This window comes from Notolepis coatsorum (genome assembly GCF_963971535.1).
Source record: "Notolepis coatsorum genome assembly, chromosome: 17".
NCBI classification, from domain to species: domain Eukaryota; kingdom Metazoa; phylum Chordata; class Actinopteri; order Aulopiformes; family Paralepididae; genus Notolepis; species Notolepis coatsorum.
Genome location: NC_140181.1, coordinates 33,590,891 through 33,735,069, shown reverse-complemented (window position 1 = coordinate 33,735,069; position 144,179 = coordinate 33,590,891). Strand labels below are relative to the sequence as shown.

General features: G+C 43.1%; 3 protein-coding genes across 5 annotated transcripts in view; all 3 read right to left on the bottom strand.

The window, feature by feature from the left end:
• The window catches only part of lhfpl4b (LHFPL tetraspan subfamily member 4b), a gene marked incomplete at both ends in the record, with an annotated part of 9,836 nt that extends 15 nt beyond the window's left edge, over positions 1–9,821 (bottom strand). Inside the window, 4 exons of the mRNA XM_084333405.1 lie at positions 1–150; positions 4,515–4,594; positions 7,309–7,513; positions 9,603–9,821. The exon at positions 1–150 is cut by the window's left edge and continues 15 nt beyond it. Coding sequence (XP_084189531.1) covers positions 1–150; positions 4,515–4,594; positions 7,309–7,513; positions 9,603–9,821 — 654 coding nt within the window. The remainder of the gene's footprint in view (positions 151–4,514; positions 4,595–7,308; positions 7,514–9,602) is intronic.
• A 19,120-nt stretch (positions 9,822–28,941) lies between these two features.
• hdac6 (histone deacetylase 6) lies at positions 28,942–113,824 on the bottom strand. Its single transcript, XM_084332915.1, has 30 exons — positions 113,769–113,824; positions 104,748–104,857; positions 101,882–101,998; positions 93,341–93,426; positions 82,717–82,801; positions 79,060–79,100; positions 78,412–78,508; positions 74,160–74,257; positions 73,758–73,862; positions 72,552–72,620; positions 71,430–71,556; positions 71,187–71,252; positions 67,970–68,029; positions 66,151–66,240; positions 65,719–65,825; positions 65,313–65,380; positions 56,986–57,133; positions 54,906–55,034; positions 52,222–52,390; positions 51,917–52,122; positions 50,567–50,759; positions 49,960–50,109; positions 41,379–41,556; positions 41,045–41,175; positions 34,490–34,546; positions 33,506–33,724; positions 33,223–33,399; positions 30,701–30,847; positions 30,461–30,589; positions 28,942–30,184 (listed from the first exon to the last, which is right to left on the bottom strand). The coding sequence occupies exons 2-30, from the start codon at positions 104,841–104,843 to the stop codon at positions 30,116–30,118; spliced, it is 3,414 nt and encodes a 1,137-aa protein (XP_084189041.1). The 5' UTR covers positions 104,844–104,857; positions 113,769–113,824; the 3' UTR covers positions 28,942–30,115.
• Positions 113,825–135,284: 21,460 nt separating this feature from the next.
• The window catches only part of cdk20 (cyclin dependent kinase 20), an 18,094-nt gene continuing 9,199 nt past the window's right edge, over positions 135,285–144,179 (bottom strand). For 2 of the 3 annotated variants that reach the window (XM_084333197.1, XM_084333199.1), the window contains one exon: positions 143,504–143,792. In XM_084333197.1, coding sequence (XP_084189323.1) covers positions 143,601–143,792 — 192 coding nt within the window. In that variant the 3' untranslated portion in view covers positions 143,504–143,600. Of the gene's footprint in view, positions 135,374–143,503; positions 143,793–144,179 lie in introns of those variants that run through there. The other variant, XM_084333198.1, reaches the window with a different exon arrangement.

Genomic DNA, 144,179 nt, shown 5'->3' with positions numbered 1-144,179 from the left:
ACCATCCTTGGTGTCAGTGGGCAGTAGTGCATCTTGTCTGTTTCCCAGTACGAAGGCCAGTGTTGCCAGTATGGCAGCATCCACAACCCCCAGCAGGGCCAGTGTGAAGGCCCAGTATACAGAACAGTTCCCTGGAGAGAAGCTGCTCACCTGCAGAACAGACCAACATTATGACATTAAAAACAATGCAGAACAGACCTATCGTAAATAATGAGTTTATATTAAGGCTGTCAAATATATCGCGTTAATATCGCGTTAACTCCCGATTCTATTAATGCCACAATTTTTTTTAACTCAAGATTAACTAAAAAAAAAAAAAAAAAAATATGTTTTTTTTTTTATTTATTTTTTACTAGACTTCACTCAGGTGTATTATTGATGCTCTCATTGATACTATGTTTGTTTCTGAAGTGTGTGTGTGTGTGTGTGTGTGTGTGTGTGTGTGTGTGTGTGTGTGTGTGTGTGTGTGTGTGTGTGTGTGTGTGTGTGTGTGTGTGTGTGTGTGTGTGTGTGTGTGTGTGTGTGTGTGTGTGAGATATAGAGAGAGAGGGGGGTGAGAGAGATGAGGAAGGGGCAAAAGAGAAAAAGAGCTGGGAGAGTGTGTGTGTGAGGGAGAGAGGGGGTGTGTGATTAATCAGCCCTTGTGTGTGTGAATGTAACAAGTTCCTAACGTTTTCTTTCCCCTATTATTTCATGCACACTTTATTCATTGTTTTAAATTATTATTTTCTTTTAAGTTATTTTGTGCATCACTCTGTTTTGAATTTGATGCAAATTTGCAATGCATGAGGGTCATCCTTTTGTGTTAAATGGCTGCACAAAGCAAGCATTTGTTGACTCGCATGTTGATAAGAGTATTAAAACTTGGAACTTGAAAAAGATCTGTTTAAGGTAAAAAAGAAATTAAAAATAAAAATGCGGTTAATTTGCGATTAATCGCGAGTTAACTATGGACAATCATGCGATTAATCGAGTTAAATATTTTAATCGTTTGACAGCACTAGTTTATATGTAATCTATATATTGGAAAAAGGTTCTGGTTAATGGAGAGTGTGAGTCAGCAAGGACAAGCTGTGAAGCAAGACATGCATTCTTTAGATAAAACCGGTTAGAACAGAAGGGCCCCTGAGGCTTTTAGCGAGCTGGTCAACAGAAGACCTGTAAATTAGACCACCGTTCTGGATCCATTGACCAGGGTCATATAGGGTTGAAAACGAGTATGGGCAGCGTTCCCAGTGAAGATGAGCAGGAGCAGAGAGAGTGGAATGTCAGACAGAGAGAGCAGACGCTCTCAAGAAGAGAAGGACTTTAATAGTGCATATATATATATTGTAGTTGATAGAGAACTGGTTAGATGAGCAGTTAATAACTGCTTTAATAGAATGTAAACACTTAATACATACAGTTAGATACATAAATACGATAGACTACCATGTCACAGTTATGTGACAATGCCACAGTCCTGAGAAAAAGTTGAAGTCAGAGAGGACCTTAATAATAATAATAATAATAATAATAATAATAATAGATCAAATTTCTATAGCGCCTTTCATGAAACCCAAGGTTGCTTTACAATCACAACAAAAAATAGGGCTAGGGAAGTAGGGAAAAAAGGGGGGGATGAGGGCAGGTAAGGGATAATGAACCTAATCTAAACTAACTAATGGGGAAAAGCCTTGGTGAAGAGGTGTGTTTTGAGAGCAGTTTTGAAGGTGTCCAGGGTTGGGGCGTTGCGGATTTCAGAGGGAAGAGAGTTCCAGAGGGTAGGGGACGCCACGCTGAAGACTCTGTCACCGAAAGTCCGCAACCTGGTGCGAGGGATGGAGAGGAGACCCAGATCGGAGGATCGTACTGTAGGTTCCGGGATGGAGTGTGCTGGTGGAGGAGATCAGACAGGTATCGGGGGGCGAGGGCATGGAGGGACTTATAGGTGAGGAGCAGGAGTTTGAAGGAGATGCAGAACTTGATCGCATGTCCTCCCCCACATCTTCTCCCGTCCTCCCTCTCCTCTGTCGGTCCTGTGACCATAATTAGCTGTAAAAATGCTTATCAAAAAATTAATAAAGAGAAGGGAGGTCAGAGGTCATGGGCTGATTGAGCAGCAGAAGTGCCAGGCGTGGTAGCAACCCCATCCTTCAGAGAGAGGGGGTTGAATTTCAACAGATGGTGACATCACCATTTCACAAGGATCCAATTGGACAGAATAGTAAGCAAATCATTTGGGATTAGGAAAAAACTGGAGGGGTTTCATTTCATTGCCCTTGTATCTGATGTAATGCAAAAGAAAGAATCCAATTATCTGATCGCCATTTGAAGTACTGGGCACGGAGGTCCGTGCCACGTTCAACAGCATTGCATATGAGGGGGGGGGGGCCAGCCTCGCAGATCTATAGTTGAAATCAGGTTACCTCGCCTGATTATTTAAACCACGGCCGCACACGTGTAGCTTAATCCCAGCGGAAGAGTGTGTCGCGTTTCTCTGATTGGCCATGACGCCCATGTGACTGCGGCAGCGCGAGAGAGCGGCAGTGGGGAAATAGGCTGCATCCTCCACGTCAAGAAAGACAGACAGGCATTCTCTGTGACAAACCCTAACCTTAACCAACTCGGAAATAATGCCTAACCTTAACCCTCCCTAACCTTAACTTAACCCTAACCTTAACCAACTCCGAAATAATGCCTAACCTTAACCCTCCCTAACCTTAACTTAACCCTAACCTTAACCAACTCCGAAATAATGCCTAACCTTAACTTAACCCTAACCTTAACCAACTCCGAAAGAATGCCTAACCTTAACCCTCCCTAACCTTAACTTAACCCTAACCTTAACCAACTCCGAAATAATGCCTAACTTTAACTTAACCCTAACCTTAACCAACTCCGAAAGAATGCCTAAACTTAACCAGCGGAAGAATGCACGTTTATAGCGAGAGATGATAAACGTAAAAAAGAAAAAAAAAGTGATTCGAACTTGTGACCAACCGCACCGCAGGATCCACAGCACGGCGGCCTACCAGTTGAGCTAAGCGTCGATGGAAAAACATCGGGGATCACGGCTACATAATGCCGCAAGCTCTGCCGCTCCGCTCCGCGGCAGAGCTCCGCTCTGCGGCTGCCGCGCTGCGTGTCGCAGCCAATCAGGGAAAACGCGGAAGCACTCTGCAGCACTATTCGGCTCCAATTAAAGAATAGGCCGCCCGCACGGCTTGGATCGTCCCAGAAAAAAAACTATACCATTCCCAGTGGAGTGCAATACCAGCCGGACGGTATTTGCCCTTTTGCGAGCTCAGACCCATTCCCAACGATAACATCAGGCTGGATGGATGAAAATGAATGGATATCGCTAATAAAAGAAATAACGATTAAAACCTGACTATACTCGTGATTGGCGCTCAAGCAATGGCGAGTTAACCCGACTATCATCGTGACTGGCATCCAATGAGTTAAGACACTATAAACAATGCAGAACAGACCAACATTAAGACACTACTAGACCCCTGGTTATCACCAGAGTTCCTGTCACTGGGTGTTGGCATGGCAATGTGAAACGGAGTAAATATTTAACTATTGATAAATGGAGGACATGGGGGAGGAAGGGATAGGCCTTTTATTATTTGTTCTTGTGTGCTATGTTGCATCTACCGCTCAATGACCTAATCAGAGACAATGCCCTTCAACTGGCGGTGAGGTAATTCCCCCCTTTGATTGGTGCGCAAGTCCAGTCCACCTTGAATAAAGTGTGGACTTGGAAGTCATGCAGATGCCCAGAGACAGAGAGGTTTAGTTCGAGCCCCGGGGGACACAAGCAGGAGGGAGATCCCTGGGACCTGAGCGAGAGACTCACGCTGTGCAGTCCTTCACCTGTTATCTGCAACCGAGTGAGAGTGTGTTGGAGACGAACATGACGAATTGTTTTGAACCGCTCCTTCTGTGATTTGCTCAACGAGCCAGCTGCCAGAGGGGATTCCTGGAGTTGGGGGACATCCCAGAGGCAGAAGGAGAAGATGAGAGAGTGTACACCAAACGCCACGGCCAACAAAACGTACCAAACGCTACGGCCAACAAAACATACCGAACACCACAGTCGAGGAAACATACAGAACGCCACGGCCAACGAAACATACCAAACGCTACGGCCAACGAAACGTACCGAACGTTACGGCCAACAAAAGGTACCGAACGCTACGGCCAACAAAAGGTACCGAATGCTACAGCCAACAAAACATACCGAACGCCAGGGCCAATGAAAGATACCAAATGCCACGAAACTATTTGGATTCAGCTGGTTTTCTGTCACCGATGGATGAATGCTTGTCCCCTAGGGCCTAGGTAGCCTATGGGCTTTGAAAATAATCGTTACTTGGGTTATTCCGACCTGTGACAGTAAACAGCACTACTGTTGTTCAAGAAGCACAAGGTAGCAGTGCTTTATGGTAAATATTAGCATGGTAGGAGTGGCTGTTTGACCAATCAGATTTCTCGATTGGGATGGTGTAATGATTTAGTCGACTCACCCCCTCCCCGCACAGAGCCCTCATCTCAGCGCAATCCCAAGAGTCTGGAAACAACACACACGCTAGAGCCAGACAGAACCCTGCAGAGAGAGAGAGACAGACAGAAAGAGGAGGAGAGAGAGAAAGAGAGAGAGATAGAGAGAGAGACACAGGGATAGAGGGGGAGAGAGATAATGAGAGAGAGAATGAGGTAATGATAATGTACCTTTTGCTGGTCCCTGGCTGCTACAGTATATGTAATGGTACACTATAGGGCTATTGCGCACGCTAATAGCACCCTTAGGTCGCTTTCACATATAGTTTTGGTGGACTCGGTGCGGTTCTGGTGGTGAAGTTGCAACATTGTTGCATTCTTCATTTGGTTCGCCTGCGTTCACATAGCAATCTGTCAGGCGCACCGAACTTTCTGAACAATGTCACGCGGTCGAAAAGGGCGCTCGTCTATTGGACAGTGGAAATGTGTGTGTGGCTGCGAGCCCGTGTGTGCGCGCACGCGCATGTGTGTGTGTCTGTGTGTGGACTGCGAGCCCTCCAGATCAGCGGAGGCGAGTTTTGATGTGGCATTGATCCATTGTTCTATTGAAGCTCATTACCACCATCCTCTCGCTAAACAACTTGTACACCACGTCGTTTTTATGGGTGCCCACAAGTAGCTGTTTTATTTGGTCTTCTGCCCATATGTGTAGGTGTGCTTGTTTTGCAGTGAATGAATATTATTATTATAATAATATAATAAGCCGCGTTTTTTCTTCCTTCTTCCCAAGATGCACAGTTAGATATATAGATATATAGATAGATAGATAGATAGATAGATAGATAGATAGATAGATAGATAGATAGATAGATAGATAGATAGATAGATAGATAGATAGATAGATGCAGTGTGCTTGTTTTGCAGTGAATGCTGCGAGCAGTGGTAATAATAAGCACTTCCTATATTTGGTCCGCGTTTGGTCCGCTGAAGCGAACCGAGACCTACGTTTTCAGGCGGACCAGAGTTCGTGTGTTTGGTCCGCGGACCGCGTTCGACACGCATTCACACAAACCCGAAAAACCGGACTATCGAATTCTGGTCCGATAGTCCGGACCAAACAGCCCCTGTGTGAAAGCGTCCTTAACTGCACGCGATTAGCACCTGCTAATTGCTCCGTCTTTTGCGAGCTATTCACTAAAGATATTATGGATATTATTGTGGATGATATACTAGCGTAAACACGCCCATCGGTGTGCAATTTGCTCCTGATATCTGTCAACGCAGTTGGCTCGTGGAGCAGTTTGCACCTGGCGGCAGATATCAGGAAGGGGGGGAAATAAACGCACAGAGAGGACATTTATATCTATCTCCTTGTCTGACTCTGGAGAAGACAGTGAGCACATTTCCCATAATGTTGGCATGTTCCTTTAAGGTGTACATAGTGTGAACATACAAGACCGGTGTCAAATATTATTAATTCTTAACATTTGTTTTATCCTCCTTGGAATTCCAGATGGGTGGGGTTTGCTGTATCAGAACGACGGAGGACTGTGTGTCTACTACAGATAATGTCTCAACATTACCGTGATGAAGACGGGGGACAGTGTGTCTAATACAGATAATGTCTCAACATTACCGTGATGAAGACGTGGGACTGTGTGTCTACTACAGATAATGTCTCAACACGTGATGAAGACGTGGGACTGTGTCTACTACAGATAATGTCTCAACACGTGATGAAGACGTGGGACTGTGTGTCTACTACAGATAATGTCTCAACACGTGATGAAGACGTGGGACTGTGTCTACTACAGATAATGTCTCAACATTACCGTGATGAAGACGTGGGACTGTGTGTCTACTACAGATAATGTCTCAACATTACCGTGATGAAGACGTGGGACTGTGTGTCTACTACAGATAATGTCTCAACATTACCGTGATGAAGACGTGGGACTGTGTGTCTACTACAGATAATGTCTCAACACGTGATGAAGACGTGGGACTGTGTCTACTACAGATAATGTCTCAACATTACTGTGATGAAGACGTGGGACTGTGTCTACTACAGATAATGTCTCAACATTACTGTGATGAAGACGGGGGACTGTGTCTACTACAGATAATGTCTCAACATTACCGTGATGAAGACGTGGGACTGTGTGTCTACTACAGATAATGTCTCAACATTACCGTGATGAAGACGTGGGACTGCGTCTACTACAGATAATGTCTCAACATTACCGTGATGAAGACGGGCCGAAACGTCTGCACTGTGAAGCTCAAATTATGCTGCGCCCAGGGCGGCTACGTGGCGTAGTGGGCAAGGCGCTCGCCACGAATGACGGAGACGCTGGGCTTGCCTGTTCGAGCCCAGCGCTCCACATTGCTTTCAGTTTAGCTGGTCGTTCATACTAATACACATTGGCCGTATTAGGGGGTGGGAAACTGATGGGTGGGGATCGGGCGTTGTGGACAGCGACTCCTACAGGTCGGTTGGTGCGCCTGCGCAGTAGAATCAGGAAGTGTCGGGGGCAGCGTTACCTAGCACTAACATCAGCTATCGAAAATAAGAGCTAATGTCAGCTACCAAGTCCTGCAGCTAACGCTACCTACCGTTAATCAAAGATGGCCCCCAGGTCAGACCGTGTCGGTCACAGAAAAGTAACTAAACTGACTTTCAGAAACATCGTCAGAAGAAACGTCCTGCCACTCAAAACTCCACCTCTCTGGTATTCCCAAGGAGATACAAATAAACAGCCAACACTAAGATTTATCATCATTGTTATTGTTATCATTCAGCCTGGCTGTGTAGCCTACCCGCGGTGAGCTGCAGCCAGGCGCAGATCTTATAGACGGTGGCGGCATTGCAGAACCTGAATAGACTCAGACATCCAACACTGGTCCAGACCAGAGCCAGAGACACACACACCAACACCGCAGGGGACTGGAAGCACGGCAGGGGAGTCAGGGTGGAGAGGGAACCACGACACTCTGGAACAGGCCAGTCAGACTCAAGACACACCTAGATAATATAACAGACAGGCCAGTCAGACTCAAGACACACCTAGATAATATAACAGACAGGTCAGTTAGACTCAAGACACACCTAGATAATATAACAGACAGGTCAGTTAGACTCTACACATACCTAGATAATATAACAGACAGGTCAGTTAGACTCAAGACACACCTAGAGAATATAACAGACAGGTCAGTTAGACTCAAGACACACCTAGAGAATATAACAGACAGGTCAGTTAGACTCAAGACACACCTAGAGAATATAACAGACAGGTCAGTTAGACTCTACACATACACCTAGATAATATAACAGACAGGTCAGTTAGACTCAAGACACACCTAGATAATATAACAGACAGGTCAGTTAGACACTACACATACACCTAGATAATATAACAGACAGGTCAGTTAGACTCTACACATACCTAGATAATATAACAGACAGGTCAGTTAGACACTACACACATACCTAGATAATAACAGACAGGTCAGTTAGACACTACATATACCTAGATAATATAACAGACAGGTCAGTTAGACACTACATATACCTAGAGAATATAACAGACATGTCAGTCAGACTCAAGACACACCTAGAGAATATAACAGACAGGTCAGTCAGACTCAAGACACACCTAGAGAATATAACAGACAGGTCAGTTAGACACACACACCTAGAGAATATAACAGACAGGTCAGTTAGACACTACATATACCTAGAGAATAACAGACAGGTCAGTTAGACACTACACACACACCTAGAGAATATAACAGACCTATAATATAAGTCTTTCTCAGGTCTGCATCCTCTTAACAATTGTATGTATTGAGCTGTACTGTACTGTACCCATTCTGCAATCTGTTAATAAACTTTTCAATCAATCAAACAATCAATCAATCAATCAATCAATCAATCAATTCAATCAATCAAACACACACACCTAGATAATAACAGACAGGTCAGTTAGACACTACACATACCTAGATAATAACAGACAGGTCAGTTAGACACTACACACACACCTAGAGAATATAACAGACGGGTCAGTTAGACACTACACATACCTAGAGAATATAACAGACAGGTCAGTTAGACACTACACACACACATAGATAATATAACAGACAGGTCAGTTAGACACTACACACACACATAGATAATATAACAGACAGGTCAGTTAGACACTACACACACACCTAGATAATATAACAGACAGGTCAGTTAGACTCAAGACACACCTAGAGAATATAACAGACATGTCAGTTAGACTCTACACATACCTAGATAATAACAGACAGGTCAGTTAGACACTACACACACACCTAGAGAATAATATTATATAGTTAGTCAGTCAGGAAGTAAACCAGTCAGTCAGTCAGTCAGTCAAAACATGCTTCTGGGAGATGGAATCTAGACCAGTGAGATAGGGTTAGGGTTAGGTTGCTAGATCATAATGTCATTCAAAAGAAAAAAGCGGGCGTGATGTCACCTATTATTTTGCAAATGTGGGCTAGTTAGTTAGTCAGTCAGCTGGTTAGTTAGTTAGTCAGCTAGTGAGTTAAGAAACATTATTACTAGTGCTGTCAATAGATAAAAAAAAAAAATCTGTAATTAATCTAGATTAATCTAGATTAAAAATAGCATTTTTCTACTTAAAACTGAAGCTTGTAACAGATATTTACTTGAGTAAAATCATGGAATTAATGTAAAATCAACACAAAGAAAGTATATTTAGATTCAAAGACTATTTTAATAGCTTTCTTTGAATACAGTTTCTCTCCTGTGAAATACAAATGTTCAACAAAACCATCAACATTGACTCAGCTAGACCTCTTTCTTATATCCGCAGCGCTAGCAGAAATAAAAAAAACAACCCGCCAGGCCTATGTTAAAGTGCAGATTGGCTTAGAGGACGATAATGTCTTGTATGAACTACCAGTAATATAAATCATATTAACAACAAAAATGTGTTCCATCTTCATGTCAGATGATTTTCAAAAATCAGATACATTTATTTTAATGCTTTAAATAATTTAAATTAATCTCCAAAGTTAAAGCATTAACTTTGACAGCCCTAATTATTACCTACCTCAAACAGCCCCAAAGTGCCAGTCGGTGGCGGGGTTCCTCCGCCCTGGTAGTAGGTGGTTCTGGTGCCCACCCAGGACGGCTGCACGAGGATCACCACCTCGATGATGGAGAAACACAGCGTACACACGGCCCACAACACGCCCACTGCCCGAGCACTGCGCACAAACTCCGTCTGGTACAGACTAGCTACCTCCGCTGTGTGAGGGGTCACTGCCATGACTAGAGAGAGAGAGAGAGAGAGAGAGAGAGAGAGAGAGAGAGAGAGAGAGAGAGAGAGAGAGAGAGAGAGACACACACACACAGAGCAAGATATGCAGGTCAGTAGTCTGTAGGTCAGTAGTCTGTAGGTCAGTAGTCTGTAGGTCAGTAGTCTGCAGGTCAGTAGTCTGTAGGTCAGTAGTCTGTAGGTCAGTAGTCTGTAGGTCAGTAGTCTGTTGGTCAGTACTAGGTCAGTAGTCTGTAGGTCAGTAGTCTGCAGGTCAGTAGTCTGTAAGTCAGTAGTCTGTAGGTCAGTAGTCTGTAGGTCAGTAGTCTGTAGGTCAGTAGTCTGTAAGTCAGTAGTCTGTAAGTCAGTAGTCTGTAGGTCAGTAGTCTGTTGGTCAGTACTAGGTCAGTAGTCTGTAGGTCAGTACTAGGTCAGTAGTCTGTAGGTCAGTAGTCTGTAGGTCAGTAGTCTGTAGGTCAGTAGTCTGTTGGTCAGTACTAGGTCAGTAGTCTGTAGGTCAGTACTAGGTCAGTAGTCTGTAGGTCAGTAGTCTGCAGGTCAGTAGTCTGTAGGTCAGTAGTCTGCAGCTTCATTCCTCCCTGGAACCGTCCAGCCGTGTTGACTAAAGACCCTTTCTTTTTGCAACAGAATCAACTCAACTTTCAACCGTAATATGGATCTAGTAAGCTGGGCATTTAGAGCGATTGATCGCATATTCTCCACGAGAAAGCAAGATGCGGCTGATCCGCTCTGCCCACTCGGGAGCTTTCAGGCGGGGTACACGATCGATACTTACGGGAAATGGAACCCAATCTGTTTCTATCCTCTGGAAATCAATGATGTTGAGGACGTATATTTACTAATATTCATGGTGATCGGATTGGGCGCGCTCATCATTTGGATCTGGTACTGCCTTAACCTAATTCGGAGGAAGGTTGATCCTTTGGCTATGGACATGGCCAGGATGAAAGCCAACCAGGTGGAACTGTATAAGAAGATTGCTGTCTATAATACTAAGGAACAATTGAGCTCTAAGACCATGTTGGAGAGGATCGAGATCTACCACTCTGACGAACAATCGAGCTCGAAGGCTATTCTTGAGAGACTCGTTGCCTACCACGCAGATGAACAGTCGCGGTCTCAGGCCATTCTGGACCTCACGAAGGAAATTAGGGTCGTGATATATGATTAAACTAAACTAAACAAAATTTTAGCAGCATTTTGCAGCAATCTGGTCAGGCTGCACCCCCCCCCCCCCCCCATCTCCGTCTGCTGTGAAACCAAGGTCGAGGTCAAGACGGGAGTATGGAGTTCAGTGGAGCCGTGCCAGGAACGGAGCGAAGCTGTCTGGAGTAGATAAGATGGATGGCAGGCCCCCCCCCACCCCCAATCCCTACCCAAACCCCCCCTCCCACGTGTACGCCTGGCGATGTGCGCGCACTGGAGGGGGGGAGCCTAAGACAGTCTCATCACCAAAGCCAAAACACAACCCCCTATGACGGCAACTGTAGTCATATCCAAACACCTCCCCCTCCGGTCCTAGCTGACGGCAACTGTAATTAGTCAAAGCCGGAATCTCTCTCCGTCCTCCCTCCCACCCCACCAACCCCTCCCCTCGGGGTGCTCAGAGACACACAGACTCACGGCTAGATTAACATGTTTCAACAAATGTACATGTTTGTATTAATTAAGGGTTGTGCCATTATTGCTATGCAAATGTAATAATTGTGAATGATTTTCTGTAATGAGTTGTATGTGTTGTTTTCAAGCATCCTTGACTTCCAAGGACAACGATGTAAATAAGTCATTGGCTTTTCGTTCCTCTCCTTGACAAAAGCAAATATGTGATGTAATGATCTGTATATGTTCTGTAAATACCATACCATACCAGTAGTCTGTAGGTCAGTAGTCTGCAGGTCAGTAGTCTGTAGGTCAATACTAGGTCAGTAGTCTGTAGGTCAGTAGTGTGTAGGTCAGTAGTCTGTTGGTCAGTAGTCTATAGGTCAGTAGTCTGTAGGTCAGTAGTCTGTTGGTCAGTAGTCTATAGGTCAGTAGTCTGTAGGTCAGTAGTCTGTAGGTCAGTAGTCTGTAGGTCAGTACTAGGTCAGTAGTCTGTAGGTCAGTAGTCTGTTGGTCAGTAGTCTATAGGTCAGTAGTCTGTAGGTCAGTAGTCTATAGGTCAGTAGTCTGCAGGTCAGTAGTCTGTTGGTCAGTAGTCTATATGTCAGTAGTCTGTAGGTCAGTAGTCTATAGGTCAGTAGTCTGTAGGTCAGTAGTCTGTAGGTCAGTACTAGGTCAGTAGTCTGTAGGTCAGTAGTCTGTTGGTCAGTAGTCTATAGGTCAGTAGTCTGTAGGTCAGTAGTCTATAGGTCAGTAGTCTGTAGGTCAGTAGTCTGTTGGTCAGTAGTCTATAGGTCAGTAGTCTGTAGGTCAGTAGTCTATAGGTCAGTAGTCTGTAGGTCAGTAGTCTGTAGGTCAGTAGTCTATAGGTCAGTAGTCTGTAGGTCAGTAGTCTGCAGGTCAGTAGTCTGCAGGTCAGTAGGTCAGTAGTCTGTAGGTCAGTAGTCTATAGGTCAGTAGTCTGTAGGTCAGTAGTCTGTAGGTCAGTAGTCTGTAGGTCAGTAGTCTGTATGTCAGTACTAGGTCAGTAGTCTGTTGGTCAGTAGTCTGTAGGTCAGTAGTCTGTAGGTCAGTAGTCTGCAGGTCAGTAGTCTGTAGGTGAGTAGTCTGCAGGTCAGTAGTCTGTAGGTCAGTACTAGGTCAGTAGTCTGTAGGTCAGTAGTCTGTAAGTCAGTAGTCTATAGGTCAGTAGTCTATAGGTCAGTAGTGTGTAGGTCAGTAGTCTGTAGGTCAGTAGGCTGTAGGTCAGTAGTCTGTAGGTCAGTGCTAGGTCAGTAGTCTGCAGGTCAGTAGTCTGTATGTCAGTACTAGGTCAGTAGTCTGTTGGTCAGTAGTCTGTAGGTCAGTAGTCTGTAGGTCAGTAGGTCAGTAGTCTGCAGGTCAGTAGTCTGTAGGTCAGTACTAGGTCAGTAGTCTGTAGGTCAGTAGTCTGTAAGTCAGTAGTCTATAGGTCAGTAGTGTGTAGGTCAGTGCTAGGTCAGTAGTCTGTAGGTCAGTAGTCTGTAGGTCAGTAGTCTGTAGGTCAGTGCTAGGTCAGTAGTCTGCAGGTCAGTAGTCTGTAGGTCAGTAGTCTGTAGGTCAGTAGTCTGTAGGTCAGTACTAGGTCAGTAGTCTGTAGGTCAGTAGTCTGTAGGTCAGTGCTAGGTCAGTAGTCTGTAGGTCAGTAGTCTGTAGGTCAGTAGTCTGTAGGTCAGTGCTAGGTCAGTAGTCTGCAGGTCAGTAGTCTGTAGGTCAGTAGTCTGTAGGTCAGTGCTAGGTCAGTAGTCTGCAGGTCAGTAGTCTGTAGGTCAGTAGTCTGCAGGTCAGTAGTCTGTAGGTCAGTACTAGGTCAGTAGTCTGTAGGTCAGTAGTCTGTAGGTCAGTGCTAGGTCAGTAGTCTGTAGGTCAGTGCTAGGTCAGTAGTCTGTAGGTCAGTAGTCTGTAGGTCAGTAGTCTGTAGGTCAGTAGTCTGCAGGTCAGTAGTCTGTATGTCAGTACTAGGTCAGTAGTCTGTAGGTCAGTAGTCTGTAGGTCAGTAGTCTGTAGGTCAGTGCTAGGTCAGTAGTCTGTAGGTCAGTAGTCTGTAGGTCAGTGCTAGGTCAGTAGTCTGTAGGTCAGTGCTAGGTCAGTAGTCTGTAGGTCAGTGCTAGGTCAGTAGTCTGTAGGTCAGTGCTAGGTCAGTAATATGTAGGTCAGTGCTAGGTCAGTAGTCTATAGGTCAGTAGTCTGTAGGTCAGTGCTAGGTCAGTAGTCTATAGGTCAGTAGTCTGTAGGTCAGTGCTAGGTCAGTGCTAGGTCAGTAGTCTATAGGTCAGTAGTCTATAGGTCAGTAGTATGTAGGTCAGTAGTCTATAGGTCAGTAGTCTATAGGTCAGTAATCTGTAGGTCAGTGCTAGGTCAGTAGTCTATAGGTCAGTAGTCTGTAGGCCAGTGCTAGGTTAGTGCTAGGTCAGTAGTCTATAGGTCAGTAGTCTATAGGTCAGTAGTGTGTAGGTCAGTGCTAGGTCAGTAGTCTATAGGTCAGTAGTCTGTAGGTCAGTGCTAGGTCAGTAGTCTATAGGTCAGTAGTATGTAGGTCAGGGCTAGCTCAGTAGTCTGTAGGTCAGTGCTAGGTCAGTAGTATGTAGGTCAGTGCTAGCTCAGTAGTATGTAGGTCAGGGCTAGGTCAGTAGTATGTAGGTCAGTGCTAGGTCAGTAGTATGTAGGTCAGTGCTAGGTCAGTAGTATGTAGGTCAGGGCTAGGTCAGTAGTCTGTAGGTCAGTGATAGCTCAGTAATCTGCAGGTCAGATAGTCCTACTATTAGAGGCATTATACAGATTCTGGATCAGAGATATTCTAATGCTATCAGGTCAGACAAGCAGAGACGAACAGCGCTGCAGTCGTATTATAGTTATGCATTCATAATCGGCTCTCTCTCACACACACACACACACACACACACACATACACAGGGGATTAAGCACAGCTCCATGCAGTGTTTGCATAATAATTGCATAATCCTGTTTTGTCATACACACATCTACTGTACTGCTGTCTTTGTATTACAGACTTCCATCACAATATTCTTTATCAATATTTTACCCAGAACCACCCAGAACTCACAGAATAAACAATGTAACTGAATAAAGGAAACAGGCTATTTTATTAATAGTCGATTGAATAGGGAAGACTAAATGTGGAATTACCTAATTTAGAAATCAAAACATAAATATAAATACAAATACATACAAATCTGAGGATATTAATGCCTTATGACATTTCAATACATATCAACACAAAGTGATGGTTGAAAACAGATGCTAAATATAGACTGACTGGGACCCAATATAACCTAAATATGACCTGACTGTATATTCAATATAGATTAAATATATACTGACTGAGGCACAATATAAACTAAATATATACTGACTGTATATTCAATATAAACTAAATATATACTGATTGTATATTCAATATAAACTAAATATGACCTAACTGTAAATTCAATATAAACTAAATATATACTGACTGAGGCACAATATAAAATAAATACTGTATATACTGACTGTATATTCAATATAAACTAAATATATTCTGACAGACAGAATATAAACTGAATGTATATTGACTGAGACACAATATAAACGTAATGTATATTAACTGAGACACAATATGAACTAAAGATATACTGACTGAAAAACAATATATATACTGCCTGAGACACATGTGGCAGAGCGCCGGGCGTAGTGGTGGAGGGCCGCTATATCTCAGCAAAGATATACTGGGGCATATGCCCATATTAGGAAATCCGAGGAGCCTCCCGGTAAAGCAGGGCGCATTAGCACCGATGCAGCGCACCTGTGACAGACGCGCCTGGGACAGGTGAGCTACATAAAAGCCCAATTAGGAGGGGTAGAAAATAGAGACAGAGCGAAGAAGAAATTGGAGTAGCTGAGGCAAACCTGTTTGGAAGGAGAGAGTTTCTATGCCCGCTTTGAACATGTCGTTGAGCCGCCAGCACAGATTATCGCTGCAGTTCCACCCAACGTGACACATCAGGTGACCCGGATGGCATTCCATCTCGTAGATTTTTTTTTTAAAGATTTCTTTTTTAGCGTTTATCGCTTTTCATGGTCAGACATGACCGACAGATGAGGATGAACGGGAGAAGAGGCGGGGAAGACATGCGACAAATGGAAGTCACCGGGTGTGGGAAGCGAACCCGGGAGGGCCGCTTCGCGACGCAGCGCGATACATGGTGTGCTACTAGAGCGCCCCTCCATCTCGTATTCTTAAATCCTGTTGCAGTCAGCTGACTTCTGTTTTTACAGAAATGTTTAACCTGTCACTGTCTCTCTGTATGGTTCCTACATGTTTTAAGAAATCCATTATCGTGCCTGTTCCCAAAAAAAACGCATGCATCTGAATGATTACAGACCTGTAGCCCTGACCTGAGTAATAATGAAATGCTTTGAGAAACTGGTTAAGACATATATAAATCGTATTATATCTGTCAATATTGACTCACTACAGTTTGCTTATCGGAGAGATCTGTGGATGATGCTGTATCACTGTCTAAACTGACAGATCTTGGCCTCTGCAATTCCATCTGCAGGTGGCTATATGACTTTCTGACAGGCCGACTCCAGACAGTAAGAATGCAATGTTACTCACTGTGCCTTGTATATATCTCTCTCGGGACTGCATCTGGCCAATTCTTGCCTGCATTCTGGTTACCTCTGTCTGTTTGTCAAGCAAGGCCTCTTCCAGTGAGCGATGCTACCTTGTTAGCGATAGCCACGGATCTTGTATGTAGCGTCTCTACCATTTCTATCACCGGTTCAATTGCCGTTTTATCTCCTCTGTTACCGACTGCGGAAATGCGTCGAAAAGCTCCTTTTGGGTCTTGGCAGAGCGTTTTTCCATTGCTGCCGACGAGGCTGATATGAGCTTGCTAATTCTCGAAGACACGTCACGAGACCGCCGCCATCTTCGTATTGGGGACAACAAACGGGTTTCTACGATCAAATGTATGCGTTGAGCTCTGTTTTCATTACATATTTTATCACATTCTTGTTCATCGGCTGGTATTATATAAAACTTGCGATTTTGATTTTTGATTTTGTTATTAGTACAAAACGTAACACAGCAGCTCTTTGGCATTGTGATGCACTGAAGAAAATTACCCTTGATTGTGTTTAATTTGCCGCTTTTCCGATCCGTTTTCTGCACTAAATGAAGCGTTCACAATGTACTCGGGGTGCATGTTTCCCCCAAGCCAAAAGACAGGAAGTTGACTTCGAGAATGGCTGCAAGGCTAGCTTCACTCAGCTCAGTCGAGGACATCCCAATGGCTGCTGGCGTCGCCATGCCTCGACCTGCAGTCCGCTGGCTCGACAAAAATATAAAATATAAAATATAAAAATACGGAGATACTCGACCTGTCGATGCACTTAAATAAAAACCAAATAAAAAAACTAAAATAAAACAGACTATGGGGGTAAAATGTGTGTTTTTCAAAGTTTGTGGGGAGCTACTCTGGAACACGTCTTACTCCATGCCGCCCCTAGCTCCGCTCCTCTTTGTTCTTAGTTCTATTTACTACTTTAATTGTATTATATACTTTGATTCTATAGCTACTATGTATGCATATATATGTTTATTACATTTATCTATTGATCCTATGTCTGCCCAGTGCCCACTGCAAACACGGGGACTCTCTAACCCCTCTCCCTGTCTCTCTGAGTCATTGACTTGAGTGTTAGTATGTCATTATACAGATTGCAGTGACTGTTCTACCCCATATTGGTTATGAGCACCACTGAGGTCATGGATCAGCTTCCTACCGTCTTCTGTCCAACCTACAACATCTAAACCATGCCTGCCCTACTTCATTGCTGGGCTAAATACTTCTATTCTATTCATATGCTTAATACATGTATTTATTGGTCCTATGTCCGCCCACTACAAACATGTGAACTCTCTAACCCCTGTCCCCGTCTCCCTGTGCGTGGATGTCTTGTGGTGATGGCCAAGGTGGTGGATGTCTTGTGGTGATGGCCAAGGTGGTGGATGTCTTGTGGTGATGGCCAAGGTGGTCGCCCCCATACATCAAAATGGATCAGAGCGGAAAACATACATGCATACATATTTTGAGCTCCGAGCCTCGACATTTAGCCTTTATATTATTTTTTATAACAGCGCTAGTTTCCCTATGCTTTTTTCTTTTGTTGTTCTGAAAAAAATTATATTTAATCAGACATTAAGCACCCCCCACAGCCCAAATGGAATGATAAAAAAATTAAAACTCTTATCAGCCAATTTTGGCCAATCAAAGTCGACAAATCCTTAGTCGGGGACAGCCCTAGTATATGCTAGGGGTGGGACTTTATCACGTTAATTTCTATTAATTAACTACAGAAAATATTTAACATAAAAAAAAATTACACATTTTATCGCACTTAGTCTGGTTTGTTCATACAGAATATTGAAAAAATAAGAGAAATTGAGATCAATCAAGAACTCAATGGTCAACTGTTCTGGAATGTACTTGAAAGTACTGTGTTTTACTTTTACCTCAAAAGTTTGAGGTAAGCTTGAGTTTACAAAAGGTCCTTTGCACTATATATATTATTCCTAAAATTGCTGCACTTTGTTAAAAATTGCATTGGTCTGTGTAGTAGTAGCTAATAAACAAGAGTTTGCTGCTTAAACGCATGTATAATGTATATTCATTGATTCACTTCCATTTGAATTGAACAATTTTAGCTTTTCGCATTAAATGTTGATGTGTTTAAAATGTGATTCATTTAGATGAATTAACTATAAAGTCTCAAATTAATTTGATACATTTTTTTTATCAAGTCCCACCACTAGTATACATACCAACTAGTTTCATTCTCCACCCATCGATCATTCATAGCAACACTATATTATCAGATGCAAGACAAAACCCAGCTGCTAGAGACAACTGCAGCTGGACTTGGGCTCAAAATAAATGGACCTAAAACTCAAGTAATAAAAGCACAAACCCCATAACCATCGGGGGCCAGACACTGGAAGAGGTTGACAAATTTACATACTTGGGTAGTGTTATAGCTGTGGATGGCGGGACTGAGGAACACGTAAGGACAAGAATAGGAAAAGCAAGAGCAACATTCAACATGTTAAACAAGATCTGGAAAACCTGAAACATCAAACTCAACACCAAGCTCAAAATCTTCAACTCCAACGTCATATCCGTACTGCTATATGGCTCTGAAACCTGGAAAACCACCACTAACATCATCAATAAACTGCAGACCTTCATCAACCATTGTCTGAGACATATCCTCAGGATCTTCTGGCCAAACACAATCACCAACATCAAGCTGTGGGAATGCACCAAGCAATAATCAGTGGAGGTCCAGCTGACCAGGAGAAAATGGAGCTGGATTGGGCACACACTTCGAAGACACAAAACCGCAATAACTAAACAGGCATTAACCTGGAACCCACAAGGCAAGCGAGGCAGAGGAAGACCCAAAAACACCTGGAGAAGAGACACTGAGCAGGAACTCAAGACAAGGGGACTGACGTGGAAACAGCTGGAGAGGATGGCTCAAGACAGACGAGGGTGGAAACTTTTCATCAATGGCCTATGTTCCGAAAGGAATAAAAGGCCTATAAGTAAGTACATTGCCTGTGATGCTTTTTTCCTATTGCTAGGTTTTTAGTGAGTTTTTCCTTATCTTGAATGAATGAATGAATGATTTTATTTCGGTCTTCTTTTACAAAGCATAGTAGTAGAACATTTAAAAAAACAGCAGAGCAGAGGCTTATAATTGCCTACCCGTTTTACATTACATTATTTACACACAAAAAAAATACAAAAAATAAACATAATTCAGTACATCATTTAGCAAAGGTTACAAAAGTTTCATAGTTGTATGTACAAAATGTATACACATTTATTTATGTTTTTTTTTAATATATATATATTTTTAATTTTTTTCCCTTTGAACTACTAACTATTTGAATACAGTTATGTTATAGATCAAATATAATTAGGATAATAATAAGGTTTTTATATTTATGTATCACCTTATATTTGAGTAATTTCTTAAATGTATGTAGTGAACTACACATTTTTACTTCTTTGTCAAAGTTATTCCATAGTTTTGCCCCTTTAACAGATATACATTGATTTTTTATATTTGTCCTTGCCTTTGCCATATTGAATACACAAGTCCCCCTAAGTCTATACCGGCTCTCTCTAGTTTGGAACAACTCCTGAATGCAACTTGGAAGTGAGTGCTTATGTGCATTACATTATTGTACATTATTATTGTAGTGCTAAGATCGACAAGATCTTCCAATTTTAAGGTATTTGATTTAATAAAGAGTGCGTTTGTCGGTTCATATAGTAATCAGCTTGATTCACAATTATTATGGCTTTCTTCTGCATTATGAAAATTTGGTTAGTGTTTGTTTTATATGCGTTTCCCCATACCTCCACACAGTAGGTTATGTATGGAACTATGAGCGAACAGTACAACAAATAGAGTGAGTTCTTGTTTAATATATTTAATTTTATATATTGCAATGCTTTTGGATATTTTTCTTTTTACGTTTTTTATATGTGATTTCCAGTTTAGTTTCTCATCAATTGTCACTCCCAAATTATTTTTTCATACACACGTTAAATTTCTACATCATCAATAATAAATTTAACATGATTATTAGTTTTTCGATTGCAAACAATTATTTAGTTTATTTTGCTTAGATTCAGTGACAATTAGGGCGGCTACGTGGTGCAGTGGGCAAGACGCTCACCACGAATACTGGAGACGCTGGGTTCGCCTGTTCGAGCCCAGCGCTCCACATTGCTTTCAGTTTAGCTGGTCGTCCGTACTAATACACATTGGCAGTATTAGGGGGTGGGAAACTGATGGGTGGGGATCAGCGTTGTGGACAGCGACTCCTACAGGTCGGTTGGTGCGCCTGCGCAGTAGAATCAGGAAGCGATGGGGGCGGCGCCCCTCCAAAGCGCAGACCCCTGACGCTGAAAGATCGCGCTGCGCAGGTGAAAAGATGCGACTGCTGTTACCTCGAGTATCGGAGGGGACTCGTGCTATGTATGACACATTGCAGCCGGCTTGTGGGAGGCAAGAAACAGCGTTCGAGATAGGGGAGGGTTGAATTGGATGATACGAAATTGGGATGGGAGAAAAATAGAAAATGGGAGAAAAAGTGGATAAAAAAAAATAAATAAAAAATATTCAGTGACAACATGGGCGGTGATTGATTGAATTACAATTTTATTAACAGATTGCAGAATGGGTACAATACAGTACGGCTCAATACACACAATTGTTAAGGGGATGCAGACCAGAGAGAGACTTTTGTTTTGTTTACATCAGGGTCCGCCATTTTCAATTCATAATGAATTATAAGTAAGTGTGCAATTAGCACCGTGCAATCCATTCTTTGTGGATCTAGCCCCATGTCTATGTCCGTCCATTCAGTGGACTTTTTATTCTTTTTTTTTTTATCCACTTTTTCTCCCATTTTTCTATATTTTCTCCCATCCCAATTTCGTATCATCCAATTCAACCCTCCCCTGTCACGAACGCTGTTTCTTGCCTCCCACAAGCCGGCTGCATTGTGGACTAAGTCATACATAGCACAAGTCCCCTCCGGTACTTGAGGTAACAGCAGTCGCATCTTTTCACCTGCGCAGCTCGATCTCTCAGTGGCGAGGAGTAACGCGTGGGAGGCTCACGCTGCCCCCGACACTTCCTGATTCTACTGCGCAGGCGCACCAACCGACCTGTAGGAGTCGCTGTCCACAACGCCCGATCCCCACCCATCAGTTTCCCACCCCCTAATACGGCCAATGTGTATTAGTACGGACGACCAGCTAAACTGAAAGCAAATGTGGAGCGCTGGGCTCGAACAGGCAAGCCCAGCGTCTCCAGATTTCGTGGCGAGCGCCTTGCCCACTACGCCACATAGCCGCCCTGGACTTTTTATTCTTACAGTTTTTAACAATATCAAGTATTTCATTTTCATTTACACTCATGATAAAGATGGAATAGGGGTTTTGACTAACAATTGTGAATTGTTTCATCCAGGCCTTCCTTATCACTCAGCTCCACAATCTCATTTGCCAAATTTTTTGTCCAACATTTACAAAATACTTGTTAAATTCATTAGTAATGTCCTTTGTTTTGTTTATGGTTATATTATTATCTTTTATAAAGTAATTTGGATAATCTGATTTACTACCCTTTTTGATTATGCTATTTAGTACTTGCCATGTTCCTTGGGTGTTACTCCTGTAATGTTCCTTTTTGCTTGATCTTATAATACTTGTATTATTAATTTATTTGTATGTCTTATATCTGTTTTCTGCTTCTTTCGTTCTATGTTTTAAAAATAGCTTATAGAGTATATTTTTCTTTTTACATGCATTTCCTATCCCCTTGGTAATCCATGGCTTGTCTTGTATATTGTGTTTCGTTATCAACTTTCTTACTGGACAGTGTTTATGGTATAGCTCAAGTATCGTGGACAGAAAGGCCTCATAGGACTGGTTGGGATCATCAGTAGCATAGACCTCATTCCAGGTCTGTGTCATTAGTTCCGCCTTGAGGGCAGCGATGGCTTCTGGTGTTTTGCTTCGAGTCAGCTTACAGGCGTTAGTCACATTTTCTTTTTTCGTCTTTGAAAGATGTTGGAAAATTGCACACAAAAAATTGGGAATGTCTGGGAATGTTGCATATTTAAATTTCTTTTTTTAAATTATTATTATGTGTTTGGTAGATTTGTATTTGTTTTTACTACCGGGCAGTCCGGTAGAGGGAGAGAGAGAGGAAGAATGGGAGACAGAGCAGGGGAAGACATTCTCCAAAGAACGGCGGGTCCGGGAATCGAACCCGGGTCGGCCGTGCCGCAACGCAGCGCTTTACGTGGTTCGCCACTCAGGCGCCCCGCATATTTGGATTTGATGGTGGATTTTTGTTCTTGATTTCTTATGATGTTTTTTCTTGACTTGTTTAAAGAAGACTTGTACAGTCCATGCGGGCATTACCTTGTGATTTTGGGCTTTACATATACATTTGATTTGATTTGATGGCCTGGGGATAGAAGCTCCTTTCGAGTCTCTCTGTACTGGCCATGAGACTGCATTAGCGCTTGCCTGACCGCAGCAGTGCAAAGAGGCAGTTTGGGTGGCTGGAGTCTTTAACTATTCTCTTATCCTTGGCCCTGCTAAATCTGGTGTAAATGTCCTGGAGAGTGGGAAGCCCACCTCCAATTGTGCGTTCGGCTGATCGAGGCACTCTCTGCAGTCTGCTGTGGTCGTGTGCTGTGCTATTCCCAAACCGGGAGGTGATGTTACCAGTCAGGATGCTCTCTATTGTTCTTTAAGATCTTCTGACTCACTTTGAACTTCCTTAGGCGCCTAAGGAAGTAGAGGCGCTGCCGTGCCTTCTTCACTACACTGTCTATGTGTGTGGTCCATGTCAAGTCCTTGGATATGTGGACTCCGAGGTACTTGAAATTGTGCACTCTCTCGACCGGTGCCCCATAGATGCCGAGGGGGCTGTAGTTCCTGGGCCCAGACCTCCTAAAATCCATTTGCATGTTCTTGGTATCTAGGGACATCTATGGACCTCAGGGAATGTATTCCCAATGTCAGAAATAGTGTGTCTGTTACTATGCTTGAGTAAATTGTAATGAATCAAAGGAGAATATAAATTATATATATATATATTATTTTTTTCATCTTTGACCGTGAATAACACTATGCTAACATTGACCAGACGTGATACATTTTAAATATGAATATAGAATATCAGGCCTATAAATTACCTTATTATGGCCAAGTCATACCTCTATGGATCGGGCCAAATCTCCTCTTTCCAATGGCAGAGATCAATCTGGATTTAGTACCACCAAGCCAATGAACTCTATTGACATTCACAGAAAGGTAAAGAAACAAACTACATTCTATTTTATGGCAATAACGTTGAGGTTTGTTTGACCTGTGAGATATAATCACAAAAATATAGTCAACATTTTTCGCAAATTATATTTTCAACAGCTTTGACAAGCTGGTGTGAGCTGGGTAGTGTAGTTTTATGAAATGTCGATGTCCATCGAAAGCCCTGGGTCTCCTTTCTCTTAGGACTACAATGTTTTCATGATGCGTTATTCCCTTGCGTCTAATTCATCCGGTTTCCGCGGGGTTGCGCAGAGATATTTATAAACTCATATTTCGCTAATAACACTTAAAATCATTGGTAAACAAACGTAGTGCTGAAAATATACTTTGACTGCTGTTTTGATAGGATTAGGGTCTTTACTCTCAGCTATATTTGAAAAAGAAACGCAATATTCATTAATACGGACTGTATTGATCTATTTATGATGTGATATTAATTTTGTACCAGTAACGGACCGCTCGGGCTTAAGGGGTCAAAGGTCCTCCTCACCTCATACTCTGTTAAACTGAACATCGAGTCTCCATCGGCAGTGGCTCTACTTTCTATTGTAGTGGCCTGTAGGCTGTTGTTGGAATTTACAGCCTCAAAGCGTGCATAGAAAGTGCTCATTTGCCAAGGAGACATCAGTGTTCACCATGGGGGGGGGGGGGGGGGGGCCTTTGTAGTCTGTCATCATTCTGAGGCCTTGCCACATACCCCTGGAATCAGTCTGTTCAAACTGAAGCTCCAACTTATCCCTGTACCGGCCCTTTGCCTCTATCACTGTTCTCCGTAGGTTGTAGCCTTGTATTCGTCCATGTTGTCTGTCATGAGCCCGACGTTGTAGGCTGAGGTGCGCGCATTCAGAGCCTCATGGACGGATTTGTCTACCCAAGGATTTTGGTTTGGCAAAACTCTAATTGTGGTGGAGGGGACTATTTCTTCTACCAGACTACCAACAAAGTATAGCACTGTTTATGTATAATCATCGATTTTGTCTGTGCTCTCACGAAACACACCAGTCTGTGCAATTGAGTGCATCTTGGAGCGTGTTTTCTGAGTTCTTAGACTCTTTGTTTATATTTTGGCATGAGAAAGATGGCGTCATGGTCTGATTTACCGAATGGACTAAGCATCTATGACTTGTACCCGTCCTTTAAATGCGAGTAGCAGTGATCTAATGTACTCTCGCCTCTGGTGGGACAAGTCACATGCTGGTAGAAATACTGTAAAACTTTTTTAAGATTTTCCCTGTTAAAGTCCCCAGCCACCACAATCGCAGCATCTACGTTAGCTGTTTGAAGTTTGTTTACCTCGTCGTGAGTTGAGGGGGATATAAACTCCAATTAGGATAACAAACGTGAATTCTCTTGGGATGAAGAATGGATGACACTTGATGGATATATACCCCCCCCATCACTCCACTAACCATCTCGGCCAGTCCCTTCGTGGCAGTGGCCATTGGGCTCCACAACCGTGGGCATGGACAGCTGCCAGCAGCTGGAGAACTAACGACTGCAGAACTCGAGAACTATTAGGAATGTCTGACCACTAAGTGTGTCTGACTCTCAACCACCAAAACCTGTATGGACTATAACGCATATCATGCCAGTTAGGGTACAGACCCTTGCCTGTACCTTGTGTATACTGTATACAAAAATTCTTTATTGCCTATATTTATTGTAACATATTACACATAATATTATTCTATAACCGATAGGGCATACAGACCTTTGTTTACACTGTTTATTTTTCTCATATTCTTATATTCAATTACATTTGATTGTTTACACTGTTTATTTTTCTTATATTTTTATATTCAGATCAAATTGTATTGCCTATATTTATGTCTTTCTTCTATTACCCTGCCCATACCTGTACCTCCCCTCCCCCCTCCCCCATGCTGCTATGATGCCCGAATTTCCCCAAGGGGATCAATAAAGGAATTATCCTATCTTATTTCATATTGACTGAGACACATAAACAAAAGATATACTGAGACATAATATAAACTAAATATACTGACTGAGACACAATATAAACTAAATATATGAGTTTATATTCACCTTTCTGTTGCTGTTGAATCAGTGTAATCACAGCAGGCTCTGGGGGTCTGGTTGGTCCAGATGAACGAGGGAATAGCAGAGAAGGACAGTGGAGGGTTTAATAATAACAACAGTAATGGCTGATATCACGACAGCAGCAGCACCGCAGGTCGTAAACCAACAGGAAATATTACCCTCACATCACCGTGGAAACAGAGAGGGATGGAGCCGAACGGAAAAGGGAGGCAGGGATGGAGAGAAGATGGAAGAGAGGGAGGGGAGGAGCGAGACACAGCTGAGTGGAGGATAGGGAAGGGGCGGTGTGCAACGGGAGGGAGAGAGAGAGACAGAGAGAGAGCGATGAGGAGAGGGAAGGCAGAGTACTGCAGAACAAAACAGGAGCAGAGAGAGATGTAGACATATCTCTGAGGCAGACATATATGTAGACATTAATATCTCTCAGACACACATACATGTAGACATTAATATCTCTCTCTGAGACACACATACATGTAGACATTAATAATAATTCACTTTATTTATATAGCGCGTTTCAATAACCCAAATACGCTGACAATAAGCAAAGAACAGAGAAACATAGAACCACAGGGAAACAAGCAACAGTATGAATACACAAGACATAAAACCATGAGTAACAAGCAACAAATACAAAAGCCAGTAGGGGATCAATCGATAATTGGCACTTCTAGGTTTTGCCCCCGTTGGCGGGTTGGGGGGGAATCAGCTCTCCTGGGGAGAGCCCCCCCCCCCCACCCTAGTGGCGGAGTTATCCCCAATGGAGATTCTCCCAAGCCCCTATTATTGTCCAATTTTTTTTTAAATGTTTGTCCTTCACAAATGACCATGTGCACATTTAAAGCAACTGCTATTCTAACATAACTCAAAGAAAAAAAAAAACATTTGGTGCTTCCAAGGTATTAGGGGTTTTTATTTTTCCCCTGGTCCCTGTTGGTGGGTGAGGAGTAATGGCTCTCTTGTTGAGTGCTCCCCCTAGTGGCGAAGAAACCTCTTGTGATGGTTCCTCCCTTGCTCACTATATAAGTCCAACATTTGTTCTGTGGACGGCCTCAGAGCTCCCGGTCAAGGCTCTGAATTGGTCTTTCTTATGTTCGTGTTTATTTGTATTGTGTGTCACGTGTAATCCTGTAGTTCCTTCATATCAGTCCAACGTGTATTATTCCCCAATATATTTCCTAATCAGCGTGTCCCTTTTTTTTTATAAATTTTTTTAATATCAAAATGTGTTAATTATTCTAGATTCTGGTGTTTTAGTTTTATTATACTTCTTGGGGTAACTGTTCAATTATCTTTCCTCTGTTGCATCTATTCTTATCCCCAGGTCCCCCCGTGTGTGTGTTTGTATTGGGTACTCTTCCACGTTGGTTTTGTCTTGTATCCTTCCTTGGATCACCGTGGCCCTTCATGCCCCTTTCTCGTCTCCCTTTGTTGTTCTTCATAGTTGATCTTCTTTGAATCAATTCAGGTCCCCTATTTTCCTCTTTCCGTCCTCCTCTCCTCGTCTCTCGGTTCTGGTCCACCTGCGCGCCCTCTCCTCCTGCGTCAGCGTGAGCCTCTCCCCTTCCCCTCGCGGCTCCTTCCATCCTCTCCACGCCGTGTCCCTCGTAGTGCACTGCAACCTTGCCCAGGCCCGACGGGGCCCGGCCCAGCCCGGCGGGTTCGGGCTGGGTAGGGCTTTTTTTTTAATAAATAATTCGGGCTCGGCCGTGCCCGGGCACCGCCGTTTTTTTTTTTTTTTTTTTTTTTTTTCGTTTTTTTTCTTTCATATAACTAGGGTTATATGATAACCTTCGTTTTAAGATTCGCTTTCTCTTTTGCGCCAGAGAAACATTTGGATGTAATTACTGCAGCGCGCAGAGAGAACTCAGGGGACAAGTTCAACTCGATTGGTTGTGTTGGAATATAGCCAGTTGGCGAATGTTTTAATTTGTTCTTGGGATGTATGTAGCCGGTTTTGTTAACGGTGTTCAACGCGTTGCTGACGTCTGGTGAGTGATGTTTACTATTTGCTGGGTCGCGACTGCTACTTGTTTTGTTGTGATTTTCATTACGTTGCTCTGCTCGAAATCTGATTTCTGTTTTCTGTTTGTTTGTTTGACCGAGTAGGCTATTGTGTGTCGTGTGTGTGTGTGTGTGCGTGTGTCAAAGAAGATTCTATAGGCGCCTTCAATACGTTTTACGAGGCTGATGTGTGACAGTGTGAGTCAGTCTATATAAGCGAGCACTGGGAGAGACGGCATTGCGAAACAGGCTATGTAAATGCTTCTTAGTTTTGTTTATTTATTACGTTCATATAAAACCGTGTTTCGAATATTTAAAACAAATACAAAAAAAATTATATTTTAATAATAATAATAATAATAATAATAATTTTTTTCGGGTTTTCACGCGGGCTAGGGCTTAAAATATTATTTACAGTCGGGCTTATTTTCGGGCAGGGCCTGAAGTTCAAGGGCTCGGGCAGGGCTCTGGCTTTATTTCAAGGCCCTTGCAGACCACTAGACTCCCTCGCCGCCTCCTGCAAGTTGTTGGGACCCGATTCCTTTCTTTTTCTGAATTATTTTTCAATGTTACATTGTATGCTCCGAATTGCTTCTAATCCAATGTAAGCTAGCTCGTATGTTAGCCTGTAGCTTCTCTACCCATCCGGGTATCTCTGCATTGACATTCAGCGTCCAGCTAGCTTGCTCTACCTGATGCGTCATTGCCTCGTGTTGAGTCTTTTTCATCTGTGTATTTACTTCATCTGGGGTCGTTCTTCTTTCATTTGTCCTCGTGTTCATCGTTTCTTCCTTGTTTTGTCCTTGAATCCTCACTTTTTATTTAGTTTTGAATTGTTTTACTTCCTTTTTTTGATATTCATTAACCGGGAGCTCTTTCATGTGGCTGCTCACCTGAACGTCGCAAACCGGAAGTCTTGCTGGAGTTGGTTTGACTGCGGTAGCGTGATTGCTTTCTTGCAGGAACAGCGGGAGTCTTTCCTTCTCTAAATACCTTACATTGTTTATTTATGTTGAGATATGACAGAGATATGTGACTCCATGTACCACTGTGTCCACTGGGAAGCGCTGTTACGCTGTGTATTGTCACATGATTGTGATGTCACTGTCTGGGTATAAAAGGGGCAGCAACAGACCCTTACACTCTCTCTTGGCGCACCTATACTTTGAATAAATCACGCCGACTTGAATGGCTAATTGATACCACAGTGTGGACAGTACGATCCTATTTGAACTCCGCTGCAGATAGACAAAGGGTATAAATCTATTCTGAATAACAATTTAACATGGCATGAGATAGAAAATAATTGTTCTACCAAGGTTACTGTATGTCCATCTTCGGTCGTTAGAAGGCCACCTCAAAAGCTCGGAATAGCCTACTATGATTACACGCTCAAACTGTTTGAAATACAAGATACATTTAGGATATAACTACTGTTGTAGCAATCTCACCAATAAACATGAATGTCCACAGGTTGCATACAGTTTATGAATGTATTGGTTTATTGAAATAAACATGAATAGTGACACCGCTGCCACTGCTTTCTTCATGTTTTATCATGTCATGCAATAACCATTAGTCTACAACGATACAATGTTGACTAGTGGTTTTGACTATTCTGCAAAACTTCTATGTGAAATATAATCAGTTGTGTTCATGGGAACATCATGACCCATTAAATGCTCAAATGTGTTTCTCTAGTTACAGATTAGGATGAGTCCCGACCTTTAATTATCAATTGAAAAGGTTTTCAGAGCCTGGACTGGGCTTAGCCTGTGTCTATGAAACCATCATAGTGTGTATGAATAAATTAAGTAAATACATGTCAGAAATAAGAAATAAGATATAAGTACAATATATCATTCAGGATGGAGTCAGCCTGGCTTCCTGTTGGTCTAACATTAGAACAGCAGGCAGCTTGGTCAAACGACCCCACCTTCCCTTTCAGTGCACCCTGGCCATGTGGGTTATTTTCACATAGCCTGTATATGTAGGCTGCCCATAAGATTTTGTTGTTTTTTGTACTTGTACTCTGTAATGAGTTGACAGAGTTAAATCTAATCTAATATTTGTGTGATTTTCTGAAAAATAAATCAGCAGAGGACTAAAAAAAATCTTCTGTCCGAGTTTTACGACCCCCTGGCTCCATCTTGTCGCAAGAGGGTTGACCCCAGAGATTATTACAGAGAAATATCCTTTGGAATTAAAAGTGGTCAGGCGTGGAGAGATCAGTCCTCTGAGGTAGAGGAGAGGTGGTTATATAACTGAAAACCACTGCAGTTAAAGGCTAAACAGCATCTCACTTTTTTTCCCCCAGTTGTGGCTGAGTTTTAATCCATTGCCCACAAAGCAGTTATTTCCATGCAACACTCTGTGACCCCATGTCCTGCTGGACAAACATCTGTCTGAGAGAGAAAACAAGAGCAAGAAAACAAGAAAGGAAAAGAGGGGGGAGGGAGATAGACTGACAGGCATCAACCAAACCCCAATTTCTTTGGATCATACTATTCTTCTGTCCATCTGTCTCTGTCTCTTCTCCATCTCTCTCTCTCTAAACGCCATGGCCAATATTCCCAAAGAGTAGGAGTGTTGATCGGGGGTCTTCATGAACTTATTTAAACTAACTAGATCAGCACATCCACATTGAGACACACTGTGGATATCTTCTCCTCAGGTCCACGGGGGCATGTCTTCTCCAAACTTGGCACAGTGGGCAGCGTTTTTAACCTCAAACAGCACCTAGAGAGAGAGACACATACATTTACATAACCCTACAGTAGAAAGACATTAGGTTCTCAGCTCTGCTTGGAGATTCTACAACCTGCATCCAGAAGCATCAGATCAGCAAATACCAACCTCCTCACCCTACAACAAGCACTGACCCTGGACCTGTGATCCTGGAGCACTGACACTGGAACACTGACCCTAGAACACCAACTATGGAGTTTCATGAAAAGTGCTTAAAATGTTATTTTACGCACGCACACACACACACACACACACACACACACACACCTTATTGTGCACGTAGGCCTCACAGTGGTAGCACCATGCGGAGAGGTCGGCGAAGCTAAGCACCATGGGATGTTCTGACGTCAAACCATGGGTCACCATGTGCTCGTTGACATAGCGACCGCAGAACACCTGACAAACACACACAGACACACACAGGGCAAGTCAGCCATCTTAGTTTTGCAAGAATGTCCTGTGTTGTCATTGTAAACGTTTCCTTTCAATAACAACACACACAGTTACCTGATAGCAGGTGAGGCAGACCCAGTTCTCTGCCTCTGAGCCACAGTCCCGACAGGCCTGGAACACATCTAGACCTGCAGCTGGGAGGGGCTTAACAGCATCCAGGTGACAACACCAAGAGAGAGGATCTACCGCGTACATAGTGCTCTGAGAGAGAGAGAGAGAGAGCGCGAGAGAGAGAGAGAGAGAGAGAGAGAGAGAGAGAGACTCATTATAGCTACGTTATTATCTTGAAATAATATAACACCCACCAGTTACTATCACATTGTTTATCATTACATACAATTTATCTATGCCTGTAGCCAAATGCTGAAAAACAGGTTTCGATATATTTTTACTACCAGAGATTTATTACCAACAAAAAGTTATAAATTCATGATAAATAAAATCATACATTTTAGTATATCTCCATGTGTTATTATATGTATTACACTATGTTGGTGCTTGTGCCAGCACAGGAGATAAGATTATATAAAAAAATATATGTATAAATACGAGACCGTGCCCAGCGGTTGTGACCGCAAGTTGGCCGCAGTCAAAACATGCAAATTACAATAGAAGATTTAATTTTCTTTATATTATCACAGTTTGAATGTTTAAGCTTAAGCACTCGCATGCATGTTGCGGCACTTTGCCCTCGTCAGTCGGTTCCGGGCTGCGTTTTCGCGGATCAACCAATACATTGTTGGAAAGTAAAATTTGCCACCTTTCGATTGTCACCACACTCAACCTATTGTGTGATTCCATTCTCGAGTTACAAGACGAAACATCTGGCAAGCGTCATTTGACAAGACGTTCAGACGAGTGACTACGTCCGGTTGTGAACGGTCCCTGAACTGACCAGTCACCGCTGTTGTAGAAAATTATTGACCACCGTTGTAGCCAAGGAGCGTCTGCTCCGAAAGCGATCCCAGACGAGCACTATAAGTATAAAGTATAATAAATATTACTTTGGGTATTATGAGGGCCGACGTTCCACTCTACTGGTTAAAGTTGCTTACTCGTGAGTAGTACGTTCGTTGATAAAGAAAATAATGTCCACAGCCGCTCCAGTGTAAAACAAAGATATCCAAATGGTTTATTTCTCTTCCACAGCAAAGACTTTCTTTACAGAAGTGGTCCTAAAGCTATTTTCCTAAATATTCATGTTACTACTACAAGGTAAGACAACTGTATTTTCCCAGTCTCCAAAATCACAGCCGACTAGACACATGAAAATTCCTCTACTGGAAAGCCATAAATCAACTTACCGGCTCTTTCCACAGCAAAACGGTAGGCAAGGCACCCTGGTCTAGAAATGCAGGCTTCAATCTATGTTGTTTAGTCTATCTGTTCAGTATTGCTCAGCACGGTTTCAAGATGCAAACTGACTGTACTGAGAATTGTTGAATATATAGATAAACAAATGTTCTAGAATGTTTGGTTATGACATCATACGGTGACATCACAAACGTTCTAGAATGTTTGGTTACGACATCACAAATGTTCTAGAATATTTGATTATGACATCATACTGTGACATCACAAATGTTCTAGAATGTTCTATTATGACAAATAAGACGGTTCAATGACTTTATCTAAATCCAATCAATATTCCTAATGCTGTTTCAATGTAAGGTTATAAAAATAAACATATAAACATTCATATAATACAGGGCGGCTAGGTGGTGTAGTGGGCAAGGCACTCGCCACCAGTGTGGAGACGCTAGGATTCGCGTGTTCGAATCCAGCTCTCCACATTGTTTTCAGTTTAGCTGGTCGTCCGCAGTAATACACATTGGCCGTATTACGGGGAGGGAAACTGAAGGGTGGGGATCGGGCGTTGTGAACAAGCGACTCCTACAAGTCGGTTGGTGCGCCTGCGCAGTAGAATCAGGAAGTGTCGGGGGCAGCGTGAGCCTCCCACGCGTTACTCCTCGACACTGAGAGATCGAGCTGCGCAGGTGAAAAGATGCGACTGCTGTTACCTCAAGTACCGGAGGGGACTTGTGCTATGTATGACTTAGTCCACATTGCAGCCGGCTTGTGGGAGGCAAGAAACAGCGTTCGTGACAGGGGAGGGTTGAATTGGATGATACGAAATTGGGATGGGAGAAAATATAGAAAAATGGGAGAAAAAGTGGATAAAAAAAAACATTCATATAATACAATAACCTAAATATATAGCTTTGGCTCCTCTACAGGTATGCAATCATCATAATTTCTGGATGAGAACCTTTGTTTATGTAAATAAACTATCCTTCCTGATACAACCTGGACTTTCAACGTATGCCATTTCGAATGCACGGGGAGAAGAGACAGGGTTTCAGCCAGTAAGCACGTTGGGGTGAGAATTCCACCGGACGATTGCCTCCATGATACAAAACAATACACAACGCAGAGATGGCCAGGAGGAGATGGAGGCTGATAATGATTGACGACTGGCTGAAAACGACCGTAATCTAACAGGAGGGATACAAGCAAGAAGAGGAAGGACATACAGGAAGAGGAGGGAGGAGTCAGCTGATGATTGACAGGCCTACCTCTGAGTCGCTGCCTCCACAGAACAGCTCGAAGGCATTCTGAGTTTTGGACCAACCAGACGCTCCCTCTGGCTCCCCAGCACCATCCTGGTCTCCGGCAACAGCAGGTTGTGAGGTTGCTACGGTTATCCCCTGGTCTCCAATGGCAACCGTATCTGAGGACGGCTCAGAAACCGTCTAGAAGGATGGAAGCAAATGGACTTTTGTCACCAGAGCCATATATAGACAGAGTTGGTCCAGGTTGACCAGAGCCATATACAGAGTGTGCCCAGCTGACCCTGACCTGAGTCTGGTATATACTAGCTGCTGATTGGTCCCTCTCAGGTGTCACTCCACCAGGCTCCGCCCTCCCTTCATCCTCATTGGTGCATTTTGAATGGCTAGGACGGACCTTCTGCCTGGCCCCTCCTACCGGGGTGGATGCAGGGCTGGGATTCGCTGAGGTAGGGCTGATGTCCAGGGTAGCCAATCCCTGAGCGAGCTGGTCCAAGGTACTGTCACCCTAGAAGAACAACAAGGAGGGGTCAGACAATATCACAATTACAGGTGTGAATTTTGACTGATAGTAACCAAATATAGTGAAAATAGAAATCTGCTGGTATCAAATGTGGATATTCATGATAAATATGCTAGCTTGTGTGGATATTCATGATAGAGATTCTAGCTACAGTAGTGTGGCTGTTCATGATAAAGATGCTAGCTAGTGTGGCTATTCATGATACAGTGCTGGCAACTGTGGATATTCATGATAAAGATGCTAGCTAGTGTGGATATTCATGATAAAGATTCCATATTCGTTAATATTTGTTAATAGTGCAAGACTGTGAGTTTCTAACACAGGCTATAGGATATTGATCACTGACTCCTAATTCAAAGATGCCACAATCTATTATTTTATAAGTTTTTTAATAATAAAAAAAATTACCGGTAAGAATGAATTGAAAATTAAATTATACTTGACCTAGAATATATTTTTTAGATTTGACCTGGTGGGTTCAGTAACCAACTGAGATAAGCCAAGGCTACTACTAATCTCTCTAAGATGGTTTGAATCATTACTAAGCCAATCGATATTAAAATCACCTAGAACTAGCTCAACATTTGAGCACTGAGATAGTAACTCTGCTCTCTGGCATCAATAGAGTTAACATCGGTTGATGGGGGGGTCTATAGACTCCAATCACATTAACAGAACAAGAATTTGGAATTGTCAGTGTTTCGAATAGTCACAGAAAAAATAGACTTAACATAAAACATATCTACCCACATCTGTCTGTACATCAGTGGCGGCTGGTCCATAGAGGGCGCTAGGGCGCCGACCCTCCTGGTGGAAAGAAGAAGAAAGAATAAAGAAATGGTTTTGGATTTTTCTATAATAGTCGAAATATAATAAACAATTAAAAAATAACTAATTTTAAGTATGTTTGAACAACGTAAACCTGCAAGACACACGTGGAGATCTCCTGATGGAAACACTAGAAACCAAATTGATTACATTATGATAAACCACAGATACAAGAAAGGAATAACAAACTCTAAGGCACAACCATCTGCAGACTGTGGATCAGATCATATTCCAGTAGTGATGAAAATGAAGATCAAACTAGGGCGGCTGGGTGGCGCAGTGGACATTGCGCTCGTCACCAACACAAGATACACCGGTATCGAATCCGGCTGTCTGCGTTGCCTCCGACCTGGGCCGGCCGTCATACTAACTCAATTGGCAGAGTTAGCGGGTGGGAAGTCGATGGGTAGTAATCTGGACGTTGTAAACAGCGACTCCTACAGGTCGGTTGGGGCGCCTGCACAGCAGAGACAGGAAAATGGCGGGGGCAGTGTGAGCCTCCTACACGTTACTCCTCGTCAAATGAGAGTCCGCGCTGGCAGGTGAAAAGATGTGAACCAAGAAGTTAGACCTCCGTGATCAATCTCGCTCTCAGTGAAGCTTCTCATAGTTCGCTTAGTCCATTATTTCACATTTCATGGGTGTGTTTCATTACCATATATGGTTAATTATAGGGATGCACGATATTGATTTTTTGACACCGATACCGATACCGATAACTTTATGCTCCTCAAGCCGATAACCGATATTTATTGTATTATAATATTTTTTTTAACTGTATATATATATATATTTTTTTTTTATCAATTTTTTTTTTTTTTTTGGGTATTTATAAGCTCCGACGTCATCGGTACTGCTATCGGTACTCGAGAAATTATAGAGTTTTTTTTTTAGGAATTTAAACGTCGCAAACTAATCTTGTTGGCAGTTGTCTATTATCTCTCCTGCCTGTGTCTCTGCCTGCTGTGCTCTCCTCTCTTCCCCTCCCTCCCACACACACACACTAACTCACTCACACACACACACAACACACACACAGACACGGGTGCTGCGCTGCCACAGACAGCTCTGCTCTCATAATGGACAGAACGAAATGTTCAAAAGTCTGGGTCTATTTTACTAAAGTCGATGCTGACAACGCTCGTTGCCACAAGTGCAACAAGACATTTGCCAGTAATGTATAAGCGCTGGTACTTGTCAATGTGGCTGGCGGGGAGATAACGTTAGCTCCGAGTAGAGTAATGGCTGACAATCCGGAGGTAAATAAACGAACGAGAGCTTCTGATTGGTGGTAAGAAGAAGAGGTGGGTGCAAGCCGTGGGACGTAATTGGCAGATCGACTGTCTGTCTCCGAATGTAACGTGACTACATCACAGCCAAGAAGGGGAGCGCTGGATTTGTGAAAAACTCCCTGTTCCTAAACCACACGCTATCAGTTTTACCACAGTACTGGCAAAACGGGAGGAGGCTATAATAAAAACAAGCGCCCTTCATCCAAATCCACCCACACCGGATTTCTTTTAACCAAAAAATGTATTATATGTTATCGGAGCTATCAATAACGTTATCGAGTTTATCGGGATGACGTCATAATTGCTGATATCGGCCCGATAATTATCGGCCCGATAATTATCGTGCATCCCTAGTTAATTAGGGGCAGTTTTGTATGCAAATGCTTACAATCATGCACAAGCATAGACGGTAAGAACATTGGTATTTATCAACACGGAGTGTGCGTACGACCTGTGCATGCACGGTTGATAAATCCAGATGTTTCTGTGCGTAGAGACATTCTAAATTCCATGCTTAGGAACGAAAATAGAACACTTTGTACGCATTATTGATAAATGAGGGCCCAAGATTTTGGAAACGTATGTTATGTCAGTATTTTTATATGGAGCAGAAGCATGGACGCTGAATGAAGAGGCAAAGAAGATCACAGACTCTTTTGAAATGTGGACGCTGAGGAAGATGCTGAAGATAACATGGAAGGATAAGATCAAGAATGAGGAGGTACTGAGAAGAGCGGGTATGCAAGGAGGACAGCTGCTGGAGAGGTTGAAAAAGAGAAAGATAGAGTTGTGCGGGCACGTTCTGAGAGGATCCAGCGGGGAGATGTTCAAGAAGGTGGTGATGGGGAAGGTGGATGGAAAGAGAGGAAGTGGAAGACCAAGAAGAGGCTGGGTAGGGTGCCAGGGTGGCGCACCACGTAACGCACTGTAGTGCAACGCAGCCGTCCCGGGTTCGACTCCCGGAAACGGCGACCTTTGCCGCATGTCTTCCCCATATCGCTCTCTCGTCTCTCCCATCCTTCCTCTCTGCCGGACTTTTACAATAAAAAAAAAAAAAAAAGAAGAGGCTGGGTAGACGAAGTCTGTGATTGGAGCGGAGTGAGAGAGAAGAAGTGGGGACACCTGCCTGAAGAAGTCCACTATTATCCCTGTACCCAAAAAATCCAAGCCTGCTTGCCTCAACGACTACCGCCCTGTAGCTCTCACCTCCATAGCCATGAAGTGCTTCGAGAAGCTAGTAAAGGGCTACATCTGCTCCTCCCTCCCCATCAACATGGACCCCCTGCAATTTGCATACCGCCCCAACAGGTCCACGGAGGACGCCATATCCCATGTGCTGCACACAGCAGCATCACACCTGGACAAGAGGCAGGGGAACTATGTGAGAATGCTATTCATCGACTACAGCTCGGCATTCAATACCATAGTCCCCTCCATACTCATAGCCAAGCTCAGGGACCTGGGCTTGGGCTATGACCTCTGCCAGTGGGTCTTGGACTTCCTGACTGGCAGACCCCAGGTGGTGAGAGCAGGCAACTGCACCTCCTCATCCATCACCCTCAACATAGGGGCCCCCCAGGGCTGTGTTCTGAGTCCCCTCCTCTACTCCCTGTACACACACGACTGTGTGGCTCAGCGGAGTAGCAATACAATCGTCAAATTTGCTGACGACACAGTGGTGGTGGGCCTGATCTCTGCCAACGACGAGAGGGCCTACCTGGAAGAGGTCAAGGTCCTGGCGGGATGGTGCCAGGAAAACAGCCTCTCCCTGAACGTCAGCAAAACAAAGGAGATGATTGTGGACTTCAGGAGGTCGGGGGTCAAGGACTACAGCCCCCTCAGCATCGACGGGGCACCGGTTGAGAGAGTCAACAGCTTCAAGTACCTCGGAGCCCACATATCCGAGGACTTGACATGGACCATACACATTAACAGTGTGGTGAAGAAGGCACGACAACGCCTCTACTTCCTCAGGCGCCTAAGGAAGTTCCAAGTCAGCCAGAAGATCCTTAAGAACTTCTACTCATGTACAATAGAGAGCATCTTGACCGGCAACATCACCTCCTGGTTTGGGAATAGCACTGCAAAAGACCAAAGCAGACTACAAAGAGTGACACGTTCAGCCGAACGCACAATTGGAGGGGGGCTCCCCACCCTCCAGAACATTTACTACAAGCGTTGCAAGGGGAAGGCTAAGAGAATTATTAAGGACTCGAGCCACCCGAACAACTGCCTCTTTGAACTGCTGCCGTCAGGCAAGCGATACAGGAGTCTCAAGGCGAGCACAGAAAGACTCAGAAGTAGCTTCTATCCCCAGGCCATCAGGCTGCTAAACGAACAATGAATGAACACTACACAACAACAACCACCAAACACACATAGCACACACATCCACACGCACACACTCACTTTAAACAAACACACTGTAGCACCCACTACACACACTTTATAGCACACACCCACTTTAAACAAACACACTGTAGCACCCACTCCCCACACTTTATATTTATGGATGAAGGATTGCACTACAACTCGTACACCTTACTGTAAATTGTACCTAAAATTGTACCTCATCCCATTTCTGCTTTGCACTAGATAGTACTGTACATTAGTACACTGCATAGTATTGTGTATTGTATATTATATGGTAACTCAGAACATTGTACATATGTCTATACCGAACAACTGTGACCTCATTTTCTTCTTCTAAATTCATGCTATATTATGTTATTATGTTATTTGATACTATCTTGTCTAGCACTGTCTCTGGAGCGTAACAGTAAGAAGCATTTTGTATGAAAGTATTCTGTACTTCTGTATGACAACTATTAAAGAACTTGAACTTGAACTTGAATGTGGTAATATATCAAATATAAATCATTGTTTGTGTGTCCTATTCATCCCCCCTCTTTCTTCTCGGGCGCTAAAAATCAGCGCCAGCGTCAGTGCGCAACTCAGCCAATTGAAAAATTCACAGGGAAACATAATGAACCTAGCAACTCAATTTAATCCAATCAGCATCTTCAAATATGAAGCCTGAGGGCGCTTTCCTCTAGCGCCCGAAGTAGAGTCTATTCCCTCTATTGGCTAAGTGTGGCATTCGTGTGACATCACGTCCCGTCCACCAAGAAATCCCATACACTCGAAGGATAGGAGTCTGAGGCGGGGTGTCAATGCTAAACGTTTATTCGACAACGCTAAACGTTTAGCGCTAAACGAAAGACAACGCTAAACGTTTATTCAACATAATAATAATAATAATAATAATAATAATAATAATAATAATAATAATAATAATAATAATAATAATAATAATAATAATAATAATAATAATAATAATAATAATAATAATAATAATAATAATAAATTTAATTTGTAGTGCACTTTACATTTGGAACCAAATCTCAAAGTGCTAAGACACTGTCTGTTTGCTAACCGGAACTGATTTGCAGACAGGAAAGCAACCAACAATATTGTCCGTGTGGAACCCTTATCCCCAACACATAATTCCGCCCCACCTAGAATAATTTTCACCAGTCGCCACTGCTCTACATACCTGCATATATTCACCTGAACATTGTATATTACTAATTATATTCACCTGAACATTGTATATTACTAAATATATTCACCTGGACATTGTATATTACTAAAAATATATTCACCTGCACATTGTATATAATGCACTTTACTGTTACATTTGCACTCCGGTTAGATGCCAAACGTATTTTCGTTGTACTTGCTGCTGTATGACGACAATACATTTGAATCTAATCCAATATATACAAAGGTCCTTAGAGAAGAATCACAGAACATATAAGTCATGCACCTCCAATAGTTTGTACTTCACAAGGACTCACATATGCTACCTATTAGAGACACAGGTATGTATCTGTCTTGACACAAGGGAAAAGTTAACACCAAATGTAAACAAGAAAGAACATCATTCCAAGGTGAACCACAACCTACTGCCAAAACACAGTAGTAGTAGTAGTAATATTCCTTGTGGAGTACAAACTATCGGAGGTACATAACTTATATGTACTGTGATTTTTTTTTCTTCTATGGACCTTTGTACACATGCATTATATGAAATATATTGTATGCTGCCATTTAATGCTGCTGTCTTTTACAATAAAACACAAGATATTTGTGCCCTAATGATAAGGATAAGTGTCAGTGAGGAAATACAATCATCTTGCCAAACATCTATGCTACTCATAGTGGTCAAATAAAAAGGTAATATGCGTATGTGTGTGTGTGTGTGTGTGTGTGTGTGTGTGTGTGTGTGTGTGTGTGTGTGTGTGTGTGTGTGTGTGTGTGTATAGGATAAGGGGTGTAGGGGTAGGGTATAGGATACAAACCTGGTTTAGGGTAAGGGGTGTGGGTGCAGGAGGAAATTGTTCAAATGTGAGGTATTGACAATGCTGATGCTACAGTACATACCCTACCACAGCCCAACATGGAGATAGATAGGAAGGCTCAACAGTTAGTTCCAGCGTCCCAGAACCACCCCCTCCATGCTAGCTCTCATTTTCCATGATACCCAGTCACATGCTAAACCTCCATATGTTATCCTATGTCAAAAATTAAACAATTCCTGATACCAATATCACACATGAAACAGCAACAGAGAGGAAAAGGAATACTCTTACCCTTTGTTTACTTTGTGACATTATTTCTCCTCAACCCAACTATCCCAATAATCATAAAGTTGATCATGCTATAAATCCTCTGCATCCTACTTCCACTGGACAAACCCTACAGTAGCTTCCCATCCTCACTGTTCCGTTTCTGCTGCCAAGTCTGCATATCTAAGCTTTTTCCTTACATATTCCTCCTAACCAACCTGACTAACATACCATAATACTAGGTCAGGCCTCAAGTTAGTGCTAATCAATGACAATGTGCAACAGCTGTGTGTCACATGCTTTTTAAATTATGGTGACTGAGGAAGAGCCTTGATGCTCCAAACATCACTGCATAATAAACATTCCTTCAATGGGAGCTGTTTGGTGTGCTGATCTATTTGATTGAAAACTTTATTAACAGATTGCAGAATGGGTACAATACAGTACGGCTCAATACACACAATTGTTTGTATCAAGCTATTTGTCATGACATGCTTTATCTGATATCTAAACGGTTTATCATATAAAAATACAACAAGATGCTTGGTGTTTACCTTGCTCCCCCCCACAGAGGGCAGTGGAGGCTTGTCAGGATTGGGCTGGTCTGACTTCCTGCCTCTCCCTTTAGAACTACGGTTCCCACGATGCTTTGGGGAGGGAAGTGATGCTCGCAGAGACTCAGGGACTAGAGAGGGATGAAGGAGGATGAAAAGAGAGAAGAGAGAGGAAGCAAGGGAGAGAAAGAGGAGAAAAAAGGAAAGAAGGAAGGAGAGATGAGTGTGTGTGTGTGTGTATGTGTGTAATATAATTAGATGTCTTCAAACAGCCATTTATTCACACTATATGCATGCACACTCGCACTCACAACCCTACACAGACACAACTCACTGTGTATTCTCAGTGATCTCCAGTAGGGGGTGTGGCACTGTATGACATTGTTAATGGCCCTGACAGCGTTTTGGTGAGGGGGTGGCAGTGGTGTGGCGAGGGGGGGAGGGGCGTCGCCTAGCAACATGCTGGTACACATCGCCATGGAGTCAGATATAGATGACAGGTTATAGCCTCCCTGGAGAGAGAGAAAAAGAGAGAGAGAGAAAGGGGGAGAGAGAGTTTTTCCAATTATCTGAAATCTTTAACTTATAGAGGTTGGCGTATCTGTCCTTTAGCTGATTTGCTCAATTTGTTGTGCTGCCTGCCACTGTTCTGTAGCATCCACATTTTCATCAATGCGTTTTAGTAATGGAGTTACTCAAGTTTCTCGAGGAATCGTTTCTGCCGTAGACCAATTACCTAGATGTTCTCTTTGTTGTGAGTGTCCTGCCCCCAATCAATCACTACACTCAGATTCAGAGCTTGTATCCATTGGATCAAATGGGAACTAAACCAATGAGCTCAGAGTATGTGAGGCGGGCAGTCAGACAGGAAAATGTATGTCCTCAGTGAAAACTCAAGACCACATCATTCATAGTCTCATGTAGCCAGACCTCTCTCCACACTACGTTAGCGCCAAAGAGAGGTCTGGCTGAACCTATTGTGACAAGCCTGGTGGTGTTCAGGCTCGACACAGACCAAAACAAACAATTTCAATGTCCACACAAGCACATGATCAATTTCACATGAGCAAGACAAGCAATTTACTGAAACTAATGAGAGTGGTGAAACTGAGATCTGGACTGCAGTACACATGCAAGGTCTGGTTTGAGAGCAGTGGTTAAGAGGCGTAAAATATCGAGCAGGTGGGAGTCAGTCTGGACCTCACGCCAGGGTTCGAAATTAACGGGGGCTTGGGGCAAAATGCCCTCGAAAATTGACCAAATGCCCTCGAAAATCAGTTAAGGGGGGCAAGAAAAGCCCCAGACAGTTTACTAATTATATATATAATTATATATATGCTCTACAGTGCGAGCATTTCCCTCGTATTTGCCCCTAATAATATGTGTGTGTGCGAACCGGAAAAATCATTTACTTGCAGTGTGCGAGATGAATGAAGATTACAAAACAGCTCCGCTGTTAATAGTTCAGAAACTGGACTGAAATTCAGTTTTTGGGTGGAATGCAAGGAGGGAGGGAGGCGGGGCCCGCTGCGTGTTACAGGGTGCTTGAGAGGTGCGAACGCAGACAGACAGAGAGCTCTGCTCTGCTTTCATCAAGCATGCATAGTGTAACTTAAGTTACACTGCTATCTTAACGTTAGCAAGCTAAGCATCTGCATAGCGCGACCTGTGTAACGTTAAGTAACTTGTGTTCGGCGGAGAAAGACCGTTCCATTTGTAACACAACTTCAAAGAATAACATCCAAATCCGATCCCGATGCGCATTTCCTTCATTCCACAGCGCTGAGCGCGCAACGTATTTCATTGATAGATCTGGCCAGAGCCTATACTCACAAACGTTCCAGTGCTGTCTTCCTGATGATTTTAATCCAAACGTCCATTCAAAACTTGTATTATGAAATAATTCTGGGATGTCTGACTATTTCCCTATGCATTGGTGCGAATTCAGCGGACAGTCCATAGAGTCCATGACATAATAAGTTCATGAGATGCTCTGTTCTTTTGTTGTGTTTGAGGTGGATGTTGTTGCGTGTGTGGGGTTTTTCATGTATCAATTTGAAACAAGCCTCTTGGCTGTTGGAATTAGGGATGTTAAAAATAAAATAGCTAATAATATTATTCAATATTAGACATTCATTGATCCAGAGGCAACCGGCTATTCGTCTGCTATTTGTAGATATATCAAGACAACAACACAACTTGCCATCAGGGACAATCATATTTAATCTATATAGAGTATGTATGTATGTATTATTTACAGATAATTGAAGGTACCTCAAAACATGAAACCAAGCCATGTCACACATTGTGTGTGTGTGTGTGTGTTACTTGAACAATTGTCACTGTGCTCTTAAATTTCTTTGTGTGCTCCTAAATTTGTATTTAGATTTTATTTATTAACATTTTATTTAGGAGCACATGTGCTCCTTGGGAAAAAGGTTAGCGTAGAGCCCTATATATAGAGACATTAACATTACGTTATCAAACATAGGGACGAAGACTGTAAAAAAAAGTGTCAACAATGTTTTATAATCTTTATGTTAATTTTCATTATAAAAATGTTGTGCCCCGAAATACAAAAAAAATTAACACTTTGATCGCCAGGGTTAAATTCATAATTTACCATCCCTCGCCAGCCCTATTTAACATGGAGAAGTTCCCCTTCTTTGCAGGGCTATAACCTTTTAAATTGTATTGCTAAATTGACATTACTATGGCCCATTCAACGTCCTATATCTATTGTTCAGGGTGTAGCAACGTTATACTTTTTCATTCACATATTCATACTAAAATACGGTCTAAAGTATAAGTATGTTTTTATCGTTTTCTGCAGCTTTCTCCAGAACTTGATTTATAGCCCTAAATGCATTATATTGATGATCAAATACAGTTTGGTAGGAATCTGTGCGAGATAAAAAATTTCAAATGGGGTGCTCCAGTAGCACACCATGTTACCGCGCTGCGTCGCGGGGCTCCGTGCTGCGTCACGGATCTGGTTGACTCCAAGTTCGATTCCCGGACTCGCCGTCATTTGCCGAATGTCTCCCCCTGCTCTCTCTCCCGTTTCACCCTACAACTGTCGGTCATGCTTGACCAGAAAAGCGATAAACGCTAAAAAATAAAGTTTAAAAAAAAAAAAAAAATTCAAATGGGCGTACTTCTAGAAGTTACTACGTATGATCTGATGATGACCGGATGGGGGGGGGTCGTTTATAATTCCGTGGGCAACGTTATATCATTCATCTAGTGTGGGTGATATGATCATTAGAGCAGTTAGTATCGAAGACATTAAAAAATAATGCTGAAACTCACCGTAGCTTCCTCTCGCCGTTGGGAGATGAGCGTGGAACAGAATTTTTTCTATTATGGGATGTCGAAATATCCGATCCATTTCCAGGTTGTATAATAGTATATACCGGTACGTCCAAATCATGTTGTTTATCGAGTTATTGGTAACGGATCACTATCCGTTGTGATCAGCTCGAGTCCTGGGACTATTAGCGAGTGGTCGGACCGAATTGAAATGAGCACCAGCTTCCACTTCCTGTTTATGCCCTGGGCGATCCGCAGATCGGCCACCAGATGGCGCTCTTGAACCGTTGTAGAGTTCAGAGGGGCTCAACAGTACATCTCATGTCTCCGGGGGAGAAATATGATTTCGATCACAGATTTTTGAAATATTGATATCAAAGACGCTGTCCAGCGTCTTTGGCAGAATGAGCATGGCGGGGAAAGACGTGTTTCAGCGTCAACGGCGATTAAAGTGTTAAGGGGGGCAAAAAAAAACTTGAATTTATTTTTTTATTTCTAACCCTGCATCACGCGACTCTTGTTCAAGTTCATAGCAGAGAATGTCTGCTCACAGATTATATGGAGAGCCGAACAAGCTCAGCATTCTCTTTGCAAGTGTTCGCATTTCTGGGTATTTACCTTTTATCCAGCTGTCGGTAAAAGTCCAGAAACTCAATTAGCTCCAACTGCAGTTGATTCGGGACAGTGTCAGGGTCCACGGAGAATGGAGATGAGAAAAGCAGCTAATCCCCTTTGATCACCAGCCATAGCTGGCTATTGAAAAAAACAGTTGTCCCACTTGTCTCTTAATGTCTGCTGATAATTCTTTAACTCTCCTGGCCATGGTGTTTCGAGCAACACATATTAGCAAACTCTTGCTTCTTTTCGGGGCAAATGCTATCCACTGCCTTCATCAGTCTTCAATAAACTCGCCTTCTGTAAAAGGTTTGCACTGTTTTGCAATTAACCTCACTACTTCATAGCTTGCTTTGGTGCAGTTTTCCTTTGAATGGCAACGCTCTGTTCGCAAATTAGGCACACCACTTGCTTATGTATTTAGTGAAAAAAACATTCTAATTTCTACCGCTCCTGGAAGCGGCGGCCCACTTCATCAACTTTTCTTTTTTAGGTGCATTCGCCATGGCTATTATTGCAGGATACATGGCCTTGCTGAATGAATGGAGTTGTATTCCAGTATTACGTGCGCAGTATAAGGTTGGCGCGCAGCATTCCTTGTCAGCATTCCGGACATAGTATGGGGGTCAAGTGGAGACAGCTATTGCTAGAGAAGGTGCTGCCACCCTGAGGTGAAAAAAGAAATTACAACTTGAACTTTTATGAATAATTCATTCTTGTTTGACGGTGCTGGCGGGCCGTTCATAATACAATTTAGGAATGAAGTCACGTTGAGATTCCAGGGATCCCTCCGAGTACCACCAGCAGGGGGCCCAAGTACCACTAGTGGTACGCGTACCACAGGTTGAGAACCACTGCCCTATCCTGTGTGTGTTCCCCCCCCCTCGCCCTTTCTCACTATAAAGGGTTCCTCCCTACATTACTCATTCTTCTCTTCCTAGGTCATTCCAGCTGATCACCTGGGGCGGAAGCCTCAGCCATGTATCTAACTCAAATCAAATCAAATCAAATCAAATCAAACTATCTTGTATATTTGATCTGTCTGGCTAATAAATCGTATTAACCAGACTCAGTTGACTGAGTAAGTTATCCATGATATTCACTATATCCTACAACACTTAACCCCTAACTGCTCCCGATGAGCAGGTTGGCACCTTGCATGGTGGTTGCTTCCGCCATCGGTGTGTGAATGCATGCTTAAGTGAATGGGTAAACTGTGAGGAACAAATTGTAAAGCGCTTTGGATAAAAAGAAACACATTGTCGCTGCCTCACTAAGCCATTTCTCCATGCATTTATTTAGTTCTAGCAATAGGCATAAATCAAACCAACAATAAATAATATCATAGAGAAGACAGTATACAGGGATTAAAGCTAAAAAATAATCTCCTGACTGAACTTTTTTCAGGCCAAGTCATATTCTTATTTTAACCTCCACTATATATTTTTATTTAATAGCGTTCGCGTTTTAAGGGAACTAGATCATTTTGAACATCTTTTCTATTGCCAGTTTGCTTTTACGTAATATCAATGCTGTTTTCAATTCATTAAATGAAACTGATTGCAAGGGTTGACTGACTTTGTCATACAAATAAACAAATCTACATACTGTAACTTTTCAGTATTGTGTATAGTTCAAATTATGTATTGTCTATAGTTCAAATTCAGTATTGTGTATAGTTCAAATTCAGTATTGTGTATAGTTCAAAATCAGTATTGTGTATAGTTCAAATTATGTATTGTGTATAGTTCAAATTATGCAGGGCTCGAAATAATTTGTTTTACTTGGTAGCACTGGTACTGTACAGTAATACAGTAGTACAGATCCTGGAAAGAGCAGTGGCCGCCCAACTGCACCAACACCTGTCCAACCATGAGCTCTATGAACCCTTTCAATCTGGCTTCAGGAAACACCACAGCACCGAGACTGCCCTCACCAAGGTCAACAACGACCTCCTCATTGCCTCCGACTCCGGTCACATCAGCCTCCTCATCCTCCTGGATCTATCTGCGGCCTTTGACACGGTCTCCCATTCCATTCTCCTCAACCGCCTCTCTGACCACCTGGGTGTTACTGGGACCGCTCTCATCTGGTTCGAGTCCTACCTCACTGACCGAAAACAGTTCATCTCCATCTGCAACTCCACCTCCACCCCTGCCCCAGTCAACCAAGGTGTGCCGCAGGGCTCCGTTCTTGGTCCACTCCTCTTCACAATCTACATGCTCCCCCTTGGTCACATCATCCGGAAACATGGTCTCAATTTCCACTCCTACGCTGATGACACTCGGCTCTACATCAGCACCTCACCCTCCACTCCTCTCCCCCCACAGCACCTCGTCAACTGTCTCCTTGACATCAAGGCCTGGATGTCATCCAATTTCCTGAAGCTAAATAGCAAGAAAACTGAGCTCATGGTTGTGGCCAAGCAGTCACTGCTCCGGAAGGTTGGAGACCTCCTCCTTGAAGTGGACGGCTGCCTAATCCACCCTTCCCCAGAAGTTCGCAACCTGGGCGTCATACTGGACTCCACCCTCTCCTTTCATTCCCAGATCAAAACAATAACCAAATCAGCCTTTTTCCATCTCAGGAACATTTCCCGACTCCGGCCATCTCTCCCCGACTCTGTAGCAGAGACTCTCATCCACGCTTTCGTCACCTCCCGTCTTGACTACGCAAACTCTGTCCTCATAGGGCTACCCAGTAATGCCCTGAACAGGCTACAATATGTCCAAAATTCTGCTGCCAGGGTTCTCACCCGCACCAAGTCCTGGCACCACAGCACCCCCACCCTCATCCACCTCCACTGGCTTCCAGTCAAGTCCTGCATCAATTTCAAGATCCTCCTCATCACCTACAAAGCCCTTCACTCCCTTGCCCCCCGGTACCTAGCGGACCTCCTCCATCCCTACATCCCGCCCCGGAGGCTGCGGTCCTCTGACTCCGGTCTCCTCTCCATCCCCACCACCAACATGCGGACCCTCTGGAACTCACTCCCTCCAAACATCCGTAGTGCTACATCCCTGCACTCTTTCAAATCCCAACTCAAAACTAGGGCTGTCTTAAATACTTCGAAGCTTTGTTCGATGGCACAAGCTTCGAACATTAAAAAAAATCGAAGTAAAAAAAAAAAAAAAAAAATCAAATTTTTATTTTTATTTTTATTTTTACTTTGGTGTGTGTGTGTGTGTGTGTGTGTGTGTGTGTGTGTGTGTGTGTGTGTGTGTGTGTGTGTGTGTGTGTGTGTGTGTGTGTGTGTGTGTGTGTGTGTGTGTGTGTGTGTGTGTGTGTGTGTGTGTGTGTGTGTGTGTGTGTGTGTGTGTGTGTGTGTGTGTGTGTGTGTGTGTGTGTGTGTGTGTGTGTGTGTGTGCGCATGGGGCCATTGGGTGGGGCCGGGGGACAAATACACTGGAGGAAAGTAACCCAGCTCAGCACTGCCCAAATTATATCATCACTATTGCCTGTTTGAAGGATATCATCCTCAAACACATATACACCACCTACACGCCTATTCTCAGTCCTTGCCCCACAATGGTGGAATGAACTACCCACCCCAGTTAGGACAGCCGAATCCCATCCAATCTTTCGCCGTCGACTAAAGACGCACTTCTTCAACCATTATCTGAAATAAAATTTAAAAAATAAAATAAAAAAAATCTAACCCTAACTAACCTTACTGTCATGCACTTGTCCTAATAAACTAACCTACACTGTAACACGCAACACTTTGATGAATATTGTTACTCAGCTGATAGAGTTGTATCCTTCCTGATGACCTGTCGTACAGAACTTGTAAGTCGATTTGGATAAAAGCGTCAGCTAAATGACTAAATGTAAATGTGAATGTAAATGCCTTGTAGAATTCCACACATAAGAAAGAAAGATACTGGGATGAATAAACAAAATAGGAAATAAAATGTAGAAATGCATGCAATACATAAATAAATATGAATCTCCATATATGAAATAGAACATTTAGATAAGGTGCTACTGAGATGTTTTGGTGAGTTCTTTGTTTTTTTGTGGAAGTAGCCCTTCTTAAAAATGCATGAACATTCACTGATAATTGGTCTGTAGTGGAGTCTACAAGGTCTACATTGCCGGACCTTGTAGAATCCGGACCTTGTAGACTGACATAATTCTGTGCATAGTTTAGTCTACACAGGCCATATTTCAAATAATCAAAATCTTACTTCATTCATCTTAAACATTCTTGATTTGGGGGATTGGTAGTTCCCATGAAATCTGAAGTTGTTCAAACGACAACAGCGATCCACCTTGAATTAAATCACACAGCCGTGTTGGCTGCGTCACAGTCACGAAAGGGGCTACTTAATTCATTAATCCAATCCACTTTATTTATAGAGCACATTTAAAAACAACAAAGTTTACCAAAGTGCTGTACAAGTCCCACAACATAAGATACAAAAAAAAAATATATATATATATATATATATATATATATATATATAAACTAAAAGGAGAAAACCTTCAAAGGAAAGAAGGGACCGCACACTCCACAGGACTCGTTTTTGCTTATTTATTGTTTGCACAACGCGTTTCGCTGTCGCTTCCTCAGGTGCTTCCTCAGGCATAGCACCTGAGGAAGCGACAGCGAAACGCGTTGTGCAAACAATAAATAAGCAAAAACGAGTCCTGTGGAGTGTGCGGTCCCTTCTTTCCTTTGAAGGTTTTCTCCTTTTAGTTTATTTATCTCTCTTGCGCTGACCTGCACCTCCAGTCGGGGTCCAACCAGATGTGCACGAGTCCTATCTAGTTTAATATATATATATAAAAATATATATATATATAAAAATATCGAAGGTCAGCCCTACTCAAAACCCACCTTTTCACCAAATTTGTAAATTACTCTTTGTTGTTACGTTGTTCCCTGTCCCCCTCCCTTAGCTGTTAAGCGCCTTGGGTCTCCTGAAAGGCGCTATATAAATTTAAGATATTATTATTATTATTAGTAGCTACAGTTACTATACCTCCAAGATGACCAGCACCCGACCCCCGGCCAATGACATCAGGAGGTGAGTGAGGTGGGCGTATCCCTCAGGAGTCACATTATACCCTCCAAGAGGATCTCCCCTAGCAGCATCAAAACCAGCCGATATGATCACCAGACCTGGGTTAAACTAGAGACACACACACACACACACACACACACACACACACACACACACACACACACACACACACACACACACACACACACACACACACACACACACACACACACACACACACACACACACACACACACACACACACACACACACACACACACACACACACACACACACACACACACACACAGACAGAGAGAGAGAGACATAGAGAGAGAGACATAGAGAGAGAGAGACATAGAGAGAGAGAGTGCACAGCGGTACTTAGGATATCCGATTTACCAACATGTTTTCAATAGATTAATCAAATATTGATGCCTTCAAATTCCCATCCCTAATCTGAGGCGATCTGTGTTTGTGCGGGGTGTGTGTTGGAATAGTCGCACGCATGCCTGTGCAGCCATTGCTTGTATTTGAGCATGCAGTGCACACATGTTTATGTCTGTGTGTGTGTGCATGTATGTACCTCTGTGGCGATGGGCATTACTACATGATGGAAGGCTGCCAGGTAATCGGAGTCTCCCATTCGTCCTCTGTTCCACGGAATGTTGACATTAAACCCGGCCCCCCGGCCCCGCCCCACCCTATCACAGTCCGCGTCCTCCGACGAAGGAAAGAAGGTTCCGTTCTCAAAACGATGGAGAGACATGTAGAGAACACTGGAGAGAGAGAGAGAGAGAGAGAGAGAGAGAGAGAGAGAGAGAGAGAGAGAGAGAGAGAGAGAGAGAGAGAGAGAGAGAGAAAGAGAGAGAGAGTGAAAGAGAGAGAGACACAGAGACAGAGAGAGAGAGAGAGAGAGAGAGAGAGAGAGAGAGAGAGAGAGAGAGAGAGAGAGAGAGAGAAAGAGAGAGAGAGAGAGAGACACACACACAGAGACAGAGAGAGAGAGAGAGAGAGAGAGAGAGAGAGAGAGAGAGAGAGAGAGAGAGAGAGAGAGAGAGAGAGAGAGAGAGAGAGAGAGAGAGAGAGAGAGTGTTTGGCTTATATCAGAAGATGTTTAACCTCTCTCCTCCTACTGGTCATCCTCTCCTCCTACCGGTCATCCTCTCCTCCTACCTGTCATCATCTCCTCCTACCTGTCATCCTCTCCTCCTACCAGTCATCCTCATCTCCTATCTGTCATCCTCTCCTCCTACCAGTCATCCTCATCTCCTATCTGTCATCCTCTCCTCCTACCTGTCATCATCTCCTCCTACCGGTCATCCTCTCCTCCTACCTGTCATCCTCTCCTCCTACCTGTCATCATCTCCTCCTACCGGTCATCCTCTCCTCCTACCTGTCATCCTCTCCTCCTACCGGTCATCCTCTCCTCCTACCTGTCATCCTCTCCTCCTACCGGTCATCCTCTCCTCCTACCTGTCATCATCTCCTCCTACCTGTCATCCTCTCCTCCTACCTGTCATCCTCTCCTCCTACCTGTCATCCTCTCCTCCTACCAGTCATCCTCATCTCCTATCTGTCATCCTCTCCTCCTACCTGTCATCATCTCCTCCTACCTGTCATCCTCTCCTCCTACCTGTCATCCTCTCCTCCTACCTGTCATCATCTCCTCCTACCTGTCATCCTCTCCTCCTACCTGTCATCCTCTCCTCCTACCAGTCATCCTCATCTCCTATCTGTCATCCTCTCCTCCTACCTGTCATCATCTCCTCCTACCTGTCATCCTCTCCTCCTATCTGTCATCATCTCCTCCTACCTGTCATCATCTCCTCCTACCTGTCATCATCTCCTCCTACCTGTCATCATCTCCTCCTACCTGTCATCATCTCCTCCTACCGGTCATCCTCTCCTCCTACCGGTCATCCTCTCCTCTTACCTGTCATCCTCCTCAAAGATGTGTTGTGTTCCGTTGCCATGGTGAACGTCCCAGTCGAGGATGAGGATGCGGAGCTTTGCATTGTGGGTAATGGACTGAGCGTAGCGTGCGGTGAGAGCAGCCGTGTTAAAGAAACAGAAACCACAGGCTCTGTCTCTCTCTGCATGGTGGCCTGGTGGGCGAACGACAGCCACACCATTACTAACCTAGAGAGTGTGTGAAAATGAGAGAGAGAGATCAGATATATTAACGGTTCTAGTATGTGGTATTATTGTGGCATTAGTGTAGTACTAGCTAGTATCTACCTGTCCTTCCAGTATGTGTTGTACTGTGTTGAAGCAGGCCCCAACAGCCAGCCTGGCAGACTGGTAGCTTTGGTTGTTGATGAAGATGGATTCGTACTCCTCTCCCAGACGACACAGATCTCTGGGTTTCATCTCTTCAGTCGCCTTGATCTGAGCTATGTGTTCCAACCTACACACACACACACACACACACAGACGCGCGCACACACACACACACACACACACACACACACACACACACACACACACACACACACACACACACACACACACACACACACACACACACACACACACACACACACACACACACACACACACACACACACACACACACACACACACACACACACACACACACACACACACACACACACACACACACACACACATATTATTGACAGTGTAAAGAGATCAAACAGCGACCTCAAGAGCCCTGTCTGGTATTGCACTTTGTTTACCTTTTTTTAGTTTTGGTCTGTAGGGCGGCGTTGCTACTGGTGTGGGAATTGTTGGGAATCTCACCATTCAATTCAAAATCCATTTTGGATTCATAATCAATTCTTGATGTTTTGAGTTACAGCGGTTACAACAGTTTAATATGTCTCAGAGAAACAAATGACAGAATCAAATGTAAACCTTGCCTGCCATCTCACTGTTCACTATCTAGTCTAGACAGAAACAGACCTGGTGACATACAGGTCTATCTAGTCTAGACAGAAACAGACCTGGTGACATACAGGTCTATCTAGTCTAGACAGAAACAGACCTGGTGACATACAGGTCTATCTAGTCTAGACAGAAACAGGCCTGGTGACTAGGGGTGGACGGTATAAACGGTATACGGTATAAACGGTATGAATTTGCTCTACGGTATGGATTTTGACTATACCGTGTAACCGGTAGAGCAGCTCTAAAATAGCAATGACGTCATGTAACCACAGCGCGACTATTTCAATCGCATTTGCCCCTAAAAATAGATAGAATTAGTCATAGATAATAGATATGTGCAAACTGGAAAAAGTTATTTAGGAGGCTTCACGCAATTGTCATTTCATAATAAACACATATCACCGCGGCGCACAGCAAGTTTCAATTTCAGTTCCTGGCATTTTTAACCAGTGGAGAAAGGTAAGAGATCTTACCTATCGTTTTTCTTATATGAATTATTCTACGTTAATAAAACATACCTGGTGATCAACTACAGTTTGCTGTAAACATTATGATATGTGTGTAGTGTTATGATAACGACGGCTGCAGCGGGAGGACGGCTGCAGCAGTGGATTTGCGAAATAGCATGCAGCTGCAGAGCCGCAGAGCCAAGGGCTCTTTCAGGTCTGGTCACAGGCCCGCTCAACAGCGCCCCCCCCCGCCCCCACCCAACGGCTGAATTGCCAATGGCTGAATTGGAGTATTGCACAGTGCAATACTCCAATTCAGCCATTAGCAATTCAGCCGTTGGGTGGGGGGCGCTGTTGAGCGGGCCTGTGACCAGACCTGAAAGCGCCCCTGGCTCTGTGGCTCTGCAGCTATATTATGCTTCTAGCAAAATCCAGCATCCAGCCCCGCTGTTTGCAATGGGAGAAGCACGGAGTCTCGACTCGGGACTTATTTTATTTGGAATATAATGACTTTATACGCAAAAGTAGCCTAGTTTTAAGTTAAAATATTATAAATCTACATGCCTTGAGGATTCTTTATATAGCCTGCCTATCAGGCAAAAAAAATTATTCTAACGGAAATACTGATACCGTGATATATACCGTTACCGTCTATGCTTCAAATTATACCGTGATATAAATTTTAGACCATACCGTCCACCCCTACTGGTGGCATACAGGTCTATCTAGTCTAGACAGAAACAGACCTGGTGACATACAGGTCTATCTAGTCTAGACAGAAACAGACCTGGTGACATACAGGTCTATCTAGTCTAGACAGAAACAGACCTGGTGACATACAGGTCTATCTAGTCTAGACAGAAACAGACCTGGTGACATACAGGTCTATCTAGTCTAGACAGAAACAGACCTGGTGACATAGCCCCATATGTAGGACGTAGCGCCATCTGTAGGAATTCACCAGCTAAACAATCTTTCGTTTTTAGATCAGGAGAAAATGTAAATGTTATTACAAGACTGAAAAACTTGAATATGAATCGATTTTGATGATAGAATCAGGATTTCACCATATGATAAGTCGCAACATACTGTAGTGTGAATTTATATTGTGTGTGTGTGTGTGTGTGTGTGTGTGTGTGTGTGTGTGTGTGTGTGTGTGTGTGTGTGTGTGTGTGTGTGTGTGTGTGTGTGTGTCTAGCAGTGTCAGCAATTATTGGCAGCCGGGCAATTTGGAGAAGACGCTGCTATCTGTATCCATGAGCTGTGTGTAAATTGTCAGGTTCATCATCCATGTGAGTCTGTAACTTTGGTTGCCATTGTCAATTTGGGCACGATTGTATCGGAATAATCCCACAATGTACAAGTGCACTGATAATATTTGTGTCCTTTAAACATTGTCTTTATGTGGACATAAATAAAGACTCTAAATGTGTGTGTGTGTGTGTGTGTGTGTGTGTGTGTGTGTGTGTGTGTGTGTGTGTGTGTGTGTGTGTGTGTGTGTGTGTGTGTGTGTGTGTGTGTGTGTGTGTGTGTGTGTGTGTGTGTGTGTGTGTGTGTGTGTACCCATGGCAGAGGGCCAGCTCCTCCTCGGTCGCTAGGCGGGCCGGTATCTGGTGGCAACGGTCGACCAATCCCAGCTCTTGGTGTTTAGAGAAGATTTGAGCAATTCTGAGAGGCTGTTCTGGGTGGTTGCTAGAGAGAATGAGATAAGGAGAGAGAGAGGGGGAGGAGGGAGAGGGGAGAGAGAGAGAGAGAGAGAGAGAGAGAGAGAGAGAGAGAGAGAGAGAGAGAGAGAGAGAGAGAGAGAGAGAGAGAGAGAGAGAGAGAGAGAGAGAGAGAAGGGGGAGGAAGGTAGAGAGATAGTGAGAGAGAGAGGGTTTATTTTCTATTCAAACCATCATTAAGTTATATAGTTATACTGGTAGCCATGTTGGCTCCATAGTCCTGCACCATAGCTGTTCCTAGGTAACAACAGGTGATTCTATACCAGCTGATGTTTAGAATGTTGGTCACCATAGCGATGTTGACTCTATACCAGCTCATGTTTAGAATGTTGGTCACCATGGTGATGTTATGGAGGACATTGGGCCTCATTCATGAAGCGATATAAGAACAGATTTCTTTCTTAACTAGCATTTCCTCTTATTTTGTTCTTACCTGGGATTCAGCAAAGTTTTCTTATTGTTGCTTTTCTCTCATGCAAGACCAAATTCTAAGAGTGGTCGAGAGCACTCTTACCCAGATAAGAAACTCTTACCCAGATGAGAAACATTAAAAAAAAGCCTACCATTCATAATAATAATAATAATAATACATCAGATTTATATAGCGCTTTTCCTAATGCTCAAAGACACAAAACAAACAATATAATACAATACAGTTTTAGTAGATAAAATAAAAAATATATATATAAAAAGGTGAGAGAGGAAGGAGTTCATGGGTTGAAAGCTACCGATATTGGCATTAAAATGTGATATCGGAAATTATCTGTATCTTTTTTTTTAACCTTTATTTACCCAAGCAAGCAAGTAAGAACAAATTCTGATTTTATTTATTGTCAAAAGTATGCATAATGTTGTGTTAATTCCACAACAAGAGATATAATGTTAATTACCTGAAATTATTCCGTTTTTTGGGGGGGGGGGGGGGCCCTGCATATATCGCTATCGGTTGATATCGGTATCGGAAATTAAGAGGTGGACAATATCGGTATATCGGTATCGATAAAAAAGCCAATATCGAACATCCCTAATAATTATTATTATAACTTATTGCGTGCGTTCTGCTTCTGAAATGGATTATATATTGCTGTTAGAACAGTTGTTAGATGCTGGCTGCGCAGGCCGTACGCATAGAACGCATATTTACAACCTCTCCTCTCCTCCCCTCTCTCCTCTCCTCTCCTCTCCTCTCTTCTCTTCTCTGCTCCACACCTACAAGTCCTCAGCACACTCTGGGTTTTAGCCACAGGGACCTTTCAGAGAGAAGGTGACAGATCCGGTATTTCCCAACCTACTGCGCGATTGGTTCTTGACAAGCGCGCAGTCGTTCAGTATTGACAAAGCCTACTTTGCTGGAACAATTTCTTTTGCACTATACAGTACGTATAAGTACAAGTATAAGTCTTTATTTGTCATCAGATTAACACACACACACATGCGATGAGCGACCCACAGGAACACACACACACATGCACTGAGTCGCGAGTCGTGAGACGTGTGTGTGTGTTTGTGTCATTTTGAGATCAGTCGCAAATCGCTTCCTGTTGAATGGATCAGACAGGGATCAGATGCCGAACCACGGCTGTTTTACACACGCCTCATTTGCCTTATAAGGAGATGGCGGGCGTGTCTGTATGCAAATGAATTGAGCGCGAACGCGCATTTGAGTTTAAGAATGAGTGGGATTCATCATGCAAGACACCTGGGTAAGCACAGATTTGGACGTTAAGAACGGCTTGATGAATGTGGCGGTGGCTTTTCTTATTGTTCTCTTAACAGCCTGGTAAGCAAGAATATAAGAAAAATAATAAGAGAGTATTGTTGAATGAGGCCCATTGTTCCATATTTACAGACAACACTTGTTAGTTCTACAGAAGACACAGCAACGTGGTGTGGACAGACTGTGTCTCTAATTCTCTGACCTGTCCCACATGTTGAGATGTTCCATCATCCTCTGGTCGTACACTAGACCTGTAGTCATGGCAACACGCTGGGCAGGGCTCACATTGACTGCCCTCTCCTCATTGTCTGTCTTCCTGACGACATCCCCATCAGCCAGTGGGCCGCCTTCTGTGGAGACAATATAGGAAGCAGGAAGAGAATCAAACACATGGAAAGGTCTCATTCTGGGGACAAATCTGTTCCAACCATTGAAACTAACATGATAAATGAACAATATATAAAGTTTATATTTACATGTCAACACAGTAATGTCAATCTGGTGTTATGTGGTGCCTTCAAATGGGGTCATGTTTACGTTCATATGAACAACTCACTATTCTGGTTCACAACATTGTAATTAGAGATTTTCTGAAAGCCACGGGTCGTGACGAGGTGCTGAGTGTGACGAGGTGCTGAGTGAGTGAGACGAGGTGCTGAGTGAGACGAGGTGCTGAGTGAGTGAGACGAGGTGCTGAGTGAGACGAGGTGCTGAGTGAGACGAGGTGCTGAGTGAGACGAGGTGCTGAGTGAGTGAGACGAGGTGCTGAGTGAGTGAGACGAGGTGCTGAGTGAGTGAGACGTGGTGCTGAGTGAGACGAGGTGCTGAGTGAGACGTGGTGCTGAGTGAGACGAGGTGCTGAGTGAGACGAGGTGCTGAGTGAGACGAGGTGCTGAGTGAGACGTGGTGCTGAGTGAGACGAGGTGCTGAGTGAGACGAGGTGCTGAGTGAGTGAGACGAGGTGCTGAGTGAGTGAGACGAGGTGCTGAGTGAGACGAGGTGCTGAGTGAGACGAGGTGCTGAGTGAGTGAGACGAGGTGCTGAGTGAGTGAGACGAGGTGCTGAGTGAGTGAGACGTGGTGCTGAGTGAGACGAGGTGCTGAGTGAGACGTGGTGCTGAGTGAGACGAGGTGCTGAGTGAGACGAGGTGCTGAGTGAGACGAGGTGCTGAGTGAGACGTGGTGCTGAGTGAGACGAGGTGCTGAGTGAGACGAGGTGCTGAGTGAGTGAGACGAGGTGCTGAGTGAGTGTGACGAGGTGCTGAGTGAGACGAGGTGCTGAGTGAGACGTGGTGCTGAGTGAGACGAGGTGCTGAGTGAGACGAGGTGCTGAGTGAGACGAGGTGCTGAGTGAGTGAGACGAGGTGCTGAGTGAGTGAGACGTGGTGCTGAGTGAGTGAGACGAGGTGCTGAGTGAGACGAGGTGCTGAGTGAGACGAGGTGCTGAGTGAGACGAGGTGCTGAGTGAGACGAGGTGCTGAGTGAGACGAGGTGCTGAGTGAGACGTGGTGCTGAGTGAGTGAGACGTGGTGCTGAGTGAGTGAGACGAGGTGCTGAGTGAGACGTGGTGCTGAGTGAGTGAGACGTGGTGCTGAGTGAGTGAGACGAGGTGCTGAGTGAGTGAGACGAGGTGCTGAGTGTGACGTGGTGCTGAGTGAGTGAGACGAGGTGCTGAGTGAGACGAGGTGCTGAGTGAGACGTGGTGCTGAGTGAGTGAGACGTGGTGCTGAGTGAGTGAGACGAGGTGCTGAGTGAGTGAGACGAGGTGCTGAGTGAGACGTGGTGCTGAGTGAGTGAGACGAGGTGCTGAGTGAGACGAGGTGCTGAGTGAGACGAGGTGCTGAGTGAGTGAGACGAGGTGCTGAGTGAGACGAGGTGCTGAGTGAGACGAGGTGCTGAGTGAGACGAGGTGCTGAGTGAGACGAGGTGCTGAGTGAGACGAGGTGCTGAGTGAGACGAGGTGCTGAGTGAGACGAGGTGCTGAGTGAGACGAGGTGCTGAGTGAGTGAGACGAGGTGCTGAGTGAGACGAGGTGCTGAGTGAGTGAGACGAGGTGCTGAGTGAGACGAGGTGCTGAGTGAGTGAGACGAGGTGCTGAGTGAGTGAGACGAGGTGCTGAGTGAGACGAGGTGCTGAGTGAGTGTGACGAGGTGCTGAGTGAGACGAGGTGCTGAGTGAGTGAGACGAGGTGCTGAGTGAGTGAGACGAGGTGCTGAGTGAGTGAGACGAGGTGCTGAGTGAGTGAGACGAGGTGCTGAGTGAGACGAGGTGCTGAGTGAGTGAGACGAGGTGCTGAGTGAGTGTGACGAGGTGCTGAGTGAGTGAGACGAGGTGCTGAGTGAGTGAGACGAGGTGCTGAGTGAGACGAGGTGCTGAGTGAGACGAGGTGCTGAGTGAGTGAGACGAGGTGCTGAGTGAGACGAGGTGCTGAGTGAGACGAGGTGCTGAGTGAGTGAGACGAGGTGCTGAGTGAGACGAGGTGCTGAGTGAGACGAGGTGCTGAGTGAGTGTGACGAGGTGCTGAGTGAGACGAGGTGCTGAGTGAGACGAGGTGCTGAGTGAGACGAGGTGCTGAGTGAGACGTGGTGCTGAGTGAGACGAGGTGCTGAGTGAGTGTGACGAGGTGCTGAGTGAGTGAGACGAGGTGCTGAGTGAGACGAGGTGCTGAGTGAGTGAGACGAGGTGCTGAGTGAGTGAGACGAGGTGCTGAGTGAGTGAGACGAGGTGCTGAGTGAGTGAGACGAGGTGCTGAGTGAGTGAGACGAGGTGCTGAGTGAGACGAGGTGCTGAGTGAGACGAGGTGCTGAGTGAGACGAGGTGCTGAGTGAGACGTGGTGCTGAATGAGTGAGACGAGGTGCTGAGTGAGTGAGACGAGGTGCTGAGTGAGTGTGACGAGGTGCTGAGTGAGACGAGGTGCTGAGTGAGTGAGACGAGGTGCTGAGTGAGTGTGACGAGGTGCTGAGTGAGTGAGACGAGGTGCTGAGTGAGACGAGGTGCTGAGTGAGTGAGACGAGGTGCTGAGTGAGACGAGGTGCTGAGTGAGTGAGACGAGGTGCTGAGTGAGACGAGGTGCTGAGTGAGTGTGACGTGGTGCTGAGTGAGACGTGGTGCTGAGTGAGTGTGACGAGGTGCTGAGTGAGTGAGACGAGGTGCTGAGTGAGTGAGACGAGGTGCTGAGTGAGTGAGACGAGGTGCTGAGTGAGACGAGGTGCTGAGTGAGTGAGACGAGGTGCTGAGTGAGTGAGACGTGGTGCTGAGTGAGTGAGACGTGGTGCTGAGTGAGTGAGACGAGGTGCTGAGTGAGACGAGGTGCTGAGTGAGACGAGGTGCTGAGTGAGTGTGACGAGGTGCTGAGTGAGTGAGACGTGGTGCTGAGTGAGTGAGACGTGGTGCTGAGTGAGTGAGACGAGGTGCTGAGTGAGTGTGACGAGGTGCTGAGTGAGTGAGACGAGGTGCTGAGTGAGACGAGGTGCTGAGTGAGTGTGACGAGGTGCTGAGTGAGACGAGGTGCTGAGTGAGACGAGGTGCTGAGTGAGACGAGGTGCTGAGTGAGACGAGGTGCTGAGTGAGTGAGACGAGGTGCTGAGTGAGTGAGACGAGGTGCTGAGTGTGACGAGGTGCTGAGTGAGTGAGACGAGGTGCTGAGTGAGACGAGGTGCTGAGTGAGACGTGGTGCTGAGTGAGACGAGGTGCTGAGTGAGACGAGGTGCTGAGTGAGTGAGACGAGGTGCTGAGTGAGACGAGGTGCTGAGTGAGACGAGGTGCTGAGTGAGTGAGACGAGGTGCTGAGTGAGACGAGGTGCTGAGTGAGACGAGGTGCTGAGTGAGTGAGACGAGGTGCTGAGTGAGACGAGGTGCTGAGTGAGACGAGGTGCTGAGTGAGTGAGACGAGGTGCTGAGTGAGACGAGGTGCTGAGTGAGACGAGGTGCTGAGTGAGTGAGACGAGGTGCTGAGTGAGACGAGGTGCTGAGTGAGACGTGGTGCTGAGTGAGTGTGACGAGGTGCTGAGTGAGTGTGACGAGGTGCTGAGTGAGTGAGACGAGGTGCTGAGTGAGACGAGGTGCTGAGTGAGACGAGGTGCTGAGTGAGTGAGACGAGGTGCTGAGTGAGTGAGACGAGGTGCTGAGTGAGACGAGGTGCTGAGTGAGACGTGGTGCTGAGTGAGACGAGGTGCTGAGTGAGACGTGGTGCTGAGTGAGACGAGGTGCTGAGTGAGACGTGGTGCTGAGTGAGACGAGGTGCTGAGTGAGACGAGGTGCTGAGTGAGTGAGACGAGGTGCTGAGTGAGACGTGGTGCTGAGTGAGTGTGACGTGGTGCTGAGTGTGACGAGGTGCTGAGTGAGACGAGGTGCTGAGTGAGACGAGGTGCTGAGTGAGTGTGACGTGGTGCTGAGTGTGACGTGGTGCTGAGTGAGACGAGGTGCTGAGTGAGACGTGGTGCTGAGTGAGACGTGGTGCTGAGTGAGACGTGGTGCTGAGTGAGTGTGACGAGGTGCTGAGTGTGACGTGGTGCTGAGTGAGACGAGGTGCTGAGTGAGTGAGACGAGGTGCTGAGTGAGTGAGACGAGGTGCTGAGTGAGACGAGGTGCTGAGTGAGTGTGACGTGGTGCTGAGTGAGACGAGGTGCTGAGTGAGTGTGACGTGGTGCTGAGTGAGACGAGGTGCTGAGTGAGTGTGACGAGGTGCTGAGTGTGATGTGGTGTTGAGTGTGCTGTGTTATCACGTGGTTCTGACATTTAAAAAAGAAATGGTGGTGACCCTGGAAGTATATTATTATTATATATATTAATTGTTTATATTTGTAATTGTATAATTACAAATATTTGTAACCAACCTGACCAATTCTGAGTGGCTTCTCCTGCCCCCCGGGGCATACGGCCCTGAGCTATTGTCTTGTATCTCATCCTGTATCCATACGCTTGCAGTAGTTCTATCTATTACTCAATTTCACAATTTTCTTATATACTATGATTCTACTGTCACCATGTATGCATATATATATATGAGTGGTTGTCTCATAGTGCTGACCAAGGTGGTGGATGTATCGGGGTCTTGGCCAAGATTGCAGTGACTGTTCTACGTGCACCACTGAGGCCATGGATCAGCTTCTTCTGTCTGTGGTCTGTCAACGTGGTTTAGACGTGGAGTTCATTGCTGGGTTAAGTACTTCTATTCTATTCACATAATATGCTTACTACATATATCTATTCTATTCACATATATGCTTACCACTTGTATCTATTGCTATGTCCGCCCATCACAATCATGCGAACTGTCTAACGCCTGTCCCGTCTCCCTGGCTGTCTCGGAGTGATGACCGGAGTGTTGGACGTCCCGTGATGATGACCGGGAGGATGCGACCCTCTTTGCCCCGCCCCTTTGCCTCAAATAGATCCGCCATCAGCTCTATCTTTAATCTTTCAAAATGTTCAGTTGCTATCGCATGCACTTATCTGTGTTTCATTACACATATGAGTGCATGCTTACCAACTGTTCGCCTGTTTTATTGCAACACTACTATCACCGACATCTAAGAAGGGAGATCCTCCTTGAATGGCCCTTCTAAGGTTTCTCTCCTCCACATTGCCTGTGGTGCATTTTTTCCTATTGCTAGGTTTTAGTGAGTTTTTCCTTACCTTCGCATGAGGTATGTCTGGGAGTGTTGCATTTATTTTTCATTTATTTTTAAAAAAAATATTGACTTTATGGTGTTTTTGTTTTGTTCTTGACTTATTGTGATGTTTCTTCTTGACTTGTTTAACACTTTGGTTGCCTTGGGTTAAATTAATGATATACCATAGATTGCCAGCGCTATTTGTCTATGGAGAAAGTCCCCTTCTTTGCAGGGCTATAACTTTTTAAATTCTATTGCTACAGTGCCATTATTAGGGCCCATTCAAAGTCCTATATGTATTGTTCATTGTGTAGCAACGTTAAACTTTTTCATTCACATATTCATAGTAAAGTATGGTCTAATGTATAAGTATGTTTTCATCTCTTTCTGCAGCTTTCTCCAGAACGTGATATATAGCCCCAAATGCATTATATTGATGATGAAATACAGTTTGATGGCAATCAGCGCGATATAAAAAATTCCAACTAGACGTACTTCTAGAAGTTACTACACGTCATCTGATGTTGACCGGATGGGCGAGGGGGCGTTTATAATTCCGTGGGCAGCGTTATACCAATCATCTAATGTGGGTCAAATGTTGATAATATCAGTTATTATCGAAGACGGTAACGTTACACGCTGAAACTCACCCCAGTCTCCGCGCGCCGTTGGGCGATCATCGTCGAGTAGAAATTTTATCATTATGGGATATATTATTACCCGGTCCATCTCCAGCTTGTATAATGGTATATACGTCCAAATCATGTTGTTTATCAAGTTATTGGCAATCGATCGCTATGTAGTGTGACGAGCTAGAGTGCCGGAACCTATACCGAGTGCCCGGAAGTAATATGGCCGACCAGCAAAACCTCTACTGCGCTTCCTGTTAAGCGGTTGCGCCGATCGGCCACCAGATGGCGCTCCTGAACCGCCAGAGAGCTCAGTGGGTCCTGCTGGTGGATCTCAGGCCAGCGGAGGGACATTATGAATCCGATCGCAGATTTTTGAAATATTGATATAAGGACGCTGTACAGCGTCCCCCGGCAACTTTAGCATGGCCAGGAAAGACGTCTAAAGACGGGTCCCGGCAGTCAAAGTGTTAAAGAAGACGTGTCCGGCCCATGGGGACATTAACGTGTGTTGTCGGGCCTTACAAATACATTTGATTTGATTTGATTTAATTGTTTTCGTGGAAAATTGGGGTCTTGTTTCTCTCCCGCCCTCAGGCTCTCTGTTCATCTCAGGCTCTCTGTTCATCTCAGGCTCTCTGTTCATCCCAGGCTCTCTGTTCATCCCAGACTCTCTGTTCATCTCAGTCTCTCTGTTCATCTCAGGCTCTCTGTTCATCTCAGGCTCTCTGTTCATCTCAGGCTCTCTGTTCAGTCTCAGGCTCTCTGTTCATCTCAGGCTCTCTGTTCATCCCAGACTCTCTGTTCATCTCAGTCTCTCTGTTCATCTCAGGCTCTCTGTTCATCTCAGGCTCTCTGTTCATCTCAGGCTCTCTGTTCATCCCAGACTCTCTGTTCAGTCTCAGACTCTCTGTTCATCTCAGACTCTCTGTTCATCTCAGGCTCTCTGTTCATCTCAGACTCTCTGTTCAGTCTCAGACTCTCTGTTCAGTCTCAGGCTCTCTGTTCATCTCAGACTCTCTGTTCATCTCAGACTCTCTGTTCATCTCAGGCTCTCTGTTCATCTCAGACTCTCTGTTCAGTCTCAGACTCTCTGTTCATCTCAGGCTCTCTGTTCATCTCAGGCTCTCTGTTCAGTCTCAGGCTCTCTGTTCATCTCAGACTCTCTGTTCAGTCTCAGGCTCTCTGTTCATCTCAGGCTCTCTGTTCATCTCAGACTCTCTGTTCATCTCAGACTCTCTGTTCAGTCTCTCAGGCTCTCTGTTCATCTCAGGCTCTCTGTTCATCTCAGGCTCTCTGTTCATCTCAGACTCTCTGTTCATCTCAGACTCTCTGTTCATCTCAGACTCTCTGTTCAGTCTCAGGCTCTCTGTTCATCCCAGACTCTCTGTTCATCTCAGGCTCTCTGTTCATCTCAGACTCTCTGTTCATCTCAGACTCTCTGTTCATCCCAGACTCTCTGTTCATCTCAGGCTCTCTGTTCATCTCAGGCTCTCTGTTCAGTCTCAGGCTCTCTGTTCATCTCAGGCTCTCTGTTCATCTCAGGCTCTCTGTTCATCTCAGACTCTCTGTTCATCTCAGGCTCTCTGTTCATCTCAGGCTCTCTGTTCAGTCTCAGGCTCTCTGTTCATCTCAGGCTCTCTGTTCATCTCAGACTCTCTGTTCATCTCAGGCTCTCTGTTCATCTCAGACTCTCTGTTCATCTCAGACTCTCTGTTCATCTCAGGCTCTCTGTTCATCTCAGGCTCTCTGTTCATCTCAGACTCTCTGTTCATCTCAGACTCTCTGTTCAGTCGCAGGCTCTCTGTTCATCTCAGACTCTCTGTTCATCTCAGACTCTCTGTTCATCCCAGACTCTCTTCTCTGTTCATCTCAGACTCTCTGTTCATCTCAGACTCTCTGTTCAGTCTCAGACTCTCTGTTCACTCTCAGACTCTCTGTTCATCTCAGACTCTCTGTTCATCTCAGGCTCTCTGTTCATCTCAGACTCTCTGTTCAGACTCTCTGTTCACCCTCAGACTCTCTGTTCAGTCTCAGACTCTCTGTTCAGACTCTCTGCCAACAGATCTTTGTTCTCTAGGAACGTCTGAGTCACAGACGGACAACTCTGGGATACACAGTGCGGATTGTAGATACCGTTTTTCCATTGAACACACAATGGACAGTTCTCGCAAGTATTTGTGTGTGTGTGTGTGTGTATGTGTGTGTATGCGTGCACGTGTGTGTGTGTGCGTGCGTGTGTGTGTGTGTGCGTGTGCGCGCGCGCGCGTGTGTGTGTGTGTTACCCAGTACTTGTAGACAGGTCCAGTAAGGGTAGAGAGCTGAGATAGTCCCGGATATAGACTGTAGAGCACTGAGATAGGGAGACATAGAGAGATACAGAGATAGAAAGAGAGAGAGACATACAGAGAGACAGAGAGATAGAGAGACCCAAAGTGAAAAAGACATTTCAGAGACAGAGAGAGAAAAAAGGGAGAGGGGCATGAAGGAGAGAAAGACATAATAATAGTATTCTTCATATGATTATTAATATATTACTGTTGTGATAAATATTATCGTTATAATTAATATGATATTCATAATCAATTAATATATAACTGTCTGAAGATAATTTTAGGGGAACACACACACACACACACACACACACACACACACACACACACACACACACAAACACACACAGCGATTTACCTGTCACTAGGACCAGTGTGTGTGTTGATGGGGGGACATGCCTCTCCTAGTAGAGATCTGAGACAGGCTGCAGCGCCCTCTGCTGTCGACTGTAGGTTATAACCACCCTGAGGATAGAATATTGACTGTAGGTTATAACCTTCCGGATGACACAATATAGACTGTAGGTTATAAGCCTGAAGACACAATATAGACTGTAGGTTATAAGCCTGAAGACATTATAGACTGTAGGTTATAAGCCTGAAGACACAATATAGACTGTAGGTTATAAGCCTGAAGACACAATATAGACTGTAGGTTATAAGCCTGAAGAGACACGATATAGACTGTAGGTTATAAGCCTGAGGACATAATGCACAGACAGACAGACAGACAGACAGACAGACAGACAGACAGACAGACAGACAGACAGACAGACAGACAGCCTCTCACCTCCAGAGCCAGTATGATCCTCCCCTGGGCCAGAGCCATCAGCAAGTGGGTCAGCACAGAGAAACACTGAGGAGTGGTACACATCTCCCCCTGGAGCGCGCGCACATACGCACACACATAAGAACGAGTTCATAACAACAGACATGCTTCATTTAACAAAATAACTAACCCCTAGACGGCTCGACTTCATAACAAACTATGTGTAACCATCTAATACCATGTATAACCATGTAATAACATGTACAACCCAGCGTTTCCGTTAGCCGGTAATTACCGGTATTTGACCGGCAAAATATGTTGAAGTCCGAATATTTAAATCTCTCCGGTCTTAATGTCCGGTGAAAATAATTCCTCTAAGCACAATTTTATTATTTTAATTGTATTAAAATAGGCTAAAATTAAATAGCCTATGCGATGAACGAAACAATCATTACATTTGTTTCATTGTTGCTTCACTCTGATAAAGCGCGGATGGCGCCGCTCAGATGTGAATCTTTTTTTTCTTTCTTTTTTTGAGCCTGTCTGGCCACCATAATAACGACAAACAGGTATACGAGCGAGAGAGAGAGAGATGGCCAAACAAGCTAAGCTTAACAAATATTTCATGAAACCAAGCACAAGCAGGTCTAATAATAATGACAACGAAGATGAGTCTACTGAAGTCACAGAGACCGCCGATGTCGTGGTGGCTCCCGCGGAAAAGAAACCGAAATGTCGAGCGTTCAGGCCCGAGTGGAAAGTTAAATTCTCCTGGCTGAGGTGCGATATTATAGTCTAGTAGTCTAGCCTATATGATGTACGAGAGATAACATTGATTGAACGTACACAAAGTACACTTTATTGATTGAACCACAAAGAGCATCCCCAGTCTGCTGCTACCGTTGCGAGCCTCGCAGACGTCCACCTTTTCCAATGGGGATATCAAAGTCGAACCAACGTTACCAGACGACCTCGATGTTTCTCACCTTCTCGCAGGTACAAAACGGATAGGCACAACGAGAGACGGGGTGAGTGAGTGTTGACATTTTTTAATCATATGCAACTGTTGGTTGACTGCCGTGTCACATAGTAATGCATATTATTGATTATAACTAAATGTAGGCTATAATGAAATCAACAAATGCGTTACGCGCATGTGGCTCGTCCTCTCTGCATGTGGCGACGAGCTAGCAAACGAGGCAATGTGATGATCAACTACAGTTTGCTGTGTGTGAAGTTGAACATTATGATATGTGTGACATGTCTGATACAACGAGGTGAAGCGATGTCGACTCAAGATTCATTTGGGGGTGCGTGTGACAGCTGCTGCAGCGCAAGCCTGCGGGGCGGGAGCTTGATGCTGGCTTAGCGTATAGCACTAACTTGGGAGGCGAGAGATAGTAATTTGATTCTGCAAATCAATTTCTCATTCTTCGCTTGATGTAATTAATACAAATGTCCAATATAACGGAATTCGTTAGCTCATAAAAATGTGATTATAACAGACTGCTGTTTAAAACTCTGACCGGAATTTCTCGAATATGTCCGGGGATAGAAATCTTGCAGGACACCCAGACCGGCACGAATATGTTCTAACGGAAACGCTGGTACAACCATGTATATCCATGTGTAACCATCTAATACCATGTGTAACCATGGAATACCATGTATAAATGTATAACTATGTATAACCATCTAATACCATGTATAATCACGTAATACCATGGCATGTATCACCATCTAATACGTATTACCATGGAATATCATGTATAACCATGTAATGCCATGTAATATCATGTATAACCATCTAATACCATGTAATACCATGTGATGAATGTACCTTTGGGTCTCCAGCCACCGCATCAAAGCCTGCTGCCACCAGGACCAACTGAGGTTGAAACTGAAACATAAACAACACTGTCAAACTAATTCTGTTTACATATTTTGTATGTTTCCTGAGCGCAGTGAGCTTAGCTCTCATGCTGATTCCAGTTTATTGTCTGTTTCACGGGTCTGTATCGGTAGAGGGTCCTGTTGACCTGAAGCAGTGTTTTGCGATGCAGAACGGTTTGTTGGTGTGGGAATGGAATCCTAGGCCTTACGCCTCAGTAGAGGATGAGTGGGATGGAATTTTCCAGCCATTTGCTGCAATGGAGGGACCTTTTGTGGGGGTTCACTTGCCCAGGTATCGGGACATTGTCATTGTTTGTGTTAAACAACGATGTCAAATGTTCCTCAGTTGGGAGCATTTGGCAAAGTTGGAGGTCGTGTTCGACAGGGGCCGACCCATTATCACTCTGTGGTAGTGACTCGCAGCGAATTCGTGAGTCACAATATTTTTTTTGGTGTACAGTTGAGTGTGATTCTTGACCGGGGCTCACACTCAACACAGTACAGGCACTGCACATGTTAGTATGTGTAGTTGCATTTTTGATAGGTAAGGTTGGTAAGTATCCCCTTATTTATTTAAGTTCATTCTCTTGGTGATGGTTTCTTTGGGCTATAGTTCGGAGAAGAACATACATTTTCGGTGTGGGGGTGTTATGTATTACTTTCACATGGTGGAGGGATACTTACTGTCTGTGGTGCATATTCACATTGTGGTAGTAGTGTTGTCACTAATGGGTGGTTTGATTGACACACTCTTCCTTTGTTTTTGCTTGTCACTAAAATGGCCGCTTCTCTAATTAACACCAAGAGCAGAGCAGAGTGCAGGCTGCAGCAGTTCTCTTTCTCGCAGCTGTCGCTCGTCACTGGTTCTCCAGAGGCCTAACCTGAAGACCTCATTTTGCTCTCACTGCTTGACTTGTATTTTTAGCTAGTTCTCTTTTGCCTATGTGCATTATTTTGATATCTGGAACTTTGGAGTCTGGCGCACCCAGCTCCCCATCTTTTTGTCCATTTAAATTAGCTGTGCAAATAAATATTGTTATTTTTGATAACTCCTGTCTTGTCCTGTGTCCACCACTTTACGTTCAAGGCATTTTGTAGGGTTGAACGTAACAATTGAACGTAACAATATCTAAGGATGAAATAACCAGAGCCATCAAAAAGATGAAGGCTGGAAAAGCACCAGGAGTTGACAACATCCCCCCTGATATTCTGAAAGCTGATCCCAAAGCGACCACATAGGTTCTATACCACCTCCTCAACAAGATCTGGGATACAGAGGTAATCCCAATAGAATGGAAAACGGGCTTAATGGTCACCATTCCAAAAAGAGGAAACCTCAGTGAATGCAACAACTGGAGAGCCATAATGCTCCTGTCCGTCCCTAGCAAGGTTCTTTGTAGGATTATCTTAGATAGGATACAAGCAGCCTTAGACGGTCAGTTGAGGAAAGAGCAAGCAGGTTTTAGGAAGGATACAGTAAGTCATGCACAGACCATATTGCTACTTTAAGAATTATCATCGAGCAGTGTGTTGAGTGGCAAAACTACCTGTATTTTGTAGACTTTGAAAAAGCCTTTGACAGCCTAGATAGGGAAGTGCTTTGGAAACTCCTATGTCACTATGGCCTACCCTCTAAGATCATCAACCTAATAAAGAACATGTACCAGGATTTCAATGGCCGGGTGATCTGCAAGGGCAAACTGTCAGACACCTTTGCCATCACAACAGGGGTGCAGGGTTATCGTCTTTCTCCTTTGATTTTCCTCATTGCCATTGACTGGATCATGAGAAGAACAACTGAAAATCAACGGACAGGAATCCAGTGGACCTTGTTTACCCAGCTCAAGGACCTGGATTTCGCAGACAACCTTGCACTAGTCTCTGAAAACCACACACACATGCAACAGAAGACAGATAGGTTACAGACTAACAGTGACCAACTTGGACTCAAGATCAACAACGGAAAAACCAAGACCATGAGGTTAAATCCAAAAACACATGATCCAATCACACTGAGGGGAGAGGCCATAGAGGACGTGGAGCACTTCACCTACCTAGGGAGTAACATCAGCAGGGATGGAGGAGCAGACAGGGACATAGAGGCACGCATCAGCAAAGCACAGGTAGCATTCAGGATACTCAGGCCAATCTGGTTGTCCAAGCAACTCTCCAACAACACCAAGCTACGGATCTTCAATACCAATGTGAAGACTGTCCTGCTCTATGGCTCTGAGATGTGGAAGACTACAGAGGGCCTCACAAGCAAGATCCAGGTGTTTGTCAACAAATGCCTGCGCTACATCCTCAAGCTGTGGTGGCCCATCAAAACCACAAATGAAGAGCTGTGGAGGATAACCAACCAGGACAGAATAGCTACCACCATCAAAAGGAGAAGGTGGAACTGGATAGGGCATACCCTTAGGAAGGACTCAAACAACATCACTAGACAGGCCTTGGACTACAACCCGCAGGGGAAGAGGAAAGCCGGTAGGCCGAGAAACACCTGGAGACGTTCCAAGACCTAAAGAACATCGGAGTGAGCTGGCAAGAAGCAAAGGCCCTGGTCCAGAAGAGAATGAGATGGAGAGCTCTGGTGGACGCCCTATGCCCCCCAACGGGGTAAAGAGAATTAAGTCGAGTCACATCTTATGTCTTCTTATTACCTGTTTTTTTATGTCTATTTTATTATTAGTATTATTGCAGAATCGATGCGGGCATGACCACCCGCATTTCACTGTATGCCCTGGTATGTATGTGACAAATAAACCTCCCTCCCTCCCTCTCTCTCTCTCTCTCTCTCTCTCTCTCTCTCTCTCTCTCTCTCTCTTTTTCTCTATCTCTCTCTCTCTCTCTCTCTCTCTCTCTCTCTCTCCTAATAAATATAGTACAATCATTACACTACTCGGCTGCTCTATTTAGCTTCAAGAGTTGCAATCAAATTCAGATGATAAATAAAACGCTTGAAGATTCATGCTTTCGAGACCTATTTCTGAAGCGCTGTGGCTATCCTATCAACGCTGCAAATCGGTATCAGACATCACGGCATTCTGTCAGGCTTTGCGCGTCGGTAGAATGGTAGACAGTCCTAATTGCTGCATCTGTATGTATGTACTGTATGTACTGTATGTACATGATTTATTGTGATGTTTCCTCTTGTGTGTTACCTCATAGGCCACAGGTAGCAGCAGCTGTTGAAAGGCAGCCAAGTAGTCAGCATCCGTCATGGCCACCTGAACACAAATCCCAGAAGTACTGTATTTATAGGCATGTTAGACGCATCATTAGGGCAAGTATATTGTGTTTTATTATAAACTATATATAATTATATAGTGTTTTATTATAATGATATACAGTATAGTGTTTTATTATACATGATATACTATATATGTAATAATTGTATATCTTACCTTATTCCAGGGCACGTTGATGTTATAGCCCTCTCCTGATCCTGTACCGACAGAATGACTGTCTGACTCTGGGAGATGAGGCCAAAATAATCCATTCTCATGTCTATGGACTGAAAAATATAAAACACTGGAGAGAGAGAGAGAGAGAGAGAGAGAGAGAGAGAGAGAGAGAGAGAGAGAGAGAGAGAGAGAGAGAGAGAGAGAGAATAAGACTTAGATGTAGCTAGTTAGTTAATTTAAAGTTAAAGTTAATAGTTAAAGTTAATTTACCACCCTGTATCTTCATAGGAATGCAGAAATGTAAAGCATGTTCTGACAGGGTGAGCGATGAGTGAGTGATTGAGTGATTGAGTGAGTGAGTGAGTGAGTGAGTGAGTGAGTGAGTGAGTGAGTGAGTGAGTGAGTGAGTGAGTGAGTGAGTGAGTGAGTGAGTGAGTGAGTGAGTGAGTGAGTGTTGAATGAGTGATGACGAGTGGATGAGTGAGTGAGTGAGTGAGTGATGAGTGAGTGAGTGAGTGATGAGTGAGTGAGTGAGTGAGTGATGAGTGAGTAATGCGTGAGTGATGAGTGAGTAATGAGTGAGTGAATGAGTAATGAGTGAGTGAGTGATAAGTGAGTAATGAGTGAGTGAGTGATGAATGAGTGATGAGTGGATGAGTGAGCGAGTGATGAGTGAGTGATGAGTGAGTGATGAGTGATGAGTGAGTGAGTGATGAATGAGTGATGAGTGAGTGATGAGTGAACAGTGAGTGATGAGTGAGTGATGAATGAGTGATGAGTGGATGAGTGAGTGAGTGAGTGAGTGATGAATGAGTGAGTGAGTGATGAGTGAGTGATGAGTGAGTGATGAGTGAGTGATGAGTGGATGAGTGAGCGAGTGATGAGTGAGTGATGAGTGAGTGATGAGTGAGTGATGAGTGAGTGAGTGATGAATGAGTGATGAGTGAGTGATGAGTGAACAGTGAGTGATGAGTGAGTGATGAATGAGTGATGAGTGGATGAGTGAGTGAGTGATGAGTGAGTGAGTGATGAGTGAGTGAGTGAGTGGTGAGTGAACAGTGAGTGATGAGTGAGTAATGAGTGAGTGGGTGAGTGATAAGTAAGTGATGAGTGAGTGAGTACCTTGGGTCGTCTTGGAACATGTACTGTATCCCCTGACCATGGTGGACATCCCAGTCTACTATCAGTACCCTGGAGACAGACACACACACACACAGACACACACACACACACACACACACACACACACACACACACACACACACACACACACACACACACACACACACACACACACACACACACACACACACACACACACACACACACACACACACACACACACACACAGTTATAGGACATTATAAATGCAGTTGCATCATCAACACATATGCTCACAATATCTCACATACTACGGCTCCAATCAACCTGTGCTTGGGTGTAGAAATTCTCAGCATCAAAATTACCACATGTTTAGTTACTGTTTAAATATCAACCATTAGGGGGCATCAAAATGACCACATGTTTAGTTACTCTTTAAATATCAACCATTAGGGGGCAGCAAAATGACCACATGTTTAGTTACTCTTTAAATATCAACCATTAGGGGGCAGCAAAATGACCCTGTGTTTAGTTACAGTTTAAATATCAACCATAGACCAGTGCAACACTTCCGGTATTTTCAGCTCATGGGAGAGTGCGGGGGGATAAAGTGAATGAATGTTGATGAGAGCCTTGACGTAAGTGGTTGTAGCCAGGGAGTCTCTCTGGATTGGCCAGACACACTCCCTGGGCAATCTGCGCATGAGTCGGTTGGGGAGTAGGTGCGGAAAGGTGACTATAGCTCGGCTGAGAAAGTGCCGATCGACTTGGGATTGGTCTCTCCGTGTTCATGTCTCCAGTACCTCCACAGCCTTAGCTACAACTACTTACGTCAAGGCTCTCATTCAACATTCATTCATTTTATCCCTGCACGCTCTCCCATGAGCTCCATGTAATGCGGAAGTGCAGTGGTCTAAATATCAACCACTAGGGGGCATCAAAATGACCCTGTGTTTAGTTATTCTTTAAATATAAACCACTAGGGGGCAGCAAAATGACCCTGTGTTTAGTATTCTTTAAATATAAACCACTAGGGGGCAGCAAAATTACCCTGTGTTTAGTTATTCTTTAAATATAAACTACTAGGGGGCAGCAAAATTACCATGTATTCAGATAAGCCCATAATGTCTGCTAGTGATGGTGCTGATATATGGAGGTACAGTGCTGATATATGGAGGTACAGTGCTGATAGTTATTATATACAGAGGTATGGTGCTGCCCTCTCACCTGCGGACCTGGTGGTGCGTCTGGGCGTAGCGAGCTGCTATGGCCACGTTGTTAAACATACAATATCCATTACTCTGATCAGACTGAGCGTGATGACCTGGAGGTCTGAGAGAGAGAGAGAGAGAGAGAGAGAGAGAGAGAGAGAGAGAGAGAGAGAGAGAGAGAGAGAGAGAGAGAGAGAGAGACAGAGAGAGGAGAAAGACAGAATAACAATAATAATAACAATAAATATATATATTTTAAGTATATATATTTAAAGGCAGATATAAATGTTGTTTATGATGAGTCTAACAGAACATAGTGATATTAAAGATGATGTCAGGAGAAATCAGTGTGATTGGTGGAGAGCCTTGTCAATCATTGAGATTTTATCTCTACTTGTAAAATAATATAAATGGTTACCTAGCAACTGATAATCCATTCCTGAGATCAGAGGTCATCACCTTGTCCACCAGCTGAAGAACTGACCCCACAGCCAACAAGGCTGTTTGGAATGACTCCTAACACACACACACAATAGAAATAAATACATATACACACATTGTCAGAATATAGAGTGAATGCCTCCTATCATTGCATACTATGATTTATGTCTGTGTGTGTGTGTGTTCAATTTCAAGTTTTGTTTTATTTGTCACATACAGTAAGTCAAGTCAAGTCAGTTTTATTTGTATAGCACATTTACAAATGACTAAAAGCCAAACCAAAGTGCTTCACATGATAAAAACACATACAATGCAATAAAAATAGACAAAAATTACAGAAGAAGGTATAGTACAGTACATTTAAGAAAGCAAGGGCAAAGTGCAATATAAAAAGAGACAAGAAAATTGGATAAAAAGTCCAGAGTAACAGCGGACGTCATATGTAAGTGGCAGGCTAACTCTGGTCAAAGGCCAGGGAAAAGAGGTGTGTTTTGAGCAATGATTTAAAAACCTCTACTGTAGGTTATTAAGGTCCTAGGTATAAGGTACATTACAGTGAAATGCTTGGTTCTGTATGATCCCCCTCGGATTGTGCTTCATACATTAAAAAAAGTAATAAGAATAAAGATCAAACACTATACAAAATATACAATATACAAAACGTACAAAATGCAAAAATGCTAATATGAGGAAGATATGTAGTGCAAATCTTTGAGTAATAAATATATACAATATGGTGTAGTGTTAGAAAGTGTCTAAAGTGAATGTTAACACTTTCTATGCCACTCACGAGTTTTCTCGGAATTATTAATATCTCGTTGAAAGCCACTCACGAGATTTCTCGGATTTTTTATTTTTTTTTGCGATCTGAAATCATATTGCATCACGCGAGCCTACCCTAGTCTACCCGAGCGCCGCCGGCGATCAGATGTGGAAAAAAGCGCCCCCTATCGTCTCCCAGATGACATAAGGGATTTTGGAATGGACTCAATGAAAATGGATGGGGGAAAAAATCCTGTACTCCACATTTTCCAGTCCACTGATGCAGCCGGGGTTACCACAGTTCATTATGGATCCTCTGAGCCCCGCGGAATCATGTGTTCTACTGTATCACGTTGGATCTATACACTTATCGATTTTTTCGAATGGTGATCAGGAATTGGAATATACCAGTTGGATACCATCTGATGTCAGGTAAGGAATCTATGTTATCAGTGTTAGGATAATCAGACTCATTTTGATGAAGATATAAGCTGTTTTGTGAAATGTCCTCTATCGGTTTCACTGTAAAAATCCAAGAGGAAATGAACACGGCGATTATCCGTGCGCAGCTCGAATGGGCGTGCGTGTACGTATAATATTGATCATCTAGCGTTTATTTGAAAACGATTCATAAATAGGCCGACAAATATCAACGTTCTGGAATATTCCAGTAAAAGACGATTATCATAGAATGGCCCAGAATGGACTGTTTTTTACCTCAAAACGGGTGCTTTTCAAAATGCTCTCAAACGGAAATGAAGCGATAAAAAACCAATCTGCCTTGACAGCACTGACTGGAAAAGGATTCTTTGATAAGCGACGGGCAGATTAGACACATAGCCATAATTTAAAACATAGATTAGGCGATATTAAGGTTAACATTGGCGCCGATGGTGGCATTCAAGCGCTAACTCTGGCGCCACCTCATGGCACTGAAAGTGTTAAAGGTGAATGGGTCTCATTCACCAACATTGCCCAAAGACTTCTCTTAGGGCAACCATCTTGGAACAGACTAAGACAGAAACGCCGACAAGTACACCCTGATTCACCAACGCATGGGGAAGCTGTCTTAAGTGGCCCAAACGATCCCAGCTGGGATGGCCACAATGAGGAATGTCACAGTCACTCATTGACAAACATGAACGCGCGTTCACGTTTAGTTCATTTGCATACAGACACGCCTCCGGCAGGTCCTTATAAAGCGAGCAAACATACCCGTGTGCAAATGAAATCGCAAAAAGTACGAGTTAAGCCGACCGCAGACGGCGGGCGACCGACGTCGCCTGGCGATGCGATCGTCTGTCGCTCAACGACAATCGCTTAGCACCCCACACCAGACCCGACCGTTCAGGTATAATTTAGCTGGGGGTGTTGTTTCCCCCCGGGAGATATGGGAGGACGGACCGGACGTTAGGTTGTCGTGAAGCGAGCGTAGGGCTGGGCGATATGGCAAAAAATTATATCACGATAACGATATGATAATGTCATCATATCACTCGATATCGATAATTATCTATATTGTTATAAGTATAAAAAAAAGATTTTTTTTAAACAGATGTATGTTTATTTTGCAGCAATTCTTTGTCGTTGCCGCCATCTTTAGTGTTACAGCCCCTCACAATCCAGTTCTCAGGCTGCAGCTGGTTTGAAAGCGAAAGTAAACAGGCTTCTCTGCTGGCTGTGGCTCCAGGGGAGTTGAATAGTTCTGGCTCTAGTTTCTTTTCTACTTTTGGCGCTTTTTTGGTGGACAAACCACCGCACATGACTCGCGACTGGAGACTAGCTCTGCTAGCACACATAGCCTACTGTGTACAGACGGTTTCAAACTGTATTTTAAATTAGAAAGCAAACAAAATAAATGGACAAGAGAAAAATAAATCTCAATTTGGTCAGTATTGTCATTTGGACAAGCAAAGCCATTACTTTAAGTTGCAGGCAAGAAAGACAAGTCTGTCCACTGTCTCTGGCAAAAATCACCCGCCATGTGCGTTGGACTTTAGACACACCTGTCCAGCTCATTATAGTGCAACTGATGATGCAGCTGTGTGAAAATGGTGGCCGATATAGGTAGCGGAAGCGATTTGCGACAGACAAAAATGAGATTAGATTAATGTATTGTCATCATATACGTACAGCTCGTGGCCACCTGCCGCAGCACACACACGCGCAGTACTGTATAGTCTACGTGCGTAATGAATGAACGCAGTATATAGGCTTATATTATTCTAATGACTTGTTTTATTAGGAGATCGCAGATACTGCGCTGCCCTATATTAGTACATATCCTAATCCACACGATTAGCTTTAGTTCTTATTTATTTATCCACTGTCATTTGCAGTGTTGGTGTAGTAGGCTACATAGTGTATTTCAATATCTGTTTTATTGATTAATGATATATTTGAAAGAATGCAGGTTATAGCTATATAAAACGACAAATGTCTGTCCCATTGTACCAATCAATGGGATATATTGCATGTTGGCTATAACCTGCATTCTTTCAAATGTATAATTAATCAATAAAACAGATATTTAACAAATAAGAAATACAAATGCCACAGAAGGCATTAAATAATAATTATTTTCAATAATGTCCCAATAATTGCTTAATTGTGTTTGAATATCTGACTAATTAAGTAATTAATTATTATTATTATTATTATTATTATTATTATTATTATTATTATTATTATTATTATTATTATTATTATTATTATTATTATTATTATTATTATTATTAATTATTATTAGTAATTGTACAAAATAGCTGGTTCAGATATGGTTAATCATATTTATTTAAATTATGATAAATTAATTAATTCCAAGGAAGCCTGTAGAGTTGACATGAAGGAATCACAATGATTCCTCCAAAATAAAGCCCTTAAGAACACGGAGCACAACAGTCTGTCAAGTTAAGACTGCTCTTCAGCGCTCCTAAATCCGAAGGGCCGAATCCAAGTTTAGGGACGGTTGAGGAATCCCGAAATCGTCCCGAAAATTTCTTAAATGGCCCTAAGAGCATTTTTTTTGTCTTAAGTCCGTTGGTGAATGAGACCCAATGTGTGCATGTGGATGTGTGTGCAATGCATGTAGGATGGATGGGTTAGTGTAGCATAGAGTCCACATTGAGCATCCTGATGGCCTGGGGATGTCTCTCTATACTGGCCATGAGACTCAGGTAGCGCTTGCCTGACCGCAGCAGTTGTTTGGGCGGCTAGAGTCTTTGACTATTCTCTTAGCCTTGGCCCTGCAATGCCTGGTGTAGATGTCCCGGAGAGTGGGAATCCCACCTCCAATTGTTCGTGTACATACAGGGTGTATATAAACAGAATTGTAGCTCTCTGACAGAGTGTGTGTGTGTGCGTGTGTGTGTGTGTGTGTGTGTGTGTGTGTGTGTGTGTGTGTGTGTGTGTGTGTGTGTGTGTGTGTGTGTGTGTGTGTGTGTGTGTGTGTGTGTGTGTGTACATACAGGGTGTATATAAACAGAATCGTAGCTCTCTGACAGAGTGTGTAGTTCAGTCTCTGTCATGCTCTCTGTTGCTCTCATCACATCAATATACTGCTTCCTACAGTAGAAGTGAAGTGGATAGAATAGAATAGAATAGAGTAGAACAGAATATAATACAGAAGAGAACAAAAGAGAACAGAAGATAATAAAACAATAAATACTAGCTTGATAAGAGTACATTTAAAACAATAAATACTAGCTAGATAAGAGTAAACTTAAAACAATGAATACTAGCTTGATAAGAGTACATTTAAAACAATAAATACTAGCTTGATAAGAGTACATTTAAAACAATACATACTAGCTTGATATGTTACTATATTATAATATGTTACTGACCATATCAATATGTTACTGACTATATCAATATATTACTGACCATATATCGATATGTTGTTAGGCAGTCAATGTGTCACTGACCATATCAATGTTACTGACCAATATGTCATTGACCATATCAATGTTACTGACCATATCAATATATTACTGACCATATAAATATGTTGCTGACCACATCAATATGTTGCTGACCATAGCTATGTTACTGACCATATTGATATATTACTGACCATATCGATATGTTACTGACTGAAGATGTTATTATCTTACGTGTGAACCAGCAGCAGGTCATCTTCAGAAGCGGCTCTCGGCTGAAACACAGACAGATACAGACTTGAAAGCACTGCTGCATGGTCACTTGACCTCTGACCTTAAGATATCTGAATGAAATTGTACTCATTGGAACCACATAAATCTTTACAACCATGTCAGATTTGTGTTAATCACATACAATTTAGGCCTTGTCCAGACGAAAACTATTTTGATCTTTTTCGTTTTTCATTTCGTTTTCATTTAAAAAATGGTTTCCGTAAAAACGAAAATGTCTCAAGAAATAAGTGCGTGCCACAAATGTACAAAATAAATGTCTTTCCTGTTTTAGACGTTGCTCTTTTATTTTGAAAACCCCCGACCGGAAGTGTTGTCGTTGTTTTCGATAACTTGAGCTAACTTAACGTTAGTTTTCCAAAGGAGTGGAGAGAGACAGATACCGCGGCTCAAACTACCTGTGTTGTATTAAAGTAATTGATTGATGTTTAACTTGTCCCTGTGTCATTTCGACTAGCAAACGTTTGTTGTCTGTATTTAACGTTACCTCAGGATACCACTGTCTATTGTATTTAGTTGGTTAGCTATTTAGCTAATGTCAATAGCATTTGAATAGCATCAGCGCTAGCTGTCTGGCTACAGCTCAACACCAGCCATGGGGATACTATTTACTAAATTATGGAGGCCTTTTAATCGTCAAGGTAAGAGAGGATTTGTCATGATCAACTGAAGGCGTATGCTATGGAACAATTATGTGCTTGGCTACTACTTGGGTTTTCAGAAAAAGGCCAGCTATGTGACGCTAATCTCTAGCTAGTATCGTGTATTGCATCCTCCCCTCTCTCCAGTGTGTGTGTGTGTTTGTGTCTGTCTCAGAACAGATGTACTCAGACGTTTTTCAGTCTAGTATTATAGTATTGGTGTTGCAGCACGCTGCCACTCAACTTATGCACTCTGTACGATGCCATTGTTGTTGTGATGTGGGAGTTTGCACATGCGGGGTAAGGGAGAGGTGGCTATCGCGTCAACGGTTCAGGAAAATACTTGTGTCGCTTGTAAAGATGGCCACGCAAGGGGAGCGTTTTCAGAATTGCGCACTCTGGGAGCAGGTTTCAGAAAATAGCGTCTTCAGGCTGCCACAACGCAGTTCCGTGTGGATGAAAGGTGCAGCATACGATCAAATACTTTGCCTGATACGACCGAAATCGGTTTCATCTGGACATGGCCTTACAGTCAGAATGATGACATTTCTTGTGTATCTATGTACATTACGAGTTTATGGTGTATCTATGTACATTGAGAGAGTTTATGGTGTATCTATGTACATTGAGAGGGTTTATGGTGTATCTATGTACATTAACACATTCACAGCCATTGGAATGTGGTTGGAATGTGGCTGGAACGCCAGCTTTCCATTACAAACTTTCACTGTGCGTCACGTTGTTTGTAGAGCTAAATCTATATTTTATATTATAGCTATGGATACAATATCATGGTCATTTGACAGTATGAACCTTCCGTTCAAGATGCAAAAAAAGAAAATAAAATTCCATCCATACGTTCCCGTTTTATACCGTGGTGAATATGAGTATTATTTTGGAATGATCAGGGCTAATTCCTGTGAGGCTATTTATAAGCCGCAACGTGTATTATACCAAATCCATTGGCGGTTTGTCCCTAAACAGGCTACAGTTAAAAAATTAAATGCATATGAATGATAGGTATTATGTTTCATCATGAATGCATGAAAGGGGGGTGGGGGCGTTTCTGATTAATTGATTGCCAATAACAGCATTTGTTATTACCACAACATACGCTGATCAGGGTGATGGCTATGAAATCCTTGCACGATCAAGCTGAAATTGACGTTAAATTGTCCTTACCTGTGGCCGGTCGGATTCCAAAAAGAATATTCCAATTATTTGATTGCCATCTGGTAGATCATATGTCCATAAGGCCCACGACATAACCCACGACAGCATAATGAATCGGCGGTCCCGAAAACTATTCAAGTTCAAGTTTCAAGTTTCTTTCTGTTTTGCTCCTGAGTGTGCTAGATAATAAAAAGATAGTATAAAATAAGTAGAATATAAGTATAAAATAGAAAGTCAAGTACGTAATCAAGTGTAAACCAAAAAAAATCAATATACCTATATACAGTATATGTACAGTATAATACAGTGCAGGTACAGTACAGTGTATATATACTGTGTCAACATGACCTACGTACCCGTTAACCATAAACAAGTGGATAGATAGAGGACGGGCCTACATCTACTGGTATTCAGACAAACAGCATTATTACACATGCCAATCCAACGAAAGACGAGCTGGACGCGCTGGAGAAAAGCCACAATGAAACAAGGTGCTGATGACTTTCTCCGACTTTCGCTTGCATTAGACCAGCGGTTCCCAAACTTTTTTGGCCGTGCACCCCCTGTCAACTCCCGACCTAGCTGACGCACCCCCCAATGGGTTTCTGTTAGAAAAAATTGTTGCTGGTCTCCGTGCACAGATTTAATTTTTTATTTTATCTCTTCCCACGGCGAATATGGATAGGGAATTTCTTTATTTAATTAAAATGTTCACGACAACATGGATGCATGTACTCTGCCAGCATGTTTAATATCCATAATACTAAAGGTTTGACTAAGATTTGTATGACATTTTATTGTTAAAAAAAGAAAATTATTATTATTTACCACCATTAGCCTTTTCATGTCACGCACCACCTAGAGGGCGCTCGCGCACCACAAGGGGTGCATGCACCAGTTTGGGAACCACTGCATTAGACTAATACGTCATTAGTTTGCGTTGCCAAGCTTGTTGATAGCCTACTCCATCTTTAAGAATAATAAGTTCACTGAAATTGATATAAAAGACCCTAGAATTGTCCTCCTATATTTTTTCCAATGGTGCAACCTACTGTATAAAAGCAATAATACACTCAAAGCCTGTGTTATGTCATGAATATTGCCATGGCTGTGATGCATACGGGTAATATTAGTAGAGTGTATTATTGCTTAATTAATGTGTATCTATGTACATTAAGAGAGTTTGTGGTGTATCTATGTACATTACGAGTTTATGGTATATATTTACATTAAGAGAGTTTAATGTGTATCTATGTACATTAAGAGTTTATGGCGTAGACTAGTATCTGACTGACTAGTATCTGACCTGTAGAGTAAGACAGTAGACTAGTATCTGACCTGTAGAGTAAGACAGTAGACTAGTATCTGACCTGTAGAGTAACACAGTAGACTAGTATCTGACCTGTAGAGTAACACAGTAGACTAGTATCTGACCTGTAGAGTAACACAGTAGACTAGTATCTGACCTGTAGAGTAACACAGTAGACTAGTATCTGACCTGTAGAGTAAGACAGTAGACTAGTATCTGACCTGTAGAGTAAGACAGTAGAGTAGTATCTGACCTGTAGAGTAACACAGTAGACTAGTATCTGACCTGTAGAGTAACACAGTAGACTAGTATCTGACCTGTAGAGTAACACAGTAGACTAGTATCTGACCTGTAGAGTAACACAGTAGACTAGTATCTGACCTGTAGAGTAACACAGTAGACTAGTATCTGACCTGTAGAGTAACACAGTAGACTAGTATCTGACCTGTAGAGTAAGACAGTAGACTAGTATCTGACCTGTAGAGTAACACAGCACTGCAGTAGGCCCTGTTTCTCCACCTCCTCCATGATGGCCAACAGTCTCTCTGGACACTCTGGGTGGCTGCAGACAAACACAGCAAAAACAAAAACAGCAACGTAATCTATAGCATCCATGTGAATGTTCTCTCTCTCTCAATTAAAATTAACAGATTAAGTAGAGACAAAAAGCAGGATGAGTTGTGAGAAGACTAACTACAACTGTCATGTGTTGTGAGGAGACTACCTAGTTCAAGTTTCAAGTTTCTTTATTAGTTGTCATACAAAAATACAGAATACTTTTATATGAAATGCTTTTTCCTGTTCTGCTCCTGAGAGTGTGCTAGATAAAAAATAAAATAGATAAGTAAAAAATAGAAGTCAAAAGTACGTAACAAGTGTAAACAAAAGTGTTCAAAACAAAAGTGTTCAATATACATATATACAATATACAATACAGAGTAGAATTTTTTTAACTGTCTTGGTAAGCCTCATAATGAATTGTTTGGGGAAAAAAGGAAAACATTGTGATGTATATCGTGTATCGCCGAAAGGTCAGAAAATATCGTGATATCATATTTAGGCCATATCGCCCAGCCCTAATATGAAACTAACAACTTAAGGTATCCATTGGTACCAACCTTGTCATGCTAGCTTGTCAGGAAGAGGGTTAAATAATGGTCCAAAGTTTTGGCAAGGGAAGTAACTTGTCGCTGAGTAACTTACAATACAATATAAAGTACAATGCAGAAATGGGAGGTACAACTTATGGTAAGGTGCAATGAGTGATAGTTGATCGGCATTGCAGTTCTAGTGTATGTGGATGTGCCAAAATGATGCAGATCGCTCCGGGCAAGTATATAAAGCGGGGATCAAAGTAAAAAGATCAAACGATCCAAAAACGTAATATCTAGTTTTTTGGCACTCAATGCTTGTCGAGCAAACATGTCATTTTCCGTTTTTGGCACAGAATCTGTTAAGGGGAGATAGCAGGTCAACAGTAGATGCCACATAGAAGCATTTTTAACCACTGGAGAATTGATAAACATGGTCAGACATCCCTCAATAAAGAGGAACATAGAAAATGTCATGCCGTGATTTGTTATCAAAGATTTCTGTAAGAATTCTTTGGCGATTGGATGGCAAGCACTTCTGTTCTGGAATTCTCTGAATTCCCTAGGTCTCTAGTTTGTGGTTGTTAGGTTTCATGAGGCTGTGATTATCCTAGAGGTCACAATAGGTCATTTTATACAGTGAGGTCAAGTAAAAAATAATACAAAAAGAAATGTATAAAAGAAGATCACTACAATGAAATGGCTTATACAAGGACTAACTTCATGAATACAGTTGGGTTCATTGGATCGGCAAGTCTCAGATTTCCAGCTATACCATATCTATGCAATTCCAAGACTGTTTAGGGATGCCAGTATGCAGAAATAGTCAAATGCACATTTATCTAAATAGGTGAAAATAACACATTTGTACTGCATGCAAAAGAACTGCATGACATTAACATAAAGTGGGCATGTAAGTAAAAGGTGAGACTCATGACTACCTGAGTAGTCTACTCATTCAGAGTAGAATTTAAACCAGATATATTGAGGTCAGAGGTCACGGGCCCCTTTAAAAATGGACATGGCCGTTTTCCCCTTGCCAAAACTTTGGACCATTATTTAACCCTCTTCCTGACAAGCTAGCATGACAAGGTTGGTACCAATGGATACCTTAAGTTGTTAGTTTCATAATATGGTACCAGTAACTTGATGCAAGCTAGCTTAGCCTCTGAAAGACATTCCCAGTGCTGCCTAGGGGGGATGAGGAGGAACAGCGCAGACTATCTGCTGAGGAGACTTAGGTCTGGAGGACTGCAGGGGGCACTGATGAGGACCTTTACTGAGTGGTCTGACTGCTGACAGGAAGAGACTTAACAGACTGGTTAAGGACAGTGCTGTGCTGGGATGCCCCCCCCCCCCCTCGACCCAGTAGAGGTGTTGGGAGAAAGGAGAATGATGGCTAAGCGATTATCCCTGATGGAGGACATGTCACACACCCCATGCAGGACACTCTGGCAGCACTGGGCAGCTGCTTAAGTGACAGGCTGCTTCACCTGCGCTGTGTGAAGAAGAGACGCCACAGGTCCCTTCTTCCTTTACAATCAACACCACTCCCAGGAGACCACTCACACCACAACCCACCCTATTTATTACATCACTCCCAGTAGACCACTGATATCACTACACACCTATTTATTACATCACTCCCAGTAGGGAGGTGTAGTGGTTACGTCATTGCCGTTTTTCGTGTTCCACCCTCTGTCCAACGCAATGTATTTCCCCATTGCCCATTTCTAAATCGTCTCGTTTAAAACAAATAAAGCATTAACATTGGCATGGTGTACCTTTCTGTGCTTATTCATCCACAATCTATAGCTCAACATGAAAATATTCGCAATTAATCATAAAAAAAAGAATTGCAACCAAAAATGCTTAAACAATAATGTTAGTGATAGAAGGGAACTCATTTTGTGCAAAAATGGAAAGCTTTTCAATTTCCATGCGGCAAAATTGTTACAATAGCCGATAATCCATTTTCCCAATGATAAATCTCTATACGGGTGGACCTCGCGGGCGGTCCAAAGTGACGTCAGACTACACCTCCCTATAGACCACTCACAACACAACCCACCCTATCTATTACATCACTCCAAGTAGACCACTCACAACACACAGTATTTATTACATAAATCCGAGTAGACCACTCACACCACAACCCACCCTATCTATTACATCACTCCCAGTAGACCACTCACAACCCGTTTTTTTACATCACTCCCAGTAGACCACTCACAGAACACACCCTATTTATTATATCACTCCCAGTAGACAACTCACACCACAACCCACCCCATTTATTACATCACTCCCAGTAGACCACTCACACAACACAGTATATATTACATCACTCCCAGTAGACCACACCACAACCAACCGGTTTATTATGAGATCCCAGTAGAGCACACACCATTCCCAGTAGACCACACAACCCACCGTATGTATTACATCACTCACAGTAGACTACACACACACAACCGACCTGTTTATTTCCCCTAGGGGATGAATAAAGTATCTATCTCTTTATTATATCACTCCCAGTAGACCACTCACACAACCCACATGTTTATTATATCACTCCCAGTAGACCACTGATACAACACACCTGTTTATAGCACTCCCAGTAGACCACTGATACCACAACCCACATGTTTATTATATCACTCCCAGTAGACCACTGATTCAAGGGTACTACGACTATGCTTGCACCTCATGGTACCAAAGCACCTCAAAGGCGCAAAAAACAAGATTACAAACATCACAAAAGAAACTGGTCAGACTACTACTTGACCTCACCCCTGCCCACTTTGACTACCTAGGATGGCTTAGAGTAAACGACAGAGTACAGTAACTTGCAATGGGCCTGGTCTACAAGATACACTATACGACTAAGGTACCCATGTACATGTCAAAATACTTCCCAAAGGTCAGTGAATACCACGACCACAACACCAGAGGGAGCTCAACAAATCATGTTAAACCCAGATTCGGCTCAAACAAGGGACTAAACACGTTTCGCAATTATGCCACATCAATGTGGAACGCCCTACCCAAAGCTGTAAAGGAATGTGAATCCCTACCCACATTCAAAACCGCCTACGGGAGGCTGCAATTCGAAACTGGCCACCGTAAATGTCCAAACCCCCCACCCCCACCTAATAAGACAGTCTCCTCCCCACCGTATGTATATTTCTCTCCCACCCACCCCCTCCTAATGTACAGTATCCTCCCCATCATATGTATATATTCTGTTAGGATCTATGGGTAACAGTACTGTATATTTGCATATCATATATGTCACAAATGTAACAGTACTATATACCTGTATGTCATGTATGTCCTTATGCCATAAATGTCATGTCATGTATGTTGTGTATGTCATAAATGTCACTATGAATTGAAAATGGGGGATCCTGATATAAACAAGAAAAACGTCTTTCTCTGGTCTGCATCCCCTTAACAATTGTGTATTGAGCCGTACTGTATTGTACCCATTCTGCAATCTGTTAAATAAAGTTTTCATTCATTCATTCAGTCTGATACCACTACACACCGGTTTATTATATCAGTCCCAGTAGACCACTGATACAACCCACCTGTTTATATCACTCCCAGTAGACCACTGACACCACAACCCACATGTTTATTATATCACTCCCAGTAGACCACTGACACCACAACCCACGTTTATTATATCACTCCCAGTAGACCACTGATATCACTACACACCTGTTTATTATATCACTCCCAGTAGACCACTGATATCACTACACACCTGTTTATTATATCACTCCCAGTAACCACTGATAACACTATACACCTGTTTATTATATCACTCCCAGTAGACCATTGATACCACTACACACCTGCTTATTATATCACTCCCAGTAGACCACTGACACCACAACCCACATGTTTATTATATCACTCCCAGTAAACCACAGACACCACAACCCACCGTGTTTATTATATCTTGCTGTTTGTTTTTATTGATGCTCTTTGCTATTGCGCTCGTCAAGGCTGTTGTCGGAAAGTGGTGTCGTTGTCCAGCAGGGGGCACTCTGTCCTCTGGACTAGTCAGTAACAATGCCCCTGTTATGGTGATAGGGACACTGTATAGCTAGCTGCGAGTGCCGTCCTTCGGGTGAGACGCTAAAACGAGGTCCTGACTGAATCTCGGTCGTTAAAGAAACCAGGACGCCAGGGGCGGCCGAGTGGCGCACCACGTTACTGTGCTGCAGACCTACGTGGTCGACCCGGGTTCATCTCCCGATGCCAGACGGATTTGCTGCATGTCCTCCCCCCATATCTTCTCCCGTTCTTCCTCTCCTCTGCTCTCTGTCGGTCATGTCTGACCAGAATAAAGCTGTAAAAATGCTAAAAAAGTAATCTTTAAAAAAAATAACCCAGGACGCCTATCGTAAAGAGTAGGGGGTTCCCCGACGTTCCTGGTCAAATTCCTAATCAGGTCTCTGACATCAAGGCCACCTAATCGTCCCTTCCCCTTAACACTTTGAGTGCCAGCCACGAGAAATCTCATTAGTTCATGCCATGCGTTGAGTGCCAAGGACGAGAAATCTCGTTATTTAATCGTTATTGCTTTTATTAGCGAAATCCATTCATGTTTCATCATTCTAGCCTCACGTTATCATTGGGGCTGTCTATGAGCTCGAACAGGGAAAATACCGCCCCCTATCGTCTCCCGGATGGTAATGCACCCCATTGGATTGGATTGAATGAAAATGCATGGGGGGAAAAAAATCCGGAATCCACATTTTACTTCTCAGGCATGTAACCCGAGCCTACTGCAGTCATCGCCGACCCTCAGAACAGCGTGGATTATGTGTTTCGAGTACCCAGCGTTGGATCAATAAACGCGATCGAGATTTGGAATGGCGATCAGGAATTGGAATAATCTTTTTGCAGAACATCTGATGTGAGGTAAGGACTTTATTTTACCAGTCTTGGGGTAATCAGAGTTTTTTTCACATATATCTCAACCTGTCCCCTATGTGTGTATGTGTGTGTGTGTGTGTGCGCTGACCAGGAAATAGATAATAGATTTTTCAGCCGGCTTCTCTAGCGTGCATAAGTACACATATACTATCGATAATCTAGCGTTTATTTGAAAACGATTCATAAATAGGCCGAAAAATTACAACATGTTTTGTGTATTCCACTAAAGGGCGATATCACAGAATCTTAAACGTCCGTTTTTCAAAATGGTATAAAACAGAAATGTACCAATGAAAAAACAATCCGTTTCGTACATGTTGACTGCAAGCATGTCATTGATAAGCGACGGGCGTATTAGTCACATAGCCATAATATAGTATAGAAATAGCTCCGTGAAAATCATGAAATATCGGAAAATCTGTCTAAAAAGGCTGACATTCAAGCGCTAATTCTGGCGCCCCTGCTGGCACTCAATGTGTTAAGCACAAATTCTCCCCGTCTACTGAAGTCCTTTCAGAGACCCTCATCCATGCCTTCATCACCTCCTGCCTTGACTACTGTAATGGAGTCTTGTCTGGGGTATCCAGCAACACCCTGGACAGGATCCAGTATGTGCAGAACTCCGCTGCCAGGTTTCTCACCCGCACCAAGCCCTGGCAGCACATCACCCTCATCCACCTCCACTGGCTCCCAGTCAAGTCCTGTATACCATATAAGATATTAACCTTACCTACAAATCCCTCCATGCCCTTGACCCCCAATACCTCTGATCTCCTCCACCCTACACACCCTGCCTCCCGAAGGCTGTGATCCTCAGACAGGGATCTGCTCTCCATCCCCCACACCCAGCTATGAACTTTTAGGGATAGAGCCTTCAGCGAGGCGGCCCCCACCCTCTGGAACTCTCTCTCCCGGCTGAGATCCACTCTCCCCGCCAGGGGTCGCTATGGGCGTTGGGCCGTTGTGTGCCAGCGCTCTGTTCAATGGGGATAAGTTCCGGTGTTTGCAGTGCTAAACCTATTTATATATCCCTGGGAGGTGCAACATCCTCTATCCACCCCGTCACCTGTGGTGTCCCCCAGGGATCTGTCCTCGGCCCCCTGCTGTTCACCCTGTACATGCTCCCCCTCGGCTGCATCATCAGCCGGCACGGTGTCGTTCCACTGCTATGCTGACGACACCCAGCTGTACATTTCACCATCTTCACCATCATCACCCCCCACACTGACTGCTTGCCTGGAGGAGACTAAGGCATGGATGAACCACAGGTTTCTACAGGTCAACAGCTCCAAAACGGAAGCCATGCTGGTTGGTACCCCACTCCAGGTCCGGTCATCCACCATCACCACCATCTCCTTCTCCGGCCAGGACATTCCACTCTCCACCCTTGTCACTAACTTGGGCATGAAAATGGACCCCCACCTCTCATTCGAGACTCACATCAAATACATCTGCAAGACCTCTTTCTTTCACCTCAGGAACATCTCAAAACTCCGCTCCTCACTCACTCTGGCAGATTCTGAGAAACTTGTCCACACCTTCGTCTCCTCCAGGCTGGACTATTGCAATGCACTCCTCATCGGGATCCCTAGTAAAAGCATTTAAAAACTGCAGACTGCAGATCCTGATGAGGCTGCGCAAATATGACCACATCACCCCCACCCTCAGATCACTTCACTGTGGAACACAGGATCGAGTACAAGGTCTCCCTCCTCACTCACCAATGTGTACACGGTGGTGCCCCTGCCTACCTCAAGGAACTCCTCACCCCCCAGTCCTCTTCACACTCCCTCCGCTCCAGCACAGCCTACCTCCTCAAAGCCCCCAAGACTAAGCTGCACACCATGGGCGATCAAGCCTTCTGCTCGGCCGCGCCCAGACTATGGAATGCTCTCCCCAACCACCTGAGAGCACCACAAACTGTTAATACTTTTAAAACGTGGACTCAAGACCTACCTTTTTAGAAAGGCCTTTTATTTTTTTTTAGCGTTTATCGCTTTTCTGGTCAAGTATGACCGACAGAAACAGGTTGAAACGGGATGTAGAGCAGGGGAAGACATTCTGAGAAATGACGGCGGGTCCGGGAATCGAACTCGTGTCCCCCAGATCCGTGACGAGCACGGTTTTCCCCGACGCAGAAATAGCGCAGAGATATGCGGTGAGCTACTGGAGCTCCCCCTTTTATTAGTTTTTATGTCTTATTTATATGTTGTTCTGCTATGTGTTCTTCTTTCTTATATATCCATTTGTATTCTATTCTTTTTAACTCTGTAACACTCTGAGACTCTCAGGAATGTAGGGTGCGTTATAAATTAAATGTATTATTATTATTATATTAAATATTATAGCTATGGATCTAATAACAACGTCGATTGTCAGTGAGTTTCTTCCGGTCAACATGCAATAAACAGATACTTTTTTCATCCATACATTTCCGTTTTATACCGTGGTGAATATGAGTATAGTTTTAGAGTGATCCTGTGTAATCCCAGGAAACTCCGCCAAACAGCGCTTTACTGCATTTCATTATTACGCGTGCCATTTCTCGCCTGATTATTGAATCAATCTGAAATCAATGCATTTCATCATGCATGCACGAAAAGGTGGGGGGGGAGGTCGTTTTTATATGCTTCGAGCGCCACCAACGGAATACGCTACACAGTACATTACAGACAAACGCTGCGATCGCGGGGGGGGGGAAATATCGGATCAACGCAAGATTGATAATATAGTCCTTACCTTGTCTATGATGTACTGCAAAAAGAATAATCTCTGATCGCCATTCAAAATACTGATCGCGATCGTGTGTCCAGCATTATCCACCAAAACACATGAACCGGCGGTGCTCGAGTGTCCCCAATCCATTTGATTAAAAAACGTTACTCCTGCCTGAGAAGGAAAACCTGGACGGGACTTCTTAGATCGACGTACAGCCGTTGCCAGAGGGTTTCCAATGATGTGCAATACCGGCCGCAAGGCATTAGTATTGGCCGTTTGCGATCTCAGAGCCATTCCCAATGATAACATCAGGCTGGATGGATGAATTATGAATGGATATAGCGAATAAAATAAATACAGATCAAAACCCGACTTTTCTCGGGTTTGGCGCTCAAGCGATGGCGAGTTAACCCGACTTATCTCTGGTCTGCCGTCCAATGTGTTAAGACAGCCGTGAAAACACACCTGTTCACGAAGGCCTGCGGCCCCTGACATTTATTGTTATTACTATTTATTTTGTTTATTCCTTATGTGTCTTTTTTGTTGCCTGTAAAATGCCCTTGGGTTTCTTGAAAGGAACAATATAAGTAAAATGTATTATTATTATTATTAATTTAAGACTAATAAGTGCATCAAAGGCGAGTTGTAAATATTTAATTGCCGGCAGAATCAGCAGTACAATAGAGAATCGTGTCATCCGTGTTAAGGTGACTTTGACAGCTGCTCAGAGATGAGACAATATTATTCATGTAAATGATAATAAGACCGGCCCAGGATTGATCCCTGTGATCCTTTTGTGATGGGTAGAAGCAGTATTAAATAGGGATGCCCCGATCACGTTTTTTGCCACCGATACCGATCACCGATCGTCGTGAGCCATATCGGCCGATACCGATCCGATACGATCGTTTTTGATTAAAAAGAAATTAAAAATTATTTTATATAATTTTTTTTTTTTTTTTTTTTTTTTTATAAAATATATATATTATATAATTAGACTTGTACTTGTATTATCTGCGAGACATCGCCACCACGCAACAAGTCAAAATGCTCGCTATCTGCAAACAGCTCCACTGTCTGTGTGTACTCTAGTAGCCTCCAGCTCCAAAAAGGATTCTCCGGCGCTGCAGCGGGACCCTATTGGTAACGTTATGCTTTGGTCATTTCACATTCAGAAAGCCCTCAGCTCGAATACGCATTCAATCAATGTTATAAGACATTGATATCAGGAGCTATCTGTAGCTACTGCTAGCCGGCTAGATGACGTTAAGACAACTATTTAGTTCAATCGGACATTTCGTTTTGAACTGTGAACTAACGTCAGCTAACGCAAGCTAACGGAGATATCAACATGGACTACTAGACTTCCTGGGGCATTTGTTGATATCCGGAGCTATCAGTAGCTAGCCGGCTAAATACCGTTAGACAATGCCTACTAAAAGTGAATAGTTGACTGGGTAATTTTGTTTAAACAGTAACGATAGCTAGGTAGCTAACGTTAGCTCAGGTCGAATGCACTATCTAGACTCAGCAGAGGAGGTCCGCCTCCTCTGTGTTTACAAACTCTACACGGGTACGGGCGGGGCTAGGGAGGAGGAGCAGTTTGCAGGTCCTGTGCGTCTGAGACAAGCGAGTGAGATATCCACTTGATCAGTTTCCGCGATCGGCGAATATGACTAATTATCGGAATTCCCCGATCGCATATTTATACTGATTATCGGCCGATAACGATCGGTGGCCGATCGATCGGGGCATCCCTAGTATTAAACACCTTAACAAATCTACAAACAGGGCAGCACAATATAATAACAGCAGTAGAATGTATATTAGAATAACAGCAGCATAATGTATATTACAATAATAACAGCAGTCTAATGTATATTACAATAATAACAGCAGTATAATGTATATTACAATAATAACAACGGCAGTATAATGTATATTGCAATAATAACAGCAGCATAATGTATATTACAATAACAACAACAACAGTATAATGTATATTACAATAATAACAGCAGTATAATGTATATTACAATAATAACAGCAGTATAATGTACATTTAACAATAACAACAGCAGTATAATGTATATTACAATAATAACAGCAGTATAATGTATATTACAATAATAATAACAGTATAATGTATATTACAATAATAATAACAGCAGTATAATGTATATTACAATAATAACAGCAGTAGAATGTATATTACAATCATAATAACAGCAGTATAATGTATATTACAATATTAATGACAGCAGTATAATGTATATTTCAATAATAATAATACTAATAACAGTATAATGTATATTATAGTTTAATATAATATATATTACCTGACGTCCCACAGACATCTATGGTGGCAGAACTGCTCACTGTACACCAGACCTGTCCCACTGGCTGGAGGCCTGGAGCCCAAGTCCTACACACACACACACGGAAATGCTTTTAGTTTCAAGTTTGTTTATTAAATATCACAATAAAATGCATGTACTTTACGGTGAACTGCTTGGTTCTGTATGAGCCCCTGAGAGTGTGCTTCATACAATAAAGAAAATAAAGAAAGTAAGTAAAAGAAAGTAAATAAAGAGGAATATACATATACAGTACAATATACAATCTAAAGTACAACCTATAGGTACAGGTACTTACAGGTCTAAGTACAGTGAGTAAAAATTAGTAAACAGTGAGGTACAATGCAGAAAATGAGGTATCAAACTTTGAGGTAAGGTGCAATTGCAAATGAGGTATGAATGTAGTTTTAAACGTTGAAGTCGAAGTTGATCTATGCACGAAAACGATAACTTTTTCAGTAAATCTCTCAATTACAACAAGATTGCATGAGTTAAGCAGTGTTGTTGTGTTTATAGGTTAATGTTATTTCCAATGTTCGCTATTTGGCCACATTGTTTTCTTAATACACGCCCAGCCACTGTCCGTCTCTGGGGAAGGAGCACAGACCTAGCGTATGGGGAATGAGAGAATCCAACCACCTACACGGTTCACAAAAAAATATATTTGACACCATGTTAGCAAAGACATAGGATATGCAATTGCTGGATCTTAATTCATATTTGATCTGCAATGCACTGTTTGACAGTTTGATCTGAATTAATTGCATGAGCCAGGCAGGCAATTTAGAGGCAACGCAAATGCATACAAAGTCAATTGAAAAATGCAAACAGAGGCAAGAGAACAGACACTAACAGACGCAGCTTCACTCTAGGACAGCGGATCTCAAACTACGGGTTGCGACCCAAAGTGGGGTTGTGGGTAGGTGACAGTGCATTGGCAAGTAAAAAAAATTAAAAATTAAAAAATTTGTTCTGGCAACATATTTTGGCTAAATATGCCTCGTTTTATAAATGTGTATTGATAACATAGTGCTGTAATAAAATGTTCTAATAAATATGCATGATCAAGTTCAACAACGTGTGCTTTTATTTTGATATTCCATATCCATATATTGGTCCATTTGCATGTTCTTGGTATCTGATTCTAGGGACATTGTGTCTGTTACTAGGCAAAGTGTAATGAACCAAAGGAGAATATCAATTCTATTTATTTATTTTTATCTTTGACTGTGAATAACACCATGCTAAAATTGACCAGACCTGAAAAATCGAAGTGTAAAGGCAATCCTACGAACCAAAGTTGCCTTGAGGCTCCAGGTAATGCGTTGTTAGTCCGACACACTCCGAATTGCAGTCCAAAAGAAAAGATGACGCTGGTCCGATGCACTTTGTAAAAATAAACAGGATTTATTGGAAAGCGAATCACAACAGCCCCAATAGCTGCCTACCACTATAAAACAAACAAAAAGGGTTTTGTAAATGAACGTAAGCTGTCTATCAAGTGCTAATTAAGTGCGAATTAAGTGCGAATTAAGTGCGAATTAAGTGCGGTCAAAAACGATATGGTACCGCTCTACCTGGGCCTACCTGAACTCTAAACTACCTGCCATGTTATAGGAGTGGTTAGGGGGAACATGGGAAAAAAGGGGAGTTGACCAGGTAAGTCTCCATCTTGGAATTCATTATGACATATTAATAGGGCTGAAACTAGCGATTATTTTGGGGGGGTGACAAAAAGAGAGGAGAGAAGAAGAAAACATAAAAGATCAAATAAAAGACAAACAAAAATAAGATTCAATAATAAAAACAAGGACAAAATCAAATTTAAATTAAGATAAAAAGAAAAGAAAAAGGGGGGGGGGCATCACATAGGGTCAGACATAAGACAGAACATAAAACAATAATACAATATATCAGACAGGCTAGCAGTTGTTCCTGGGGAGGATCCTTTACATTAGATCGTTATTACTTTTAGCAGAAGTCAGATCGTGTGTGTTTGACATATTCTGTCCATTTCGACCAGATCAGGTAGAACTTCTCCTGCTGAATTTGTATTGAAAATGACATCTTTTCCATTATGTAGATGTCATGAGTTACGTCTATCCAATCATCTACTGTAGGTGCCTCTGGTTTTAACCAGCTTCTTGTGATAGCTTTCTTGCTTGCTATCAGAAGTATCATTATCAATTTTTTTTCGTTGAAGTCCCATTTTTCAAAGGGAATATTTCCTAGGTATAGGGTGTCAAATTTGAAGGGGATGTCAATCTCAAAAATTGCTTCTAGGTTCTTGTGTATCTCTTGCCAGTATGGTACCAGGGTTTGGCATTCCCAGAATATATGTGAATGATTGGCTTCGTTTAGCCCACAGGATCGCCAGCATTTTTCCCCGGTCCCCTGATGTTTTTTTTGCCATGGGGTGATAAAAAACCTTACTAGGTTCTTCCAGCCAAATTCCCTCCAGTTGTTTGAGCCTGTTGTTTCCCATTGTTGTGTACATAATCTGTCCCATACCTCTCCTGAGATTGACATATTGCGTTCTTTTTCCCATTTCTCCTTTATGTACATTGTGTTAGTTGATTTTGATTTGGCCTGGCAGAGTCCTCCGTATATTCTGGAGACGATCCTATTACATTTTGATGATTTGACTGCTGATGTAAACACTTCCATGATTTCTTGTTCTCCCGTTCCTATTTCTCCTACTAAATTTTGATTGAAGTAATGTCGTACCTGCAGGTAACTAAAGAAATCTTTTTGCTCCAGTCCGTGTCTTCTCTGTAGTGATTCGAAGCTCTGAAACACCCCTTTGTGGACAATAGTAGAATAATTTGTTAGGCCTTTATCTGTCCATACTTTGAATCTGCCATCTGATTTATTTGGGGGGAAATTGGAATCGAATGCACACCATCTCAACATTCTGAGCGGACCCTTCACTCCACTCAGCTTGATCGTGTCCCGCCAGATTCTCAGTGCTACATTAATCCAGGGGTTGTTTTTTTCTTTCATGTTGTCTATTAATTTGTTATCTGCCACTATTGCTGCTAGTGGGACCCCGTCTGTCATTTCGCTTTCAATTTCCTTCCATCTTGCTGAGTACGATGGGGTGCACCAGCAAACTATTGGCCTCAGTTGGGCTGCATAGAAGTAGTCCCGTAAGCAGGGTAGGTTTATTCCCTCTTTTTCTTTTCTTGTCTGTAGCGTTTTGTATCTGATTCTGGGTTTTTTCCCCTGCCAGAGGAATCTTGATATTAGTCTATCCCATTCCATGAATTGCTTTGTGGGTATCTCCACTGGGAGTGTCTGGAACAGGTATAGCAGTCTTGGTAAAATGTTCATCTTTATTGAGTCCACCCTGGAGGTTAAACTTAGGAAGGGGATGAGGCTCCATCTTAATATGTCTGACTTTAGTTTTTCATTTAGAGGGCCGTAGTTGGAATAAGATATTTTTGAGATATCCCTTGGCAGGTTCACACCCACGTATTTTAGTGAGTCTACATCCCATTTCAGATTGTATTTCCCTCTAATATGGTTGGGAGGGTTGTAGTTGAACGTCAGAATTTGAGTCTTCAGGATATTTAATTTATAACCTGAAAGCGTCCCATATACTTCTAGTACGTTCATTAGTTTTGGTATTGTCTGTGTGGGTTGCGTTAGGTACACCATGACATCATCTGCAAAAAGGCTTAGTTTATGTTCTCCGTCTGCCATGCCCACTCCTTTTATGTCAACATTTTGTCGTATCCATTGGCTCAGTGGTTCTATAAAAAGCGCGAACAGTCCTGGAGAAGCCGGACAACCCTGTCTAGTCCCCCATTCATTTTGATCCTTGCAGTTGGTTTGTCATATAGGGCTTGAAAGGTTGCTATTATGGACTCATGAAAGCCAAATTTCTCTAATACCTTATATAAGAAGGACCACCTTACCGAGTCAAATGCTTTCTCTGCATCTAAACTTATTAGGGCTGCCTCTATTCCCGTTTGGTTGATGTGTCTAATAATGTGTAATGATCTTCTGATGTTGTCTTGTGTCAGCCTCTGTCTAATGAATCCTGTCTGGTCCAGGTGTATAAGGTTAGGTAGGATCTTATCTATTCTTTGTGATATAATAGATGTAAACAGTTTATATTCCAAGTTTAATACACTTACGGGGCGGTAGCTGCCACATTCCAGTTTGTCCTTCCCTTCCTTCGGGATGACTGAGATTATTGCTTCTCTCCAGGAGGGGGGGATTTTTTTTTTCTAGTACCCAATTGAATGCCTTCAATAGAGTTGGGGTCAGTTGGTCTCTGAATGTTTTGTACCATTCTGCGGTGAAGCCATCTGTGCCCAGGGATTTATTTGTTTTTAATCTAGAAATTGCAGTGTGTAAATCCTCTTGTTATTTCGTTTATCAAATTTTTATTTTGCTCTACTGTGACTTTGGGTAGGTCTAGAGAGGAGAGGAATGTCGCGATCTGGAAGTTGTTGTCTATTTTAGGTTGGGAGTACAGAGTTTTATAGAAGTTTTCGAAGTTCTGTTGGATTTTGTCTTGCCTACATTCAATTGTTCCTGTGACGGGGTTCCTTATTTTATATATTGCATTATCTGCTTGTTGTTTCCTTAATCTGTATGATAGGAGTTTCAGTGATTTCCCACCCACCTCATAGTGTCGTTGTTTTGTGAATAGTAGTTTTTTTTTGTATTTCTAGGTTGCTTATTTCATTTATCTCGTTCTTTATGTCTTTCATCTCTTGTTTCACTCCTTTGTCTAGATTGTGACTATGTTGTCTTTGTAGGTATTTTAATTTGATCTTCAGGTTGTGTAATCTTTGTCCTCTAAGTTTCTTTAAGTGTGATGTAATGGCGATGATTTTACCTCTTAGTACCGCTTTTAGCGCATCCCAGAGTATGGTTGGTGCCACCTCGTCATTATCGTTTATTTCTAGATAAGTTTCAATTTCCGTCTTCAGGGTTTCTTTAGTTCCTGGGTTATTCAGTATTTCTGAGTTCAGCCTCCATAGTGTAGACCTTGGCTTTCTGTTGAGGTGTACCGACATATATATAGGGCTGTGGTCGGAGAGAGCGATCGGGCCTATGTCGCATTTATTTATTCTGTGTAGGTCTTTATTGTAGGTGAAGAAATAATCTATCCTTGAGTATACTGCGTGTGGGGAAGAATAATGTGTGTAGTCCCTGCTGGTTGGATAAAGTTCTCTCCATACATCTATAATTCCCAGTTCTTTAATGCATTTATTTTCCTAATTATGGGTCTTGTCTCTGTGTTGCCACTTGAGGCATCCAGCCGCGGGTTTAAACGTACATTGAAATCCCCACCACAGATTAATATCCCTTGGGTTTGTGTGGCCATTAAGTCAAATATCTGTCTGTAGAATGTCCAGTCACTACTTTGGGGCGCATATACGTTCAGTAAGCTTACCAGTGTTCCATCTATTTTCCCTATTATCATTATATACCTGCCTTCTCTATCCTTGAACTCTGATATGTGTTCGTATGCCACCGTTTTTGATATTAACATGGCCACCCCCCTTCTGTGCCCCGATCCGTATGAGGATGAATATTCATGTTTATATCCCAGTTTATTCAGTTTAGCATGCTCAGTATCGGTAAGGTGGGTTTCTTGAAGGTATGCCATTTGTATTCCATCTTTTTTTAGTTTTGATAATATCTTCTTTCTTTTTATTGGGTTCAGTAAACCGTTGACGTTGAAAGACACAACTTTTACCTCTTGCATTTCAGGTTGTGGTATGTAGTAATTCCGCTATGTACATGAGGATCCTCCCCGTCGCTAGCAAACAAACAATAACACACATAAAAGAAAAAAGAAAAAAACAATACAAAAAACACAATAACTCTAATGACTTCCAAGGTAGAGGTCACTTTTGTGACCCTCCACGAGCTTGATACTGGAGGCTCCAAGGGAAAACCCCCCTCTCGTTGTTGACAGGGGGGGCCCTTGAGGATAACAGTGTTAGAAAGAGCCATGTCCGTTCGTTTCCCTATTCCTATTTGTATTTAATTGTATCCGCTAGATCATTCTCTTCTTCTTAACTAAAAAAGACAGTTTCTGCGATGTGTTGAACGCACCTATTATTTTGGGTTGCCTGTTTCCTCTTGATTGATTGTATATATATATTTTTTTTCTCCCTTATCTTTAATTGTTTTTTTTTACTATGGCCCTGTATATTCCATGTATACACACTGGTAATTCATAATATTAATAATCAGGCCTGGACATTGATGAATAATAATAATCAGACCTGAACCTTGATAAATAATCCTCAGTCAGTCCTGGACGTTGGTAAATAATAATCACTCAGTCAGGCCTGGACGTTGGTAAATAATAATCAGTCAAACCTGAACATTGATAAATAATAATCGCTCAGTCAGGCCTGGACGTTGGTAAATAATAATCAGTCAAACCTGAACATTGATAAATAATAATCGCTCAGTCAGGCCTGGACGTTGGTAAATAATAATCAGTCAAACCTGAACATTGATAAATAATAAAAAATTCTGCGTCAACGGGTTTTTATGATCGACGTCGTCGATTATGTCGACTAATCGTTGCAGCCCTACATATTAATAAACACAAAGCACAAATACCATAATAAACTATATGTCTAATGGGGCAATACAGATACAATTTATCATCATAGGATTTGACACTACATTCCGGCCTCTAATTGTTCTTGTAGGCAAACGAAACAATTACAACTTTCAAAATATAAAAAAGGAGCCAAAATGTATAGTCCATTCAAAAATCTAAATCCAGGCTGGCTGGGGGACACGCTTTATGAAGATGTGGTCCTCCCTGGACACTTCAAGCTGCTCCTCCCGCTGCCGTTCAGGGAAGCCATGCCTGCTTTGTTGCTGCAGAAGCTCATCCAGCTGCAGAACCGAACTTCTGCGTGCCATTACAGTCGACTCTCCACAGGGGGAGACAGAACCTTTTTTTTAGAAGTCCATTAACGGTCCAACCCAAAGTTGTTTTAATGGCGTATGGACCGTCTCTCTGGCTGTTGATAACCATCCATGGTTCCATGGCCTTTGGTACATTGGTTCCGATTAACAGGCCAATGTCAGCATCAATGTGACAAGAGATGTACCTGTTGCAAATATGGCCACTGATCCACGTATTCCTGGGTGGGAATATGGTCTTTGGTCACAGGTATTTTCTTCTGTGTGTAGACAGCAGGGAGTTCGACTAATGTGTTGTCATCCATGCCACATACCTCCATTCCAGAGACCACAAAGGTACCGACGACTTCCTCTGTATTCATGGTTTTGAGAAGGATGTCTGTTCTTCTTCCTGAAACCTTGAGGTCTCTGAGCAAAGCTTCTGTACAGAAGGTGCCGGTGCTTCCTGAGTCCAGAAAGGCATAAGTATGTATGATGCGATTACCTTTCTTCATTTTCACCCTCACCGGCACTATAGATAACATGCAGTCAGGCTCCCCGGCCCCTGTGTGGGTCTCGCCATCTCCAGTTATAAATGCACTGGTAACAGTCTGTTCCCTATTTTCTTTGCCACCGTCGACCTGTTTATGTATGTTGTGGAGTATGGTAGGATGCCTAAGTGAACACACTCGACAAGTAATTTTCTGTGTGCATCCCTTACTCATGTGTCCATATGACAGACAGCCAAAGCACACTCCTTTGCTTTTCAAGAAATCCAACTTTTCCTTTTGTGGCTTCTTGTCCAGTTCTTTGCAAAGGTCCAAATTGTGCTCTCCCTGACAGAACAGACATGGCGTGAGGATGGCTGGTGAGGGCCTTCCGTTAACCCTTTTAACAGGCCAGACAAATAAAAGACATTGGCAACTTCAGAGGCCAGAGGGTGGGACCTATAAACACATGAAGAGTGCCGTGACTGAAAAAAAAGGTTGAGAAACGCTGGTATGGTGTGGCTCTTTGTGGTACCACAGTAATTTTTGTGGCTCTTAGTCTCTGACTGGTTGGCCACCCCTGATAGAGGATTCTGATTATAATAGAGGATTCTGAGTATAAGAGAGGATACAAAAACACAGGATGTGATGTTAAACTGTCCTTTGTGCTAATAGGTGGTGAGCGCTTACATTTGCCTTGTTGTTGAAGGTGGTAGATGATTGACAGGTGGGGGTTCTTTAACATATGTGGGAGGTGTATCTTGGCCTGTGTTGGGTACAATTTCAGGACAATTGGGCACGGGACACATCATCAGTAGTGTTCTCTTGTGCAAAGTTGCAGGGTGATCATCCCTCCGCATGTGACCCGCGCCCAATTGTCGAAATCCACCTTGTTGTTGGGAATGGTAGACAGCTGAAAAGGTCGACAGGTGGGGGTTCTTGATGTGACAAAATTATATAATCTTGAGTCATATTTGATTAGGGGTAATCTATTGTGGATTCTGATTAGATTGGAGGATTCTGATTACATAAAAGTTATAATTTTAACTATTTTATAATTTAAACTGTTTTACTTAGGTTTTTTTTTAAGTGACAGCCCTAATGCATATGCCCTCAGCCCCACCACACACACACTACCTACCAGGTATTGTAGCTGGTTGACCAGCTCCTCTTCTCCTCCGCTTCTGTCCATCTTTCCTCTTCGCTTCACCTCCTGCAGACTGCTGCGCCCCTTCTTCTTCTCCTTCCTGCTGCTGGCCTACACACACACACACACGTTTAAAAGTTGTGTACATTAACTCAGTTGAAACAAATATAACTCTGTTAAAGTATAATCCAGTTATTTTCCATTTAGACTATTTATTTTATTTATATTCACATGGGCTCAGAAGGCAGCAGATCATTGATCATTTGGTAAAACACTAGACAAGAGACAATGTCTTACACATTTGAAAACACTAAAACAGGAGACAATGTCTCACACATTTGAAAACACTAAAACAGGAGACAATGTCTTACACATTTGAAAACACTAAAACAAGAGACAATGTCTTACACATTTGAAAACACTAAAACAGGAGACAATGTCTCACACATTTGAAAACACTAAAACAGGAGACAATGTCTTACACATTTGAAAACACTAAAACAGGAGACAATGTCTCACACATTTGAAAACACTAAAACAGGAGACAATGTCTTACACATTTGAAAACACTAAAACAAGAGACAATGTCTTACACATTTTAAATGAAGAATTACAATTAAAAACCCGAGCACTCCATGGTAAGCAGGTGTCCAATTTGTTCTTTAAAGGGGAACTATTTTACTATTTCTTTCACTATTTGGGCACTTTTACACAATTCCTGTGAGTCTATGGAACACCTCTGTAATTTTTTTTTTCATTCATTGTTTTGTATTTCTAATCAACTACTCAAAAACAGCATTTTTCTACCTCCAGATCTTAAGCCGTTTTGAGGCTGGGAGGCCACGGTGGTGCTGCAAGGGGCCAACCGTGCACATTATTATGCAGCTGAGACATCTCTGACATCACAGATCAGCACATTTTCAGATGACTCAGTTCAGTGAGGGTGAATATTGTGAGAGGAGAATTGGAAGAATGCGCCAATATGAGAATTAGAGACATAGATCATATTAATATAAGTCCACATAGCTATGAAACAATGCTAAACACTGAAAAAAATTTGTAATTAGAGTATATAGCTTCAACTATTTTTGTAATAGATTCTATCCTCTCTCATTGTACCAATTGATAACCCACCTAAATTAATCTATTCAGACTGGAATGCACTTCAATCCAATGAGGAAACAATGAGGAATGAAACACAAAGAATGTTAACAAAAACACAAGACATGTCCCTCCAGAGTCATTTCAGTCAAAAAGACAGTTTAGCAGTTTTAACTCTTGTTTTTGGACTGGATTTTAACCAGGAGAACTGCAGGCAACACCACCAACACCAACACCACCACCACCACCACCACCACCACCACCAAAATACGACTATACAGAACAAGAAAACGAACTGATTCATACTGAATAGATTCAGATCAGAATTATGCTACAATAGATAATAGCTTAAAATAAATGCTATTTATGATCCAGAATGATCCATCAGAGGTTTTACACCAATAGAAAAAATCACCTGCTACTCAACGTCTTCAACAAGAAAAGACAAAAGGTTAAAAAGAAGAATGTAACTGGTCCCAGTCTGAACTGCTGCTGGTGTGTCTGGTCAGGTGTGAGTCTGGAGGGAGAGCAAACAGCCCAGACTACACTACATCTGACTGGTTGACCATTAATCAGAGGGGAGGGATGAATGAAGAAACCTTCCCCCCCTGCACTGATCATCTCCAACCTCTAGTCGGTCTGTATATATACTGTATATTTCTGTTTGTATATAGAGTACCTGTTACATCCCTCTGTCTGTATACTGTATATTTCCACAGTATATACTGTTTGTATATATTTATGTATGTATATACTAGGGCTGTCCCTGACTAAGGATTTGGATGGTCGACTATGATTGGCCAAAATTTGCCGTTAGCCGAAAAAATAAAAATTATCATTCCATTTGGGCTGTGGGGGGTGCTTAATGTCTGAAGGAGTCGACTGAAGGCTTCTTGTCCTCTGCAAAAGCATGCAATTGGTTCACTGATGGATACATCTTGATATTTGTCTAGTCTAGTGTGTTCATTAGATGGGTGAAATCCTCTTTCAGTGCCTCTGTGCCTGTTTTCGTAGGCAGTTAGCCTCTGGTATGCGTGCCATTAGCGTTAGCCACGCTTCTAGGCCTCTTTTCTTTTGGAAAGAATGATAAAAAAATATATATATATATTATTTTGTAAAAAAAAAAAAAAAAAAATGTATTCGACTAAGAGGTTTGCAGTCTCCTGAATATGGAGAGACCAATCCCAAGTCGAACGGCACTTTCTCGGCCGAGCTATAGTCACTTTTCCACACCTACTCCCGAACTCTGCATGCACAGATTGCCCACGGAGTCTCTCTGGATTGTCCAGAGATCTAGGTTTATCAATCTGCATTCTGTGCATGCAGATTGGAAGTGTTGCAGTGGTCTATATCCTGAGGACTTTACCTCACCTGTACAACAATGATGTTCGGACCACGACTTTAGTTTTACCACTTATTCTTCTACAAGCTCAGGTACATGCGTCAATTACTTCCGAATGGCAGCTTTATGTAAATGTAAATGGAGCTGAACTGTGAGTCTGCATGGCTTACTGAACTATGAGTGCTCTGCATGGCTTACTGAACTATGAGTGCTCTGCATGGCTTACTGAACTATGAGTGCTCTGCATGGCTTACTGAACTATGTGTGCTCTGCATGGCAAGAAAGAGGGGGGAGAAGGAGCACCCCCATTCTGATCAGTAATCTTAGTAACCTTAGTAATCTTAGTAACCATAGTAACCATAGTAACCATAGTAACCATAGTAACCATAGTAACCTTAGTAACCTTAGTAACCTTACTTTGTCTGAGTGCTCAGGAGACTTGGACAGCCGTGGGGAGCGTCGGACCATTCTTGGTCTGGTTGGTTCAGCTGATGAAGGATCTTGAGGCTTCATCCTCCTCCTCCTCTCTGGTAACATGCAGACACACCAACATGACTGAAGGATATTCACCAGTTCAAATAACTCCTCCAGGCAAGAGGCTCAAACTACAGTACACCTCAAGTAGTTCTAACTTCCTATACCTTTGACTCACATATAAAAACACATACAGTATAAGTTAACACTAAAAAATAAAAATAAAAGATTTTGTATAAGGAAGTTGCATTGTTCATTTCAATACCTGTAATAGTACAGTAGTCCACACACACACATGTGCATTCAGTTAAGTTGGAATATGACTGTAATACAAACAGTTCAGTTTGTCAGGTACATGCAACACAGATTAGTGTTTACATCGGTCTGCTTGAGAAAATACCATTCCTGCAATAAAAATGATTGAAGTGAGATGACTGAACTTTATTTTATTAGATCAAACATGTTGACAGTTTTACTTTGCAGTTGAAAAAAGGTAATAAATTGAATTTGATTTAAAAAATAAAAATAAAAAATTGCAATACTCAGCGTATCGTGACGCAAGTATCGCAATAGTATCGTATCGTGAGGTCTCTGGCAATTCCCATCCCTACTTGCTACTTTTTTTTATTTTTTTTTTTAATCTTTTTTCCCCTCCATTTTCCTCCGATTTTCTCCCATCCCAATGTTAGTCGTTATGCCAATTCCCAATCCCCTTCCTGGTCGCTGCGCACTTACCCCCCACAGTCGGTCTGGGAGAGTGGAGGCTATCACGTGCTTCCTCCGACACACGTCCAGCCAATCAACCGCTTCTTTTCACCTGGCAGCGCGGATTCTCATTGAGAGGGCGTAGCGTGTGGAAGGATCACACTATCCCACTCAAGTCCTATCCGCGCTTAGCAGGCGCCCCGACCGAACTGTAGGAGTCGCTGTTTACAACGACCCGGACCCACCCCGCCAGCTTCTCCCACCCTCTAATACTGCCAATTGTATTAGTGTGAACGGCCAGCCAAGCTGGTGACAACCCCGGAGCTGTGAGCTGGATTCGAACAGGCGAATCTAGCCGCTCCGGGGTTTGGTGACGAACGCAACCTACTTGCTACTTTGTAACCTTTTATTTTAGGCCACTTTCAACGTGCTTCTGTGAACCACTCAACTTCAGATTATTCCACTGTACTGCTGCACTGTAGTGAAACGTGAACCACTCAATTTCAGATTATTCCACTGTACTGCTGCACTGTAGAGATTAGAAATCAGTTTTTGTCCATTAGACTATTGAATGGAAAAGGTATGAAGTCTGTTGAGCTTGTAAAGTAGCTATGAGTGTATTTTAAAATAAAACCCATATCAATGAGCCTTCTGTAGTTGGTGTTTGAGGTGTTGTGATACTCCAGTGTACCAGGAGATGGCAGCATAATTCAAATGATTTTGTACCTTGAGCTAGTGTTAATTGTAATTGTTAGACTAGAAGTCTTTATTTGTCATGCAGTTTAACACACACACACGCGAGATGGGCGACCCACAGGAACACACACACACATGCACTGAGTCGCCGATGAAATGTCTCTCTGCACTTTTCCCATCCCGTTGTCCTTCCCCCCATGGGCAGCCGGGAGCAGATAGGGCGTCAACGTGAGCCGCGCCCCCGGGGACCAATCCAAGAGCTCCTGTCCGTTTTCGTCAAGGACGCCACAGCGTTAGCAATCTGTTGTGCATGTTTTTCCATTGGGTTTATCTTATCGGGGGGGAAACCCTTGCGAGCACGGGGAGAACATGCAAACTCCACACAGAAAGGCCTGGGAGATACCCCACCTGAGTACCTGGCATCATGGAAACCTGGTCCCCAAGCGGGAATCGAACCCTGGACCTTCTTGCTGTGAGGCGACAGTGTTAACCACTACACCACGTGTTCCTTCTATTAGTGTTTCAGAAGTATGATGTTTAGACATGGTCCTCAAAATGAATGGAGGTGAATGAGGAGCCTGACACCTGGGAGACAGCAGACAACAGGGACAGCAGTGGTTGCTAGTTTACTACTAGAAGACTACTGATTTTTGTGAAATATCCCTTTAGATTAGATACAACTTTATTGTCATTGCGCACATCACAAGTACAGTACAAGTTGGCATCTAACCAGAGTGCAAATGTAACGGTAAAGTGCATTAACAAATATGTACAGTATAATTATGGACAGTGATACAAGTATAAATAAATAAATATACTATGGTAGTAAGCCATACTGGCCAGTGGTATAGCCTAACTAACTAGTAAGAGTAGGTAAGGGATATATATATATATATATATATATATATATATATATATATATATATATATATATATATATATAAGATATACAGGTATGTATACAGGTATGTGAACAGTGCTTCACAGCAATAAATTTTTTTTTAAAGATAAATAATTGGCAGATCAAGAGTGATGCATAAAGTGCAGACATAAAATAAGTATAAAATAGACAGTAGCCTACTAAAAGATTAAAATAGAATAGACAGAGTAAGATTGTGCAATAGTGCAGTGCAAATAAACAGTACTCTCATTTACAGTACAATAAATCAATCAAATAAAATAGCCCTAACTTACAATACAATAATCACAGTGTTGATGTAATGAGTCTAGGCGGCACAGTGCATAAGAGTTAGTAGTGATGATGCACGATATAATCGGCCGCCGATATAATATCGGCTGATATGGTAATTTTTTTACACATCGGTATCGGTCCGATATTTACATGTTTTGGTCTTAAATAGTTAAAAAATATCAGTCATTTCTAAAAATAAGTTACAAAAGTAAAAAAAAAAAAAAAAAAAAATAAGCGTTTTGGAAAATAGCTCTTTATTTGATTATCATAAAAAAGTGTTTTCTATACAGAGATATCAACATTGGTAAATATCGGTATCGGCCAGAACAGCAATATTAATATCGGTATCGGCCACAATTTCCACATCGGTGCATCACTAAGTGTAACTGAGGGGTACAATTCCCTGACTGTATTGTTAAGTATGGTATATTAAACCACTACCTCTTGTACTTTAACTTCTGGCCATCCAGTACATGATATAGATATGATGAACACTTTCCCACCTGATGAAACGAAGTCCACACAAATGTACAAATCGAATATTTAATATAGCAAAAGGTATATACAACGTTCACTTGTTTACACTTATGATTTGAAATGCACTTGTATGGCAAATGAGTATTCGTAGGTAAATCAACATTGAATGTCCAATCTCTGGTTACGCAGGGAGTAAGTATACAACCTGGTCATTTAGGAAACTATAGCGATGGTACTTAAATGATTATAGCTGGATACACTAAGGGGGGGGGGGGGGGGGGGGGGGGTCCCGCTGGTTGTAAGACAGTAGGAGGGGGGGGTTAGAGAAGCCGCTGGCGGTATCCCATCTGGCCGACGATTTCTTGGGAGAATTCAAAGTCTTGAACACGGTGCCCACAGAACCTCGGTCCGCAGACGAATACAGCTGGACCCTCTGGTGGACGGTAGCTGCCGGTCCACAACGGAGAGACGTGAGGCGACCTCACTGGTGTAGAGCGCCGTCTCACCTTGCTCCTCTCCGGGGGGTAGTTCCAACACTCCGCAGTGTTGGCCGTTATCCATGGAATAATCAAAGCACCCAAAGCATAATCCAAGCCGTGGAAGGCTCGCCGTCGTCCGGGTAGAGTAATCCAATGTACAGGTCCAGTCGCCCTGGCCCGGAGCTCCTCGGATGCAAGCACCACTAGTGGTCTGCCCAGCCTGGTTAAGACTCCAGATAACGTCAGGAACGATGGGGGTACTGATAACTTTATAACTCTAACCGAACGATGCACCATACATAATAGACTATTATTAGCTTAATAGACTACGTCCAACTCGACGGTATAGTGCCAAACTATGACAATTCAACTATTAATCCACACGATATCTCAATGCCTATTCTGAGGCCAAGTAGGCCTTACTGCACCACACGTGCGTCGTGGGTGAGGCTTCGCGTCTGTTACTCGGTTGGAGGGTAAAGAACTAATGGACTAAAAAGGAAGTTCTACTTTACTCGCGCCATATATATATGCGCTGTGAACAAATAGTACCATTCGTATTTCGCCAGACGTATTCCTACGCGGAACCGGGCTTGCCACGACATGTTGGGCGGCACGATTGAACTTGAACCTAGGGGTATGGCTGCTGGCGCCAGGTTCTCGTCCAATGGTAGAATGAAACTATTATGGGCTGTTTAGTAGACTAAAGGGATATTCAGTGCATATTGTACAAGGAATATACAGGGGATATCAAACGATATACAAATACTATTTAAATATATATATATATAAATAAATATATATATTCGGTTTAATCTGATCCTTCACAACACTAAGAGTTAGTAAGATAAAATTAGCATACAACTGACACATGCATTTTACAGGAAGTGCATAAAAATTGTGCAGCCAAAACACTGATAATTTGTGTCTTCTATATTATCTTTATAGTGTCTCACGTATCTTGCCGGGAACTCTTAATTCAGAAACATTCAAATGATCCTAAATATTAACTGCATTAAAATTATCCAAAATATTAACATTTGAAGAGTTGGCCTCCCTGACATCTCATTTAAATGCCTGAGCAAAGAGATTTGAGGTTTTAAGCTGTCTTTTGAAGATATTTAGCGGGTTGGCTTCCCTGATGTTTTTGGGCAGTTTGTTCCATAGTTTTGGGGAGTAGTTGACAACAGCTGCATCACTGATCTTCTTTTGACTGTTTCTGGGAGCCTCTAATAGCCCAGCAGCTGATGATTGCAGCGTTCTTGCTGGCATGTAATTTATTAGAGTGTTGGCACTGTAGCTAGGTCCCTGTCCATTTAGGGCTTTGTATGTAAGGAGAAGGACCTTGAAGTAAATTCTAAACATGTTTTGGATGAGCTGAAGTCTCTCAGTGGTTTTCTTAAGGAGACCTGTGAAAAGTGCATTACAGTAGTCTAATCGGCTAGATATGAATGCATGAATTAGCTTCTGAGCATCATTTTGATTTATAAATGGTTGTACCTTTGCTATGTTTCTGAGATGAAAGAACAATGTTTTGGTCACTTTGTTTATATGCGAGTTAACAAGGGGTTAATCCTCCTAGGTTCTTAATTAATTGTTGTTCGTAATTTTTGTTTTGGGGCCGATGATAAAAAATTCAGTTTTGTCCTCATTTAGTTTCAGGAAGTTTTTACTCATCCATTTATTTATTGGCAATAAGCAGTTGGTAGTGGAGTTAAAAGATCGCGCTGAGCCGTGGATGCACTCCGAAATATTGACCGCTATGAAAACCAGAGACAAAAAATGCTCAGAGTTTCATAAAAGTCAGTCAAAGCTTACCAAAAGCTCGAGCAGTGAACTCCAAGCCCACGTGACTGAACTCAAACTGCAAAGAAACAGACTAAGAAATGAAGTAAACTCCATGATCAAAACTGCAAAAAAGAATTTCATCAATGACAAAACTGAGGAAAACACAAATAACCCCTGTGAACTTTGGAAATTACTCAATAATCAACTAGGCTGCAGTAAAAACATAAAACCAGATTTTCAAACATAAACAAGACAGACAACACGCTCATCACAGACAAGCTGGATGTGGCCAATTACTTAAACATTTTCTTCACAAACATAGCCACAACACTGGTAAATAAACTACCCACCCACTCAGGGCATTTTGGGGTAGAACACATCATAGCCTAGTAAGCCTACTACAATAACCTAGGGCATAAAAAAAATATTGTTTGGTTCCTGTTGGTTGTCAGTTAAGGCAATGAGTAGTATTTTATCTCTTCCCACGGCGACTATGGATAGGGAATTTCTTTATTTAATTAAAATGTTCACGACAACATGGATGTATGTACTCTGCCAGCATGTTTAATATCCATAATACTAAAGGTTTGACTAAGATTTTTATGAAACTTTATTGAAAAAAATTATAATAATAATCTTTTTTTCTCTTTTCTTTTTTTAACTGATAAAATAAATTGGGTCGCACCTAAATCGGCAGGGTCGGTCGGCAACCGGAACCAAACCATTATTTTTGTTAGGCCTAGGGGTCCGCAAAGACGATATCAAACTAGAAATGGTAACAACAGCTGAGGTACTCAAAAAACTTAGCGCCCTCCAACCTAACAAGGCCACTGGCCATGACAATATCCCCTCCAAATACCTCAGAGACTCAGCAGCCGCCATCACCCCAGTCATCACACACATAATAAACCTCTCCATAAAACAGGGACACGTACCCAAAGACTTCAAAATTGCGAGAGTAACCCCCCTGCACAAAAAGGGCAGCAAATTAGACCCAGGCAACTACCGCCCTGTTTCTATTCTTACCTCAATCTCGAAAGTCATGGAAAAAATAGTATACGCGGTCGAAAAGTAGCTCGCAGAAAAAAATCTAATCTTCGAATTCCAATCTGGCTTCAGAACATCCCACTCCACTGACACATGCCTTCTCTATTTTTTTATTTTTTTTATTTTATCTTTTCTCCCCTTCTTTTTCCGTTTTTCTCCCCTCCCAATGTTAGTCGTTAAATGCCAATTCCCAATCCCCTTCCTGGTCGTTGCGCACTCTACCCCCTACAATCGGTCTGGGAGGGCGGAGACTATCACATGCTTCCTCCGACACATGTGTACCCAGTCCCAGCCCACCACTTCTTTTCACCTGGCAGCGCGGACTCTCACTGAGAGAGTGTAACGTGTGGAATGTCACACTACCTCTCTTAGATCCTTCCCTCGCTGTGCAGGCGCCCCAAACTAACTGTAGGAGTCGCTGTCCACAACGACCCAGACCCACCCACCGGCTTCCCTCCCGCTGACTCTGCCAATCGAGCCAGTATGACGGCCGGCCAAGCCGGAAGCAACGTTGACAATGCCTTCTCTATTTGAACGACCACATCAAACAAGCGGTGGACGCGGGCAAATACTGCGGCATGGTCATGCTGGACCTACAAAAGGCCTTCGACACTGTCAATCACTCCATTCTGATTGACAAGCTAAAAGCAATTGGTTTTGATAGTCTATCAGTGAGCTGGATGCAATCCTACCTGGAGGGGAGAGAACAGATGGTGGAGGTAAACGGTACCCTATCCCCCCCCCCCTCCCAGTGAGCTGTGGTGTTCCACAAGGAAGCATACTAGGACCGCTACTGTTCCTAATTTATGCAAATGACATGTCGTCAGCTTGTGACTGGAACTTGTTCCTGGTCGCGGATGACTCAGCCCTGCTGGTCTCTGACAAGAACAAGTTACAGGTTGAAAAAACCCTCAGCTCGGAACTAGGCAAAATCTGCACCTGGCTCGCTGACAACAAACTATCATTACACCTGGGTAAAACCATGAGTCCATTCTCTTCAGTTCAAATAACAAACTCAGCAAGGCCGACGGCTTCTCAGTTACAGTGTGGGTGACAATATTGTCACAAGGAAAGAAGAAATTACATACCTAGGTTCCATCCTAGAGGCTAATCTTTCCTGTGACAAAATGGCATCCAATGTAATAAAAAAAAGTCAACCAACTAACTAGATTCTTGTACCGGATCTCCTCTCTGGTAAACAAGAATACCCTGAAGACTCTGGCAAGAGCACTCATTCAAGGGTACTACGACTATGCTTGCACGTCATCACGGTACCAAAGCACCTCAAAGGCACTAAAAACAAAATTACAAACATCACAAAACAAACTGGTCAGACTACTGCTTGACCTTACTCCTAGAACCCACCTCACCCCTGCCCACTTTGACAACCTAGGATGGCAGTACAGCAACTTGCAATGGGCCTGGTCTACAAGATACACTACACGACTAAGGTACCCATGTACATGTCAAAATACTTCCCAAAGGTCAGTGAATACCATGACCACAACACCAGAGGGAGCTCCACAAATCATGTTAAACCCAGATTCGGCTCAAACAAGGGACTAAACACGTTTCGCAATTATGCCACATCAATGTGGAACGCCCTACCCAAAGCTGTAAAGGAATGTGAATCACTACTCACTTTCAAAACCACTCTCAAAGAGCACCTACGAGAGACTGCAATTCGAAACTGGCCCCTGTTAATGTCCTAACGCAACCCCCTTCAATGTACAATAAATGTCCTTAAACCCAATAATACACGAGACCCTCTTCTTGGAACCAAGTAAGGTTTCGTCGATAATCCAAATGTACAGTTGAGTTTACCCCCCCCCCCCCCCCCCACCTACCAACCTCCTCCTCCAATGTACAGTTTCTTCGTCAAATGTATACTCTTTTTTAGACTCTTCTTGTATCAAAAACAGTACTGTATTTATAAATCTGGTATGTCATAAATGTATAGATGTAGCAGTACTGTCTATCTGTATGTCATGATGTATGTCATATGTTATGATGAATTGAAAATGGGGGACCCTGATGTAAACAAGACGAAAGTATTTCTCTGGTCTGCATCCCCTTATTAACAATTGTGTGTATTGAGCTGTACTGTATTGTACCCATTCTGCAATATGTTAATAAAATTGTCAATCAATCAATCAATCAGAGGGGGGTCTTGTATCGTGTAATGTATTTGATCAGATGAGTTCAAAGTAGGCAGGTATAAATTGAGTATACAACATAGTTCATAGTTTGTACAGTATGGGTAACAGAGCCTAGAGTAGGCTTCAATGAAACATTGCTTGCTTCCTTGAAATGATACGTCCTACTGCATTCTACCCGTTTGAGACACAGCCTATAAACGCTACAGAAGGTCCATTAGAGACACAGCCATCACGTCAGCTCTGACAGACTGGTGTTAGCCAGTTAGCTAGCTGGCTAATTATCCAAAACACAACTAATTTAAAACGTATCCTGGATTATAATTCAGTTATATTCCGACCCTAGGTGGCTGACATATCGGCGTTAAAACAGCTCGCTGAGAAGGAATAATGAAATTAAACGAATAAAGACTGAAATACTTACAGTTATCACAGTTCTGCTGAGCGCGAAGTGACCAAAACAAGCGTCGCAGCCGAAATACGTCGAATAAAGGCGTAACCCGATGACGTCAGGAGTATCTTGCGTTTGATTGATTGATTGATTGATTGATTGATTGATTGATTGATTGATTGATTGATTGAAAATTGTATTAACAAATTGCAGAATGGGTACAATACAGTACGGCTCAATACACACAATTGTTAATGGGATGCAGATCAGAGAAAGACTTTCGTCTGGTTTACATCAGGGTCCCCCATTTTCAATTCATAACATGACATACACGACATACAGATATAGGCTACAGTACTGTTTATTTACAGACAGAGTTTCTAAAAGAGAATTTGAGGGGGAGGAAACTGTACATTGGGTGGGGGCATTTACTGGACATTTACCGGGGCCAGTTTCGAATTGCGGCCTCCCGTAGGTGCTTTTTTTAGAGCGGTTTTGAAGGTGGTTAGGGATTCACATTATTTTACAGCTGTGGTTAGGGCGTTCCACATTGTTGTGGCATAATTGCGACACGTGTTTAGTCCCTTGTTTGAGCCAAATCTGGGTTGGACATGATTTGTGGAACTCCCTCTGGTGTTGTGGTCGTGGTATTCACTGACCTTTGGGAAGTATTTCGACATGTACATGGGTACCTTAGTGGTGTAGTGTATCTTGTAGACCAGACCCATTGCAAGTTGCTGTACTCTGTCGTCTACTCTAAGCCATCCTAGGTTGTCAAAGTGGGCAGGGGTGAGGTGGGGTTTAGGAGTAAGCTCAAGCAGTAGTCTGACCTGTTTGTTTCGTGATGTTTGTAATTTTGTTTTAGTCCTTTGAGGTGCTTTGGTACCATGAGGTGCAAGCATAGTCGTCGTAGTACCCTTGAATGAGTGCTCCTGTTAGAGTCTTCAGGGTATTCTTGTTTACCAGAGAGGAACACCAGAAAAGCTGCTGGCCAAGATGGTATAACAGGACGCATACTTAAGTCCTGTGCCAACCAGCTAGCCCCAGTGTTCACCGCCATATTTAATCAATCCCAGGCGGAGTCAGTGGTCCCTGCCTGCTTCAAGATGTCTACCATCATCCCTGTACCAAATAAACCCTCCCCAACATGTCTCAATGACTACAGACCGGTGGCACTCACCTCTGTGGCCATGAAATGTTTCGAGAGGCTGGTCAAGGATCACATTTGTGCCTCCCTCCCCAGTGATATGGACCCCATGCAATTTGCATACAGGCCAAACAGGTCCACTGACGATGCGGTCTCCCAAGTACTGCACAGCACCCTCTCTCACCTTGACCGCCAGAAGGGGGGCTATGTGAGACTGTTGTTCATTGACTACAGCTCAGCGTTCAACACCATAGTCCCCACCAGACTGGTGGACAAGCTGATCGAGCTGGGTCTGAGCTCCGCTCTGAGCGCCTGGATACTGGACTTTCTGAGCGAAAGGCCCCAGGCGGTCAGGGTGGGGGGTCAGACCTCCAACACCATCACCCTGAGCATCGGGTCCCCCCAGGGCTGTGTTCTGAGCCCCCTGCTGTACTCACTATACACACACGACTGTGTGGCCAAGTTCAGCTCCAACTCCATAGTGAAGTTTGCGGACGACACAGTGGTGGTGGGGCTGATCTCGGACAACGACGAGAAGGCCTACCGGAAGGAGGTTGAGGTCCTGGAACGCTGGTGCCAGGACAACAGCCTGCTCCTGAACATTGGTAAAACTAAGGAGCTGATCGTGGATTATAGGAGAGGACAGCAGGAGACACACACACCACTGAGGATAAACGGGGCTACCGTGGACAGGGTGAGCAGCTTTAAGTACCTGGGGGTCCACATCTCAGAGGATCTGACATGGTCAACACACATAGACTCAGTCGTAAAAAAGGCGAAGCAGCGCCTCTACCACCTGAGACAGTTAAGGAAGTTCAGAGTATCTGGGAAGATACTCCAGTCCTTCTACTCCGGAGCTGTAGAGAGCATCTTGACTGGAAACATCACTGCCTGGTATGGAAACAGCACGGCACAGGACAAGAAGGCCCTACAGAGAGTGGTGCGCTCAGCCGAGCGTACCACGGGTATTGCACTACCACCCTGCAGGTTCTATACAACAAGAGGTGCAAATCCAGAGCCTGCAGAATAATGAAAGACCCACACCACCCCAACAACAGCCTGTTCAGGCTGCTGAGGTCAGGCAGACGCCTGCGAACCCCAGCTACTAGGACAGAGAGGCTTCGGCTCAGCTTCTTCCCCCAGGCCATCAGAGCCTTGAACACTGAACTCTACACACACAAGCACACATGAGCACACACACGACACACACACTGTACACGCTCACACACTAGCAGCCACTTTAACATGAGCAAGCACACACTCATGCTGCACACGCCCACACTTATGGCCACTAAGGAAAGGTCACTTTAAAAATAGTATAGCATAACCTGAGATTGTATAAAATATGTAAATAACTATGTACAAATACCGATATGCCCTACTATGTTATTTGTTTATTGCACAATGTTGTTTTATTGGATTCTATTATATGTTGTTACTACTGTATTGCACATCGTTGCGGGCAAGACCACCCGCATTTCATTGTATACTTGTATGCCGTGACAAATAAAACTCTTGACTTGACTTGACTGACTTGAGATCCGGTACAAGAATCTTGTTCGTTGGTTGACTTTTTTTTATTACATTGGTTGCCATTTTGTCACAGGAAAGATTAGCCTCTAGGATGGAACCCAGGTATGTAATTTCATCTTTCCTTGTGACAATATTGTCACCCACTGTAACAGAGAAGCCGTTGGCCTTGCTGAGTTTGTTATTTGATCCAAAGAGAATGCACTCTGTTTTACCCAGGTGTAATGATAGTTTGTTATCAGCGAGCCAGGTGCAGATTCTGCCGAGTTCAGAGCTGAGGGCTTTTTCAACCTGTAACTTGTCCCTGTCAGAGACCAGCAGGGCTGAGTCGTCCGCGAACAGGAACAAGTTGCAGTCACAAGCTGATGACATGTCATTTGCATAAATTAGGAACAGTAGCGGTCCTAGTATGCTTCCTTGTGGAACACCACAGCTCACTGGGAGGGGGGGGGGGGGGATAGGGTACCGTTTACCTCCACCATCTGTTCTCTCCCCTCCAGGTAGGATTGCATCCAGCTCACTGATGAACTATCAAAACCAATCGCTTTTAGTTTATCAATCAGAATGGAGTGATTGACAGTGTCGAAGGCCTTTTGGAGGTCCAGCATGACCATGCCGCAGTATTTGCCCACGTCCACCTCTTGTTTGATGTGGTCGTTCAAATAGAGAAGGCATGGGTCAGTGGAGTGGGATGTTCTGAAGCCAGATTGGAATTCGTAGATTCGTTTTTTTCCCGCAAGGTACTTTTTGACCTGTTCGTAGACAATTTTTTTCCATGACTTTCGAGATGGAGGTAAGAATAGAAACAGGGCGGTAGTTGCCTGGGTCTAATTTGCTGCCTTTTTGTGCAGGGGGGGTCACTCCCACAATTTTGAAGTATTTGGGGACGTGTCCCTGTTTTATGGAGAGGTTTATTATGTGGGTGATGCCTTGGGTGATGGCGGCTGCTGAGTCTCTGAGGAATTTGGGGGGGATATTGTCATGGCCAGTGCCCTTGTTAGGTTGGAAGGCGCTCACTTTTTTTTAGTACTTCATCTGTTGTTACCATTTCAAGTTTGAAGTCGTCTTTGCGGACCCCTAGGTTTTTGTAGAAGGCTATGATGTGTTCTACCCCAAAATGCCCTGAGTGGGAGGGTAGTTTATTAACCAGTGTTGTGGCTATGTTTGTAAAGAAAATGTTTAAGTAATTGGCCACATCCAGTTTGTCTGTGTTGAGTGTTTTCTGTATTTATGTTTATGTTTGTAAATCTGGTTTTTAGTTTTTTACTGCAGCCTAGTTGGTTGTTGAGTAATTTCCAAAGTTCACAGAGTTTGTTTTTGTTTTCCTCAGTTTTGTCATTGATGAATTTTTTTTCTTCAGATTTGATCATGGAGTTTACATCGTTTCTTAGTCTGTTTCTTTGCTGTTTAAGTTCAGCCACCTGGGCTTAGAGATCACTGTTTGAGCTTTTGGCAAGCTTTGACTGACTTTTATGAAAGTAACCATTTGGGGTGTGTGTTAAAATAAATAACTCCTGTTATTTGTTATTCAAGGATATTTCTAATAAGGCTATGATATTAAATCTATTTACTATGAGCAACAACAGATTGTATATATCTCAACGTTGTAAAATACAGTGTGAAGTTGTATTTGTATTTATTTAAGCCATCCTGATCCTAAATGAGGACTCTGAACCCAGGTTTAAGGTGTGGTGGAACAGACCCACTGATCCACGCTGGAGACCTCCAGTCCTGACACATTCAACAGCAACACTTGAGGGGGGCTCTGTAAAATCTTTCCAAGGGGGCCTATTAAGAGAATAGCATTGTCCTGTGTTTTGCATTGTTTTTACACAATGCTGGGTTGTCTCAACACTGAGAAATGGTGAATTACTGTATGTACATAGTGCAGTTCAGCTGTGCAGCAAAGAGGTACTCAAAATAAACAGCTGTGATACTACATGCTTCCATCAACACCTGACCTGCACTGTCTGTACACACCTCAGCTCCTAGTCCTCCTAGTCTCCTAGTCTGCTAGCCCCCTAGTCTCCTAATTTTCTAGACTCCTAGTCTTGTTATTTCCTAGACTCATAGTCTCCTAGGCTCATAGTCTCCTAGATTCCTAGTCTTCTAGCCTCCTAGGCTCCCAGTCTCCTATTTCTTACTATCCTAGCCTCCTAGATTCCTAGTGTCCTAGACTCTAAGAACTATGGCTGCTAGAGGGTGCGGACACTTTCGTGGACCAACTAACCAACCAACAGAGCGAGCTATAAAACTAAAAACTCCTTAACTCCTTGGTTGGTCCAAGAAAGTGTCGGGGGAGTATCACCAACATGTCCAATTTAATGGGGAATGTCACCCATTTTAAGAATTGTATGTTCTTCCTGTGCCCTTGGACATTTCAGTCAGTATTTGTGAACATGCACCACTCTCTCCTAAAGCTAGAAATCAGAGAACCCTCCAATCGGTGATGTCACTGGGATATAAAATCTGGGGCTGCTCCATAGACAATGAATGTGGCTCTGACTTTTTGAGGCCATACAATGTTTGTGTGAGCTCTTACATCCAAATGAGGTTTTAATTCTGGTTCAGATCTTCTAGCAACACTAGAATATATACCTAATTTGGAGTCATTTGGTCTCACTCATCACTCACTCACTCACTGAATCACTCGCTTGCTCGAACAGAAACAGCAGTTTCACAGGATGACAGCTGGTCTGTTGAGATGAAGCCAGATAGAGTTGAGAGGTGGCGTGGAGGCTGATGGTACTGTAGCTACCAACCGCCTTAACGACCAAACGGAAGGTGTGTGTGTGTGTGTGTGTGTGTGTGTGTGTGTGTGTGTGTGTGTGTGTGTGTGTGTGTGTGTGTGTGTGTGCGTGTGTGTGTTATTTACAGTGTGTACAGTGTGTACATGACCGGACCGAGGTGTTTGTGGTTACTAATCTCTCCATGTCATTTGCTGGCAGCGTTTCCCCAGCAGGCCTGATGGTTAAACCTGTACTAAGTATCAACATGTATGAAGCCCACACACATGGAGACGAACAGATGTTGTGACACAGGAGCATTGTGGGCCACCAGCCTCTCCTCCTCCTCATCTTCCTCTTCCTCCCTGGCTCTTTTTTTCTGGGGGTCCGGAAAACCAGACATCTCCTGCGTTGCACAACGGGCCCCCAGACTGCACCCTGGCAGAGCTGTGTGGTTGCCAGCCCGATGGAGGCAGGGGAGGAGGGAGGGGGGGTAGATGTGCAGACCACCTGAAGGAAACAAATGTGAATGTGCTTCTGAAGCAGTTCAAGTGGCTTCTGGTTGTTCCTTTTGATCAGTCTGATCACTATGGAAAACCCTCCATATCAATAACCTCACTATTTATAACAGAGATTGTCAAACCTTTTCATATCAAAATAGATCCATATTAGACCCCCAAATAGATCCTCATTAGACCCCCAAATAGATCCACATTAGACCCCAAATAGATCCACATCAGACCCCAAATAGATGTCAGTCCCTGCATGCCGTCTCACCATGTTTCTGAGACACACATACATGTAGACATTAATATCTTTTTCTGAGACACACATACATGTAGACATTAATATCTTTTTCTGAGACACACATACATGTAGACATTAATATCTCTCTGAGACACACATACATGTAGACATTAATATCTTTATCTGAGACACATATATGTAGACATTAATATCTCCCTCTGAGACACATACATGTAGACATTAATATCTCTCTCTGAGACACACATACATGTAGACATTAATATCTCTCTCTGAGACACACATATATGTAGACATTAATATCTCTCTCTGAGACACGCAGGGCGGCTATGTGGTGTAGTGGGCAAGGCGCTCGCCACGAAATCTGGAGACGCTGGGCTTGCCTGTTCGAGCCCAGCGCTCCACATTTGCTTTCAGTTTAGCTGGTTGTTACATCCCAATGTATATATTCCCCAGTGTGCGTCTCCATGTGTGTGTGTTCTCCATTTTGTTTCCTCCCTCCAGCCATTGTTCCCTTTACCATTGGTCCCTGCCAGGCCAATCCTTCCATTATTGCAAAACAGCACCGATTGGTGGATGGCTTTCCAGACTCCAACACTCAATCCACACCACCCAATCATGGATCACCCCACACCTGTTAAAACATGGCTTCTCACTTCAGTCTTTCTCTCTCTCTGGCATGAGGCTAGGCATGTTGTGTTTTTGGTAAACCTGTAACTTTGACAGTATTGCATCTCGTTTATTGGCCTTTGGTGCTTGGTAGTAATTTCCTTGTGTGTGTATGGCCACAGAGAGAGCATTGTTAGTTATAGTTTGTTTTTGTATATATTCTGTTTTTGTTTCTGTATAATTAATGTGTTTTTCTCTCTTTCTCAGGAAGCACAGATGGGGTGAGCTGCCATTTCCTTTGGACATTGTTTTCTCCTGTTTTGGTTAGGTAAGAGTAGTTTAGGTAATGTAATCTCGTTTACCATAGATTAGATTGTGTTTATTTGGAGTATAGTGGTGTTTGTTTGTTGTTTTGGCCTGGGCTCACCCCTGAGCTACATGTGCTTCCTTTGCCTCTATTCAATAAATATCATTGTTGTTTACAAACCTGGTCCATCTTTTCTGTCAACCAACTGTTATGTTACAGCCCTTTACCCTTAGACTCACAGGGGTCGTAACACTGGTCGTCCGTACTAATACACATTGGCCGTATTAGGGGGTGGGAAACTGATGGGTGGGGATCGGGCGTTGTGGACAGCGACACCTACAGGTCGGTTGGTGCGCCTGCGCAGTAGAATCAGGAAGTGTCGGGGGCAGCATGAGCCTCCCACGCGTTACTCCTCGCCACTGAGAGATCGAGCTGCGCAGGTGAAAAGATGCGACTGCTGTTACCTCAAGTACCGGAGGGGACTTGTGCTATGTATGACTTAGTCCACATTGCAGCCGGCTTGTGGGAGGCAAGAAACAGCGTTCGTGACAGGGGAGGGTTGAATTGGATGATACGAAATTGGGATGGGAGGAAATATAGAAAATGGGAGAAAAAGTGGATCAAAAAAAAATCTCTCTCTGAGACACGCATATAAGTAGACTTTGATACAAGCGACTGAGACACACTTACATGTAGACATTAATATCTCTCTCTGAGACACACATACAAGTAGACTTTGATATATCCGACTGAGACAACATGTAGACATTAATATCTCTCTCTGACACACACTTGCATGTAGACATTAATATATCTCTCTGAGACACACATACAAGTAGACTTTGATATATCCGACTGAGACAACATGTAGACATTAATATCTCTCTCTGACACACGCATACATGTAGACATTTCACCAGAGGGCTCAGATCACGGGGTCAGCATAGGGGTTCAGTGCCTTGCTCAAGGACAGGTATCAAACCTTACAGTTCTGGGATGGTCAAGGAACTAAACCATAACCTGCTAAGAAATATGTGAGAGATCAGACTGTTCCATCGCTAACCTGTCCTCCACACCTTCCCCACAGACCTGCAGTCTGACCAGATTACATCCACACATGAATAACCAAAACTATTTCCATGAAGAGGTCCTTCTATGAATGTTTTTTAACAGCCCTTGTAAACCGCAGCTCTGTGGGAAGTGTAGGATTTGCATAAACAGTTGGTCAGAAAAATATTACAGTATGAACTAACTAACTAGGGGTGATAACTAACTAGAGAGCAGTCGTCTGGCAATCCGGAGGTTCCCGGTTCGATTCCCGCTCCTCCCGGGCAGCGTGTCGATGTGTCCTTGAGCAAGACACTTAACCCCTAATTGCTCCCAATGAGCAGGTTGGCACCTTGCATGGTTGCCTCCGCCGTCGGTGTGTGAATGTGTGAGTGAATGTGTGAGTGAATGTGTGAGTGAATGTGTAAAATGTGAGTAACAAATTGTAAAGCGCTTTGGATAAAAAAGCAGCCAAAGCAGCCATTTAACTAACTAAGGGGTGACAGTGGCTCAAGAGGTAGAGCAGTCATCTGGTAATCTGAAGGTTTCCGGTTGGATTACGGTTCCTCCCAGCAGTGTGTCGAAGTGTCGTTGAGCAAGACACTTAACCCCTAACTGCTCCTGATGAGCAGGTTGGCACCTTGCATGGTTGCCTCCGCTGTGAATGTGTAAGTGAATGGGTGAATGTGAGACATAAATTGTAAAGCTCTATAAAAATGCAGTCCAGTCCATTTAACTAACTATTACACACTTTCATATTCTCATTATTATTATTAGTGTGGCTGCCCTCGGCTAGACTGGACATCTGCTTTAATTGGCCTATGTTTGTATCTCACAAATCATTTGTCTTACGGACACCGTTCAGCACACAGTTGAGCAGCACTCACACGCAAAATTTCAACTGGAATTGTGTAGTTATTATTGTTATTGTATTTACTGCTCCTATGTCTGCCCATTGCGAACACGGGAGCTCTCTAACCCCTGTCCCTGTCTCTCTGTGAGTGATTGTCTCGAGTGATAATGTGTTGATATACAGGTATACAGCCAGCCCTGGTACCGCCCCGTTGGGCCTGTCAAGGTGGTGTGATGGTCAAGGTGGTACAATCTTCCCTGTGCCATCCTTGATGTGGCTAACAGCATCGACAGCAGACTACCACAGGCGCGATGGATCCACTCTACATTGCCCTCAGTTTTCCTATGCTTTTTAAAATTAAATAAATTTTATTTTGTTGTTGTTCTTAGCTCTATTTATTAAAAAAAATATTTACATTTATTACATTTATTAAATGTTCTTATGTACCTTAGATACTATGTATGTATATATATATGTGCTTCATTACATGTATATATACATTGATTCCAATTATTCGCCTGTTCTATTCTCCATCCATCTATCACTATTATCACCGACATCCAGTTGGATGATCCCCTTTGAACAGCCCATCTGAGGTTTCTCTGTAGTGCTTTCTTTTCCTATTGCTAGGTTTTTAGTGAGTCATTTCTTATCTTCATTGGTGAAAGTCTGGGAGTGTTGCATATTTGGATTTAATTTATTTTTTTGATCTATTGTGATGTTTCTTCTTGACTTGTACAAGAAGACTTGTACAGCCCATGGGGGCTATTCCATGTGATCTTGGGCTATACAAATACAGTCCATTTAATTTAATTTAATTTTGTGGTAAATCTCTTTTGACATTACCTGGCAACATTCCAGAGGTTCAAAAGTTCCATTCCAGTGATCTGATCAACTCATAATATACATAATGGCCTCACAAGCAAATATATGGAGAGTGATACAATAGTCTACCGTCTATTTTTTTAATGTACATAGTACTGAATATATGGAGTGATACATATAGTCTACTGTCTATTGTTTAATGTACATAGTAAAAAATATATGGAGAGTGATACATAATAGTCTACTGTCTATTGTTTAATGTACATAGTACTAAATATATGGAGTGACACGTATAGTCTACTGTCTACTGTTTAATGTACATAGTACTAAATATATGGAGAGTGATACATAATAGTCTACTGTCTATTCATGTACATAGTACCAAATATATGGAGAGTGATACATAATAGTCTACAGTCTATTTTTTTTATGTACATAGTACTGAATATATGGAGTGATACTTATAGTCTACTATCTGGTCATCAAGAATGTTTATCTACACACATACAGTGAGCTGCACACTGAAAGCAGACTGTGTGTAGAACTGTTGATAAATCTTGATACTAAGCGAACCTGAAGCTGTAACGTCCCATATCTCTATTATATCCAGATTGTCTCTAGAACCAGATGTATATTATATCCAGAATGACTCTGGAACCAGATGTATATTATATCAGATTGTCTTTAGAACCAGATGTATATTATAGATGTATATTATATCCAGATTGTCACTAGAACCAGATGTATATTATATCAGATTGTCTTTAGAACCAGATGTATATTTGATCCAGAATGTCTCTGGAACCAGATGTATATTATATCAGATTGTCTTTAGAACCAGATGTATATTATATTCAGAATGTCTCTGGAACCAGATGTCTATTATATTAATATTGTCTCTGAAACCAGATGTATATTATAGATGTATATTATATCCAGATTGTCTCTAGAACCAGATGTATATTATATCCAGATTGTCTCTAGAACCAGATGTATATTACATCCAGATTGTCACTAGAACCAGATGTATATTATATCAGATTGTCTTTAGAACCAGATGTATATTATAGATGTATATTATATCCAGATTTTCTCTGGAACCAGATGTATATTATATCCAGATTGTCACTAGAACCAGATGTATATTATATCCAGAATGACTCTGGAACCAGATGTATATTATATCCAGATTGTCACTAGAACCAGATGTATATTATATCAGATTGTCTTTAGAACCAGATGTATATTATAGATGTATATTATATCCAGATTTTCTCTGGAACCAGATGTATATTATATCCAGATTGTCTCTGGAACCAGATGTCTATTATATCAGAATGTGTCTAGAACCTGATGTATATTATATCCAGAATGTCTATAGCAGGATGGTTTTAGTCGACTCAACAACTGCAACGCAAACTTGATGTAAAACCTTTGATAAATGTATCATTGCACAGGTTGGTTGATTCAAAGAAGATGTTTAATAAGTTCCAAATACAAAACAAAAGTCACCAGTAAATGTCACACAAAATAATGATAAAAAAAACAATTATAATAAAAAAGAAATAAGTCAAACACACACATACATACAAATATATTTTCAATAATCTGTGTACATTTTGGTGTCAATTTCAAAGCTGTAAAAGGGTTGTTACCAGAGCCACAATAGACAGAGTTGTTGCTTTTTCTTCTAAGATGTGTTGTAAATATGGAACGATGAGTGTGTCGTACATTAACACTGCAATATAAAGTGTGTTTCAGGCTGTGGTGTACAGGTGTAGAGGCAGCTCTGTGTAGGAGTGTGTTTCAGGCTGTGGTGTACAGGTGTAGAGGCAGCTCTGTGTAGGAGTGTGGTTCAGGCTGTGGTGTACAGGTGTAGAGGCAGCTCTGTGTAGGAGTGTGGTTCAGGCTGTGGTGTACAGGTGTAGAGGCAGCTCTGTGTAGGAGTGTGGTTCAGACTGTGTGACGTGCATGCATAGAGGCAGCTCTGTGTAGGAGTGTGTTTCAGACTGTGGTGTGCAGGTGTAGAGGCAGCTCTGTGTAGGAGTGTGTTTCAGGCTGTGGTGTGCAGGTGTAGAGGCAGCTCTGTGTAGGAGTGTTTCAGACTGTGGTGTACAGGTGTAGAGGCAGCTCTGTGTAGGAGTGTGTTTCAGGCTGTGGTGTACAGGTGTAGAGGCAGCTCTATGTAGGAGTGTGTTTCAGGCTGTGGTGTACAGGTGTAAAGGCAGCTCTATGTAGGAGTGTGTTTCAGGCTGTGGTGTACAGGTGTAGAGGCAGCTCTGTGTAGGAGTGTGTTTCAGACTGTGGTGTACAGGTGTAGAGGCAGCTCTGTGTAGGAGTGTGTTTCAGGCTGTGGTGTACAGGTGTAGAGGCAGCTCTGTGTAGGAGTGTGTTTCAGGCTGTGGTGTACAGGTGTAGAGGCAGCTCTATGTAGGAGTGTGTTTCAGACTGTGGTGTACAGGTGTAGAGGCAGCTCTGTGTAGGAGTGTGTTTCAGACTGTGGTGTACAGGTGTAGAGGCAGCTCTGTGTAGGAGTGTGTTTCAGGCTGTGGTGTACAGGTGTAGAGGCAGCTCTATGTAGGAGTGTGTTTCAGGCTGTGGTGTACAGGTGTAAAGGCAGCTCTGTGTAGGAGTGTGTTTCAGGCTGTGGTGTACAGGTGTAGAGGCAGCTCTGTGTATGAGTGTGTTTCAGGCTGTGGTGTACAGGTGTAGAGGCAATTAATTAGAATCAACGGTTAATTCGAATCACCAGTTCATTCAAATCACCAGTTCATTCGAATCACCAGTTACATGTAATGTCCAAACTCAGCCATGTATGGCTCTGGTTCAGTTAACTCAGGGGTCAGCAACCTGCGGCTCCGAGGGCGCATGCGGCTCTTTAGCCAATCAGCTGCGGCTCCCTGGCCCGCCAATTTGTTTCTTATTTTATTTTTTATTTGTTTTATTATTCTGGAGATCGATGTCATACTGTGACACTGAAATGAAATAATATTTCATCAACTAAGATATTTAGTCAACAAAAGGCTTACCTGTATGCCTGATATGTGGTGCGAAATTTGGGTTTTATTTCAAAGTAGGTCTACAGATGCCAGTGTTTTTTCTCCTTTTCTGTATTTTATTTCAAAGTAGGTCTACACATGGTAGTCTTTTTTCGAAGTAGACTACTTTTTATTTTATAAATGTTCCACAAATAAGGGAAGGACTCAAATATACCTGAATAGTTCAGGGTTTTATTTCAAAGTCGGTCTACAGACACCAGTGTTTTGTCTCCTCTTCTGTGTTTTATTTAAAAATAGGTCTACAAAGCCAGTATTTTTTCTCCTCTTCATAAGAGTTTGAGGTTTTCCTTTGTTATAACAGGTAAAAACAGCAATAAAAAGACAACATTTTTCTTTTTGTTGCTTTATAATCCCATTAATGCAACAAACTGTGTGCTATAAGTATAAAGTATAATAAATCGCAATTTACTTTGGGTATGCAATTGTCAGGCGTTTTATGCTAAATGTGGGGTATGCTTGGGGATATATAAAACGTTATACACTGTGTTATCTTCATTTTAAGGGTAAATAGGTTGTGCGGCTCCCTGAGCATTTTATTTTGTGGGACGGGGGAAAAGTGGCTCTTTTGATAGTAAAGGTTGCTGACCCCTGAGTTAACTAATGCATGTTAAAACAACTTTCTAGACCACAGCTGGCACCATACCTACAGCAGGCTGGTAGGGGTAGAGAGGAGATGGAGAGAGAGAGGAGGGAAGGACATGATATGACGAGTGTGGAGGAGAGAGATGGAGGGAAGGAGGGAGGGAGGCAGCAGGCAAAGGAGAGAGAGAGAGAGGGAAGTAGGGAGAGGAGGAATAGGAGGACAGGAGGTTGTAGGGGGTGGGAGGGACTAGCCTGGATAGATCAGTCTGTGATAGGCAAGTCTTCCTGCTTTTCTTGCTCTTATTGGTCAGCTTGCGGTTCCTGGTCTGGATGCCGTCTTTCTTCATGGCCAATGGCCTGTTGACCTGGTGAACGGGACCATTCAGATTAAAGCCCACCTCCAGTGATGTCGTCAACAATTTAAACATTTTCAAACAGACCAAATGGTGCGTTTGGTCTGAATGAATGAATGAAAACTTGATTTAACAGATTGCAGAATGGGTACAATACAGTACAGCTCCATACACACAATTGTTAAGGGGATGCAGACCAGAGAAAGACGTTTGTCTTGTTTACATCAGGGTCCCCCATTTTCAATTCATAGCGACATTTATGACATACACAACATCATGACATTTATGGCATAGGGACATACGTGACATACAGGTATATAGTACTGTTACATTTGTGACATATACGATATGCAAATATACAGTACTGTTACCCATAGATCCTAACAGAGAATATATACATATCTGTCCCCGTCAACTCATCATTTCTGAGTAGGAAGTTGCACTCGATGGGCCAAGCAAGTGGTAAATACCTGTGGTAAACTCAGGTAATGATGCCCGAGTTTATTAGTTGTGACATATCAGTGACCCTTCACCTTTTGTGGTGCAAACATAACTTTATTATGAACATGGAGTATAATGAGACATCATCAGAAACATGATACAACTGGGCCACATGATAAATGGACATGGACATTCTGACACTAAATGAAAATTTGTATGACCTGTAGATCCAGAACAAAATACGTTTGTTTGAGACTTGTCCAGCGATCTCACAGTGTTAACGACAGCGCTATGTGTAAACGTCCTGCAGACAGGAATTGTTCCATTTACCGCCCAGCAGAGCTGCTTGTAGCACCATCTTCCTTCGGTAGGAAAATATCTGGAACAGCGCCTGAGAAAACCTTTTCTACTGTTATCTATAAAAACACCAACTGATGGAATCTACTGTGAGAAACTATTGTGTCTGCTCTAATGGAGACAGTAGAATCTACTGTGTGAAACTGTTGTGTCTGCTTTAATAGACAGTAAAATCTACTGTGTGAAACTGTTGTTTCTGTTTTAATAAAGACAGTCAAATCTACAATAGAATCTATTGTGTGAAACTGTCGTGTCTGCTTTAATAGAGACAGTAGAATCTACAGTAGAAGTTAGAGTTGTGAAGAGTTGAATAGTGTAGTTTATAATACAGTTGAATGATGTAGTTTTATAATAAACTTACATGGTGTAGTTTATAATCGAGTTGAATAGTGTAGTTTATAATAAGAGTTGAATAGTGTAGTTTATAATCGAGTTGGATAGTGTAGTTTATAATAGAGTCGAATGGTGTAGTTTATAATATATCGCTGCTGTCGGGACAAAACCTCATAACTCCAAAAACCCAACTTTTCAGCAGATGAAAAAAACGAACACAGATTTGAGGGTGAATAGAGTTAGGAGGTTTAGACAGATGATCGGTTTAATGCTTTCCCATTGTTTAAACTTTGTAAAACCCACACACACATATGGAGGATGATCTACGGAGTTGATTTATATAATAAAAAAAATTATAAAAAAAATGGAGTTATGAGGTTTTGTCCCGACAGCAGCGATATGTAGTTGAATGATGTAGTTTCATAATGAACTTACATGGTGTAGTTTATAATAGAGTCCACAGGCATTGCAGACTGGTTGTCTAGAGGCATTCCTCCTCCATAGGGTGGTGGTGTTGGTCAGACAGTTAGAACACTGGGTCCCCTCTCGATGACTCACCACCTAGTCACACAAAGAGACACATAGACAAGTTTCAACTTGACATCATAAACATTCTACACGGGCTACATTTGATTTCCTGTCAACTACTGATGTTAGCAAACACAGCAACAGGAAGTAAACTGTTCCCTATCAGCACAGTTCCTGTGAAACAATCTTTAGACCGATTCTTAACATCATACGACCAAAGTCTGTCTAGAGCGAAGTCGGTTCATTCTGCCACCATCTTGATAATGGGGAACTGTGCTGTCACCCGTTCACCCTCTACACCTCAGACTTCTGCTATAACTCGAGTGGGTGCCACCTACAGAAGTTCTCAGATGACTCCTCCATCGTAAGTCGTCATCACAGACGACAATGAGGACCAGTACATAGCCCTGTGTAGGGTGGAGCGACAGCAACCACCTACAACTCAACATCAGCAAGACCAAGGAGCTGGTGGTGGACTAGCGGAGAGGCAAGAAGAGCCCCCCCCCCCCCCAACTCCCATCAATATCCGAGGGGATGAGGTGGAGAGGCGGTAGAGATCTACAAGTTCCTTGGAGTACAACTGGCCAATAAACTAGACTGGTCAGACAACAGAGGCCCTCTACACAGGAAGGGAAATAGCAGGTTGCTCTTCCCAAGGAGACTCAGGTCCTTCAATGTGCACAATAGACTGCTGCAGTCATTCTTCCAGTCTAGTAGTCAGCGTCCTCTTTTTTACCGTTGTATGTTGGGGGGGGGGGGGGGGGGGTACATCAACTCAAGAGACACCAACAAACTGAACAAGCTGGTGATGAAGACTAGCTCCGTTGTAGGAGTCGAGCTGGTTAAACTAGAGGTGGTGGCAGAGAGGAGGATGAAAAGGAAGCTGGCCACTATCCTGGAGAACCCCTCCCACCTCCTCCATGAGGCACTAGCCAAGATGAGGAGCATGTTGAGCCACAGACGTATACGCCCCTCACACTCCACTAACCGCCAGTCCTCCGTGCCAGCGGCCATCAGGCTCCACAACCGGGGGCATGGACTACTGCTAACAGTGTCCAGAGTTAACTATATTGTATGTTGTTTACACTGCCTTTTATTCTATTTTTATTTTTACTTCTCCACTGTACTATAATTCTGTGACCTGTATGTCTTCTACTACCTGTACCTTCCCTCCCCCCTCCCCCATGCTACTATTATGCCTGAATTTCCCCAAGGGGATCAATAAAAGAATATCTTAGAGCTAGAGAACTAACAGCTGCAGAACTTGAGAAATATTTTGGAATGCCTGACCCTTAACCACTAAGTGTCTGACTCTTAACCACCAAAATCTGCACAGACTATAATGTGTATTATGACCGATGGGGTACAGACCCTCATCTGCACCTTGTGTATACTGTTTAATTTTGTCATATTGTAGCAACCCTAGTTAGGACTAACTTAGGGTTATATCTGGATATGTGGGTACTGAGTGGGTGGTTTTACTGTCAATCATTCATGGCCCACTAAGCTTGGGGCTCCTTGTGTGTTTGATGAAGGTGCCCTGGGGTTGGTGGGTTCATGGCTGAGGGGCGGGAGCTAAGGGGTTGAGAGAGCAGCACACTTGGGAGTGCAGTCTCTTGGTGTCGGACAACGAACTGAGCAGCATGTATCTGTCAGATTCATAGGTAGCTTAGCATAGCTAACCCATGTGTACAGAGAGTGGACAGGGACAGATAGTGGACAGAGACAGATAGTGGACATGGACAGGGACATGGAGTGGACAGGGACATGGAGTGGACAGGGACAGGGACATGGAGTGGACAGGGACATGGAGTGGACAGGGACAGGGAGTGGACAGGGACAGGGAGTGGACAGAGAGTGGACAGAGACAGAGAGTGGACAGGGACATGGAGTGGACAGGGACAGGGACATGGAGTGGACAGGGACAGGGAGTGGACAGGGACAGGGAGTGGACAGAGAGTGGACAGAGACAGAGAGTGGACAGGGACATGGAGTGGACAGGGACAGGGACATGGAGTGGACAGGGACAGGGACATGGAGTGGACAGGGACAGGGAGTGGACAGAGAGTGGACAGAGACAGAGAGTGGACAGGGACATGGAGTGGACAGGGACAGGGACATGGAGTGGACAGGGACAGGGACATGGAGTGGACAGGGACAGGGAGTGGACAGAGAGTGGACAGAGACAGAGAGTGGACAGGGACATGGAGTGGACAGGGACAGGGACATGGAGTGGACAGGGACAGGGAGTGGACAGGGACAGGGAGTGGACAGAGAGTGGACAGAGACAGAGAGTGGACAGGGACAGAGAGTGGACAGTGATCAGTTGTTGAGGTGGAATCAGGAAAATACATTTCCAGGGAAATATGTCATTTGTAATTAACTACCTAAACTACATGACTCAAAGTAGTTGACTACTGAAGAAGCTATAGAGATTTGAATGTAGTTAAACTACACCACCAAACAACTGTAGTTAAACTAGTCAATCATGGGGGTGAGTAGATAGATGATGACAGATCTCGCTGACTCACTGCTCTCTTCTTGGGTCGCAGCAGAGGTCGGTTGTTTCCGTTAGTTCTGTGGTACAGACCACAGGAGTTACACAAGTACTGACCCACACTGTCATGACGCCACAGAGGACTGGTGGTCACTCCACAGTTAACACACTCATGATGACCCTCTGTCAGGAGGAGAAGAAAGGAGGGGAGATGAGAGGTAGTAAATGATCTCCAAACACAACAATCCTTATACACAGTACAGATCCGTGAGCTAGCTGAGAGAGAGAGAGAGAGAGAGAGATAGAGATAGAGATAGAGATAGAGATAGAGATAGAGATAGAGATAGAGATAGAGAGATAGTAGAGATAGTAGAGATAGAGATAGAGATAGAGATAGAGAGAGAGAGAGATAGTAGAGATAGTAGAGATAGTAGAGATAGAGATAGAGATAGAGATAGAGATAGAGATAGAGATAGAGATAGATACCTTGTGTAGAGGAGGTGATGTAATGGGGGTTCATACTGTCTGGTGACACATACACAGCGGGACAACTCCAGTCCTGAGAAGTAGAGGAGGAAGAGGAAGAGGATGGATAGAGAGAGGAGGGGTAGGAGGAGGGGTAGTATTCCAAAGGAGGAGTGTAGGATGGATGGGTGGCAGTGCTGAGGGTAAGAAAATTAACCCCATCCTCTTCAAACAAAGCAGGGTGGTCTCCCTTCAGGGCCCCTTGGAGCCTGGGGCTGGCCTGCAACTCATATTCCAGGGAAGGGTGCTCCACCCTGGGGCTAACAGAAGAAAACAAGAGTGGTCAAGGAGCGTCACATTTTAGACTATTTATTTTCATAAAGTAAACATGTTATTTTGTTCATCAATGACATAATGTGAAATGTCAATGTTATTGCAGTATTGTTTTGTTTGCAGATGACACCAGTTTTTTTTATCCATAATAGTTTTATTATTGATGTACAATAAAGGTGTATTAATGGAAGTATAATAGGGTTGTATTATTGATCTATAATAAAGTTGCATTAATTTATGTATAATAAAGTTGTTTTATTAATCTATGATACCGTTTTATTAATCAATGTATAATAAGGTTTTATTCATTTATGTATAATACATTTGTATTATTGATCTATAATAGTTTTATCAATTGAGTTTATCAATAAAGTTGTATTCATTTATAATGTTTTTTAACTTGAATACTCTAATGTTTACTAAATAGTGTATGGTTGAACTTGAATACTCTAATGTTTACTAAATAGTATATGGTTGAACTTGAATACTCTAATGTTACCTAAATAGTATATACTATGGTTGAACTTGTATACTCTAATGTTTACTAAATAGTATATGGTTGAACTTGAATACTCTAATGTTACCTAAATAGTATATACTACGGTTGAACTTGTATACTCTAATGTTTACTAAATTGTGTATACTATGGTTGAACTTGAATACTCTAATGTTACCTAAATAGTATATACTACGGTTGAACTTGTATACTCTAATGTTTACTAAATAGTGTATACTATGGTTGAACTTGTATACTCTAATGTTTACTAAATTGTGTATACTACGGTTTAACTTGTATACTTTAACTCATTCGGCGCCAGCTATTAGACGGAGCCCGTCATAGCAAGGCCACGCTTTAAAAGATAGGAGTGCGTCACCTTGTTTGTAGAGCTATAACTCTATTCTATATTATAGCTATGGACAAAGATGTCAGTGTTGTGTTGTCTTCATGCTTGAAGAAGACCGGAAGGGTCGAAACGTTGCATCTGCCTTTTTGTCAAATAAACACCTTGGAACTACTAATGAGTTGCGAGCCCCGCTTTGTCTTTTATACAATACTATGGCCCATTTGACATCACCTATCTATCATTCAATATGTGAAAAAGAATACATTTTCCCATCCATACGTTTCCTATATCATAGGTATTATGTCCCATCATGAATGCATGAAGGGGGGGGGGGGGGCGTTTCTGATTATTTGATTGTCAGTAACGGCATTCGTATTGAACACTAAAAAAGCTTATCAGCCCGATCGGTATAAAAGCATTGCAGGATCAAGCTAAATTTTACGTCAGATAGTCCTTACCTGTGATCGGGAGTATTCCAAAAATAATATTCCAATTGTTTGATCGCCATCTGGTACATCCAATGTCCATTTGGTCCATGGCATAACCCACCACAACATATGGATCTGGGATATTTGACGCGCTTCAATGGAACCGGGAGAACCGCTCCACTCGGGCGACAAGGAAAAGTGAAACCGGAGACATTTGGCCATTCCACAGGCCAAGATACAAGGTTACAAAGGGTGATCGATACCGCCCTCTAGCTGGAGGCGGCCGGTATTGCACTTTGGCGACCTCAGACTCATTCCCTATGGTAACACCAATGTCTCTGGATGAATAATGAAAATACAAAAATATCGAATAAAAGACCAAAACCCGAGAAATATCAGGTCTGGCGCCCAATGCATGGCAAGTTAAGCCAACTTATCTCGGGTTTGGCCTCCATTGAGTTAATGTCTACTACATAGTATATACTATGGTTTACCTTGTATACTCTAATGTCAACTACATAGTGTATACTACGTCCTTCATGGTGTACTTACCTGGCCCCAGGACCAGCAAAGGAAAAGAGGTTATTGGAGGAGAGAGGAGGCGAGGGGGAGGAGTGTGGAGGGGGAGGAGCAGTGGTCTTGCTGTGCAGGTTACCATATAAGGTAAAAGGAGGTGGGGTGTAAGAGGATGTGAATGATTGACTGGCTGAAGAGTCCAACCAGTGGTTGTTGACTTGCAGGCCTGGAAGTGAGAGGAGGGGGGGCGGGTTAAATCCAACCTACATAAATGGTAAATGGCTGCATTTATATAGCACTTTTATCCAAAGCGCTTTACAATTTGTTCCTCACATTTTACCCATTCACTCACACATTCACACACCAACGGAGGAGGCAACTATGCAAGGTGCCAACCTGCTCATCAGTAGCAATTAGGGGTTAAGTGTCTTGCTCAAGGACACTTCGATATGCTGCCCGGGAGGAGTGGGAATCAAACCGGGAACCTCCAGATTACAAGGCGACTGCTCTACCCCCTGAGCCACTGTCTCCCCACATACACATCCTATACACTACTACCCTCCTTCAGATGTAGCGTTCAATCCTACCTACATACACATCCTATACACTACTACCCTCCTTCACATGTAGGGTTCAATCCTACCTACATACACATGTGTGTGTGTGTGTGTGCTATGTGTGAGGAGGTAGTGTGACTGACAGTGTGTGAGACCAACAGACATGCAGACAGACAGACAGACAGACAGACCAACAGACAGGATAGACAGATAGACAGATAGACAGACAGACAGACAGACATGCACACAAGTTAGACAGACAGACAGACACACAAGTTAGACATAAAGACAGACCGACACATAAGTTAGACAGACAGACAGACAGACAGACAGACAGACAGACAGACAGACAGACAGACAGACAGACAGACAGACAGACAGACAGACAGGTAGGTTAGGCAGTACCTGAGCTATATGTGTTGAGGAGTGAGGTCTGGTTCTTGTCTGAGCTGGTCTTGGTGACACAGACAAACCAGTGGCTACTGGTCTCCCAGTCTGGTTTGTGCGACTGGACCTCGAGACATACTGGTCTGATCTGGAAGAGAGCAAGATAATCAAGTCAGTGAATCGAAAGTCTTCTTTTTTTTTTATCAACTTTTTCTCCCATTTTCTATTTTTCTCCCATCCCAATTTCGTATCGTCCAATTCTACCCTCCCCTGTCTCGAACGCTGTTAGGCCATGCCTCCCACAAGCCGGCTGCAATGTGGACTAAGCCTTACATCACGTGTCCCCTCCGGTACTCGAGGAAGCAGCAGTCGCATCTTTTCACCTGCACAGCGCGATCTCTCAGCGTAGGGGGTCTGCGTTTGGAGGGCACGCCGCCCCCGTCGCTTCCTGATTCTGCTGCGCAGGCGCACCAACCGACCTGTAGGAGTCGCTGTCCACAACGTCCGATCCCCACCCATCAGCTTCCCACCCCCTAATACTGCCAATTGTATTAGTATGAACGACCAGCCAAGCTGATAGCAATGCGGAGAGCTGGGCTCGAACCCAGCGTCTCCTGCATTGGTGGTGAGCGCCTTGCCCACTGCACCACCTAGCCGCCCCGAATCGAAAGTCTTCTGAAGTAAACATTTTTATAACTTTTCCTCAAATAAACGAATAAAAGATCAGTCTGACGTACTGGTGAGCAACACCGGCGCTCCCCAAGGAACTGTGCAGTCACCCTTCCTCTTCACCCTCTATACCTCAGACTTCTGCCACAACTCAAGCGGGTGCCACCTGCAGAAGTTCTCTGACGACTCCTCCATCGTAAGCTACATCACCAACGGCGATGAGGAGGAGTATAGAGCCCTGGTGGAGAGCTTTGTGGGGTGGAGCGACAGCAACCACCTCCAACTCAACACCAGTAAGACCAAGGAGCTGGTGGTGGACTTTCGGAGGGGCAAGAAGAGGCCCCCCTCGATTCCCATCACCATCCGAGGGGAGGAGGTGGAGGTGGTGGAGTCAGTTCCTTGGGGTACACCTGAACAATAAACTGGACTGGTCGGACAACACAGAGGCCCTCTACAGGAAGGGACAGAGCAGGCTGTTCTTCCTGAAGAGACTCAGGTCCTTCAATGTTTGCAATAGACTGCTGCAATCATTCTAACAGTCTGTAGTGGCCAGCGTCCTCTTCTATGCTGTGGCATGCTGGGGGGGCTACATCAACTCGAGGGACACCAACAAACTGAACAAGCTGGTGAGGAAGGCTAGCTCCGTGGTGGGAGTCGAGCTGGTCAGACTAGAGATGGTGGCAGAGAGGGGGATGAGAAGGAAGCTTGCTGCTATCCTGGAGAATCCCTCCCACCCCCTCTATGACGAGCTAGTCAAGAAGAAAAGCACATTCAGTCACAGACTCATACCCCCCCCCGACACTCAACCAACCGCCTCGGCCAGTCCTTCATACCAGCGGCCATCAGGCTCCACAACAGTGGGCAGGGACTGCTGCCAGACATCCAACTACAACTACTAGGAACCTAAAAAGGACAATAACACTACCTTATGCATACTGCACCTTATGTGAATACTGTATATTTCAGTGAGTTAGTTAGTTAATTATATTGACTTGTTATATTGTTTACACTGCTTGTTTTTACTACCTGTACCTCCCCTCCCTCTCCCCGGTGCTGCTATGATGCCTGAATTTCCCCAAGGGGATCAATAAAGGAATATCTTATCTTATTTTTATCTATCTTATCTTATGTTCACTGTTTAAAATAGAGAATTAAAACATGTCTCCTTTTCTATTTCTTATTGTTTGTTTATGCTTGGATGACTGATTTGTTTCCTGCATTCAACAAGCACAGAAAAATGCTTTATTGCATTTAGTCAAATGACTTTTCACTACAGGCTGAAACCACCAGCGAAGACCTCTGATCTGATAGATAGAAGAGGTGACCTCTTGGTTGGGTCAGAGAGGTTCTGGTCTGATAGATAGAAGAGGTGACCTCTTGGTTGGGTCAGAGAGGTTCTGGTCTGATAGATAGAAGAGGTGACCTCTTGGTTGGGTCAGAGAGGTTCTGGTCTGATAGATAGAAGAGGTGACCTCTTGGTTGGGTCAGAGAGGTTCTGGTCTGATAGATAGAAGAGGTGACCTCTTGGTTGGGTCAGAGAGGTTCTGGTCTGATAGATAGAAGAGGTGACCTCTTGGTTGGGTCAGAGAGGTTCTGGTCTGATAGATAGAAGGGATGACCTCTGACCTCCGGGTCCAGTCCAAGCTGTTCTGGTTCAGAGGTCTTCAGACCAGGTGAGATCCAATCAGATGCTTCTGAACACCCTGACATCTTGATGTCCCTTCCTCACCGGAGGGGAGGGCAGGGGATGAGAGGAGATAGAGGAGAGGAGAGGAAAATAAAGGAAAGGAGATGAGGAGAAGAAAAAGAGAGGAGGGGAGAAGAGAAGAGGAGAGGAAAAGAGAGAAGAGAGCAGAGGAGATGAAGAAGAGAGGAGAGGAGATGAGGGGAGCGATGAGGAGAGGTATGTGGGGAGGAGAAGAGAGAGATGATGAGATGAGAAGAGATGAGAGGGGATGGGAGGAGAGGAGATATGAGGAGATCAGAGAGATGAGAAGAGAAGAGAAGATAGGAACTTTTTTTCCTTATTAAACACACCAATCTGGCTTTTTAAATTCATTACAAAAAGAAGATTTCTCATTCCACTGGCTAGAAAATGTAGATATGAGTGATCATAGTAGATTTGTTTGGAAAGACTATAAAAATTATATACACCATAATAATACATAATATATAATAGCTGTACAGTTAGATTATAATCTATTATATCTATAGTTAGATTATAATGTAATATGCACCATAATAATACATCATCTATTATATCTGTACAGTTAGATTATAATGTAATATGCACCATAATAATACATCATCTATTATATCTGTACAGTTAGATTATAATGTAATATGCACCATAATAATACATCATCTATTATATCTGTACAGTTCGATTATAATGTCATATACACCATAATAATACATAATCTATTATAGCTGTACAGTTAGATTATAATGTCATATGCACCATAATAATACATCATCTATTATATCTGTACAGTTAGATTATAATGTCATATACACCATAATAATACATTATCTATTATAGCTGTACAGTTTAATTATAATAGCATATTAATAACACATAATCTATTATAGCTGTGCAGTTTGATTATAATGGCATATTAATAACACATAATATATTATAGCTGTACAGTTTGATTATGTCATATACACCATAATAATACATAATCTATTATAGCTGTAGTTTGATTATGTCATATACACCATAATAATACATAATATATTATAGCTGTAGTTTGAAAAAAGTATTATCACATATTCTCATAAAATATTCTTATACAAGATTCTCATAGAAGCTTCTGAAAGATTAAAATATTAGAAAACTGTTATTTCTTTGTGAAACATCTTGTAAGCCTCGTGTTTTCAAGAAGTGTCATATTATTATTATTATATTATTATTAGACATATTATAATGATGATAAAATACACTATAACTCACAGTCTGAGGAAGATGAGGAGAAACGGGTGACTTCAGCAAGAGAAAGAGACAATAGAAAGGTCATCCGAGTTACACTAGTTAAGAGAAAAGGAGGAGAGGAAGTGTGGGTGGGTCTGGGTGTAGTGGGTCTGGGTGTAGTGGGCGGGGTCTGGGCTGGGTGTGTTCTATTCTATAACGGTTCATTCATGTTTCATCTGCCTGGACATGCACTTGCACATGCAGGGGTTAAACTGGGCTTTAATGGCAAAAGTCATGTAACACATTATCTTACTAAAGTGACATGTAACACATTATCTCACTAAAGTGACATGTAACACATTATCTTACTAAAGTGACATGTAACACATTATCTCACTAAAGTGACATGTAACACATTATCTCACTAAAGTGACATGTAACACATTATCTTACTAAAGTGACATGTAACACATTCTCTCACTGAAGTGACATGTAACACATTATCTCACTAAAGTGACATGTAACACATTATCTTACTAAAGTGACATGTAACACATTATCTTACTAAAGTGACATGTAACACATTATCTCACTGAAGTGACATGTAACACATTCTCTTACTAAAGTGACATGTAACACATTATCTTACTAAAGTGTCATGTAACACATTCTCTCACTGACGTGACATGTAACACATTATCTTACTAAAGTGTCATGTAACACATTCTCTTGTAACACATTCTCTTACTAAAGTGTCATGTAACACATTCTCTTACTAAAGTGTCATGTAACACATTCTCTTACTAAAGTGTCATGTAACACATTCTCTTACTAAAGTGTCATGTAACACATTTTCTTACTGAAGTGTTGTGTAACACATTATATTATGCATGGTACCAGGTAGGACCTACAGCATGGTACCAGGTAGGACCTACAGCATGGTACCAGGTAGGACATACAGCATGGTACCAGGTAGGACATACAGCATGGTACCAGGTAGGACATACAGCATGGTACCAGGTAGGACATACAGCATGGTACCAGGTAGGACATACAGCATGGTACCAGGTAGGACATACAGCATGGTACCAGGTAGGACCTACAGCATGGTACCAGGTAGGACATACAGCATGGTACCAGGTAGGACCTACAGCATGGTACCAGGTAGGACCTACAGCATGGTACCAGGTAGGACCTACAGCATGGTACCAGGTAGGACCTACAGCATGGTACCAGGTAGGACCTACAGCATGGTACCAGGTAGGACCTACAGCATGGTACCAGGTAGGACCTACAGCATGGTACCAGGTAGGCTGTATGGAGATAATGCACTCAGCAGTTGAATTGAAGGCGACAGGAATGCAAATCTACAGAGAACCACAGCTTGCTAGAAGCTCAGCCAGTCATACGCTAACAGAATAGATTAGAGTCAAGTAGAGTTTGGGGTGTGAAGGTTCATTTGTTAATCAAAGTATTCTGGAGATTACCATCCTTCTCTGCCTGCTGTCTAGAATCTCCCTGGTGGGGTGGAGCTAACAGCTAACGTGGTGGTGATGAAGATTAATCTTTTTTAGATTCTATTTTGAATTTTTTATGTTAAACAATTATTGTGAAGCAGTGAAATAGCAACTGTAAAACATGATCACAGTCATACTGTGGATGAAGCCTGGGCAGCTCCTAGCGGTCAACAGTGTCATACTGTGGTTGTACTGGGCAGCTCCTAGCGGTCAACAGTATCAGACTGTGGTTGTACTGGGCAGCTCCTAGTGGTCAACAGTGTCGGACTGTGGTTGTACTGGGCAGCTCCTAGCGGTCAACAGTGTCAGACTGTGGTTGTACAGGGCAGCTCCTAGCGGTCAACAGTGTCAGACTGTGGTTGTACTGGGCAGCTCCTAGCGGTCAACAGTGTCAGGCTGTGGTTGTACAGGGCAGCTCCTAGCGGTCAACAGTGTCAGGCTGTGGTTGTACAGGGCAGCTCCTAGCGGTCAACAGTGTCAGACTGTGGTTGTACAGGGCAGCTCCTAGTGGTCAACAGTGTCAGACTGTGGTTGTACAGGGCAGCTCCTAGCGGTCAACAGTGTCAGACTGTGGTTGTACTGGGCAGCTCCTAGCGGTCAACAGTGTCAGACTGTGGTTGTACAGGGCAGCTCCTAGTGGTCAACAGTGTCGGACTGTGGTTGTACTGGGCAGCTCCTAGTGGTCAACAGTGTCAGACTGTGGTTTTACTGGACAGCCAAGTTGGCAGGTTGAATGTCTGAAAATGAATCCGATATCAATCAGATAAAATTCTCAGGAAGTACAATTGTGGTGCAGCCGAATCATAAAGGTTTTGCATAATATGGAAACAGAGGCAGTTTCTTGATCTGGCTTCTATCAACGCAGCACTTAACTTACTACAATTCCATGTTAGATGTGTAATTGCTGATGATAGAAGATTCATGTACCTTTTTTAACCTTACCGTTAATGAATTGGCACACACACACATTAATTAAAATAGTATAACTATATACCTATAGTTCTGTGGCTTGAGTGTTTTCACACCTATAGTTCAGTAGATTAAATGTTTTCACACCTATAGTTCAGTAGATTCAATGTTTTCACACCTATAGTCCAGTAGATTCAATGTTTTCACACCTATAGTCCAGTAGATTCAATGTTTTCACACCTATAGTCCAGTAGATTCTATGTTTTCACACCTATAGTTCAGTACTCAGTGTTTTCACAGCTATAGTTCAGTAATAATAATAATAAACTTTATTTGTATAGCACCTTTCATACAGAAACTGCAGCTCAAAGTGCTTCACAACTGAAAAAAGACATGCATATAAAGTGCAGACATATAAAACCACAGTTTTTCACATTAGGATCTAACATCCCAACAGGCCACCTTGTTTATAGTTTGATTCAGTTTTAAATAGACAATAATAAAAAATAGTAAGATAGAATAGACAGAGTAAAATAGTGCACATAAAGTGCAGACATATAAAATCAGTTCTTTACAGTGCAATAAAATAGTTCTGGATTACTGTTTAACCGTTTACTGTTTAAGTCGTCTTTACCTTCTCTGTTTGATATATCCACGGTTTAAAACTTGACAGTCTTCCCTCCTGTTTGTTACTCACTTTGACCCTTCGAACCTCCCACTCAGGACAAACCTCCCTCTCAGGGCGCAGTTCCCTCTCTCATGGCACAGTTCGAGGCCTGGGTCCTGCACAGTTTTAAAGCCTGACAGTCTTTCTTGTTTGATACCCACAGTAACCTTCCTAGCGCTAAATCGGCGTCGACGCTGGGAAGAGGCGTTGCTGTCATGCAAATTTCTAGTATTCAGTCACTGTGGCTCCAATCAGCGATTGTTTGGTACCGCTGAAAAGCAGTGACTTGTGCCTTTAAATCTTTTTTTATCCACTTTTTCTCCCCATTTTCTATTTTTCTCCCATCCCAATTTCGTGTATCCAATTCTTCCCTCCCCTGTCTTGAACGTTGCTAGACTATGCCTCCCACATGTCGGTTGTAGTGAGGACAGAAGCCTTGCATCACGTGTCCCCTCCGGTACACGAGGAGGCAGCCTGTCACATCTTTTCGCCGCAGCAGCTCGAACTCTCAGTGGCGAGGAGTAGCGTGTGGGAGGCTCACGCTGCCCCCGTCACTTCCTGCTTCCGTCGCACCGGCATAACCAAACCGACCTGTAGGAGTCGCTGTCCACAACGTCAAATCCCCACCCACCGGCTTTCCCACCCTCTAACACTTGCCAATTGTGTTAGTATGAACGACCGGCCAGCCGGTAGCAACGCCGAGAGCTGGGCTCAAACCCAACGTCTCCTGCGTTAGAGGCGAGCGCCTTGCCCACTGCGCCAATCAGCCGCCCTACTTGTGCCTTTTTTTTCTAAATCCGAACGATGCCTCGACCTGATTGGTTTAATACCTGACAGTTTTGAACCTGTAATAAAGAGTAATAGACGGAGTAAAGTACTCAGTGTTTTCACAGCTATAGTTCAGTACTCAGTGTTTTCACAGCTATAGTTCAGTACTCAGTGTTTTCACAGCTATAGTTCAGTACTCAGTGTTTTCACAGCTATAGTTCAGTACTCAGTGTTTTCACAGCTATAGTTCAGTACTCAGTGTTTTCACACCTATAGTTCAGTACTCAGTGTTTTCACAGCTATAGTTCAGTACTCAGTGTTTTCACAGCTATAGTTCAGTACTCAGTATTTTCACAGCTATAGTTCAGTACTCAGTGTTTTCACACCTATAGTTCAGTAAACTGTGTTTTCACACCTATAGTTCAGTACTCAGTATTTTCACAGCTATAGTTCAGTACTCAGTGTTTTCACACCTATAGTTCAGTAAACTGTGTTTTCACACCTATAGTTCAGTACTCAGTGTTTTCACAGCTATAGTTCAGTACTCAGTATTTTCACAGCTATAGTTCAGTACTCAGTGTTTTCACAGCTATAGTTCAGTACTCAATGTTTTCACACCTATAGTTCAGTAAACTGTGTTTTCACACCTATAGTTCAGTACTCAGTATTTTCACACCTATAGTTCAGTACTCAGTGTTTTCACAGCTATAGTTCAGTAGACTCAGTGTTTTCACACCTATAGTTCAGTAGACTCAATGTTTTCACATATAGTTCAATAGACTCAAACTCAGAACCCATATTTATTATTGCTTTACAGACTTTAATGGATTATGAAGGAGTTTTCTTCTGACAGGAAAGAAACAGAGCAGTTTTATGGAATGTTACACACCTTTATAATTCAGTCAGTCAGTAAACCAGTCAGTTGTCATGGTTACAGACAGGAGGCGTAGGTGTGTAGCAGTGCGGGGTCGACCAGGCTGTGTTGCAGGGGCAGGTCTACTGTGTACTTTGTGGGGGGGCTCTGCAGACGCTGGTGGGGGGGGCGACCCCCTCTCTCAGGAATGGGCAGCTCTGAGTGATGGGCCGGGAGAGGAGAAGAGAAGAAGTATGGATGAAGGAGAGCCTAGAGAGAGAGAGAGAGAGAGAGAGAGAGAGAGACAGAAAGAGACAGAGAAACACAGAGAGAGATAGACAGGGGGAAAGAGGCAGGCAGAGAGAGAGGGGGGAGACAGAGAGAGATAGAGAGACAGAGACACAGAGAGAGGGAGACAGAGAGAGAGACAGACAGAGAGAGAGGGGGGACAGACAGAGAGAGTGGGGGGGATAGACATAGAGGGAGATATAGATATATATATAAAGAGGGAGAGAGAGAGAAAGAGATGGAGGGAGAGAGAAAGAGTGCACAGGAGAGGGGTGAGTATATGATTCTGTGTGTATATAGGTATATTGCACGCAAGACAATCGGGTCTAGCCTGCCAGCTCTAGAAGAGATCTATGGTGCCAGGCTGCT

Coding starts and splice junctions, on each gene's coding strand:
- hdac6 (XM_084332915.1), bottom strand. CDS start 104,843: ATGAAGCCTCAAGATCCTTCATCAGCTGAACCAACCAGACCAAGAATG. Junction 93,427..101,881: donor TCAACCAGCTACAATACCTG/GTAGGTAGTGTG, acceptor GTGTGTGTGTAG/GACTTGGGCTCCAGGCCTCC. Junction 65,826..66,150: donor GGATCATACTGGCTCTGGAG/GTGAGAGGCTGT, acceptor TTCTATCCTCAG/GGTGGTTATAACCTACAGTC.